Raw genomic sequence first — 144179 nt, forward strand, 5'->3', positions numbered from 1 at the left:
TCCTCATCCTGGTGTACTTCAACACTGACATCTTCAATCTGACTATCAGGAACTGGACTGCGGGTGCTCCTTCCAGCACTTGCAGGGGGCGTGCAAATGGTGGAAGGCGCATGCTCTTCACGTCCAGTGTTGGGAAGGTCAGGCATCGCAACCGACACAATTGGACTCTCCTTGTGGATTTGGGATTTCGAAGAATGCACAGTTCTTTGCTGTGCTGCTTTTGCCAGCTTGAGTCTTTTCATTTTTCTAGCGAGAGGCTGAGTGCTTCCATCCTCATGTGAAGCTGAACCACTAGCCATGAACATAGGCCAGGGCCTCAGCCGTTCCTTGCCACTCCGTGTCGTAAATGGCATATTGGCAAGTTTACACTTCTCCTCCGACAATTTTATTTTAGGTTTTGGAGTCCTTTTTTTTCTGATATTTGGTGTTTTGGATTTGACATGCTCTGTACTATGACATTGGGCATCGGCCTTGGCAGACGACGTTGCTGGCATTTCATCGTCTCGGCCATGACTAGTGGCAGCAGCTTCAGCACGAGGTGGAAGTGGATCTTGATCTTTCCCTAATTTTGGAACCTCAACATTTTTGTTCTCCATATTTTAATAGGCACAACTAAAAGGCACCTCAGGTAAACAATGGAGATGGATACTAGTATACAATTATGGACTGCCTGCCGAGTGCAGACACAGAGGTAGCCACAGCTGTGAACTACCGTACTGTACTGTGTCTGCTGCTAATATAGACTGGTTGATAAAGAGATAGTATACTCGTAACTAGTATGTATGTATAAAGAAAGAAAGAAAAACCACGGTTAGGTGGTATATACAATTATGGACGGGCTGCCGAGTGCCGACACAGAGGTAGCCACAGCCGTGAACTACCGCACTGTACTGTGTCTGCTGCTAATATATAGACTGGTTGATAAAGAGATAGTATACTCGTAACTAGTATGTATGTATAAAGAAAGAAAAAAAAACCACGGTTAGGTGGTATATACAATTATGGACGGGCTGCCGAGTGCCGACACAGAGATAGCCACAGCCGTGAACTACCGCACTGTACTGTGTCTGCTGCTAATATATAGACTGGTTGATAAAGAGATAGTATACTCGTAACTAGTATGTATGTATAAAGAAAGAAAAAAAAAACACGGTTAGGTGGTATATACAATTATGGACGGGCTGCCGAGTGCCGACACAGAGGTAGCCACAGCCGTGAACTACCGCACTGTACTGTGTCTGCTGCTAATATATAGACTGGTTGATAAAGAGATAGTATACTCGTAACTAGTATGTATGTATAAAGAAAGAAAGAAAAACCACGGTTAGGTGGTATATACAATTATGGACGGGCTGCCGAGTGCCGACACAGAGGTAGCCACAGCCGTGAACTACCGCACTGTACTGTGTCTGCTGCTAATATATAGACTGGTTGATAAAGAGATAGTATACTCGTAACTAGTATGTATGTATAAAGAAAGAAAAAAAAACCACGGTTAGGTGGTATATACAATTATGGACGGGCTGCCGAGTGCCGACACAGAGGTAGCCACAGCCGTGAACTACCGCACTGTACTGTGTCTGCTGCTAATATAGACTGGTTGATAAAGAGATAGTATACTCGTAACTAGTATGACTATAAAGAAAAAAAAAAAAAACACGGTTAGGTGGTATATACAATTATGGACGGGCTGCCGAGTGCCGACACAGAGGTAGCCACAGCCGTGAACTACCGCACTGTACTGTGTCTGCTGCTAATATATAGACTGGTTGATAAAGAGATAGTATACTCGTAACTAGTATGTATGTATAAAGAAAGAAAAAAAACCACGGTTAGGTGGTATATACAATTATGGACGGGCTGCCGAGTGCCGACACAGAGGTAGCCACAGCCGTGAACTACCGCACTGTACTGTGTCTGCTGCTAATATAGACTGGTTGATAAAGAGATAGTATACTCGTAACTAGTATGTATGTATAAAGAAAGAAAAAAAAACCACGGTTAGGTGGTATATACAATTATGGACGGGCTGCCGAGTGCCGACACAGAGGTAGCCACAGCCGTGAACTACCGCACTGTACTGTGTCTGCTGCTAATATATAGACTGGTTGATAAAGAGATAGTATACTCGTAACTAGTATGTATGTATAAAGAAAGAAAGAAAAACCACGGTTAGGTGGTATATACAATTATGGACGGGCTGCCGAGTGCCGACACAGAGGTAGCCACAGCCGTGAACTACCGCACTGTACTGTGTCTGCTGCTAATATATAGACTGGTTGATAAAGAGATAGTATACTCGTAACTAGTATGTATGTATAAAGAAAGAAAGAAAAACCACGGTTAGGTGGTATATACAATTATGGACGGGCTGCCGAGTGCCGACACAGAGGTAGCCACAGCCGTGAACTACCGCACTGTACTGTGTCTGCTGCTAATATAGACTGGTTGATAAAGAGATAGTATACTCGTAACTAGTATGTATGTATAAAGAAAGAAAAAAAAAACCACGGTTAGGTGGTATATACAATTATGGACGGGCTGCCGAGTGCCGACACAGAGGTAGCCACAGCCGTGAACTACCGCACTGTACTGTGTCTGCTGCTAATATAGACTGGTTGATAAAGAGATAGTATACTCGTAACTAGTATGTATGTATAAAGAAAGAAAAAAAAACCACGGTTAGGTGGTATATACAATTATGGACGGGCTGCCGAGTGCCGACACAGAGGTAGCCACAGCCGTGAACTACCGCACTGTACTGTGTCTGCTGCTAATATAGACTGGTTGATAAAGAGATAGTATACTCGTAACTAGTATGACTATAAAGAAAGAAAAAAAAAACCACGGTTAGGTGGTATATACAATTATGGACGGGCTGCCGAGTGCCGACACAGAGGTAGCCACAGCCGTGAACTACCGCACTGTACTGTGTCTGCTGCTAATATAGACTGGTTGATAAAGAGATAGTATACTACTAATATTATATATACTGGTGGTCAGGTCACTGGTCACTAGTCACACTGGCAGTGGCACTCCTGCAGCAAAAGTGTGCACTGTTTAATTTTAATATAATATTATGTACTCCTGGCTCCTGCTATAACCTATAACTGGCACTGCAGTGCTCCCCAGTCTCCCCCACAATTATAAGCTGTGTGAGCTGAGCACAGTCAGATATATATATACATTGATGCAGCACACTGGGCTGAGCAGTGCACACAGATATGGTATGTGACTGAGTCACTGTGTGTATCGTTTTTTTCAGGCAGAGAACGGATATATTAAATAAAACAAACAACTGCACTGTCTGGTGGTCACTGTGGTCGTCAGTCACTAAACTCTGCACTCTCTTCTACAGTATCACAGCCTCAGGTCAATCTCTCTCTCTCTCTCTCAACCCTAATCTAAATGGAGAGGACGCCAGCCACGTCCTCTCCCTATCAATCTCAATGCACGTGTGAAAATGGCGGCGACGCGCGGCTCCTTATATAGAATCCGAGTCTCGCGAGAATCCGACAGCGTCATGATGACGTTCGGGCGCGCTCGGGTTAACCGAGCAAGGCGGGAGGATCCGAGTCTGCTCGGACCCGTGAAAAAACATGAAGTTCGTGCGGGTTCGGATTCAGAGAAACCGAACCCGCTCATCTCTAGTGGGAATGTGGTTATTTTCTTTAAAAAAATTGCGTGGGGTCCCCCCTCCTAAGCATAACCAGCCTCGGGCTCTTTGAGCCGATCCTGGTTGCAGAAATATGGGGAAAAAATTGACAGGGGTTCCCCCATATTTAAGCAACCAGCATCGGGCTCTGCACCTGGTCCTGGTTCCAAAAATACGGGGGACAAAAAGAGTAGGGGTCCCCCGTATTTCTAAAACCAGCACCGGGCTCCACTAGCTGGACAGATAATGCCACAGCCGGGGGTCACTTTTATATAGTGCCCTGCGGCCGTGGCATCAAAAATCCAACTAATCACCCCTGGCCGGGGTACCCTGGGGGAGTGGGGACCCCTTCAATCAAGGGGTCCCACCCCCAGCCACCCAAGGGCCAGGGGTGAAGCCCGAGGCTGTCCCCCCCATCCAATTGGCTGCGGATGGGGGGCTGATAGCCTTTTGTGAAAATGAAAAGATATTGTTTTTAGTAGCAGTACTACAAGGCCCAGCAAGCCTCCCCCGCATGCTGGTACTTGGAGAACCACAAGTACCAGCATGCGGCGGAAAAATGGGCCCGCTGGTACCTGTAGTACTACTACTAAAAAAATACCCCAAAAAAGACAATACACACACACCTTGAAAGTAAAGTTTTATTACATGCATCCACACAAACATACGTACATACTTACCTTATGTTCACACGAGGGTCGGTCCTCTTCTCCAGTAGAATCCATGGGGTACCTGTTGAATAAATTCTACTCACCAGATCCAGGGTACCAGGCTCCTCGGATAATCCTTTTGTAATCCACGTACTTGATTAAAAAAAAAAAACGGAGACGCGAGCCACGCACTGAAAGGGGACCCATGTTTTCACATGGGTCCCCTTTCCCCGAATGCCAGAAACCCACTCTGACTGATGTCTAAGTGGGTTTCTTCAGCCAATCAGGGAGCGCCACGTTGTAGCACCCTCCTGATCGGCTGTGTGCTCCTGTACTGTCTGACAGGCGGCACACGGCAGTGTTACAATGTAGCGCCTATGCGCTCCATTGTAACCAATGGTGGGAACTTTGTGGTCAGCGGTGAGGTCACTTTCGGTCAACCGCTGACTACAAAGTTCCCACCATTGGTTACAATGGAGCGCATAGGCGCTACATTGTAACACTGCCGTGTGCCGCCTGTCAGACAGTACAGGAGCACACAGCCGATCAGGAGGGTGCTACAACGTGGCGCTCCCTGATTGGCTGAAGAAACCCACTTAGACATCAGTCAGAGTGGGTTTCTGGCATTCGGGGAAAGGGGACCCATGTGAAAACTAGAGATGAGCGCCTGAAATTTTTCGGGTTTTGTGTTTTGGTTTTGGGTTCGGTTCCGCGGCCGTGTTTTGGGTTCGAACGCGTTTTGGCAAAACCTCACCGAATTTTTTTTGTCGGATTCGGGTGTGTTTTGGATTCGGGTGTTTTTTTCAAAAAACACTAAAAAACAGCTTAAATCATAGAATTTGGGGGTCATTTTGATCCCAAAGTATTATTAACCTCAAAAACCATAATTTACACTCATTTTCAGTCTATTCTGAATACCTCACACCTCACAATATTATTTTTAGTCCTAAAATTTGCACCGAGGTCGCTGTGTGAGTAAGATAAGCGACCCTAGTGGCCGACACAAACACCGGGCCCATCTAGGAGTGGCACTGCAGTGTCACGCAGGATGTCCCTTCCAAAAAACCCTCCCCAAACAGCACATGACGCAAAGAAAAAAAGAAGCGCAATGAGGTAGCTGTGTGAGTAAGATTAGCGACCCTAGTGGCCGACACAAACACCGGGCCCATCTAGGAGTGGCACTGCAGTGTCACGCAGGATGGCCCTTCCAAAAAACCCTCCCCAAACAGCACATGACGCAAAGAAAAAAAGAGGCGCAATGAGGTAGCTGACTGTGTGAGTAAGATTAGCGACCCTAGTGGCCGACACAAACACCGGGCACATCTAGGAGTGGCACTGCAGTGTCACGCAGGATGTCCCTTCCAAAAAACCCTCCCCAAACAGCACATGACGCAAAGAAAAAAAGAGGCGCAATGAGGTAGCTGTGTGAGTAAGATTAGCGACCCTAGTGGCCGACACAAACACCGGGCCCATCTAGGAGTGGCACTGCAGTGTCACGCAGGGTGTCCCTTCCAAAAAACCCACCCCAATCAGCACATGATGCAAAGAAAAAGAAAAGAAAAAAGAGGTGCAAGATGGAATTATCCTTGGGCCCTCCCACCCACCCTTATGTTGTATAAACAAAACAGGACATGCACACTTTAACCAACCCATCATTTCAGTGACAGGGTCTGCCACACGACTGTGACTGATATGACGGGTTGGTTTGGACCCCCCCCAAAAAAGAAGCAATTAATCTCTCCTTGCACAAACTGGCTCTACAGAGGCAAGATGTCCACCTCATCTTCACCCTCCGATATATCACCGTGTACATCCCCCTCCTCACAGATTATCAATTCGTCCCCACTGGAATCCACCATCTCAGCTCCCTGTGTACTTTGTGGAGGCAATTGCTGCTGGTCAATGTCTCCGCGGAGGAATTGATTATAATTCATTTTAATGAACATCATCTTCTCCACATTTTCTGGATGTAACCTCGTACGCCGATTGCTGACAAGGTGAGCGGCGGCACTAAACACTCTTTCGGAGTACACACTTGTGGGAGGGCAACTTAGGTAGAATAAAGCCAGTTTGTGCAAGGGCCTCCAAATTGCCTCTTTTTCCTGCCAGTATAAGTACGGACTGTGTGACGTGCCTACTTGGATGCGGTCACTCATATAATCCTCCACCATTCTATCAATGTTGAGAGAATCATATGCAGTGACAGTAGACGACATGTCCGTAATCGTTGTCAGGTCCTTCAGTCCGGACCAGATGTCAGCATCAGCAGTCGCTCCAGACTGCCCTGCATCACCGCCAGCGGGTGGGCTCGGAATTCTGAGCCTTTTCCTCGCACCCCCAGTTGCGGGAGAATGTGAAGGAGGAGATGTTGACAGGTCGCGTTCCGCTTGACTTGACAATTTTGTCACCAGCAGGTCTTTCAACCCCAGCAGACCTGTGTCTGCCGGAAAGAGAGATCCAAGGTAGGCTTTAAATCTAGGATCGAGCACGGTGGCCAAAATGTAGTGCTCTGATTTCAACAGATTGACCACCCGTGAATCCTTGTTAAGCGAATTAAGGGCTGCATCCACAAGTCCCACATGCCTAGCGGAATCGCTCCGTGTTAGCTCCTCCTTCAATGCCTCCAGCTTCTTCTGCAAAAGCCTGATGAGGGGAATGACCTGACTCAGGCTGGCAGTGTCTGAACTGACTTCACGTGTGGCAAGTTCAAAGGGCATCAGAACCTTGCACAACGTTGAAATCATTCTCCACTGCACTTGAGACAGGTGCATTCCACCTACTATATCGTGCTCAATTGTATAGGCTTGAATGGCCTTTTGCTGCTCCTCCAACCTCTGAAGCATATAGAGGGTTGAATTCCACCTCGTTACCACTTCTTGCTTCAGATGATGGCAGGGCAGGTTCAGTAGTTTTTGGTGGTGCTCCAGTTTTCTGTACGTGGTGCCTGTACGCCGAAAGTGTCCCGCAATTCTTCTGGCCACCGACAGCATCTCTTGCACGGCCCTGTCGTTTTTTAAAAAATTCTGCACCACCAAATTCAAGGTATGTGCAAAACATGGGACGTGCTGGAATTGGCCCAGATTTAATGCACACACAATATTGCTGGCGTTGTCCGATGCCACAAATCCACAGGAGAGTCCAATTGGGGTAAGCCATTCCGCGATGATCTTCCTCAGTTGCCGTAAGAGGTTTTCAGCTGTGTGCGTATTCTGGAAAGCGGTGATACAAAGCGTAGCCTGCCTAGGAAAGAGTTGGCGTTTGCGAGATGCTGCTACTGGTGCCGCCGCTGCTGTTCTTGCGGCGGGAGTCCATACATCTACCCAGTGGGCTGTCACAGTCATATAGTCCTGACCCTGCCCTGCTCCACTTGTCCACATGTCCGTGGTTAAGTGGACATTGGGTACAGCTGCATTTTTTAGGACACTGGTGACTCTTTTTCTGAGGTCTGTGTACATTTTCGGTATCGCCTGCCTAGAGAAATGGAACCTAGATGGTATTTGGTACCGGGGACACAGTACCTCCAACAAGTCTCTAGTTGGCTCTGCAGTAATGATGGATACCGGAACCACGTTTCTCACCACCCAGGATGCCAAGGCCTCAGTTATCCGCTTTGCAGTAGGATGACTGCTGTGATATTTCATCTTCCTCGCAAAGGACTGTTGAACAGTCAATTGCTTACTGGAAGTAGTACAAGTGGGCTTACGACTTCCCCTCTGGGATGACCATCGACTCCCAGCGGCAACAACAGCAGCGCCAGCAGCAGTAGGCGTTACACGCAAGGATGCATCGGAGGAATCCCAGGCAGGAGAGGACTCGTCAGACTTGCCAGTGACATGGCCTGCAGGACTATTGGCATTCCTGGGGAAGGAGGAAATTGACACTGAGGGAGTTGGTGGGGTGGTTTGCGTGAGCTTGGTTACAAGAGGAAGGGATTTACTGGTCAGTGGACTGCTTCCGCTGTCACCCAAAGTTTTTGAACTTGTCACTGACTTATTATGAATGCGCTGCAGGTGACGTATAAGGGAGGATGTTCCGAGGTGGTTAACGTCCTTACCCCTACTTATTACAGCTTGACAAAGGGAACACACGGCTTGACACCTGTTGTCCGCATTTCTGGTGAAATACCTCCACACCGAAGAGCTGATTTTTTTGGTATTTTCACCTGGCATGTCAACGGCCATATTCCTCCCACGGACAACAGGTGTCTCCCCGGGTGCCTGACTTAAACAAACCACCTCACCATCAGAATCCTCCTGGTCAATTTCCTCCCCAGCGCCAGCAACACCCATATCCTCCTCATCCTGGTGTACTTCAACACTGACATCTTCAATCTGACTATCAGGAACTGGACTGCGGGTGCTCCTTCCAGCACTTGCAGGGGGCATGCAAATAGTGGAAGGCGCATGCTCTTCACGTCCAGTGTTGGGAAGGTCAGGCATCGCAAACGACACAATTGGACTCTCCTTGTGGATTTGGGATTTCAAAGAACGCACAGTTCTTTGCGGTGCTTTTGCCAGCTTGAGTCTTTTCAGTTTTCTAGCGAGAGGCTGAGTGCTTCCATCCTCATGTGAAGCTGAACCACTAGCCATGAACATAGGCCAGGGCCTCAGCCGTTCCTTGCCACTCCGTGTGGTAAATGGCATATTGGCAAGTTTACGCTTCTCCTCCGACAATTTTATTTTAGGTTTTGGAGTCCTTTTTTTTCTGATATTTGGTGTTTTGGATTTGACATGCTCTGTACTATGACATTGGGCATCGGCCTTGGCAGACGACGTTGCTGGCATTTCATCGTCTCGGCCATGACTAGTGGCAGCAGCTTCAGCACGAGGTGGAAGTGGATCTTGATCTTTCCCTAATTTTGGAACCTCAACTTTTTTGTTCTCCATATTTTATAGGCAGAACTAAAAGGCACCTCAGGTAAACAATGGAGATGGATGGATTGGATACTAGTATACAATTATGGACGGACTGCCACGGTTAGGTGGTATAAAAAAACCACGGTTAGGTGGTATATATTATAATAATAATACAATTATGGATGGACGGACTGCCTGCCGACTGCCGACACAGAGGTAGCCACAGCCGTGAACTACCGCACTGTACACTGGTTGATAAAGAGATAGTAGTATACTCGTAACAATTAGGATGACACTATGACGGTATAAAGAATGAAAAAAAAACCACGGTTAGGTGGTAGGTATATAATAATAAATAATACAATTCTGGTCGGACGGACTGCCTGCCGTGTGCCGACACAGAGGTAGCCACAGCCGTGAACTACCGCACTGTACACTGGTTGATAAAGAGATAGTAGTATACTCGTAACAATTAGGATGACACTATGACGGTATAAAGAATGAAAAAAAAAACCACGGTTAGGTGGTAGGTATATAATAATAAATAATACAATTCTGGTCGGACGGACTGCCTGCCGTGTGCCGACACAGAGGTAGCCACAGCCGTGAACTACCGCACTGTACACTGGTTGATAAAGAGATAGTAGTATACTCGTAACAATTAGGATGACACTATGACGGTATAAAGAATGAAAAAAAAACCACGGTTAGGTGGTAGGTATATAATAATAAATAATACAATTCTGGTCGGACGGACTGCCTGCCGTGTGCCGACACAGAGGTAGCCACAGCCGTGAACTACCGCACTGTACACTGGTTGATAAAGAGATAGTAGTATACTCGTAACAATTAGGATGACACTATGACGGTATAAAGAATGAAAAAAAAACCACGGTTAGGTGGTAGGTATATAATAATAAATAATACAATTCTGGTCGGACGGACTGCCTGCCGTGTGCCGACACAGAGGTAGCCACAGCCGTGAACTACCGCACTGTACACTGGTTGATAAAGAGATAGTAGTATACTCGTAACAATTAGGATGACACTATGACGGTATAAAGAATGAAAAAAAAACCACGGTTAGGTGGTAGGTATATAATAATAAATAATACAATTCTGGTCGGACGGACTGCCTGCCGTGTGCCGACACAGAGGTAGCCACAGCCGTGAACTACCGCACTGTACACTGGTTGATAAAGAGATAGTAGTATACTCGTAACAATTAGGATGACACTATGACGGTATAAAGAATGAAAAAAAAAACCACGGTTAGGTGGTAGGTATATAATAATAAATAATACAATTCTGGTCGGACGGACTGCCTGCCGTGTGCCGACACAGAGGTAGCCACAGCCGTGAACTACCGCACTGTACACTGGTTGATAAAGAGATAGTAGTATACTCGTAACAATTAGGATGACACTATGACGGTATAAAGAATGAAAAAAAAAACCACGGTTAGGTGGTAGGTATATAATAATAAATAATACAATTCTGGTCAGACGGACTGCCTGCCGTGTGCCGACACAGAGGTAGCCACAGCCGTGAACTACCGCACTGTACACTGGTTGATAAAGAGATAGTAGTATACTCGTAACAATTAGGATGACACTATGACGGTATAAAGAATGAAAAAAAAACCACGGTTAGGTGGTAGGTATATAATAATAAATAATACAATTCTGGTCGGACGGACTGCCTGCCGTGTGCCGACACAGAGGTAGCCACAGCCGTGAACTACCGCACTGTACACTGGTTGATAAAGAGATAGTAGTATACTCGTAACAATTAGGATGACACTATGACGGTATAAAGAATGAAAAAAAAACCACGGTTAGGTGGTAGGTATATAATAATAAATAATACAATTCTGGTCGGACGGACTGCCTGCCGTGTGCCGACACAGAGGTAGCCACAGCCGTGAACTACCGCACTGTACTGTGTCTGCTGCTAATATAGACTGGTTGATATTTAAAGAGATATTAGTAGTATACAACAATACTATACTGGTGGTCAGGCACTGGTCACCACTCCTGCAGCAAAAGTGTGCACTGTTAATTAATATAATTGTACTCCTGGCTCCTGCTAACAACCTGCAGTGCTCCCCAGTCTCCCCCACAATTAATTATAAGCTTTTAATTTATACATTGATGACTGTGCAGCACACTGGGCTGAGCTGAGTGCACACAGACTGAGTCACACTGTGTGACTGACTGTGCTGTGTATCGTTTTTTTTTTCAGGCAGAGAACGGATATAGCAGAGAGAAGTGAACGGATATATTATATTAAATAAAAGTTAACTAGCAACTGCACTGGTCACTGACTGTGGTAAACTAACTCTGTCTGCGACTCTGCACAATCTCTCTCTCTCTATCTAATCTATCTCTATTCTAATGGAGAGGACGCCAGACACGTCCTCTCCCTATCAATCTCAATGCACGAGTGAAAATGGCGGCGACGCGCGGCTCCTTATATAGAATCCGAGTCTCGCGATAGAATCCGAGCCTCGCGAGAATCCGACAGCGTCATGATGACGTTCGGGCGCGCTCGGGTTAACCGAGCAAGGCGGGAAGATCCGAGTCGCTCGGACCCGTGAAAAAAAACATGAAGTTCGGGCGGGTTCGGATTCCGAGGAACCGAACCCGCTCATCTCTAGTGAAAACATGGGTCCCCTTTCAGTGCGTGGCTCGGGTCTCCGTTTTTTTTTTTTAAATCAAGTACGTGGATTACAAAAGGATTATCCGAGGAGCCTGGTACCCTGGATCTGGTGAGTAGAATTTATTCAACAGGTACCCCATGGATTCTACTGGAGAAGAGGACCGACCCTCGTGTGAACATAAGGTAAGTATGTATGTATGTTTGTGTGGATGCATGTAATAAAACTTTCTCTGACGTCCTAGTGGATGCTGGGCCTCCGTAAGGACCATGGGGAATAGCGGCTCCGCAGGAGACAGGGCACAAAATAAAAGCTTAAGGATCAGGTGGTGTGCACTGGCTCCTCCCCCTATGACCCTCCTCCAAGCCTCAGTTAGATTTTTGTGCCCGGCCGAGAAGGGTGCAATCTAGGTGGCTCTCCTGAGCTGCTTAGAATAAAAGTTTAGTTTAGGTTTTTTTATTTTCAGTGAGTCCTGCTGGCAACAGGCTCACTGCATCGTGGGACTAAGGGGAGAAGAAACGGACTCACCTGAGTGCAGAGTGGATCGGGTTTCTTAGGCTACTGGACATTAGCTCCAGAGGGACGATCACAGGTTCAGCCTGGATGGGTCACCAAAGCCGCGCCGCCGTCCCCCTTACAGAGCCAGAAGAGACGAAGAGGTCCGGTGAAATCGGCGGCAGAAGACATCCTGTCTTCAGACTAAGGTAGCGCACAGCACCGCAGCTGTGCGCCATTGCTCTCAGCACACTTCACACTCCGGTCACTGAGGGTGCAGGGCGCTGGGGGGGAGCGCCCTGAGACGCAATATAACAGTATATACCTTAGGTGGCAAAAAGAATACATCACATATAGCTCCTGGGCTATATGGATGTATTTTAACCCCTGCCATTTTTACACAAAAAAGCGGGAGATAAGGACGTCGTGAAGGGGCGGAGCCTATCTCCTCAGCACACAAGCGCCATTTTCCCTCACAGCTCCGCTGGAAGGACGGCTCCCTGACTCTCCCCTGCAGTCCTGCTTCAGAATCAGGGTAAAAAAGAGAAGGGGGGGCATTTTTGGCAGCAAATAACGATAATAACAGCAGCTATAAGGGAATAACACTTATATAAGGTTATCCCTGTATATATATATATATAGCGCTGGGTGTGTGCTGGCAGACTCTCCCTCTGTCTCTCCAAAGGGCTAAGTGGGGTCCTGTCCTCTATCAGAGCATTCCCGGTGTGTGTGCTGTGTGTCGGTACGCGTGTGTCGACATGTATGAGGAGGAAAATGATGTGGAGGCGGAGCAGTTGCCTGTGTTGGTGATGTCACCCCCTAGGGAGTCGACACCTGACTGGATGATTGTATTTAAACAATTAAGTGATAATGTCAGCAATTTGCAAAAAACTGTTGACGACATGAGACAGCCGGCAAATCAATTAGTGCCTGTCCAGGCGTCTCAGACACCGTCAGGGGCGCTAAAACGCCCGTTACCTCAGTGGGTCGACACAGACCCTGACACAGATACTGAGTCTAGTGTCGACGGTGACGAGACAAACGTAATGTCCAGTAGGGCCACACGTTACATGATCACGGCAATGAAAGAGGCATTGAACCTTTCTGACACTACAAGTACCACAAAGAAGGGTATTATGTGGGGTGTGAAAAAACTACCAATAGTTTTTCCTGAGTCAGAGGAAATAAATGAGGTGTGTGATAAAGCGTGGGTTTCCCCCGATAAAAAACAGCTAATTTCTAAAAAATTATTAGCATTATATCCCTTCCCGCCAGAGGTTAGGGCGCGTTGGGAAACACCCCCTAGGGTAGATAAGGCGCTCACACGTTTATCTAAACAAGTAGCGTTACCGTCTCCTGATATGGCCACCCTCAAAGAACCAGCTGATAGAAGGCTGGAAAATATCCTAAAAAGTATATACACACATACTGGTGTTATACTGCGACCAGCAATCGCCTCAGCCTGGATGTGCAGTGCTGGAGTCGCATGGTCGGATTCCCTGACTGAGAATATTGATACCCTGGATAGGGACAATATTTTGTTAACTATAGAACATTTAAAGGATGCATTGCTATATATGCGTGATGCACAGAGGGATATTTGCACCCTGGCATCAAGAGTAAGTGCTATGTCCATCTCTGCCAGAAGAGCGTTATGGACGCGACAGTGGTCAGGGGATGCGGATTCCAAACGGCACATGGAAGTATTGCCGTATAAAGGGGAGGAGTTATTTGGGGCTGGTCTATCGGACCTGGTGGCCACGGCAACGGCTGGAAAATCCACCTTTTTACCCCAGGTTACTTCACATCAGCAGAAAAAGACACCGTCTTTTCAAACTCAGTCCTTTCGTTCCCATAAGTACAAGCGAGCAAAAGGCCACTCCTTTCTGCCCCGGGGCAGAGGAAGAGGAAAAAGACTGCACCATGCAGCCGCTTCCCAGGAGCAGAAGCCCTCCCCTGCTTCTGCCAAGTCTTCAGCATGACGCTGGGGCTTTACAAGCAGACTCAGATATAGTGGGGGCCCGTCTCAAGAATTTCAACGCGCAGTGGGCTCACTCGCAAGTGGATCCCTGGATTCTACAGGTAGTATCGCAGGGGTACAAACTGGAATTCGAGGCGTTTCCCCCTCGTCGGTTCCTGAAGTCTGCTTTACCAAAGTCTCCCTCCGACAGGGAGGCAGTTTTGGAAGCCATTCACAAGCTGTATTCCCAGCAGGTGATAATCAAGGTACCCCTCCTGCAACAAGGAAAGGGGTATTATTCCACGCTGTTTGTGGTACCGAAGCCGGACGGCTCGGTGAGACCAATTTTAAATCTGAAATCCTTGAACACTTACATAAAAAGGTTCAAATTCAAGATGGAGTCACTCAGAGCAGTGATAGCGAACCTGGAAGAAGGGGACTATATGGTGTCTCTGGACATCAAAGATGCTTATCTCCACGTCCCAATATACCCTTCTCACCAAGGGTACCTCAGGTTTGTAGTACAAAACTGTCATTATCAGTTTCAGACGCTGCCGTTTGGATTGTCCACGGCACCTCGGGTCTTTACCAAGGTAATGGCCGAAATGATGATTCTTCTACGAAGAAAAGGCATTTTAATTATCCCTTACTTGGACGATCTCCTGATAAGGGCAAGATCCAGGGAACAGTTAGAAGTCGGAGTAGCACTATCTCAGGTAGTGTTACGTCAGCACGGGTGGATTCTAAATATTCCAAAATCGCAGCTGATTCCAACGACACGTCTACTGTTCCTAGGAATGATTCTGGACACAGTCCAGAAGAAGGTGTTTCTCCCGGAGGAGAAGGCCAGGGAGTTATCCGAGCTAGTCAGGAACCTCCTAAAACCAGGCCAGGTCTCAGTGCATCAGTGCACGAGGGTCCTGGGAAAAATGGTGGCTTCTTACGAAGCGATTCCATTCGGAAGATTCCATGCAAGAACGTTTCAGTGGGATCTACTGGACAAATGGTCCGGATCGCATCTGCAGATGCATCAGCGGATAACCCTGTCGCCAAGGACAAGGGTGTCTCTCCTGTGGTGGCTGCAGAGTGCTCATCTACTAGAGGGCCGCAGATTTGGCATTCAGGATTGGATCCTGGTAACCACGGATGCCAGCCTGAGAGGCTGGGGAGCAGTCAAACAGGGAAGGAATTTCCAGGGCTTGTGGTCAAGCATGGAAACATCTCTTCATATAAACATTCTGGAACTAAGGGCCATTTACAATGCCCTAAGTCAAGCAAAACCTCTGCTTCAGGGTCAGGCGGTGTTGATCCAATCGGACAACATCACGTCAGTCGCCCACGTAATCAGACAGGGCGGCACGAGAAGCAGGAGGGCAATGGCAGAAGCTGCAAGGATTCTTCGCTGGGCAGAAAATCATGTGATAGCACTGTCAGCAGTGTTCATTCCGGGAGTGGACAACTGGGAAGCAGACTTCCTCAGCAGACACGACCTTCACCCGGGAGAGTGGGGACTTCACCCAGAAGTCTTCCACCTGATTGTAAACCGTTGGGAAAAACCAAAGGTGGACATGATGGCGTCACGTCTAAACAAAAAACTGGACAGATATTGTGCCAGGTCAAGGGACCCTCAGGCAATAGCAGTGGACGCTCTGGTAACGCCGTGGGTGTACCAGTCAGTGTATGTGTTCCCTCCTCTGCCTCTCATACCAAAAGTACTGAGAATCATAAGAAGGAGAGGAGTAAGAACTATACTCGTGGTTCCGGATTGGCCAAGAAGAACTTGGTACCCGGAACTTCAAGAGATGCTCACGGACGAACCGTGGCCTCTACCTCTAAGAAAGGACCTGCTACTGCAGGGGCCTTGTCTGTTCCAAGACTTACCGCGGCTGCGTTTGACGGCATGGCGGTTGAACGCCGGATCCTGAGGGAAAAAGGCATTCCAGAAGAAGTCATCCCTACTCTGGTCAAAGCCAGGAAGGACGTAACCGCAAAACATTATCACCGCATTTGGCGTAAATATGTTGCGTGGTGTGAGGCCAAGAAGGCCCCTACAGAGGAATTTCAACTGGGTCGTTTCCTTCATTTCCTGCAAACAGGACTGTCTATGGGCCTAAAATTAGGGTCCATTAAGGTTCAAATTTCGGCCCTGTCGATTTTCTTCCAGAAAGAACTGGCTTCAGTACCTGAAGTTCAGACATTTGTAAAAGGGGTGCTGCACATACAGCCTCCTTTTGTGCCTCCAGTGGCACCTTGGGATCTCAATGTGGTGTTGAGTTTTCTAAAGTCACATTGGTTTGAACCACTTTCCACTGTGGACTTAAAATATCTCACATGGAAGGTGTCGATGCTGTTAGCCTTGGCTTCAGCCAGGCGTGTGTCAGAATTGGCGGCTTTATCATATAAAAGCCCTTACTTAATTTTTCATTCTGACAGGGCGGAATTGAGGACTCGTCCTCAATTTCTACCTAAGGTGGTTTTCTGCATTTCACATGAACCAACCTATTGTGGTACCTGCGGCTACCAGGGACTTAGAGGACTCTAAGTTGCTTGACGTTGTCAGGGCCTTGAAAATATATGTTTCCAGGACGGCTGGAGTCAGAAAATCTGACTCGCTGTTTATCCTGTATGCACCCAACAAGCTGGGTGCTCCTGCTTCTAAGCAGACGATTGCTCGTTGGATTTGTAGTACAATTCAGCTTGCACATTCTGTGGCAGGATTGCCACAGCCAAAATCAGTAAAAGCCCATTCCACAAGGAAAGTGGGCTCATCTTGGGCGGCTGCCCGAGGGGTCTCGGCTTTACAACTTTGCCGAGCAGCTACTTGGTCAGGGGCAAACACGTTTGCTAAATTCTACAAATTTGATACCCTGGCTGAGGAGGACCTGGAGTTCTCTCATTCGGTGCTGCAGAGTCATCCGCACTCTCCCGCCCGTTTGGGAGCTTTGGTATAATCCCCATGGTCCTTACGGAGTCCCAGCATCCACTAGGACGTCAGAGAAAATAAGATTTTACTTACCGATAAATCTATTTCTCGTAGTCCGTAGTGGATGCTGGGCGCCCATCCCTAGTGCGGATTGTCTGCAATACTTGTATATAGTTATTGTTACAAAAATTCGGGTTATTATTGTTGTGAGCCATCTTTTCAGAGGCTCCTTTGCGTTTATCATACTGTTAACTGGGTTCAGATCACAAGTTGTACGGTGTGATTGGTGTGGCTGGTATGAGTCTTACCCGGGATTCAATATCCTTCCTTATTATGTACGCTCGTCCGGGCACAGTATCCTAACTGAGGCTTGGAGGAGGGTCATAGGGGGAGGAGCCAGTGCACACCACCTGATCCTTAAGCTTTTATTTTGTGCCCTGTCTCCTGCGGAGCCGCTATTCCCCATGGTCCTTACGGAGGCCCAGCATCCACTACGGACTACGAGAAATAGATTTATCGGTAAGTAAAATCTTATTTTACTTTCAAGGTGTGTGTGTATTGTCTTTTTTGGGGTATTTTTTTAGTAGTAGTACTACAGGTACCAGCGGGCCCGTTTTTCCGCCGCATGCTGGTACTTGTGGTTCTCCAAGTACCAGCATGCGGGGGAGGCTTGCTGGGCCTTGTAGTACTGCTACTAAAAACAATATCTTTTCATTTTCACAAAAGGCTATCAGCCCCCCATCCGCAGCCAATTGGATGGGGGGGACAGCCTCGGGCTTCACCCCTGGCCCTTGGGTGGCTGGGGGGGGGGGACCCCTTGATTGAAGGGGTCCCCACTCCCCCAGGGTACCCCGGCCAGGGGTGACTAGTTGGATTTTTGATGCCACGGCCGCAGGGCACTATATAAAAGTGACCCCCGGCTGTGGCATTATCTGTCCAGCTAGTGGAGCCCGGTGCTGGTTTTAGAAATACGGGGGACCCCTACTCTTTTTGTCCCCCGTATTTTTGGAACCAGGACCAGGCGCAGAGCCCGATGCTGGTTGCTTAAATATGGGGGAACCCCTGTCATTTTTTCCCCATATTTCTGCAACCAGGGTCGGCTCAAAGAGCCCGAGGCTGGTTATGCTTAGGAGGGGGGACCCCACGCATTTTTTTTCTCCGTTTTACAGTGTTTATTTAAAAAAAAATGAACCCCAGCACGGATCACACAGATCCGGCCGAGATTCATTGTGATAAAGTCGGCAGTGTTTTGCTAATCACTGCCGTAAAAAACGGGAAAAAACATGAATGACATCGACATCGGAACAAATGAAAAATCCGAATACGACAGCTTAGTAAATTAGGCGTAATAAATTCAAAAAGTTGCAGTTTTACACTTTCGATGTCATTCGTGATTGAACTTTGACCTTTTTCCGAAAATTACGAATGTTAGTAAATATACCCCACAGACTTTGGCTAGGCAGTGCAGATGCTATTTTTTTTTATCAGATCTGTATTGCTGGGCTGTGTTGTACTTTTACCTTTCATTTTACAGCATCAGATTCAGGGAGTGAAAATCCAGTGAAGTGAGTGAGACAGTGAGAAGCCTAATGCAGCTGCTGGCTCTATTCTGTCTGTGTCTAACTCCTCCTTCCTGATGAACTAATCTTTGCCAAAGCTGTGAACTGAACAAACTAGTTCACTTTGAAGATTAGTTCATTTTGAACTAATCATTCATGAACTACCCATCACTAGCTAGTTTCAACGTCTCCCCTGCTGCCTTCCTTACAGCCGGCGTCCGGCGGGGAGCGGCGGCGGGGGGGGGGGGGCGTCCCAGGATAGGGCGCGGCAGCATTGAACCCCGCAGAGGTGCCTTCCCTGCAGACGGAGAGAGCTCCGGCTTGCGGGGGGAGGGCACGCGCAGGGGGGCCGGTGGCAGGCACAGCAGCGATAGTGAGGGCCAGCAGGCGCAGGATAGGATAGATGATTGGTGGGGGGCCGCGCCAATTGTGGTCAGGGGGGCCAGCGGATCACCAGCAGGCCAGGCGGGGCATTGGCCGTTGGGTCCCTTATCGGCGCCTGCCAGCCGACGGGCCAGGAGAGGTGCGCCGGCATCTGCGGGGGCTCCCGCCGGTGCTGGCCGTGACTTTTGGGGAAGTCAGGAGGCTTCCAGAGAGTTGGCGTCGGCTCTGTCGACGGTGGTGGCGGCATTGGGCCCATTGGCCACAGACGCATCCCCGGGGGCAGCAAGGCATTCCGGCGCGCGCAGAAGTGAGGGCGTCCGGTACGCAGCCGGGGTCAGCGGCTCAGCGAATAGCGCGTGCTTGCCGTGACCTGGGGGCGGCGCAGTTGGGACACCGTCCAGTACGGACGGAGCGCGGACGCGAGGTGGGGACGTCTTTGCCCCGGAGTGCTAGGCAGGCCCCAGGAGTGGTTTCCGGGTCCCGTGCTTTGTCTTCTTTTTCAGGTGATCGCGGAGAGGTTGAGGTGGACGTGAGCGATGAGGAGTATTTCGAAGTTTCCACACCGGAGGACTCCCAGTCCGAACAGTCGACAGCGTCAGGTGAGGTTGAGCAGTCGGCGTCGGGCTCCAGCACGCGCTCCAGTTCTCTCAGTTCCTCCTCTTTTTCATCCCTGTCGTCGCAAGCGGCCGACATCAGTAGCACGACTAGGGCAAAAAAGCGTGCGACGAACTACGCTAAGAGGGCAGCAGGAGAGGCGGAAGAGATGCAAGCGGCTTAGCGAGGACGCTCGCAGGGCCAAGAAGCTCCGTGATTTGTCGGGAGTAGTCCACTGTGATTATACGGCAGTGTTGAGGGGGTTGCGGGATAGCTGCCGTAGGAAGATCTGCAGAGGCGATTACGTGGACATGTTCGTGCTGACTAAGGACGCGAAGCAGGAGTATAAGGCAGCGACAGCTAAGAAAGGCATCGGAGCTGAAGCTTTCCGTACTTTAGACAACTGGCTGGCCGGTTTTTGCGTCTTTGCGGCGTGTTATCTGGAAGATAGGCCTGAGGAACATATGAACGTCATACGATACCTGCACTTGATAGTTGATACACGATATGCAGCGCACACCGTCAGGAATCGAATGGCGGATGTATGATGAGAAGTTCCGAGAGAAGCAGGACTGCTTACAGATTATTGACTTTGGTTGCAAGGACGTGGATGTCTGGCTCCAGGTCACCCGGGTTTCTCAACCCGCAAAGGAGCCCCGGAATCCGGGGGCGGACGGGCAACGCGCAGGGTCGTCCGCCCAGGGGAGTAGCGCGGAAGGGGGACCGGGTAGGAGATGTAGGTTGGCTATCCGCGGGGGAGGACAGCCCCGCGAAGGGGAAGTGATTCGCATTTAATAATGCGACCTGTTTCTTCGGCAAGCAGTGTCGGTTTCGACATTCGTGCTTGCGATGTGGCGGCTTCCACCCGGCCTCCAACTGTTTTAAAGGAAATCGGCAAGGCGCGAGGGGAAAGCAGAGCTACGCAAAACCCGGTGCGAGCGGGATCGCTCAACAGGGCCCCAACGCCAATTAATTTGGACGCCATGTCCAAATGGTTGGATTGGTATCTGAATAGTACGGACGCCCTGTTTTTGTTTCAGGGTTTTAAGTTTGGTTTCCGCTTGCCAGTTGCTGGCGAAGTATCGGTTAAGGCTCTCTGGAATCTTCAGTCCGCTCGCGCCTTGCCATCTGTTTGGTCATTTCTCCAGTGGGGGTAGTCCCCAAGAAGACTCCGGGTGCCTTTTGGCTCATTCAACATCTTTCTTACCCGTCAGGATCGTCGGTCAACGACGCGATACCGCCGGCACACTGCTTGGTGGTGTACAAGTCGTTTGACGAGGCGCTGGAGTTGGTTCGTAGTTACGGCCCGGGAGCTCTGATTGCTAAGATCGATGTTGAGTCCGCGTTTCGGTTGCTCCCGTTGCATCCGGACTCATTCCGTTTATGGGTTTTCGGATCGGAGTGGAATATTTAATTGACAAATGTTTGCCGATGGGATGTTCCGTTTCATGCTCGTTTTTTGAACGGTTTAGCACATTTTTACATTGGTGCGTGGAGTCTTCGTCAGGGGGTCATGGAGTTGCGCATTACCTCGATGATTTCCTGTGCGTGGGACCGGCGAATTCGCCGTGCTGCAGCGACTTGCTGTTCAGCATCCGAGCGCTGTTTTTTCACTTTGGCGTTCCTGTGGCCGAGGATAAAACGGAGGGGCCGGTCTCCTGTTTGTAATTTTTGGGGATAGAAATCGACATGGTGGCGGGATCGTGTCGACTGCCTCCGGACAAGGTTGCGAAGCTCAGCGAGGCTATCTGCCGGTTCGTAAGGTCGCGCAAAGTCGCGCAGCGGCAGGCGCAGTCCTTGCTGGGCATTTTGAACTTTGCTTGTCGGGTAATCCCGATGGGCGGGGTTCTCTGCCGGAAGCTGGAAAGGGCGACTGCGGGGTGTGCCAGACCGCATCATTTCGTACGCTTGTCCTCTGAGATTAAGAGGGATTTGGCCGTATGGGCCTCGTTCCTGGAGGACTTCAACGGGGTGTGTATATGGCGGGCCCCAACATCCCTGCTTTCGGCAGCCGTTGTTATCCACGCCGCACCAGCCAGCTGACCACATACGGCATTCCGTCTCCTCTCCGCTGCATAGCACGAGTGGGCAACGCAGGATACCAGACCGGGGACGCCCGGTATATGGACCAGCCCATTGAGAGGTATCAATCACTGAATGATCCACTGGCCACATATCTGTATTACAATATAGGAGCTCCACAATTGCATTCTGTGTTCATCTCTGTGCACTATTAGAAGCATCTTCTCAGTCACGGACTATGGACTTCAGCATTACACATCACAGCTGCAATTCGATATAAGCTCCTGAATGATGTTGACACTTTGAGACAAGTAACTGACTAAAATCCACATTGTTTTCTCATTTATTAACAGTGTTTTAAATAAAATTGTTCATTTTTAGATTTGACACTTTGGCTCTCTCTATTAATTATATCATATATTTCTGAAATTCAGCGCAGCAGCACTTTTCTTTTGTTTATTCCTTGCCTTACTATAACACATATAGTTGTTGGGCTAGCGCAGTATTTCTGAAATAGATATAATATTTATTTCTCAATTCCATATATATCCTCTGCAGAGGCGCTTTTTAACAGTCAATATTCTTTGGTTTTGTCACAGCCAAAAAGAAACCTTTTGATGAACATAGGGCTCATAATAATGGTGAGTGAATTTCCATATGTCCTATGATGTCCAATAAGATGTTCAAATAAAAGATACCTTTATATGGGTGAATCTGACTGACCGTCGGTGAGTGAGGTACATCCAATGAATGAGTCAGTAGAGAACTTCCTATGATGTTGAATTGATTGTCAAAGTCTTCAATCAACGGTGTAGAGGTTTTAAAGAGTAGTATACATTCAGCGCAGATGTATAGGCCTGAATGGCCTTTTGCTGCTCCTCCATCCTCTGAAGCAAATACTGTAGAGGGTTGAATTCCACCTCGTTACTACCTCTTGCTTCAGATGATGGCAGGGCAGGTTCAGGAGTGTTTGCTGGTGCTCCAGTCTTCGGCACGCGGTGGCTGAATGCCAAAAGTGGCCCGCAATTCTTCGGGCCACCGACAGCATCTCTTGCACGCCCCTGTCGTGTTTAAAAAAATTCTGCACCGCCAAATTCAATTTATGTGCAAAACATGGGACGTGCTGGAATTTGCCCACATGTAATGCACGCACAATATTGGTGGCATTGTCCGATGCCACAAATCCCCAGGAGAGTCCAATTGGGGTAAGACAATCTGCGATGATGTTCCTCAGTTTCCGTAAGAGGTTGTCAGCTGTGTGCCTCTTATGGAAAGCGGTAATACAAAGCGTAGCCTGCCTAGGAACGAGTCGGCGTTTGCAAGATGCTGCTACTGGTGCCGCCGCTGCTGTTGTTGCTGCGGGCGGCACTGCATCTACCCAGTGGGCTGTCACAGTCAAATAGTCCAGAGTCTGCCCTACTCCACTTGTCCACATGTCTGTGGTTAAGTGGACATTGGATACAACTGCATTATTTTTTAGGACACTGGTGAGTCTTTTTCTGACGTCTGTGTACATTCTCGGTATCGCTTGCCTAGAGAAGTGGAACCTAGATGGTATTTGGTACCGGAGACACACTACCTCAAGAAATTCTCTAATTGCCTGTGAACTAACGCCGGATACCGGATGCACGTCTAACACCAACACAGCTGCCAAGGCCTTAGTTATCCGCTTTGCAACAGGATGACTGCTGTGATATTTCATCTTCCTCGCAAAGGACTGTTGGACAGTCAATTGCTTACTGGAAGTAGTACAAGTGGTCTTCCAACTTCCCCTCTGGGATGATGATCGACTCCCAGCAGCAACAACAGCAGTGCCAGCAGCAGTAGGCGTTACACTGAAGGATCCATCGGAGGAATCCCAGTCAGGAGAGGACTCGTCAGACTTGCCAGTGACATGGCCTGCAGGACTATTGGCGCTCCTGTCTAAGGAAGAAATTGACACTGAGGGAGTTGGTGGTGTGGTTTGCACGGGGAGCTTGGGTACAAGAGGAAGAAGGGATTTAGTTGTCAGTGGACTGCTTCCGCTGTCACCCAAAGTTTTTGAACTTGTCAATGACTTCTGATGAATGCGCTCCAGGTGACGTATAAGGGAGAATGTTCCTAGGTGGTTAATGTCCTTACCACTACTTATTACAGCTTGACAAAGGCAACACACGGCTTGACACCAGTTGTCCGCATTTCTGATGAAATAATTCCACACCGAAGAGGTGATTTTTTGGGTATTTTGACCAGGCATGTCAATGGCCTTATTCATCCCACGTACAAACAGGTGTCTCCCCGGGTGCCTGACTTAAACAAACCACTTCACCATCAGAATCCTTCTTGTCAATTTCCTCCTCAGCGCCAGCAACACCCATATCCTCATCCTGGTGTACTTCAACAGTGACAACTTCAATTTGACTATCAGGAACTGGACTGTGGGTGCTCCTTCCAGCACTTGCAGGCAGCGTGCAAATGGTGGAAGGAGCCACCTCTTCCCATCCAGTGTTGGGAAGGTCAGGCATCGCAACCGACACAATTGGACTCTCCTTGGGGATTTGTGATTTAGAAGAATGCACAGTTCTTTGCTGTGCTTTTGCCATCTTAACTCTTTTCGGTTTTCTAGCAGGAGGATGTACTACTATATATACTGCTCACAAAAACGCAGCACAGATATGGAATGGATACTTGCAGTGACACGGAGCTGCAAGATACAGCAATGGCCTACTGTACTGTACAACTATATACTGTTGGTCACCAAAATGCTGCACTGTACTACTATATATACTGCTCACAAAAATGCAGCACAGATATGGAATGGATACTTGCAGTGACGTGGAGCTTCAAGATACAGCAATGTCCTACTGTACTGTACAACTATATACTGTTGGTCACCAAAATGCTGCACTGTACTACTATACATACTGCTCACAAAAATGCAGCACAGATATGGAATGGATACTTGCAGTGACACAGAGCTGCAAGATACAGCAATGGCCTACTGTACTGTACAACTATATACTGTTGGTCACCAAAATGCTGCACTGTACTACTATATATACTGCTCACAAAAATGCAGCACAGATATGGAATGGATACTTGCAGTGACACGGAGCTGCAAGATACAGCAATGGGTCACTGTACTGTAGAACTATATACTGTTTGTCACCAAATTGCAGCACACTGAGCACAGATATTTGCAGCACACTGAGCACAGATATGGAACTTTTCAGGCAGAGAATGTAGATATTTGCAGCACACTGAGCACAGATATTTGCAGCACACTGAGCACAGATATTTGCAGCACACTGAGCACAGATATGGAGCTTTTCAGGCAGAGAACGTAGGCACGTGCTCTCCGTTCAATCTCCAATGCACGAGTGAAAATAGCGGTGATGCGCAGCTCTTTATATAGAATACGAATCTCGCGAGAATCCGACAGCGGGATGATGACGTTCGGCCGCGTTCGGGTTAACCAAGCAAGGCGGGAAGATCCGAGGCTGTTTCGGACCCGTGTAAAATAGGTGAAGTTCGGGGGGGTTTGGATCTCAACGAACCGAACCTGCTCATCTCTAATCAGAACATGACAAATTACCCCCTTTCCCACATAATATAATCATCCACTTGCTGGGGTGCAACACTCAGTCTTAATCCATCACTGAAGCCAGTATTTAATAGTAGAAAAATGAGTGTTCTCACCAGGCTTCTTAAATCCACATGGCAAATTGTTTCCTTCAACCATAACCTTTTTTGGGACTTTTATAGTTGAATAAAGCAATTCTAGGTCTTGAAAAAGGTTCTGGAGTGGACCAAAACATCGACCGAATATGCCTGTGCTTTTCAGATTGCTGTAAAAATTAATATTGAACAATTTACTTTGTGGATGTAAGATGCCTGGTGAGTCTAATAATATATACAGTACAGTATATATGGGAGGCATTCAATTTGGCGCCTGTTAGGATCCCAGCTGTCAGGATACCGATGCCGGTATCCTGACACCTGGTGAAATACCGGTGGTCAGATTCCTGACCGCAGGCCGGAATCCCCACTCGAATTTAAAGCATGGTGAGCGCTGTGAGGGACATGCTGCGCTTGCCGCCGGTATTCCACCTGTCGGGATCCTGTCGTCGGCCTCCTGCCCTCCGGGGCAAAAAACATGTGGATCGTCGAATCCATGTGTTTTCACACCTGCACCTGTGAAAACGTGGGCCATTGTCGCTGATTTTGAGGCATTTTTTGCCAATGCCTTTTCGCAAAAAAAAAAAAAAAAAAACTGTGAAAAGGCATTGGGCGAAAATGCCTTAAAATGGGCAAAATAACCTCACAATTGAATACGCAGGGGGGGGGGGTGACTTTAATAGCTCAAAATTATTAGAGCTAATTGAATTCCCCCCTAAAACGATCATTCAAACAAGTTGTCTCAATCAAACAGATTTAACAAACTTGTCTGAACAGCCAAATGGTAGGATGGTTAGGTGGAAGTTGGTCTAATATAGAGGCAGCTTTATTGACATAAATGCCCCAGACCCAGAGTATGTCACATATATACACTGTCATTGTGTTATTTGTGTAAAATGTATTTTATTTATATAACACAGATCCAACTGTAAACATCACACTAATTGTTTAATCCAGAAAAACAGAACTTATTTATTTTAACTTTTTATTTAACTATACTTAATTCCACTGGTATTGGAAGGAGTGGACTAAATTGATTAAAAACCGTTTTAAGAATGTAAAAGGAAAGATTCTTTCAGTTTAGAAAGTTTAAAGAAATCAAATCCTTTTTTGCATTTTTTTTAAAATGCTGAAAAATGCTTTTGTTTTGTTTTGCTACCAAGCAACCAACTGGATTGTGTGCAATCACATCACTGTCCAATTTACCCACATACTGTACCAATCACATTTTTAGGAACCAATTATATTGGCTGTCAGAAATAAGTGATGGTTTAGACTAGAGATGAGCGGGTTCGGTTCCCTGAGAACCGAACCACCCCGAACTTCATGCTCTGAGTCCGGATCTGAGTCCGGCTCGGGTTTTCCTGCCAGACTCGGAAACCAGATTGAAGCAAAACGTCATCATCCCGCTGTCGGATTCTCGCAGGTATTGGATTCCACATAAGAAGCCGCGCGTCGCCGCCATTTTCACTCCAGTCCTGGAGAGCGTAGCGAGAGGACGTGTCTCCTCAGTGTCTGTGTGGGAAAGTGGCGTGGTGGTACCATTCCAGTGGTGCTGTCTTGTGCTGCATCAGTCCAGCTGCCATAAGTCCAGTACTGCTGTATAAGTACAGTCCAGTTGTGATGTCTTGTGTTGCATCAGTCCAGTGGTGGTGTCCTGCGCTGTCATAAGTCCAGTGGTGGTGTCCTGTGCTGCCATAAGTACAGTGCTGCTGTATAAGTCCAGTCTAGGGCAGTGGTGCTGTCTTGTGCTGCATCAGTCCAGTGGTGGTCTCCTGTGCTGCCATAAGTCCAGTGGTGGTGTCCTGTGCTGCCATAAGTCCAGTGGTGCTGCAGTATAAGTCCAGTCCAGTGGTGCTCTCTTGTGCTGCATCAGTCCAGTGGTGGTGTCTTATGCTGCCATAAATCCAGTGGTGGTGTCCTGTGCTGCCATAAGTCCAGTGGTGCTGCTGTATAAGTCCAGTCCAGCGGTACTGTTGTATCAGTCCAGTCCAGTGGTGCTGTCTTATGCTGCATCAGTCCAGTCACTCCAATGGTTGTGTCCTGTGCTGCCATAAGTCCAGTGGTGCTGCCGTATAAGTCCACTCAAGTGGTGCTGCCGTATAAGTCCAGCGGTACTACCGTATAAGTCCAGGGGTACTGCCATCTAAGTACAGCAGTACTGCCATATAAGTCATGGGGTACTGCTGTATAAGTCCAGTGAAACTACCGTATAACTCCATTGGTACTGCCGTATAAGTCCAGTCCAGTGGTGCTGCCATATAAGTCCAGCAGTACTGCCGTATAAGTCCAGGGGTACTGCCGTATAACTCCAGGGGTACTGCTGTATAAGTCCAGTGGTACTGCCGTATAACTCCAGAGGTACTGCTTTGCCGTGTGTGTGGTTTAGGGGTACACTCTCCTGTGCTGCATATTATTATAATAACTCCAAATAAAAGGGGCATTATCCAAATAATTTTTACAGGCTTTTGCCATGTGTGTGCGGTTTAGGGGTACGCTTTACTGGGCTGCATATTATTATAATAACTCCAAATAAAAGGGGTATTATCCAAATAATTTTTACAGGCTTTGACATGTGTGTGGTGTAGGGGTACGCTCTCCTGTGCTATATATTGTTATATTAACTCCAAACAAAAGGGTTATTATACAAATATTTTTTACAGGCTTTGCCGTGTGTGTGTGGTTTAGAGGTACGCTCTCCTGTACTGCATATTATTATAATAACTCCAAATAAAAGGGTTATTGTCCAAATCATTTTTACAGGGTTTGCCCTGTGTGGTGTAGGGGTATGCTCTCCTGTGCCGCATAATGGGGGCCATTCTGAGTTGATCGCTAGCTGCCGTTGTTCGCATTTCTGCGCATGCATATGCACCGCAATGCGCACACGCGATGTATGGGTTCAAAGAGCATCGTGGTTTTGCACAGGTTCTAGCGAAGCTTTCTGTCGCATGGCCGAACGCAGGAAGATTGACATGAAGTGGGCATTTCTGGGTGTCAACCGACCGTTTTTAGGGAGTGCTTAGAAAAACGCAGGCATGTCGGGGAAAACACAGACGTGGCTGGGCGAATGCTGGGTGGGTGTGTGACGTCAAAAGCTGTCCCTCCGTCATTAGAATCAACACACATGAAGAGTAACTACAGGGCTGGTCTTGTTTCGCACAAAATGATTTGCAGGCGCTCTGCTGCACAAGCGTTTGCACTTCTGCAAAGCGAAAATACACTCTCCGGTGGACGGCAACAATGCGTTTGCACGGCTGCTTAAAGTAGCTAGTGAGCGAACAACTCGGAATGACCCCCATTGTTAGATAACTCCAGAAAAATAATGGAGATCAAAAATTTTGAGGATAAAATAGGGAAAGATCAAGAACCGCTTCCTCCTAGTGCTGAAGCTGCTGCCACTAGTCACGACACAGATGATGAAATGCCATCAACGTCGTCTGCCAAGGCTGATGCCCAATGTCATAGTAGAGGGCATGTAAAATACAAAAAGCCAAAGTTCAGTAAAATCACCAAAAAAAAATACATCATCTGAGGAGAAACATAAACTTGCCAATATGCCATTTACGACACAGAGTGGCAAGGAACGGCTAAGGCCCTGGCCTATGTTCATGGCTAGTGGTTCAGCTTCACATGACGATGCAAGCCCTCATACTCCCGCTAGAAATATGATAAGCGTTAAGCTGGCAAAAGCATAGCAAAGAACTGAGCGTTCTAAGATGGTAACACAAATCCCTAAGGAGAGTCCAAGTGTGTCGGCGGTTGCGATGCCTGACCTTCCCAACACTGGGAAGAGGTGGCTCCTTCCACCATTTGCACACCCTCTGCAAGTGCTGGAAGGAGCACCCACAGTCCAGTTCTGATATCCAAATTGACGATGTCACTGTTGAAGTACACCAGGATCAGGATATGGGTGTTGCTGGCGCTGAGGAGGAAGTAGACAATGAGGATTCTGATGGTGATGTGGTTTGTTTGAATAAGGCACAAGTGGAGACAGTTATTGTCCGTGGGATGAGAAAGCCCATTGTCATGCCTCCACAAATCCGGACAACAGGTGTCAAGTCATGTATTGCCTTTGTCAATCCATAATAAGTAGGGGTAAGGACGTTAACGACCTAGGAACATCCTCCCTTATGTGTCACCTGCAGCGCATTCATCAGAAGTCATTGTCAAGTGACAATTAAATTGAATTAAAGTGAAGTACATTGTCAAGTATGTGCTGTTTGGGGCCTAGTTTTTAAAACTGTCTGCCACTGCAGTGCCACTCCTAGATGGGCCAGGTGTTTGTGCTGCACACTTGTGTCGCTGAGCTTAGTCACCCAGCGACCTCGATGCACCTCTTTTTTTTCTTTGCATGATGTGCTCTTTGGGGCCTAGTTTTTAAAACTGTCATCCTGTCTGCCACTGCAATGCCACTCCTAGATGGGCCAGGTGTCTGTGCCCACTTGTTTCACTTAACTTAGTCATCCAGCGACCTCTGTGCAACCTTTTGGCCTAAAAACAATATTGTGAGGTGTGTGGTATTCAGAATAGACTGGAAATGAGTGGAAATGAATGTTATTGAGCTTAATAATACCGTAGGATCAAAATTACCCCCAAATGCTGTGATTTTAGCTTTTTTTATGTTTTTTTAAAAAAATCATCCAGATCCAAACCCAAAACCCCGAAAGGGTGGTATTGGCAAAGCCAATTCAGATCTAAAACCAAAACAGAAAACATGAAAAGTGCCTGCCGCACATCTCTAGAACTTTAGACCAAAGGTTCATGTAAGAGCTGTAACCAGACTTTTTGGTGCCCTGTTCGTGACTGTCAAAGTCAAAAATATTACATAGAGAGAACATTCAAACCACACACACATTTAAGTCGCTATACTTGCAAATATGCGCAGCGAGCACAGCAATATATGGAAACACACGCATTTGCTCGGACATGGCACGGAGATGGATTCGGCGCTTGTTTCATACAGTACATGGTTATAATAATGTCAAGCACCAGACATCATGGAGATTTAGAATTGGCTGATGAATTGATGTCATGAATACGTATCATTTGAACAGAACCAGATGTGCCCATCATGTTTGGTATTGAAGCAAGCAGAATGATGTGTGGGTTAGTTTGATGCTGGTTGTGAAGTTGTGGGACATTGCAGCAGATAGATATGATTATATGTATAAAAGCTAAGATCACATTGTTAGAACAATGGATGCTCAAGACAACCTTTTACTAAGTTTTCAGGGCTGAACCTGATCAGCATATACAAAGAAAGAAAGACCCCTCCCCCAGGTACTGGTCAAACAGGAAGGTAGTGGTCAGGTGTGGCCTCAGAGAACAGATGTAATGTAGCTACACTCAGAACAAAGCACACAGCAAGCATGGCTGGATCATCACCGGGCTCCTTAGAAAAGACTAAGTATCATCTCAATATCTCATGGCTGATTGGCATAGAATAGTTTTAAATATGTGTTTGTAGCAATGTAGTTGTAGAATGGTTGGCATAGATTAGTTAGTTTGGAAATACAAATGGCTTAAGGTTAACGAGGTTTGGGCAGTTGTGTGATTGTTGGGTGTTTGTGGATACTCTGTGAAGTCTGTGATGAATTGGAACAGTATACAATCTGTAGCATAGTATTTGTGGTATTTGTTTGCCTAATTGAGATTTAAAATAGATTGTGCTGGTTAGTTATACTATATATCTTGTTAATCATAAATACCACCATGCAGTTACGTTTGTGTTAATTACATTGTGATCTGGTCTTGTGATGAATATGCTCTGGTTATTGAGATACTGAAGTTGTTTGGAATGTGAAATTATAAGATGGTTCTAGGAAGTTGGATTACATTGTGAAAGGTGATTTAGATTGTTTGGAATTGTAAAATCAGAACATATGCATTGTTTTGAGGCTTGGACATTTTGGAATAAAATGGAGTCTTGTGTTTTCTGCTATGTGATTGTGGTGTAGTAGAGAGTGCCATGTGTTTGGACCTGCAAATCTAAAATGGCTGCTGCCGGGTATTTTCCCCTCCCCCTTTCAGCCATGCGGTGTAGTCTTTGGAATCAAGTGGAGTTTTCCCAAAATGGAGTCTAGCTTCTGCCCCATGCGGCATTGTAGGGACAATTGTGTTGCTGGGTGTCGTGTATATAGGGACAGGCAGCATGGGTAAGCTCAAGTACTTTCTAAACAAAGATTCTCAGCATTGACTGACTGCGCAGCGATTGTTCCTCACATGTGTAAGCTTTCTCTGCAAACATATTTGTCTTCTTGTTATTGTGAGCCATTTCTTTCTCTCTCTCCCTTCTCCTCTTCCCCTCTTATTTTCCCTTAAACGTAATTGTATTGTATTGTATTTCCCGTGTAGTTATCTGGTTAGGTAGTCTATGTTATATTGTAGTGTATGGCTTGTATTGTGTTAAATTCTTTTGCAAGTATATCATTCATAATATATATTTAGGCGTTGGACCCTGAGCACGGTATCTGGGTATTTCTTATAGTATTAAGTAATCTCAGAGCGTCGGTGACGCTCGAACAGCTTTTGAGGTAATAAGGTTATACTGTGTTGCATTTACACTCTACCACTACACAGAGGTTTACAGTATAAGTACATTCCTTAAGGTATAGTTAAGGGAGTACCCTTGCGGTACTTTTTGCGCCAATTGCGTACTGTGTTCTTTAACCTTTAACGTGTTTTTAATAAGATAAATATTTAGTTTTGTTAGATGGGGGCTCTGGTCCGCGATATCACGATCTTAATGATGCACTGTACATTACAAACGCGGCTGTAATTGACCGGCTAATGATGGACATCTCGCAAAATGCTGAAAAAAAAACACAAAAAAAAACCACCCACGTTAATGTATTGTGGTATCAGTAAGACGCTGATAGGAAATTTTAAGGGACAAGGCGTTTCTCATAATATTTAAGATGCTAAAATGTATTTTTATTGTCGCAAAACCAGGTTCAAATGGATCATATCGTGTTTGATTAAGATTAGATTGTTTATCTGTTTAAGTAGGTTTAAAAGTACATTTAAAAGTTACTTTGGGAGCTAGCATGGTGATTTTCTTTATGGCAGGAGAGGCCGCATGGTCTGTCCACCATTTTGTGTGACCCTCATGGAGGTGGAAGGGGGAGGAGCAGCGGCCATTTTGGGAAGGTCAAATCTTTTTTTTTTTTTTTTAACGGCTGCTTTTCAGTTGACTCAGGAAATAATCAGCCATCCATTGTCAAAATAAATAAATAAATAAATAAATAAAAATAAAAAATAAAAAATCACCATTTATGAGTTACCAATGCATTTATTTAACCAGTGTCATAGTCAATTATAAATAGTTCAGATAGGGCTTAATGAAAGTTGTTGTTTTGTTTTTTGTTGTTTTTTTTCTTTTTCCCCTCTCACCTCCAAGATTCTAGGATTCTCTGCTAGTTGTGAGATGGGCCATTGAAATGCAAATTGGAAGCACTGAATAAGGTCTCATATATGTAATAAGTGATTAGTACATATATGTAATGTCTATATGTCTGTGCTTACATCAATGTATGTTATTAGATTAATTTAGAATTGCATTTTCATCTGTGTACTTTCACATATCTCACCTTCCTGTTTGCCATTTGCATTGATAACGTGCTGAGAAAATTTGCTGCTATTTAAAAAAAAAAAAAAAAAAAGGTAAGGGAGTAATTGAAAAAAAACAAGCACACAGCATAGAAGATACTGTGTGGTGTTTGGTAAGCGTTTATATAGTGAAATATCGCTTACATTTATAGTAAGGCGATACAGAAGCCACAAGACAATAGCACACATTTGTTCAGTTTCCAAAATTTAGTTTAAATACCTTACTTTACTGTAACGCCTCTTGGGAGAGCTATCTGACTACGGGAAATGATTTTTCTGATCAGAAAACTATAAGAATGATAGTGGGTTGAAAACGGTATGAGTGTATTGAATCCCGCTTTGTGGACTTTGTGATCTATGTGATAAAACGGTATTGAATTCCGCTTTGTGGACTTTGTGATCTGTGTGATCTTTAGTGGAACGTGATGAGCACGGTCTGAGTGAAAACGTGCAACAGAGTGTGATAAAGTTTTCGTTGTATTACGCTCTGGCTGTTTTGGAGCACAGTAGGGAGACTCCAATGATCCTACCATTTATGGGCAACAAGTGTCTATAAGTGGTACGATTGGACCGCACGGTTGTATGTGTGACCAATAACGCAACGTGATATGAGGTCGTATATCCATGCGTAAATCTTGCCCTCATACGTGTTGTAGGGAGCACATGCAAGCGTGATTTGTGTAAAGAAAAAGGAAGGGAATTTTCTCAGGAAAATCTCTAGAGATAGGGCCTGCAATGGCTACACGTGTCTGCTAGAAGGCGGACCGGAGATACCCGGAGCAGAAGAAGTTCAGTGGAAGAGCTTTAAGGATTTCCAACGAAGTTCTGTGTTTGGTGCATTTTAGGAAGTTTTTCTGTGTTAAAAAGGTCCACAATGGCAGCCAAGTGCACAACACAGAGACGGTCGGAGGTCAGGATTCAGACTCCAGAGGCTTGCAGACCCCGAGGGTCTGCTCGGTTAGTAATGTGGGGGAAATATGGTCCCCACACTGAGACCTTTTGTGATGAATGGACACGAATGACTGCGGGGGATAAGGCACCATTTCCCGGGATAGGTAGTTTTGACTCAGAGGTGTTGCATAATTTAAGGCAAAGGATCAGTCTCATAAAATCCTGGAAACAACGAGTTAAACATGATGATTGTTTGCAGTTATGGCAACAGGAAAGTGAAATGCAAAGAAATGTAACTTACATATCTAACTTTCATCTTGAGAGGAGAGACATGGCAATGAAGAGGATTATGGTTGCAGAGAAATGGCACAATGTTGTATGATAAAAATGCACTTAGTAACTGTATTAAGAACGAAAGTAACAAATGTAATAATGTTTATAAAAATGAAAGTGTAAAAATCACAAATGTTAACCTGTGCAAGTCGCACCCCATGTCAAACTTCCCTCAGAATTATCAGCAAGAAAGTGAGCCCAGAACGATGTCGGCATCTCTTCCAGCAGCCATCCTACAAGACATCCAGGTGGACGCGACCAAATTGGTAAAGGCAATAATCAAACCCCCTAACGGAGGGTCAGGTGAGGTCGTGTCCACAGGTACGTACAATGTTTTATATCACGCACAAACAAATGTACCCCATATTGTAAGACCAAAACAAGGTGATGTAATTGAGTTTAGTCCTGTCAGGGTGATCACAGTCCCCAATGGGAAGACTGACGATCAGGGAACCATTCCCGTCAAGGACAGTGCAATGCGCCATCCCTGGTCCCGGACAGAATTGAGATCAATCATGTCTGATTACCCAGATCCTAGGAAAGATCTAACTGTATGATCAAAGATTCACAGAAGGTATATCAACTCCCTAGACAACGACATAATCATGGTATCCAAGGAATCAGGTAGGTACAGGGAAAGCGGTTGATGGTGATGAGCATCCAAGCGTTTGAGGAGGCATCAAATCAACCAAAACCCCAGGCCATTGGCACATGGAGGAACTTAAGGATTTGTGATCTGTGCAAAAGAGAAGGGCATTATGCCAGTAACTGCAACAGCCCACATAAAATCAGACCCCCTAGACATGAAAATGAGCAAAAGTTATGACACACCAAATTATAATCAGGGATCATATAGGAAGGATTTTGGGCCACACCCATAATATATAGTCAGGAAAGGTGATCATTAGGACTGATGGTAAGCCTGAGGTAACGGTTAATAAATTGGGAGGTCATTCACTGAAAGACACAGGAATGACCAGGTGAAACGTTGTAAATGTATCTGTGAAATGTTTTTTTTTCTCTCTCTCTCTATCCCCATCTCTGACGAGTATTGGTAAGAATTCACACATTGCATATCCACTTGGTCCTTGCAGAAGTCTACCAAACCCCAGCATGACCTCCGCCACAATGTATTTCTGGCCAGATACAGACAGTGGAGTAATGCAGGTGCTGGTGGGGAGGGACTGCTCAAGGAGACCATTAGACACGTAGATATGACAGCCTGATAATCTGACAATGTTTTCCTAATGCTGAACAATGTTTTAAAAAAAATGCTTTGATTCTCTTTTCCTATTGATGGTTAATGTCGAGTTATGTAATATATATATGCATATGAATTGTTCTCTATCTCTTTTGTTTTTTTTTTGTTTTCTCTCTCTTCTCACTCATGTTTTCATTAGAGATGAGCGCCTGAAATTTTTCGGGTTTTGTGTTTTGGTTTTGGGTTCGGTTCCGCGGCCGTGTTTTGGGTTCGAACGCGTTTTGGCAAAACCTCACCGAATTTTTTTTGTCGGATTCGGGTGTGTTTTGGATTCGGGTGTTTTTTTCAAAAAACACTAAAAAACAGCTTAAATAATAGAATTTGGGGGTCATTTTGATCCCAAAGTATTATTAACCTCAAAAACCATAATTTACACTCATTTTCAGTCTATTCTGAATACCTCACACCTCACAATATTATTTTTAGTCCTAAAATTTGCACCGAGGTCGCTGTGTGAGTAAGATAAGCGACCCTAGTGGCCGACACAAACACCGGGCCCATCTAGGAGTGGCACTGCAGTGTCACGCAGGATGTCCCTTCCAAAAAACCCTCCCCAAACAGCACATGACGCAAAGAAAAAAAGAGGCGCAATGAGGTAGCTGTGTGAGTAAGATTAGCGACCCTAGTGGCCGACACAAACACCGGGCCCATCTAGGAGTGGCACTGCAGTGTCACGCAGGATGGCCCTTCCAAAAAACCCTCCCCAAACAGCACATGACGCAAAGAAAAAAAGAGGCGCAATGAGGTAGCTGTGTGAGTAAGATTAGCGACCCTAGTGGCCGACACAAACACCGGGCCCATCTAGGAGTGGCACTGCAGTGTCACGCAGGATGTCCCTTCCAAAAAACCCTCCCCAAACAGCACATGACGCAAAGAAAAAAAGAGGCGCAATGAGGTAGCTGTGTGAGTAAGATTAGCGACCCTAGTGGCCGACACAAACACCGGGCCCATCTAGGAGTGGCACTGCAGTGTCACGCAGGATGTCCCTTCCAAAAAACCCTCCCCAAACAGCACATGACGCAAAGAAAAAAAGAGGCGCAATGAGGTAGCTGACTGTGTGAGTAAGATTAGCGACCCTAGTGGCCGACACAAACACCGGGCCCATCTAGGAGTGGCACTGCAGTGTCACGCAGGATGTCCCTTCCAAAAAACCCTCCCCAATCAGCACATGATGCAAAGAAAAAGAAAAGAAAAAAGAGGTGCAAGATGGAATTGTCCTTGGGCCCTCCCACCCACCCTTATGTTGTACAAACAAAACAGGACATGCACACTTTAACCAACCCATCATTTCAGTGACAGGGTCTGCCACACGACTGTGACTGATATGACGGGTTGGTTTGGACCCCCCCCAAAAAAGAAGCAATTAATCTCTCCTTGCACAAACTGGCTCTACAGAGGCAAGATGTCCACCTCATCTTCACCCTCCGATATATCACCGTGTACATCCCCCTCCTCACAGATTATCAATTCGTCCCCACTGGAATCCACCATCTCAGCTCCCTGTGTACTTTGTGGAGGCAATTGCTGCTGGTCAATGTCTCCGCGGAGGAATTGATTATAATTCATTTTAATGAACATCATCTTCTCCACATTTTCTGGATGTAACCTCGTACGCCGATTGCTGACAAGGTGAGCGGCGGCACTAAACACTCTTTCGGAGTACACACTTGTGGGAGGGCAACTTAGGTAGAATAAAGCCAGTTTGTGCAAGGGCCTCCAAATTGCCTCTTTTTCCTGCCAGTATAAGTACGGACTGTGTGACGTGCCTACTTGGATGCGGTCACTCATATAATCCTCCACCATTCTATCAATGTTGAGAGAATCATATGCAGTGACAGTAGACGACATGTCCGTAATCGTTGTCAGGTCCTTCAGTCCGGACCAGATGTCAGCATCAGCAGTCGCTCCAGACTGCCCTGCATCACCGCCAGCGGGTGGGCTCGGAATTCTGAGCCTTTTCCTCGCACCCCCAGTTGCGGGAGAATGTGAAGGAGGAGATGTTGACAGGTCGCGTTCCGCTTGACTTGACAATTTTGTCACCAGCAGGTCTTTCAACCCCAGCAGACTTGTGTCTGCCGGAAAGAGAGATCCAAGGTAGGCTTTAAATCTAGGATCGAGCACGGTGGCCAAAATGTAGTGCTCTGATTTCAACAGATTGACCACCCGTGAATCCTTGTTAAGCGAATTAAGGGCTGCATCCACAAGTCCCACATGCCTAGCGGAATCGCTCCCTTTTAGCTCCTTCTTCAATGCCTCCAGCTTCTTCTGCAAAAGCCTGATGAGGGGAATGACCTGACTCAGGCTGGCAGTGTCTGAACTGACTTCACGTGTGGCAAGTTCAAAGGGCATCAGAACCTTGCACAACGTTGAAATCATTCTCCACTGCACTTGAGACAGGTGCATTCCACCTCCTATATCGTGCTCAATTGTATAGGCTTGAATGGCCTTTTGCTGCTCCTCCAACCTCTGAAGCATATAGAGGGTTGAATTCCACCTCGTTACCACTTCTTGCTTCAGATGATGGCAGGGCAGGTTCAGTAGTTTTTGGTGGTGCTCCAGTCTTCTGTACGTGGTGCCTGTACGCCGAAAGTGTCCCGCAATTCTTCTGGCCACCGACAGCATCTCTTGCACGCCCCTGTCGTTTTTTAAAAAATTCTGCACCACCAAATTCAAGGTATGTGCAAAACATGGGACGTGCTGGAATTTGCCCATATTTAATGCACACACAATATTGCTGGCGTTGTCCGATGCCACAAATCCACAGGAGAGTCCAATTGGGGTAAGCCATTCCGCGATGATCTTCCTCAGTTGCCGTAAGAGGTTTTCAGCTGTGTGCGTATTCTGGAAAGCGGTGATACAAAGCGTAGCCTGCCTAGGAAAGAGTTGGCATTTGCGAGATGCTGCTACTGGTGCCGCCGCTGCTGTTCTTGCGGCGGGAGTCCATACATCTACCCAGTTGGCTGTCACACTCATATAGTCCTGACCCTGCCCTGCTCCACTTGTCCACATGTCCGTGGTTAAGTGGACATTGGGTACAACTGCATTTTTTAGGACACTGGTGAGTCTTTTTCTGACGTCCGTGTACATTCTCGGTATCGCCTGCCTAGAGAAGTGGAACCTAGATGGTATTTGGTAACGGGGGCACACTGCCTCAATAAATTGTCTAGTTCCCTGTGAACTAACGGCGGATACCGGACGCACGTCTAACACCAACATAGTTGTCAAGGCCTCAGTTATCCGCTTTGCAGTAGGATGACTGCTGTGATATTTCGTCTTCCTCGCAAAGGACTGTTGAACAGTCAATTGCTTACTGGAAGTAGTACAAGTGGGCTTACGACTTCCCCTCTGGGATGACCATCGACTCCCAGCGGCAACAACAGCAGCGCCAGCAGCAGTAGGCGTTACACGCAAGGATGCATCGGAGGAATCCCAGGCAGGAGAGGACTCGTCAGAATTGCCAGTGACATGGCCTGCAGGACTATTGGCATTCCTGGGGAAGGAGGAAATTGACACTGAGGGAGTTGGTGGGGTGGTTTGCGTGAGCTTGGTTACAAGAGGAAGGGATTTACTGGTCAGTGGACTGCTTCCGCTGTCACCCAAAGTTTTTGAACTTGTCACTGACTTATTATGAATGCGCTGCAGGTGACGTATAAGGGAGGATGTTCCGAGGTGGTTAACGTCCTTACCCCTACTTATTACAGCTTGACAAAGGGAACACACGGCTTGACACCTGTTGTCCGCATTTCTGGTGAAATACCTCCACACCGAAGAGCTGATTTTTTTGGTATTTTCACCTGGCATGTCAACGGCCATATTCCTCCCACGGACAACAGGTGTCTCCCCGGGTGCCTGACTTAAACAAACCACCTCACCATCAGAATCCTCCTGGTCAATTTCCTCCCCAGCGCCAGCAACACCCATATCCTCCTCATCCTGGTGTACTTCAACACTGACATCTTCAATCTGACTATCAGGAACTGGACTGCGGGTGCTCCTTCCAGCACTTGCAGGGGGCGTGCAAATGGTGGAAGGCGCATGCTCTTCACGTCCAGTGTTGGGAAGGTCAGGCATCGCAACCGACACAATTGGACTCTCCTTGTGGATTTGGGATTTCGAAGAATGCACAGTTCTTTGCTGTGCTGCTTTTGCCAGCTTGAGTCTTTTCATTTTTCTAGCGAGAGGCTGAGTGCTTCCATCCTCATGTGAAGCTGAACCACTAGCCATGAACATAGGCCAGGGCCTCAGCCGTTCCTTGCCACTCCGTGTGGTAAATGGCATATTGGCAAGTTTACGCTTCTCCCCCGACAATTTTATTTTAGGTTTTGGAGTCCTTTTTTTTCTGATATTTGGTGTTTTGGATTTGACATGCTCTGTACTATGACATTGGGCATCGGCCTTGGCAGACGACGTTGCTGGCATTTCATCGTCTCGGCCATGACTAGTGGCAGCAGCTTCAGCACGAGGTGGAAGTGGATCTTGATCTTTCCCTAATTTTGGAACCTCAACATTTTTGTTCTCCATATTTTAATAGGCACAACTAAAAGGCACCTCAGGTAAACAATGGAGATGGATACTAGTATACAATTATGGACTGCCTGCCGACTGCAGACACAGAGGTAGCCACAGCCGTGAACTACCGTACTGTACTGTGTCTGCAGCTAATATAGACTGGTTGATAAAGAGAAGATGTCTATGTAACTATGTATGTATAAAGAAGACTGAAAAAAATCCACGGTTAGGTGGTATACAATTATGGACGGACTGCCTGCCGAGTGCAGACACAGAGGTAGCCACAGCCGTGAACTACCGTACTGTACTGTGTCTGCAGCTAATATAGACTGGTTGATAAAGAGAAGATGTCTATGTAACTATGTATGTATAAAGAAGAATGAAAAAAAACCACGGTTAGGTGGTATACAATTATGGACGGACTGCCTGCCGAGTGCAGACACAGAGGTAGCCACAGCCGTGAACTACCGTACTGTACTGTGTCTGCAGCTAATATAGACTGGTTGATAAAGAGAAGATGTCTATGTAACTATGTATGTATAAAGAAGAATGAAAAAAATCCACGGTTAGGTGGTATTACAATTATGGACGGACTGCCTGCCGAGTGCAGAGACACAGAGGTAGCCACAGCCGTGAACTACCGTACTGTGTCTGCTGCGACTGGATGATAAATGATATAAAAAATATATATATATCACTACTGCAGCCGGACAGGTATATATTATATATTATATAATGACGGACCTGCTGGACACTGTCTGTCAGCAGAATGAGTTTTATTTTTATAGAATTAAAAAAAAAAAAACACACAAGTGAAGTCACACGACGAGTGTTTAACTTTTTCAGGCAATCACAATATAAGTATACTACTAACTATACTGGTGGTCAGTGTGGTCAGGTCACTGGTCAGTCACACTGGCAGTGGCACTCCTGCAGCAAAAGTGTGCACTGTTTAATTTTAATATAATATGTACTCCTGGCTCCTGCTATAACCTATAACTGGCACTGCAGTAGTGCTCCCCAGTCTCCCCCACAATTATAAGCTGTGTGAGCTGAGCAGTCAGACAGATATATAATATATATAGATGATGCAGCACACTGGCCTGAGCCTGAGCAGTGCACACAGATATGGTATGTGACTGACTGAGTCACTGTGTGTATCGCTTTTTTCAGGCAGAGAACGGATATATTAAATAAACTGCACTGTGTGTCTGGTGGTCACTCACTATATAATATATTATGTACTCCTGGCTCCTGCTATAACCTATAACTGGCACTGCAGTAGTGCTCCCCAGTCTCCCCCACAATTATAAGCTGTGTGAGCTGAGCAGTCAGACAGATATATATAATATTATATATAGATAATAGATGATGCAGCACACTGGCCTGAGCCTGAGCAGTGCACACAGATATGGTATGTGACTGACTGAGTCACTGTGTGTATCACTTTTTTCAGGCAGAGAACGGATATATTAAATAAACTGCACTGTGTGTCTGGTGGTCACTCACTATATAATATATTATGTACTCCTGGCTCCTGCTATAACCTATAACTGGCACTGCAGTAGTGCTCCCCAGTCTCCCCCACAATTATAAGCTGTGTGAGCTGAGCAGTCAGACAGATATATATAATATTATATATAGATAATAGATGATGCAGCACACTGGCCTGAGCCTGAGCAGTGCACACAGATATGGTATGTGACTGAGTCACTGTGTGCTGTGTATCGCTTTTTTCAGGCAGAGAACGGATTATAAAGTAAACTGCACTGTCCTCACTAGTAAACTCTCTCCACTCAGTCTCTACACTTCTACAGTAACAGTACTCCTCCTAGTCAGCTCCAGTAAATCTCTCTCAGTCTCTTATAATCTAAATGGAGAGGACGCCAGCCACGTCCTCTCCCTATCAATCTCAATGCACGTGTGAAAATGGCGGCGACGCGCGGCTCCTTATATAGAATCCGAGTCTCGCGATAGAATCCGAGCCTCGCGAGAATCCGACAGCGTCATGATGACGTTCGGGCGCGCTCGGGTTAACCGAGCAAGGCGGGAAGATCCGAGTCGCTCGGACCCGTGAAAAAAAACATGAAGTTCTGGCGGGTTCGGATTCAGAGAAACCGAACCCGCTCATCTCTAGTTTTCATGGTTTAAAGATGGTATGTCACCCCTCAGTTGGACCAATGGTAATGCCAGATTTTTGCTCCTTACAGAAAGATCGCCGGTTAGGAAGGAATATTGCATCACCAGAATGTTCGTTTGGAAGACTGAGAGACAGCACCTTTGAGAGGACAGCAGAACAAGAAGAACAACAAGACGAGAGAACTTATTATCGTAACAAGTTCTCTCCCCCTCAAACTGATTTCTTATACCCCCTTTACAAATTTCTTCTTTTCTCCTCCTGTAAGATGGACTTGCCCCAAGAGACTGTGATATGGATTTTCCTGTTGACCATGATGTTGACCAGAACAGTCTGTTTCGGTGAGAGTACCAGGGAGGTCGAGAAAGGATCCAGAAAGGTCCTGATGACTGAGACGGAGGTGTAAATTTCCAATAGCAACCCAATCACCAAGCAAAGGTGAGTACCGGGCACGATCTAACAACCATGTTATTTGTAAACAATTGTGAAGGATTGTTAGTTCAAAAAGAAAACTGTATCTGTAGGCTCTGTGACAATGGTTGAGGATGGATGCATAAAGAAATGCCAATCCAGTTTTAATATCCATATGGACCGGCATCCATTGAGTGACTATCACTCCTTAGTGGGTAGCGTGTTAAATAAAACAGATTGTTGGGTATGCTCTCAAGTACCTCAAGGTCATAGCAAATCAGGGCTAGTACCATTTCCTTTAACGGTAAGGGAGGTACTTGAGCTAAAGGGTGGGAGACCGGTGGACAGGAGGTTTAATATCTCCAGCCCTCCTAGTTTGAAGCTCCACCAATACCATGTGGATAGGTCCCTATTATGTTTTAACATCTCTAATCCCCGAAAGCCGGGAAATTGGGAAGTGTCATGGAGCAACCAAACCATGACCTTTTCGCATAGAGCAGATAGAATGCCTACAGATACAGAGCTTGTACGCCACATAGCCAGTAGAGGAAAATCTTTCCGGTATAGGTATACCTTAGGAAATAGGATTACGAGAGTTGGAGAAGTATCACCAGGATACTGTGCACATATCGTACAAACTGATACGTGTACTAAACAGATGGGAGAATTAGGGTTAGGAGAGTTCACATGGAAAATGTGTAACATGGTAATGACATATTCCGTCCCATATGTTCTCCCCGATGATGCATATTTCATATGCGGGAGAAAGGCGTATGAGCGGCTTGCCCCAAACTCTGAAGGATTGTGTTATATTGGAAAAGTACTACCTGAGGTAATGAGTCTAAGGAGTGAGGAAACTGTAATCCCAATGGATTTGATTTATGACCCAACGGTAGAAACAATGATGTAATGAAAATGCGATTATACGGTCCGTTTCTTTCACCTGTTTTTCCGTTTTCTCCAAGATAAAAAGACCTCCTTGGACGAGGAAGTTGACGAGACGCTATACAGACAACGAATAGACCAAAGAAGAAGTTTTGACAACCTTAGATACGGACACTTGATGAACTTTGCCATGGATCCCCAGTTTCCCTAGAATTCTTAAACTTACGCTAGCCCAACATTTTTTGTAAATCTATGAGCATTGACAAAGCTTTTTGCTCGCACTTAATGGGCAAAACAGCGCAAAGAAGACGACTTTCAACTGATACCGAACAAAACTTCAACCGACAGATGTACATTAACCTGACATAGAATACCACTGCATTTACCATAAGTGTTCTTTATCTTCATCTCTACAACCCTCAGGTAATGACACACATAGTCGATAGGGAATACAGGCACAGATATCAGCAATCACATACCTCCCCCATTCATGTATCATCAACTAAAATGTGCTCCCCCATTTTGTTACAACCACAGCCGAAATGAGCTCGGTAAAGTTTGACAGCCCATCCACAGACCCTTAGTACGGGATAAGAAGGAATTCAAATGTATACTTCGCAATACCTCGAAGTTTGATGTACAACACGTACGGCACGATGATACATGACCCCCAAAACATGGATTCATACATACATACTTCTGCTATCTCACTAGGTCATACCTTTTTCCCACCTTCTTCTCTCCTCCCTTACCCAATCATAGAAATGTATTTACATATGACATATATTTTTCTCTTTTTGAAATGTTTTAGGAAGTGGCAGTTATTGGTGACTGCCAAAGGGTGGACTATCAAAGTCAAAAATATTACATAGAGAGAACATTCAAACCACACACACATTTAAGTCGCTATACTTGCAAATATGCGCAGCGAGCACAGCAATATATGGAAACACACGCATTTGCTCGGACATGGCACGGAGATGGATTCGGCGCTTGTTTCATACAGTACATGGTTATAATAATGTCAAGCACCAGACATCATGGAGATTTAGAATTGGCTGATGAATTGATGTCATGAATACGTATCATTTGAACAGAACCAGATGTGCCCATCATGTTTGGTATTGAAGCAAGCAGAATGATGTGTGGGTTAGTTTGATGCTGGTTGTGAAGTTGTGGGACATTGCAGCAGATAGATATGATTATATGTATAAAAGCTAAGATCACATTGTTAGAACAATGGATGCTCAAGACAACCTTTTACTAAGTTTTCAGGGCTGAACCTGATCAGCATATACAAAGAAAGAAAGACCCCTCCCCCAGGTACTGGTCAAACAGGAAGGTAGTGGTCAGGTGTGGCCTCAGAGAACAGATGTAATGTAGCTACACTCAGAACAAAGCACACAGCAAGCATGGCTGGATCATCACCGGGCTCCTTAGAAAAGACTAAGTATCATCTCAATATCTCATGGCTGATTGGCATAGAATAGTTTTAAATATGTGTTTGTAGCAATGTAGTTGTAGAATGGTTGGCATAGATTAGTTAGTTTGGAAATACAAATGGCTTAAGGTTAACGAGGTTTGGGCAGTTGTGTGATTGTTGGGTGTTTGTGGATACTCTGTGAAGTCTGTGATGAATTGGAACAGTATACAATCTGTAGCATAGTATTTGTGGTATTTGTTTGCCTAATTGAGATTTAAAATAGATTGTGCTGGTTAGTTATACTATATATCTTGTTAATCATAAATACCACCATGCAGTTACGTTTGTGTTAATTACATTGTGATCTGGTCTTGTGATGAATATGCTCTGGTTATTGAGATACTGAAGTTGTTTGGAATGTGAAATTATAAGATGGTTCTAGGAAGTTGGATTACATTGTGAAAGGTGATTTAGATTGTTTGGAATTGTAAAATCAGAACATATGCATTGTTTTGAGGCTTGGACATTTTGGAATAAAATGGAGTCTTGTGTTTTCTGCTATGTGATTGTGGTGTAGTAGAGAGTGCCATGTGTTTGGACCTGCAAATCTAAAATGGCTGCTGCCGGGTATTTTCCCCTCCCCCTTTCAGCCATGTGGTGTAGTCTTTGGAATCAAGTGGAGTTTTCCCAAAATGGAGTCTAGCTTCTGCCCCATGCGGCATTGTAGGGACAATTGTGTTGCTGGGTGTCGTGTATATAGGGACAGGCAGCATGGGTAAGCTCAAGTACTTTCTAAACAAAGATTCTCAGCATTGACTGACTGCGCAGCGATTGTTCCTCACATGTGTAAGCTTTCTCTGCAAACATATTTGTCTTCTTGTTATTGTGGGCCATTTCTTTCTCTCTCTCCCTTCTCCTCTTCCCCTCTTATTTTCCCTTAAACGTAATTGTATTGTATTGTATTTCCCGTGTAGTTATCTGGTTAGGTAGTCTATGTTATATTGTAGTGTATGGCTTGTATTGTGTTAAATTCTTTTGCAAGTATATCATTCATAATATATATTTAGGCGTTGGACCCTGAGCACGGTATCTGTGTATTTCTTATAGTATTAAGTAATCTCAGAGCGTCGGTGACGCTCGAACAGCTTTTGAGGTAATAAGGTTATACTGTGTTGCATTTACACTCTACCACTACACAGAGGTTTACAGTATAAGTACATTCCTTAAGGTATAGTTAAGGGAGTACCCTTGCGGTACTTTTTGCGCCAATTGCGTACTGTGTTCTTTAACCTTTAACGTGTTTTTAATAAGATAAATATTTAGCTTTGTTATGACAGACAGAGAATTGCCCCCCCCCCCAACCCATTGTTCCAATAGGGACATAAGGCGCATGCCTCGTGAGGAAGGGTCATGACAAAATAGATCCCCTAAAAAGCCCATGCTATGATGTCCCTCCTCACATTTTATATTTTAATCTATCTATCTATCTATCTATCTATCTATCTATCTATCTATCTATCTATCTATCTATCTATAATACACACACCTTTATGGAACACTGCAAGATAATGTATTTGGACACAAATCCTCTTAATACCACATTCTAACACTTGAAAGCTCATTTTTATTCAGTTACAATACCCTTCATTAAGTAACACATTTCAATAGACTGTCATACCCAGGATTTAAACCTAGAACATGTTGCACTCCAGTCAAACACCCTACTCACTGAGCAATTTGATCTTGCATTAAAACTATAGAACTATATGAAGCTACTTGTAGTTTGTAAAATAATTATTGGCATTGCAAATTGAGCAGATCTATGTAGTGTGCAGTTAATAGAACGCAACAGAGGCCATTGGAGAGCCATGATCTGCTACAACTGCAAGAGTGGTCTGTAACAGCAGGAGAGTTTTGACTGACTACCAGCTGCTACTGTGGAGGAAGCACTTTCCCAAACCACTGTGTTTAAGTATAATTTTAGCATGGGAGATGTGGAGTGCTGCGGCCGACCTGTGTCTGCTATCACTGAGGCCAACATTGCTGCTGTACAGGCCACAGTTGAGGTGGATGCCGGGTGATCTTGACCTAGCTGAAGAAGAATATAGGAATCTCATCAGCAGGCCCGACACTACCCGCTCAGCAAAGGGATGCAGTGCAGGTAGGCGCCGGACCGGACAGGCGCTCTGCCTGCCCTGCATCCCTTTGCTGCGCCGCCCTGTCTCTCCCTGCTGCTGCTGCCGGCTGCTCTGCCTGTCACACTGTACAGGCAGCGGCTCCGGTAGCTAAAAGCCTCCCCTTACTCCCCCTGCAGTGACCGTAGCCTGGCCGAAAAGGGGACAGAGCTAGACGGAACTGGGGCCGGGGCTACATGGGACCAGGCTGCAGCCTGTTACACAGGATGATGAGCGGCTCCAGCTGCCAGACTTCTTTAGGTGAGTGAATGGAAAGAGAGTGAGCAAGAGAATGTGTGTGTGTGTGTGTATGTATGTGTGTGTGTGTGTGTGTGTGTGTGTGTGTGTGTGTGTGTGTGTGTATATATATCACACAATGCACGGAGAGCACTCCAAATAAAGTGATTACCAGTCCCGGTGCCAGCGTTAGGTATTTCTTGCTGAAATCCAATATACACGCCAAGGTAATCCGCAGCACTCTGTAATAAATGAAGAGAAATATGGCAGAATAACTGCAACGTTTCGATATTTATTATATCGTCTTCAGGCACAACAACAATACAAACACATAACTAACCTTATATCCCGTCTCACCCACATGGCAGGGACCGCGTCCGGAAACAGGGGGACGGCGCACAAAAGTGACGTCATCACCACCCGTCCGTTACTAAGGTTCCGAGCCAAACACTTACAATAAAAACAATTTAAAATCGGCTGATAGTTACAAGTAGAGAACTACTGTGGGAGTATAAGTAACAACTAGTCAATGAAAAATACACAGTAGCATATAACAAGATCACATAAACATAAACAAAATCGCATAAACATTATTAAATGCACGCAGATATGCCTGAAAACTCATTTAAACCCTTAGGAGATAAGGTTTGTAAACGGTGAATCCACCGCGCCTCACATTTCAACAATTTAGCAGCACGATCACCCCGTCTCAAATTGGTTGGTATATGATCAATGATCATGTACCGTAATGTAGCCAAACTATGCCCTGCCTGCATAAAATGACGGGCCACAGGTTGGTCACTATGGTTAGTAGTTATAGCTTGTCTAATCGCATATCTATGAGTAGCCATACGTTCTCGTAGGGTGCGTTCGGTTTTGCCTACATAACTGAGTCCGCAAGGACATGTAATAAGGTATACAATAAAACGTGTAGTGCAAGTTAACCTGTGTCTAATATAAAATTTCTTGCCACTATATGGATGACAGAAGCTGTCACCCACAACAAGGGAACGACAGGTGGTTCAATCAAGACAGCGAAAGCATCCATTCTTGCGTTTAAGAAAACCTCTAGTTATAGGTTGTTGCTGTAAATCAGTGACATCGGTGCGCATAACTATATCTCTAATATTGCGACCACGAGTATAGCAATTCATCACTCGCGTCTGTGTAAGATTTAATGCTCCATCAGATTGAACTATGGGCCACAATTTTTTGCTAATCTGACTAATAGACCCACTAGCAGGATTGAAGTGATTAACCCACGGCATGTAACAATTCGAAGGTCCCTTCTTTTTACATTGTAGCAGTTTAGAGCGAGGAATGCGTAACGCTCTCTCCTTAGCTTTATTAAGCTGACATAAATCATAGCCCCTTTGCAAAAAATTAACAATTTGCTTGTCAATGTTAGCTATGGCTGTTTCTGTGTTGCTGCAAATACGGCAAGTGCGAATAAACTGAGAAAAAGGAAGACCATATTTGAGGGGTTTGGGATGGAAACTACCAGCGTGAAGAATAGAATTTCTATCACTAGGTTTCTGATAGAGTGAAGTAACAAGATCGGAACCCTGTATCGTAATCTGTACATCCAAGTAGTGTATACTGGATGTATCAGCGCTATATGTAAATTTAATGGGGCTACTAGATTCATTATGTGTAGAAATGAATTTATCAAAATCAGCTCTAGAGCCACTCCATATGATGAACAAGTCATCTATGTAACGACTGTAATGGAAAATATTTTTTGAGATATCAGGGTTGGCGAAAAAAATATCACGCTCCATCTCAAACATGTAGGCATTAGCGTAGGACGGGGCCACATTTGATCCCATCGCTACGCCGGATGTCTGAAGGAAAAAACGACCGTCAAAAATAAAATAATTCTGGGTAAGAATGATTCTCAGTAAATCACAAACAAGTTCTGCATCAGGGCTTTTATAAGCAGGATGTGATTGTATCAAATTGCATACAGCCCGAATGCCAACATCGTTAGGAATCACAGTGTATAGACTGGAAATGTCGACGCTGCACAAGAGGCACCCTGGGGGAACATGTAGTCTACTAAGTCTATTTAATAGAGAGGTAGTATCAAGCAAGTACAAAGGATGGTCAACTATACAAGGTTGTAGTAAGGAGTCTATATAGACAGCACAATTTTGAAATAAAGAGCCCCTGGCCGAAATAATGGGCCTTCCAGGAGGTGAAGACAAATCTTTATGTACCTTAGGTAAGGTGTACAGTAGCGGTACTGTGGGGTGTTTCGGTACTAGAGCATCAGCCAGAGCTTTGGATATTATCCCTTCCTGGACTGCATTAGCAAAATAAAGATTAAGTTGTCTCATAAATACCTGTATGTAAATTTGATAGCTTTAGTTGGGAGGTGGAGAAGTACAGGCTGAATAGACAATTATGTCTGCACGAGCATTTTAAAGTTAGTAAAAATAAAGATATACCTGCACAAATTGAAACCATGATTCCCCCACAATTACGGAAATTATTACCTAAATCAAGCTTTGAGCCTTTTACTAATAATGCATCCATTAAAACATTCTCTCGCATGTTAGATCAGCAGGGCAAAAATGTTGCTGGACAGAGTCATCTTAAATTCCAGAATAATTTATCTGCCTCTGAGATACAGGCATTACGTAACTTGTCCACATATACTGATATCATTATTCGCCCCGCCGACAAAGGTGGGGCGATAGTGATTCAGGATCTGTCGACATACAAAGCTGAGATTGAAAGACAGCTAGGTGATAAGTCTGTCTACAGGTTGTTAGATTCTGATCCAACTGATCTATTTATGAGACAACTTAATCTTTATTTTGCTAATGCAGTCCAGGAAGGGATAATATCCAAAGCTCTGGCTGATGCTCTAGTACCGAAACACCCCACAGTACCGCTACTGTACACCTTACCTAAGGTACATAAAGATTTGTCTTCACCTCCTGGAAGGCCCATTATTTCGGCCAGGGGCTCTTTATTTCAAAATTGTGCTGTCTATATAGACTCCTTACTACAGCCTTGTATAGTTGACCATCCTTTGTACTTGCTTGATACTACCTCTCTATTAAATAGACTTAGTAGACTACATGTCCCCCCAGGGTGCCTCTTGTGCAGCGTCGACATTTCCAGTCTATACACTGTGATTCCTAACGATGTTGGCATTCGGGCTGTACGCAATTTGATACAATCACATCCTGCTTATAAAGGCCCTGATGCAGAACTTGTTTGTGATTTACTGAGAATCATTCTTACCCAGAATTATTTTATTTTTGAAGGTCGTTTTTTCCTTCAGACATCCGGCGTAGCGATGGGATCGAATGTGGCCCCATCCTACGCTAATGCTTACATGTTTGAGATGGAGCGTGATATTTTTTTCACCAACCCTGATATCTTAAAAAATATTTTCCATTACAGTCGTTACATAGATGACTTGTTCATCATATGGAGTGGCTCTAGAGCTGATTTTGATAAATTCATTTCTACACATAATGAATCTAGTAGCCCCATTAAATTTACATATAGCGCTGATACATCCAGTATACACTACTTGGATGTACAGATTACGATACAGGGTTCCGATCTTGTTACTTCACTCTATCAGAAACCTAGTGATAGAAATTCTATTCTTCACGCTGGTAGTTTCCATCCCAAACCCCTCAAATATGGTCTTCCTTTTTCTCAGTTTATTCGCACTTGCCGTATTTGCAGCAACACAGAAACAGCCATAGCTAACATTGACAAGCAAATTGTTAATTTTTTGCAAAGGGGCTATGATTTATGTCAGCTTAATAAAGCTAAGGAGAGAGCGTTACGCATTCCTCGCTCTAAACTGCTACAATGTAAAAAGAAGGGACCTTCGAATTGTTACATGCCGTGGGTTAATCACTTCAATCCTGCTAGTGGGTCTATTAGTCAGATTAGCAAAAAATTGTGGCCCATAGTTCAATCTGATGGAGCATTAAATCTTACACAGACGCGAGTGATGAATTGCTATACTCGTGGTCGCAATATTAGAGATATAGTTATGCGCACCGATGTCACTGATTTACAGCAACAACCTATAACTAGAGGTTTTCTTAAACGCAAGAATGGATGCTTTCGCTGTCTTGATTGTACCACCTGTCGTTCCCTTGTTGTGGGTGACAGCTTCTGTCATCCATATAGTGGCAAGAAATTTTATATTAGACACAGGTTAACTTGCACTACACGTTTTATTGTGTACCTTATCACATGTCCTTGCGGACTCAGTTATGTAGGCAAAACCGAACGCACCCTACGAGAACGTATGGCTACTCATAGATATGCGATTAGACAAGCTATAACTACTAACCATAGTGACCAACCTGTGGCCCGTCATTTTATGCAGGCAGGGCATAGTTTGGCTACATTACGGTACATGATCATTGATCATATACCAACCAATTTGAGACGGGGTGATCGTGCTGCTAAATTGTTGAAATGTGAGGCGCGGTGGATTCACCGTTTACAAACCTTATCTCCTAAGGGTTTAAATGAGTTTTCAGGCATATCTGCGTGCATTTAATAATGTTTATGCGATTTTGTTTATGTTTATGTGATCTTGTTATATGCTACTGTGTATTTTTCATTGACTAGTTGTTACTTATACTCCCACAGTAGTTCTCTACTTGTAACTATCAGCCGATTTTAAATTGTTTTTATTGTAAGTGTTTGGCTCGGAACCTTAGTAACGGACGGGTGGTGATGACGTCACTTTTGTGCGCCGTCCCCCTGTTTCCGGACGCGGTCCCTGCCATGTGGGTGAGACGGGATATAAGGTTAGTTATGTGTTTGTATTGTTGTTGTGCCTGAAGACGATATAATAAATATCGAAACGTTGCAGTTATTCTGCCATATTTCTCTTCATTTATTACCGAGTGCTGCGGATTACCTTGGCGTGTGTGTATATATATATATATATGTGTATGTGGTGTGTGCATCTGTGTATGTGTGACTGGGCAGTTTTTAAGCGTCACTACTACAGAGGGCGTTGTGTGTTTAAGCGTCACTACTACAGGGGGCGTGGTGTGTAAGCGTCACTACTATAGGGGGTGTTGTGTGTAAACATAACTACTACAGGGGGCGTCATGTGTTTAAGCATCAGTAGTAAAGGGGGCCTTTACAGTGGGCGTTGTGTGTTTAAGCATCACTACTACAGATGGCGTTGTGTGCGTAAGCGTAACTACTACAGGGGGCACTGTCCCTTTGTAAAGTATGGGAGGCGCAAATTTATAGTTTGCCGGCGGGCTCCAAACAACCTAGCACCGGCCCTGCTCATCAGGATCCATCCACTTGATAATACATTGACCTGAGCAAGGTTTCTGCATGCTGTGTGCCCCATCGAGAGCCAAGGCAGTGGCGGTGATTCCTGGATCTACAGTTTCGACTCCGGTACCAAACAACAATTGTCACAGTGGATCCCAATATAACGTATGCCACCACAGAAGTTCTGACGTGAGTACAGCATGGCGAAGCAGACGGTAGCTGTTTTTGTGGCCAGGACTGGTCATGTTGCTACTGTAAAACTCGTGCAGCAGTGCACTATCACTGGGGAATGATACGCCAAGCAATGCCTGCCGCAAGTGCTAGAAGTCATTTCCAGGCACCATCCAAGAACCTGCGCTAATGGTGCCCTTCGCCATCATGACAATGCGCCTGCCCACAAGTGCAGGAAGTGGTGGATTTTCTGGCCCGTGGTCATCCACCGTACAGTTCAGGCCTGCCCCCCATGACTTCTTTGAGTTCCCACAAATCAAGAACAAGATGTGTGAGGTCCATTATGAGTCACCAGAAGTTGCAGTGGAGACCTTCATCTAGCATGCAGAAGGCATACCTGCTTCGGACTGGTCTAGCTGCTCATTTAAACTCCATGTTAAATGTAGAGTTTATCAAAATTATTTTTACTATCACTATTCTTAGGGGCATGTTTATTATCCTTTATTTTTTTTAAACTAAAATAATGTGAAAAGGATGTTTTCACACATTCTTCACATTATTTTAGTATCACCTGTTTGTATTAAAGGGCCTTAGAAGCAGTTTTCAAGGAAAACCCTTCAATTAACTTTTTTATAAGTATGGACCGCATCTTGAGTATTGTGTACATTTCTGGGCACCACAGTATAAAAGAGACATATAAGAACTTGAAAAGGTTCAAAGGCGAGCTACCACATTGATTAAGGGGTTGGATACACTGGACTAGGTTAGATATGTTTACGCTAGAAATGAGACGACTAAGAGGAGATATGATTAATATTTACAAATATATAAAGGGGCAATATGCGGAGCTATCAGGTGATTTGTTTATTAAGAGACCTCTACACAAAACGCGGACACCCACTAAGGCTTGAGGAGAGGAAATTTCGTACTCAGCGCAGGAAGGGATTCTTCACTGTAAGGGCACCTCACCAACTATGTTACTATGTTACTATGGGAAATGCGATCTGACTGAGGGGGTCATTCCGAGTTGTTCGCTCGGTAAATTTCTTCGCATCGCAGCGATTTTCCGCTTAGTGCGCATGCGCAATGTTCGCACTGCGACTGCGCCAAGTAAATTTGCTATGCAGTTAGGAATTTTACTCACGGTTTTTTCATCGTTCTGGTGATCGTAATGTGATTGACAGGAAGTGGGTGTTTCTGGGCGGAAACAGGCCGTTTTATGGGTGTGTGTGAAAAAACGCTACCGTTTCTGGGAAAAACGCGGGAGTGGCTGGAGAAACGGAGGAGTGTCTGGGCGAACGCTGGGTGTGTTTGTGACGTCAAACCAGGAACGACAAGCACTGAACTGATCGCAGATGCCGAGTAAGTTTGAAGCTACTCAGAAACTGCTAAGAGGTGTGTAATCGCAATTTTGAGAATCTTTCGTTCGCAATTTTAAGATGCTAAGATTCACTCCCAGTAGGCGGCGGCTTAGCGTGTGTAAAGCTGCTAAAAACAGCTTGCGAGCGAACAACTCGGAATGACCCCCAGAATGTACAAAATTTTTTTGTCAACAAACACCGCAGTGAGCCCTGTGATAATTACTCCAGCTTCACAGGGCTCACTATGGACTGTGTACTGCTGCACAGCTCTCCCTGTCCCTAGGCAGAGAAAGCTGTGCAGGGAGCTGGCCGTGTGATCAGCTCTGTGTGTAACCCCCCCCCCCTAAAAAAAACAACAACATACTCACCTCCCCAGGGTCTGGTGATCAGTGCTCCGGTGCAGGGTGCTGGTTATTGGGGCTCCCTGCTGCTCCTGTGACCAGGGGCATATTTACCCCTTGGCCAGGATGGCATTCGTCAGGGGCGCCAAACGGTCGTGGGGCACTGCCTGATGGTGTCACCCGGGAGTAGAATAAGGGGGAGGCACGGGGACTCGGTAACTCAGGTTCGCTCTGTCACGGAGCCTCTGACTGGCGCACAGCACACCACTGTGAACTATCGAGAGGAGTCGCACTACGCATGCTTGGTAATGGGCCTGGTGATTGGGTGGAGGGGTGCTGCACATGCGCAGTAGGTGGTGGGATTCCATGGCTGGCGCTAGAAATAGAGTGTGGGGATACCTGTTAGAGAGCCTGCATGTGAGTACTGGATACACGGCTCCCTTATCCCCCTGCTGCCCCTCCTTGTGTTTGTGCTGTGTATGGCACATTCTCATAAATTGTTCTGGGGGAGAGTGCAGTGTATGGGGAATAGTCTGTGAGGGCTTTGCCATGCACTGTATGGGAGTAGTTCTGAGAGGGGGGGGGGCATGCAGTGTATGGGGAATAGTCTGTGAGGGTGATGCCATGCAGTGTATGGGGAGTAGTCTGTGAGGGGGGTGTCATGCTGTGTATGGGGAGCAGTGTATGGTGAGAGGTGTCCTGAACTGTGTGGAGAGTAGTGCGTGAGGAGGCCAGTGGCGGATCCGGAGGTGGGGGGATGGAGGAGATTGATAAGGATGATCAAGTCCTGTAACACATATAATGGGCATAATGTGTAAGGGGCACTTTTACTGTGTGGCATAATGTGTGTAAGGAATATTACTGATCAGCGTAACATGAATAATGGGCTCTAGCGTGTAGTGTATTGTGTATAATGGATACAATAGTCTGGCATAAAGTGAACAATAGACACTTCTGTGTAGTGTAATGTGAATAAGGGACACTGGTGTAATGTGAGTTAAGGAAACTACTATGCAGCATCATTTTAATTGGGGTACTGTTGGTTGGCCACTCCCCTACCCCATGAGACCAAGCCACTGAGGTCACAGCACCATGGAACCCCGGTGACTAGCAGCCCTCCAGGAGCTCCGCCCACTGATCCCGGGTTTGGTGAGTACAATCACTGGTGGGGGGGTTTACAGCACGGTGATCGGGGGGGTCGACCTGGCGGCAGCAGTAGCTTCGATAGCGGTGTTGCAGCATATGTGCAGCAGGACATCGGGAGATTTTTTTATGAAGAATACCCCAATAATGCTGCGGAGTGATATCACAGGAACAGGGCTTGCTCATAAGCCCTATCCCTGCATGCAATCATTTGTGCATCAGTGCGATGTAATCAATTATCACAGTGTGGATTGGGTCGCTTTTTTCACATCACATCCGCATCTTCGAATGCGGATGGTGATGAATCGGCCCCTTAGTGCTTAGAGTGTGCACCTGCATTTTCTGTGTCCTGCAAAATACCTAAAATCTTGTGGTGCATACATAGTGGTGATCTTTTCTCTTGGGCAAGAGAGGAACTTTTGAGTCCTATTATCATAACCACAATGATCATTGACATAATTTTAACACTGAGTGTGCTGAGTGGAGAAGTGTGCTTGTCTGAATCAATTAATATAGGCGCAGTCTTGCATATGTATGTAGCAAACATCAACCAATGATGTGTTAAGTATACAGAATAAACATATAGGGACAGATTCAGAAATGGATGGAGATGTGGCTGTGGCTGCTCCTATTGACAGTCTCCTGTCTGCGACTGTATGTAAGTGCTGCTACTTCAGCCTTCCCTACATCTGTGCGTCAGAACATACAAGGACTGAGGGGTATATGTACTAAGCCTTGGAGATAAAGTACCAGCAAATCAGCTCCTAACTGCCATGTTACAGGCTGTGTTTGAAAAATGACATGTAGGAGCTGATTGGCTAGTACTTTATCTCCATCCACGTTATCACTCTCCAAGGCTTAGTACATACTGTATTCCCCTGAGACTCAAAGGGGGAGATTCAAATGTTTGAAAAGTCGGTTGGGTGTCTATTTTTTCCTGTCTATTAGATAGGAAAAAACAGACTCCCAACTGACTTTGCGAACATTTGAATCTCCCCCCTAGTGTCAGCATTTGTATGTGCTGAAACACCGATTGGTGCATCTTTAGACTATTGAGACTTGCACCAGCCCTCTGGCAAGTGCAGTTTCTTTGTCCATGTCTTTGTCTATGTGAGCAGATGTGCATCTGTGTATGTAACCACTCTCACCGGACACCTGTGACACTTCCATAACATGTCTATAATACAGACCATCTCCATGTGGGCGCTAAGCATCCTCCCAGTCGGTCCAGAAATGTCCATCACTTTTCGAAGTAATTTCTGATACCGTCCATCTCGATCACAGCAGTGCCTGCAGTATGTGCATTACTCTGTGACATGCATGCGCTATAGGAGCTTTTAGCGATTTTCGTGCACACATGTGAACTTTGCTTTATTTGCAGCTCTCTGTAAGAAAAGCATAAGAAAATATGCTCAATTCAAAATGCCAGATATTGTTTTTGCTAAAGTAAAATAAATCTACAGGAGCTCCAGTTAATTAATTGATATTGTATTTAATTATTATTATTATTATTATTATTATTATTAATAATACCTATGATTATTCCTAATTATTTATAGCATATCTTATGCATCTCTGCACATACTGTCAGTCGTCCTCTTACTAGATGTTCATACACACCAACCATTCTACTGGTCTTATAGTGAGATCTTCCTGATATTTCAGCATATAGTTATGTGCTGTCCAGTAAATGGTTAAGTCTTCATTTTCATCCCCTATTTTGTCTCACGCAGAGAATTCACCACATGCACAGTTAAGGTGTCAATGAGCTTTCACCTTGGCAAATTAATCCCTTTCTCTCCTTAAAGATCACATTTTCCAGCACAGCTGCCTGTCAATGTTGAGAGAAATGTTAGTGAGAGGAATGCAAGTACCCATGACAGAAGCACAGCTGATGAGATAACTGCCCTTGCTTTTGTCATGAAAGACTCTTCATGAAGCAGAACTGGACAGATACAGAGCACAAGCAGACTGAAGGAATTGTCATTTAGACCAGACATATTATGAAAGCAGTAAACAAAAGAACAATGTCCAACTGGATCTTGTTTGGCATCCACAAGCATTTTAAGTACTTAATCTAAATCCCATACATGACTTCTAGTCAACGGTAATGCCACATTATCATCATCATTTATTGTATTGGGCGTAACTCCTAGAGGCAATGCAGACACTTGCTCCCGGGTTCCAAGCACTAAAGGGGCACCTGCATGTACTGCAGCACCTGTGTGGTTCACAGCGGGATCCAAGTGTGACCGCTGATCTTCCAACAGAGCTTTGCAGCGCACCCACTTCTGCTGCAGTCTTAATTGGTTCTGTCCCAGGAGCCCTGCTAACACCTTCAATAGGGGACAGGATGACTCCCACCTGGTACTGCTCAACCTGCACTATTGTACGGGATGGTGTCCCTGCCACCGCTGCTGGACCAGGAGATAGGACCTACCTGTGAATGCTGATTTTATTCCTTGTGAGTCCCGGTTGTTGTCTAGCAACTAGGACATCGCGTTTTTCATCCACAAGGGTCGGCGGTCCCCACTCGTTGCTGCATTCCTGGTTGGCTAGTGATTTCAGATGTGCAGTTATGTGGAATTGCAGTCACTTTGACCTCCTCATTGGCTCTCCTCTGATTGTTCCAGTTACATGTTTACCCCTGCTGGTTATAGCTTTTGCCTTTTGTGTAAGTCATTGGTCTCTGTCACCTGGTTCTTGTGGTTACTCCAGTGAAAATACTGGTCAGTTCCTGTGGATACTCTGCACAAATTATCCTTGCATCACTGATTTGCCTGAAGCCTTGTCCCTGTCTCATTAACCCCTTGTCTGATCCCAGGGCTCCCCCCACCCTTCCGTCACTAATGTCTATCTAACAGTCATGAACTTAACTTGAGTGCTCTTTGTTATTCAGTCACACTGTCCTTTATTACATTTCAAGATACTGATATACCCGAGATTCAAACCCATCGCCTGTGGCATTGCAGTTAGACACTGTATTCATTAAGCTCTCTGACTTTACATAGAAAGCTAGAGAATTTTAAGCTAGAAAATTCTATTTGAAGCTTACCTTGTACTTTGTGAAAAAAATATCAGCATTGCAGCTGAGCAGATCTATATAGTGTGTAGCTGCAAGGGATTGTAGCTCCACGCTAATACTGTAGATCTGCTCAATTACAATGGTGATTATTTTATTACAAAGTGCAAGTAGCTTCATATAGTTAGAAATCTCATAGTTTTTATGCAGGATTAAATAGCTTAATGAGTAGGGTGTTTGACTGAAAGGTAACAGGTTATGGGTTTGAATCCCGAGTATGGCAAAATATTGAAATGTGGTTTTTAATAAAGGGTATTGTAACTGAATAACAACAAGCTCTTAAGTTAAGTGCATGAATGTGGTCTGCATAGGATTGTGTCCAAATCCATTTTCTTGCAGGGTTCTATAAGTATGAGTGTATGTATAACACACACACACACACACACACACACACACACACACACACACACACACATATATATCTATATATGTATCCTCTATGTGCTTGGCACTCCTATCCCATGGACTTCTAATGTGTGCAGCATGTCCTATATATATATATATATATATATATATATATATATAGCTATGTTAGTTCCAACAAAATAGGCACTCTCCAGAATCCTTAAATGTGCTTCAAGGTAATTTTAATATTCCATACTCACAGGATCACAAATGCAAGGCTTCATATCATATGAATGTGGTCAATATAGCAACGTTTCGGTCCCACAGGACCTTTGTCAAGCATGTCACCATTCTAAGCCAACAGCATAATTATAAAGCAGAGTCATCACAGCGGAAGTCACATACCTGATCCCTGGGTACCTCTTAAATGCCCCCTGCCACTGAGCACAACGTGGTATTCAGCGTGTGTTCTACCACCGGCGGATCCCCAGCATGCGTTCCACCGCCGTATGTATGAACCCGGAAGTACACATTACTTCCGGTTCAGTAAGGTCAGCTAAATAACCCCTCCAGCGCTAAATCGCGCTCATGTTTATAATAGCATCTACATCAATCTCTCGTGTATCTATACTCAATATCAACACCCATTTAAATAATCGTCATGATAATGTAAGGTCTAGATTAAATTGACCCAACAATTACGTCAATCTCGTCTCCTAGACAACCGGACGATGCCTACTAAATCATGTGTCAGATTCCACCCACTGATGTACATGGCAGCAATCCAACAACATATTTTCTATAGACAATCCAAACGTCCTCTGTTGACAAACTTTACATTTCTCAAACTTATAACCCACTCATGAAGAGGCACCAAAGGGCATAACAGGGATTGCACATTTTTCATTAATACAAAACACATAGATTTAAGACAACACAGTACATACATAAAAAAAATATTTTCTATATAAACAGCGTGACCAGTAGGTAATCACGCACCCGCCAGCGCACACGCGCACACACCTCCATGTGCATGTTGGTGCACGCTCGTGCGAGCGCGCATCACCCACCGCCACACAGTAACAACAATAATCATAACCATATATCAAAAAGATTATTTAAAAAAAATAATAATAATAATAATAATAATAATAAAAAATAATAAACAATAGAGTGGTGGGGCACTCAAAGTGGTCTTATGATCATATTAATGTTAGACACACATTCCAATTTGCTAATCCAATTTGGAAAGGATTGAAAACCATTCAGTTGATTCTTATAGGATACATGAGCATGTGTTGAAATCTAATGATCAGATTTGATAATTTCAATCAGATCAGATGTGTGCCTTATATTTACGTGATCAATCAATCAATCAATCAATCAATCACATGAGATTGGCTCATTCCAATTCAATTGGATCTGTGCGTTATTTAGCAAGGTGTGTGGTCAACTAATATCTTTCTCATCTTTCATATTTATTCTAGATTTCTTTGTGTGTTTGTTACCCTGGAGTTAACATAAGGGACTTTATAGTCTGTGCCAGTATTTAAGATCTGAGGAACTTCCCTATAATGACAAAAATTCACAGTGAATAAGTATTGTGACTACATAGTCATGGTCAAGGATCGCCAGATAACATTCAGCTTCCAGTGTTGGAGCCTTTCTCTGAGCACCATTATAGTTTTAGGGTGCTATGCACAGAAAAGATACCCTTGTGTTTTCATCAATCCAGGAAGGAAGTACTTAACTGGGATTACTAACCAATACCGTAAGTGTGAAAAATAAACAGCAGCCTCAGAATAGTGGATAAGCATAATATTAAAACCATTATGTGGCCAGCTGATGTTGTAATATTGTTAGAATAAATTCAGAAAGCTACATGGTTGATCAAAGTCAGTAATGTTCCAAGGACAGTATATACATGTAAGATCCAGTTTCAGTGAGTTATAAATGGATATACTTCTTTTACAATCATACTGTATGCGTAAGTAATACATGTATTTTCTAGCAGTTAGAAATTGGCTATTATTATTAAGTGGCTACATATTCCTATTTACAAAGATCATTCTATAAATTAAAAGAAATCCCAATTGCAAATAAACATGTCCTCTTGCTAACCTTATTTAATATGTGATGAAACATGCAGCTGTGCTGAATTCAGCATCCAAAGCGATCAGTGTTCTGAAAATCCCCTAAGTAACCAAACATATTTTGCTCTTGAGTGTGTTACATGTTTTCAAATTCCCAAAATATATTCATCAGCAATTTCATTTATAATGTAACCACAGAGGAAATGAAATCTACATTATCCTCTATAAAAGGTGACAGGCTTCTAACTTCAGTAGAAGGCTGGAAGTACGTTTTGATGTGGGGCAATTTAATTTCATTTAGTTTATGCTCTGTGCCTATGAATATACATCAGTAAAGAATGGCACTTTAACCAACCATTGCTGCTGAATTGTTCATGTTCCCACCAACTGTACTGATATATTTAAAATAAGCAATAATGATCAATAGGTGCAAATGCAGGACTTGTATTGTTGGCGGGTCCAAATGATAGATTTCTAAAAAAAAAAAAAAAAAAAAGACCAGCAACAGACATTTATTTTGATGATTTGTCATGCCTGACAGATTCTCCCTCACAGGTCCAGTCTAAAAGCTTCTTCTTCACATGTCCGGCCTGACAGCTTTTACCTCACATGTCCTACCTGACTACATCTCCGTCACATGTCCTGTCTTACAGCTTCTCCCTCACATGTCCTGTCTGACAGCTTTTACCTCACATGTTCTGCCTGACAGCATCTCTGTCACATGTCCTGTCTGACAGCTTCTCCTTCACATGTCCTGCCTGAAAGCTTTGCCCTCACATGTCCTTTCTGACAGCTTTTCCCTCACATGTCCTGCCTGACAGTGCCCATCAGCTTCTCTATAACATGCCTATCTGCCCCCAACTCCTCTCTCACATGACCCTCCATCCCCCAGCATCTTCCTCACATGCTCAGCTGCCAACTGGCTTCTCTCTTACCTGCCCACCTGCCTGATAGCTTCTCTCTCACATGTCCTACATGACAGCTTTACCTCACATGTCCTGCCTGACAGCTTCTCCCTCACAAAAGTTTCTCTCTCATATTCCCTCACATACCCCACATATTTTCTGTTGTGATGGGATTCCAACCCACCCACTCAAAAAATGCAGATGCTGTAAAAGCCCTTTCTGTGTCATAATGTTATCAAGGTGGATACAGTGGTGCTTGAAAGTTTGTGAACCCTTCAGAAGTTTCTATATTTCTGATGAAATTTGGCCTGAAACTACTGTTTTTCTAAAAGTTGATAAACAGAACCAAATAAAACAAATGAGACAAAAAAATTAGACATGCACATTTTTTATTGAGGAAAATTATCCAAAATCACATATCCGTGTGTGGCGAAAGTATGTGAACCTTTAGGCTTAGCAGATATTTTCTAGGTAACATTACAGTTAGGTATTTTCAATCTATGGAATGATAATCAGGTGTGAGTGGACAACCTGTCTTTTGAAAAGAACAGGGATCTATTAAAGTCTGATGTTGACAACATATGATTGTGGAAGTGTATCATGCCAAAAACAAATGAGATTTCTGGGGACCTCAGAAGAAGAGTTGTTGATGCTCATTAGGCTGGAAAAGGTTACAAAACCATCTCTATAGAGTTTGGACTCCACCAATCAACAGTCATATAGATTGTGTACAAATGGAGGAAATTCCAGACCATAATTACCCTCGACAGGAGTGGTTGTCAAACAAAGATCACGCCAAGAGCAAGGCATCTAATAGTTTGCAAGGTCACAAAGGAAACCAAGGTAACCTCTAAACCTTTCTGACATTTGCTAATGGTAATGTTCATGAGTCCACCATCAGGAGGACACTGAACAACAATGGTGTGCATGGCAGGATTGCAAGTAGAAAGCCACTGCTCTCCAAAAAGTACATTGCTGCCCATCTGCAGTTTACTAAAGATCACCTGGGCAAGCCAGAAGGCTATTGGAACAATGTTTTGGGGACAGATGAGTCCAAAATAGATCTTTTTGGTTTAAATGAGAAGTGTTATGTTTAGAGAAAGGAGAACACTGCATTCCATCGTAAAAACCTCATACCATCTGTGAAACACTGTGGTGGTAGTATCATGGTTTGGGCCTATTTTGATGCATCTGGACCAGGACGACTTGCCATCATTGATGGGACAATGAATTCTGAATTATACCAGGATATTCTAAAGGAAAATGCCAGGACATCTGTCCATGAGCTGTATCTCAAGAGAATGTGGGTTATGCAGCAAGACAACTACCCAAAGCACACAAGTCATTTGACCAAAGAACATTTAAAGAAGAATACAAGTAAAGTTTTGGAATGGCCAAATCCTGACCTTAATACAATCAAAATGTTCTGGAAGCACCTGAAGCAAGCAGTTCATGGGAGGAAACCCACCAACATAACATAGTTAAAGTTGTTTTGTACAGAGGAATGGGGTAAAATTCCTCCAAGCCGATGTTCAGTACTAATCAACAATTACCAGAAACATTTACAGTACATGCAGTTATTGCTGCACAAGGGGTCATACCAGATACTGAAAGCAAAGGATCACATGCGGTTGCCACTCACAGATACTGTACAGTATGTGATATTGGATCATTTTTCTTAATAAAAAAAATGAGCACGTCTAATATATTTGTCTTATTTATTTGATTTGGTTCTCTTTATCTACGTTTATGGCTTGTGTGAAAATCTGAGGTAGTTTTAGACCAAATTTCAGCAGAAATCTAGAAACTTCTGAAGGGTTCACAAACTTTCAAGCACCACTCTAGATGATTTTTTTGCTCCACATATTGAGCACATCTCTGTGGATTGTGCCATTCTATAATAAATGTGGGAAAGGTGGTAAAATGCTCATGTTTTACCCAAAAATTCAGTTTTGGTTTTTGAAACAAGATATGAATATGAGCTGATTTATGGGAAAATATATTATAATTAGAAATCTCAGTAAAAGAAATACCGAAAGCCTTGGCATCCTTGCTGACTGGTACCATCACCACATACTCCAGGAGGTTTGTAGCTGATAGTATGCAGGCTCAACTGGTGTGATTGTAACACCCCTCGGGGTTGTCAGGGTATGTCTAAGTGGCTGAGAGAGGTATCGCAGGTGTTGGGTGGCTATGTGATGGACCTTTCCCCTGAAATGTTGTTTTATGTACCTTGTCTTGTAGTCAGGGCAGTCGAGAGCCAGACTGGGCCCAGGTACTTTTCAAGGGGCGTGGCCTAATAACAGGAGGTGTGGCCATGTACCCTTAGAAAAAAAACACTAAAAAAAAAGGTATTTTAAGCGCCTCCATGGTCACACTGCAGCCCAGTACTCAGCAGCGTGTGCTGGGCTGAGGAGAAGAGCTGCAGCTGCTGCTGCCAGGTAAGGGGGAGGGGGCCTGGGCCCCCATTGAACCCTCACTGGGCCCCTCCATCAGACCTGGGATCGGGTAATTTGTACCCTCTCCTCCCATCTCTCGGCACCACTGCTCGTAGTACCGTGCACAGAGAGATAGGATAGATTGATATGAATCAGAAGTGAGTCAGCAATTCTAACAGGATGTCTTTTTATTGATCTGCAATGAACTCTAGATTTGGGATGATTGGTTGATTAAAGGACGTTGCTTTGGTTGGAAACCACAAAAAGAAGAATTTGGCATACAAGAACAGGAATATACAATTCACACCACAAAAGATCATCCAGTATGCAAAAGCCAAGTAATTGGAATCACATATTAGCATACATTCATTGGAATAATAAAATAATACCAGATGTTGTGCATTCCATTCTATAATGCGATAATAATAAGAATAATAGCAATATACTTAGTAATACTAAATAATAACTTTCTAGCTTTCCCTAGCCAAGGTAACAAATATCTTCACTGGCAAATACTGTATCGTTTGAGCTCTGGTTGAAATCTGCTGCACCATGGCTTGTCAATGGGAGAATTCTGGGTTAGGAAAATGTCAATGATACTCAGTTCTTTATTCAAAGAGGTTGTAACTAGCAAAGGAATGGTAGGGTCCTCTAACAATGGCAACTCACTCACAATGATGGGCTATTTTTCCAAAAAGAGCTGTCATTCGCAATCCCCGGTGTCTCCCTGATTTCCGGGTGTTGGCCCCCTGTGTTATTCTGCGCACATGCAAAATGACGGGGGTGGCCGCGGGCATGCTGGGAGTGTTCCAATTGGATCCCTCACACAGCGCTGCAGAAAGAAGCCCACTGGCCGCAGCGCTGACCCGGCGGCCAGTACATTAAGAAAATGCATTTTCCGCTTAGTACATCCCGCCCAATCTCTCAGTTGCAGGGCTTGATCTGTATTTGCATAAGTAACTCAGTCCTTCCAGAAATAACTGTCTGCACTTGCATAAAACTCAGTCCTTCAGAACAAATATCTCCATTGGATCTGCACTAAACGCAGTCTTTTGGCACCCCTTGTGTGGGTTTTTACTTGCAAACTATGCAAACACTGCAAATATGCAAACTATGCAAACTTGCAAACACTCCTCAGTCAGTAACAAGGGTGCAGAGACTGAAGGGCATGCTTGCCTGTGGCTGGGCTGTCAATTTCTTACAGTACTCACTCAGACCCTGGAATGGTGGTATATGCTGGCTATATTGCTGCTGCAAATGGCTCCTCGCTGTCTCAAGATGGCCGCGGTGCCCGCTGCCGCTCTGCTCCGCATTGCCCAGCCTTCCAGCACCTCCTTGCTCCACGTTCTTCTTCCCAACAGGCTCTCTTTCTCCCAGCTGACCCTGTCCAATCTGCTGTCCTCCACGAGACCACGTGACCAGCCCATGGGCTACCCTTAACTCCTCTTCTGCCAGTGCTTCTCCTGCTGCCTCGGAGCTGAAAGCAAAGCTCTCTTAAAGCGGCACACACGCCATTTTTCCTGGGTGCCATATGGGGACAGTAAGCGATATGTAGGGAGTTGGATGTGTGATTCTGTCTGCAGCAGGGACGTTTGACTTTCATGTGCACCTCTACCACACTTATCTAGTGTGGCTGCAGCACAATCTCAGCACACACAGACTGACCTTGGAAATCAGGGGATCATTAACTCTCCATTTTGGAGAATGCGCTGCCGCTTCAGACAACAGAAAGTGACTCACCTAATGGCAAGCTTCATTTACACCAGATCAGATGTCAGCAGGGAAGAGAGGCAGGACAAGGAAGGGGAGGAGCAGATGATTTTATGCGGCCACATCATTGGGGGAGATGCAGTAAGCCTTGGCTAGTGATAATGTGGAGAGAGATAAAGTACCAGTCAATCAGCTCCTAACTGTCATGTTACAGGCTGAGTTTGAATAATGGCAGTTAGGAGTTGATTGGTTGGTAGTTTACCTCTCTCTACTTTATCACTCTTCAAGGCTTAGTACATCTGCCCCACAGACAGAATGCATACCAACCTGGGTACTCAATCCCAATCCTGGGCAAACGGGGTGTTTTTTTAGGCAATTGGTCAAGGTGATCAACATTGTTGCTATTTATCAACAGGCTTCGTGCCATAGTCTACTACGCATGTACAGGTCTCCGGGAATGAGACACCATTATCACATTTCTGGTAAGTTCTCTATAGTGCTTGCGCAAATCACTGGGAAGATCGCCACCACAGCATTTTCCCACCGATTTCTGCTGCTCTGAAGAGCCAGCCCTTTTGCAGAGTTTGGAGAGGTAAGACTAATTATGGGTGCAGAGTGTATTAGAGATGAGCGGGTTCGGTTCCTCGGAATCCGAACCCGCCCGAACTTCAGCTTTTTTTACACGGATCCGAGCGACTCGGATCTTCCCGCCTTGCTCGGTTAACCCGAGCGCGCCCGAACGTCATCATGACGCTGTCGGATTCTCGCGAGGCTCGGATTCTATCGCGAGACTCGGATTCTATATAAGGAGCCGCGCGTCGCCGCCATTTTACACGTGCATTGAGATTGATAGTGAGAGGACGTGGCTGGCGTCCTCTCCGTTTAGAGAAGAAATAGATAGGAGAGTGAGAGTGAGACAGTGACACTTCATTTACTTGAGCTTAGGAGGAGTACTCAGACAGAGAGTGCAGAATTTTGCTGATAGTATTAGTTAGTTATACTAGTGACAGAGTGAGACAGTGACACTTCATTTACTGGAGCTTAGGAGGAGTACTCAGACAGAGAGTGCAGAATTTTGCTGATAGTATTAGTTAGTTATACTAGTGACTGACCAGTGACCACCAGTGCAGTTTTATATTATTTAATATAATCCGTTCTCTGCCTGAAAAAACGATACACAGTGACTCAGTCACATACCATATCTGTGCTCAGCCCAGTGTGCTGCTGCATCATCTATGTATAATATCTGACTGTGCTCACACAGCTTAATTGTGGGGGAGACTGGGGAGCAGTTAGGTTATAGCAGGAGCCAGGAGTACATATTAAAAAATTAAACAGTGCACACTTTTTTTCTGCAGGAGTGCCACTGCCAGTGTGACTGACCAGTGACCTGACCACCAGTATATAGTATACTATATTGTATTGTGAATGTCTGCCTGTAAAAGTTAAACACACGTCGTGTGACTTGTGTGGTGTTTTTTTATTCTATAAAATAAAAAACTCATTCTGCTGACAGACAGTGTCCAGCAGGTCCGTCATTATATAATATATACCTGTCCGGCTGCAGTAGTGATATATATATATTTTTTATATAATTATTTATCATCCAGTCGCAGCAGACACAGTACGGTAGTTCACGGCTGTAGCTACCTCTGTGTCGGCACTCGGCAGTCCATCCATAATTGTATACCACCTACCCGTGGTTTTTTTTTCTTTCTTCTTTATACATACTACATCTCATTATCATCCAGTCTATATTAGCAGCAGACACAGTACAGTACGGTAGTCCACGGCTGTAGCTACCTCTGTGTCGGCACTCGGCAGTCCGTCCATAATTGTATACCACCTACCCGTGGTTTTTTTTTTCTTTCTTCTTTATACATACTACATCTCATTATCAACCAGTCTATATTAGCAGCAGACACAGTACGGTAGTCCACGGCTGTAGCTACCTCTGTGTCGGCACTCGGCAGTCCGTCCATAATTGTATACCACCTACCCGTGGTTTTTTTCTTTCTTTCTTCTTTATACATACTACATCTCATTATCATCCAGTCTATATTAGCAGCAGACACAGTACAGTACGGTAGTCCACGGCTGTAGCTACCTCTGTGTCGGCACTCGGCAGTCCGTCCATAATTGTATACCACCTACCCGTGGTTTTTCTTTTTCTTTCTTCTTTATACATACTACATCTCATTATCAACCAGTCTATATTAGCAGCAGACACAGTACGGTAGTCCACGGCTGTAGCTACCTCTGTGTCGGCACTCGGCAGTCCGTCCATAATTGTATACCACCTACCCGTGTTTTTTTTTTCTTTCTTCTTTATACATACTACATCTCATTATCATCCAGTCTATATTAGCAGCAGACACAGTACAGTACGGTAGTCCACGGCTGTAGCTACCTCTGTGTCGGCACTCCGTCCATAATTGTATACCACCTACCCGTGGTTTTTTTTTTCTTTCTTCTTTATACATACTACATCTCATTATCATCCAGTCTATATTAGCAGCAGACACAGTACAGTACGGTAGTCCACGGCTGTAGCTACCTCTGTGTCGGCACTCGGCAGTCCGTCCATAATTGTATACCACCTACCCGTGTTTTTTTTTTCTTTCTTTATACATACTACATCTCATTATCATCCAGTCTATATTAGCAGCAGACACAGTACAGTACGGTAGTCCACGGCTGTAGCTACCTCTGTGTCGGCACTCGGCAGTCCATCCATAATTGTATACCACCTACCCGTGGTTTTTTTTTCTTTCTTCTTTATACATACTACATCTCATTATCATCCAGTCTATATTAGCAGCAGACACAGTACAGTACAATAGTCCACGGCTGTAGCTACCTCTGTGTCGGCACTCGGCAGTCCGTCCATAATTGTATACCACCTACCCGTGGTTTTTTTTTCTTTCTTCTTTATACATACTACATCTCATTATCATCCAGTCTATATTAGCAGCAGACACAGTACAGTACAATAGTCCACGGCTGTAGCAACCTCTGTGTCGGCACTCGGCAGTCCGTCCATAATTGTATACCACCTACCCGTGGTTTTTTTTTCTTTCTTCTTTATACATACTACATCTCATTATCATCCAGTCTATATTAGCAGCAGACACAGTACAGTACGGTAGTCCATGGCTGTAGCTACCTCTGTGTTGGCACTCGGCAGTCCGTCCATAATTGTATACCACCTACCCGTGGTTTTTTTTTTCTTTCTTCTTTATACATACTACATCTCATTATCAACCAGTCTATATTAGCAGCAGACACAGTACGGTAGTCCACGGCTGTAGCTACCTCTGTGTCGGCACTCGGCAGTCCATCCATAATTGTATATCACCTACCCGTGGTTTTTTTTTCTTTCTTCTTTATACATACATACTACATCTCATTATCATCCAGTCTATATTAGCAGCAGACACAGTACAGTACAATAGTCCACGGCTGTAGCTACCTCTGTGTCGCCACTCGGCAGTCCATCCATAATTGTATACTAGTATCCATCCATCTCCATTGTTTACCTGAGGTGCCTTTTAGTTGTGCCTATTAAAATATGGAGAACAAAAATGTTGAGGTTCCAAAATTAGGGAAAGATCAAGATCCACTTCCACCTCGTGCTGAAGCTGCTGCCACTAGTCATGGCCGAGACGATGAAATGCCAGCAACGTCGTCTGCCAAGGCCGATGCCCAATGTCATAGTACAGAGCATGTCAAATCCAAAACACCAAATATCAGTAAAAAAAGGACTCCTAAACCTAAAATAAAATTGTCGGAGGAGAAGCGTAAACTTGCCAATATGCCATTTACCACACGGAGTGGCAAGGAACGGCTGAGGCCCTGGCCTATGTTCATGGCTAGTGGTTCAGCTTCACATGAGGATGGAAGCACTCAGCCTCTCGCTAGAAAACTGAAAAGACTCAAGCTGGCAAAAGCACCGCAAAGAACTGTGCGTTCTTCGAAATCCCAAATCCACAAGGAGAGTCCAATTGTGTCGGTTGCGATGCCTGACCTTCCCAACACTGGACGTGAAGAGCATGCGCCTTCCACCATTTGCACGCCCCCTGCAAGTGCTGGAAGGAGCACCCGCAGTCCAGTTCCTGATAGTCAGATTGAAGATGAAGATGTTGAAGTACACCAGGATGAGGAGGATATGGGTGTTGCTGGCGCTGGGGAGGAAATTGACCAGGAGGATTCTGATGGTGAGGTGGTTTGTTTAAGTCAGGCACCCGGGGAGACACCTGTTGTCCGTGGGAGGAATATGGCCGTTGACATGCCTGGTGAAAATACCAAAAAAATCAGCTCTTCAGTGTGGAGGTATTTCAACAGAAAAGCGGACAACAGGTGTCAAGCCGTGTGTTGCCTTTGTCAAGCTGTAATAAGTAGGGGTAAGGACGTTAACCACCTCGGAACATCCTCCCTTATACGTCACCTGCAGCGCATTCATAATAAGTCAGTGACAAGTTCAAAAACTTTGGGCGACAGCGGAAGCAGTCCACTGACCAGTAAATCCCTTCCTCTTGTAACCAAGCTCACGCAAACCACCCCACCAACTCCCTCAGTGTCAATTTCCTCTTTCCCCAGGAATGCCAATAGTCCTGCAGGCCATGTCACTGGCAATTCTGACGAGTCCTCTCCTGCCTGGGATTCCTCCGATGCATCCTTGCGTGTAACGCCTACTGCTGCTGGCGCTGCTGTTGTTGCTGCTGGGAGTCGATGGTCATCCCAGAGGGGAAGTCGTAAGCCCACTTGTACTACTTCCAGTAAGCAATTGACTGTCCAACAGTCCTTTGCGAGGAAGATGAAATATCACAGCAGTCATCCTGCTGCAAAGCGGATAACTGAGGCCTTGACAACTATGTTGGTGTTAGACGTGCGTCCGGTATCCGCCGTTAGTTCACAGGGAACTAGACAATTTATTGAGGCAGTGTGCCCCCGTTACCAAATACCATCTAGGTTCCACTTCTCTAGGCAGGCGATACCGAGAATGTACACGGACGTCAGAAAAAGACTCACCAGTGTCCTAAAAAATGCAGTTGTACCCAATGTCCACTTAACCACGAACATGTGGACAAGTGGAGCAGTGCAGGGTCTGGACTATATGACTGTGACAGCCCACTGGGTAGATGTATGGACTCCCGCCGCAAGAACAGCAGCGGCGGCACCAGTAGCAGCATCTCGCAAACGCCAACTCTTTCCTAGGCAGGCTACGCTTTGTATCACCGCTTTCCAGAATACGCACACAGCTGAAAACCTCTTACGGCAACTGAGGAAGATCATCGCGGAATGGCTTACCCCAATTGGACTCTCCTGTGGATTTGTGGCATCGGACAACGCCAGCAATATTGTGTGTGCATTAAATATGGGCAAATTCCAGCACGTCCCATGTTTTGCACATACCTTGAATTTGGTGGTGCAGAATTTTTTAAAAAACGACAGGGGCGTGCAAGAGATGCTGTCGGTGGCCAGAAGAATTGCGGGACACTTTCGGCGTACAGGCACCACGTACAGAAGACTGGAGCACCACCAAAAACTACTGAACCTGCCCTGCCATCATCTGAAGCAAGAAGTGGTAACGAGGTGGAATTCAACCCTCTATATGCTTCAGAGGTTGGAGGAGCAGCAAAAGGCCATTCAAGCCTATACAATTGAGCACGATATAGGAGGTGGAATGCACCTGTCTCAAGCGCAGTGGAGAATGATTTCAACGTTGTGCAAGGTTCTGATGCCCTTTGAACTTGCCACACGTGAAGTCAGTTCAGACACTGCCAGCCTGAGTCAGGTCATTCCCCTCATCAGGCTTTTGCAGAAGAAGCTGGAGACATTGAAGGAGGAGCTAACACGGAGCGATTCCGCTAGGCATGTGGGACTTGTGGATGGAGCCCTTCATTCGCTTAACAAGGATTCACGGGTGGTCAATCTGTTGAAATCAGAGCACTACATTTTGGCCACCGTGCTCGATCCTAGATTTAAAGCCTACCTTGGATCTCTCTTTCCGGCAGACACAAGTCTGCTGGGGTTCAAAGACCTGCTGGTGAGAAAATTGTCAAGTCAAGCGGAGCGCGACCTGTCAACATCTCCTCCTTCACATTCTCCCGCAACTGGGGGTGCGAGGAAAAGGCTCAGAATTCCGAGCCCACCCGCTGGCGGTGATGCAGGGCAGTCTGGAGCGACTGCTGATGCTGACATCTGGTCCGGACTGAAGGACCTGACAACGATTACGGACATGTCGTCTACTGTCACTGCATATGATTCTCTCACCATTGAAAGAATGGTGGAGGATTATATGAGTGACCGCATCCAAGTAGGCACGTCACACAGTCCGTACTTATACTGGCAGGAAAAAGAGGCAATTTGGAGGCCCTTGCACAAACTGGCTTTATTCTACCTAAGTTGCCCTCCCACAAGTGTGTACTCCGAAAGAGTGTTTAGTGCCGCCGCTCACCTTGTCAGCAATCGGCGTACGAGGTTACATCCAGAAAATGTGGAGAAGATGATGTTCATTAAAATGAATTATAATCAATTCCTCCGTGGAGACATTGACCAGCAGCAATTGCCTCCACAAAGTACACAGGGAGCTGAGATGGTGGATTCCAGTGGGGACGAATTGATAATCTGTGAGGAGGGGGATGTACACGGTGATATATCGGAGGATGATGATGAGGTGGACATCTTGCCTCTGTAGAGCCAGTTTGTGCAAGGAGAGATTAATTGCTTCTTTTTTGGTGGGGGTCCAAACCAACCCGTCATTTCAGTCACAGTCGTGTGGCAGACCCTGTCACTGAAATGATGGGTTGGTTAAAGTGTGCATGTCCTGTTTATACAACATAAGGGTGGGTGGGAGGGCCCAAGGACAATTCCATCTTGCACCTCTTTTTTCTTTAATTTTTCTTTGCGTCATGTGCTGTTTGGGGAGGGTTTTTTGGAAGGGCCATCCTGCGTGACACTGCAGTGCCACTCCTAGATGGGCCCGGTGTTTATGTCGGCCACTAGGGTCGCTTATCTTACTCACACAGTCAGCTACCTCATTGCGCCTCTTTTTTTCTTTGCGTCATGTGCTGTTTGGGGAGGGTTTTTTGGAAGGGCCATCCTGCGTGACACTGCAGTGCCACTCCTAGATGGGCCCGGTGTTTGTGTCGGCCACTAGGGTCGCTTATCTTACTCACACAGTCAGCTACCTCATTGCGCCTCTTTTTTTCTTTGCGTCATGTGCTGTTTGGGGAGGGTTTTTTGGAAGGGCCATCCTGCGTGACACTGCAGTGCCACTCCTAGATGGGCCCGGTGTTTGTGTCGGCCACTAGGGTCGCTTATCTTACTCACACAGTCAGCTACCTCATTGCGCCTCTTTTTTTCTTTGCGTCATGTGCTGTTTGGGGAGGGTTTTTTGGAAGGGCCATCCTGCGTGACACTGCAGTGCCACTCCTAGATGGGCCCGGTGTTTGTGTCGGCCACTAGGGTCGCTTATCTTACTCACACAGTCAGCTACCTCATTGCGCCTCTTTTTTCTTTGCGTCATGTGCTGTTTGGGGAGGGTTTTTTGGAAGGGCCATCCTGCGTGACACTGCAGTGCCACTCCTAGATGGGCCCGGTGTTTGTGTCGGCCACTAGGGTCGCTTATCTTACTCACACAGTCAGCTACCTCATTGCGCCTCTTTTTTTCTTTGCGTCATGTGCTGTTTGGGGAGGGTTTTTTGGAAGGGCCATCCTGCGTGACACTGCAGTGCCACTCCTAGATGGGCCCGGTGTTTGTGTCGGCCACTAGGGTCGCTTATCTTACTCACACAGTCAGCTACCTCATTGCGCCTCTTTTTTTCTTTGCGTCATGTGCTGTTTGGGGAGGGTTTTTTGGAAGGGCCATCCTGCGTGACACTGCAGTGCCACTCCTAGATGGGCCCGGTGTTTGTGTCGGCCACTAGGGTCGCTTATCTTACTCACACAGTCAGCTACCTCATTGCGCCTCTTTTTTTCTTTGCGTCATGTGCTGTTTGGGGAGGGTTTTTTGGAAGGGCCATCCTGCGTGACACTGCAGTGCCACTCCTAGATGGGCCCGGTGTTTGTGTCGGCCACTAGGGTCGCTTATCTTACTCACACAGTCAGCTACCTCATTGCGCCTCTTTTTTTCTTTGCGTCATGTGCTGTTTGGGGAGGGTTTTTTGGAAGGGCCATCCTGCGTGACACTGCAGTGCCACTCCTAGATGGGCCCGGTGTTTGTGTCGGCCACTAGGGTCGCTTATCTTACTCACACAGTCAGCTACCTCATTGCGCCTCTTTTTTTCTTTGCGTCATGTGCTGTTTGGGGAGGGTTTTTTGGAAGGGCCATCCTGCGTGACACTGCAGTGCCACTCCTAGATGGGCCCGGTGTTTGTGTCGGCCACTAGGGTCGCTTATCTTACTCACACAGCGACCTCGGTGCAAATTTTAGGACTAAAAATAATATTGTGAGGTGTGAGGTATTCAGAATAGACTGAAAATGAGTGTAAATTATGGTTTTTGAGGTTAATAATACTTTGGGATCAAAATGACCCCCAAATTCTATGATTTAAGCTGTTTTTTAGGGTTTTTTGAAAAAAACACCCGAATCCAAAACACACCCGAATCCGACAAAAAAAATTCGGTGAGGTTTTGCCAAAACGCGGTCGAACCCAAAACACGGCCGCGGAACCGAACCCGAAACCAAAACACAAAACCCGAAAAATTTCCGGCGCTCATCTCTAGAGTGTATGGTGTGGGGCCCCTGGACCAAGGGACTGCACACTATGAACCCATTATAGATATGCCTATGGATGTAGCAGGGTCAGTATCTTTAGATATTTTAATTTTGTAAGCTATGTAATGTCCAGGGCAAAGTGTAAAAGAGATTTTTATCACTGTCAAAAACGCCCACTTTTTTCACCAACAATAGTGCTATTCACCAAATGATACTGTATATCAGCCAGTTAGTTTTTAGAGTGTAATAACATTAATTGATATTCATTTTCTTTCTTTATTTGCACAAACTGACTCATTATATTATTACTTATTATCATCATCATCATCATCATCATCATCATCATCATCATCATCAATAATAATAATAATAATAATAATAATATTTTCCATTAAGACTTTAAGCACTTTAAATGGATGGTTAAAATTAAACAAACAAACAAATAAAAAAAAATAAAAAAGGGGGCATTAATGAAATGCTTGAGCAAATGTACAGTCTTGCACATTTAAGTCTTGAGTCTGCTTTTGATGAGTTCTAGAGTGAAGATCTCTTGAACTGTGGTAGGAAGAGAGTTCCAGAGAGTCAGAACCTCAAATAAAATATTGGATATTCTACAGTAGGTACTGCTAATAGTATTTCATCTACTTATCAAAGTAAGTGAGGGGCAATAAAAGGAATTAGAAGCTGCATCAATGCCTTGGACCCTGGTTATTTAGTGCTTTAAAAGTAAGTACAATAAGCCAATATTGAAATAGATTCACCATCTAACAGGTGGCCAGTGAAGGGATTAGAGAATAGGCATGATGTGACAGGAATAGGGCTGGTTAGGTAACAGTCTAGCTGCTGCATTTTGCACCAAGTGCAATTCTTCTACTGGTGGACCCAGATAGACGGTGTTGCAGCAGTCTAAGCACTATACCTGGGACTCCCAACAAAATAATTGGATTGAGGTAGATTTAAAACAAAGTACAATTTTTATTTAAGTATAATTTGCACTTGCAATCCCTTACAGTTGGGTATTTGTAAAAGCCTTGTGGAGTTGTGGCCCAAGTAGGCATATCTGTAGATGGGATAAATCTACAGTACATTAGTCAGAAGTAGTGATGTGCACCGGACATTTTTCGGGTTTTGTGTTTTGGTTTTGAATTCGGTTCCGCGGCCGTGTTTTGGATTCGGACGCGTTTTGGCAAAACCTCCCTGAAATTTTTTTGTCGGATTCGGGTGTGTTTTGGATTCGGGTGTTTTTATAAAAAAAACCCTCAAAAACAGCTTAAATCATAGAATTTGGGGGTCATTTTGATCCCATAGTATTATTAACCCCAATAACCATAATTTCCACTCATTTCCAGTCTATTCTGAACACCTCACACCTCACAATATTATTTTTAGTCCTAAAATTTGCACCGAGGTCGCTGGATGACTAAGCTAAGCGACCAAAGTGGCCGACACAAACACCTGGCCCATCTAGGAGTGGCACTGCAGTGTCAGGCAGGATGGCACTTCAAAAAAATAGTCCCCAAACAGCACATGATGCAAAGAAAAAAAGAGGCGCAATTAGGTAGCTGTGTGACTAAGCTAAGCGACCCAAGTGGCCGACACAAACACCTGGCCCATCTAGGAGTGGCACTGCAGTGTCAGACAGGATGGCACTTCAAAAATAGTCCCCAAACAGCACATGATGCAAAGAAAAAAAAGAGGGGCACCAAGGTCGCTGGATGGCTTAGCTAAGCGACCAAAGTGACCGACACAAACACCTGGCCCATCTAGGAGTGGCACTGCAGTGTCAGACAGGATGGCAGATTTAAAAAATAGTCCCCAAACAGCACATGTTGCAAAGAAAAAAAGAGGTGCCTGACTTAAACAAACCACCTCACCATCAGAATCCTCCTTGTCAATTTCCTCCCCAGCGCCAGCAACACCCATATCCTCATCCTGGTGTACTTCAACAGTGACATCTTCAATTTGACTATCAGGAACTGGACTGCGGGTGCTCCTTCCAGCACTTGCAGGGGGCGTGCAAATGGTGGAAGGCGCAACCTCTTCCCGTCCAGTGTTGGGAAGGTCAGGCATCGCAACCGACACAATTGTACTCTCCTTGGGGATTTGTGATTTAGAAGAACGCACAGTTCTTTGCTGTGCTTTTGCCATCTTAATTCTTTTAAGTTTTCAAGCAGGAGGATGAGTGCTTCCATCCTCATCTGAAGCTGAACCACTAGCCATGAACATAGGCCAGGCCCTCAGCCGTTCCTTGCCACTCCGTGTCGTAAATGGCACATAGGCAAGTTTACGCTTCTCCTCAGACGATTTTGATTTAGATTTTTGGGTCATTTTACTGAGCTTTATTTTTTTGGATTTTACATGCTCTCTACTATGACATTGGGCATCGGCCTTGGCAGACGACGTTGATGGCATTTCATCGTCTCGGCCATGACTAATGGCAGCAGCTTCAGCACGAGGTGGAAGTGGATCTTGATCTTTCCCTATTTTACCCTCCACATTTTTGTTCTCCATTTTTTAATGTGTGGAATTATATGCCAGTAATATATCAATAGCAATGGCCTACTACTATATATACTGCGCACAACTGAAATGCACCACAGGTATGGATGGATAGTATACTTGACGACACAGAGGTAGGTAGAGCAGTGGCCTTCTCTACCGTACTGCTATATAGTATATACTGGTGGTCAGCAAACTGTGCAAAACTGAAATGCACCACAGGTATGGATGGATAGTATACTTGACGACACAGAGGTAGGTAGAGCAGTGGACTACTGTACCATACTGCTATATATATATAGTTATACTAGTGGTCAGCAAACTGTGCAAAACTGAAATGCACCACAGGTATGGATGGATAGTATACTTGACGACACAGAGGTAGGTAGAGCAGTGGCCTTCTGTACCGTACTGCTATATAGTATATACTGGTGGTCAGCAAACTGCAAAACTGAAATGCACCACAGGTATGGATGGATAGTATACTTGACGACACAGAGGTAGGTAGAGCAGTGGACTACTGTACCGTACTGCTATATATATAGTTATACTGGTGGTCAGCAAACTGTGCAAAACTGAAATGCACCACAGGTATGGATGGATAGTATACTTGACGACACAGAGGTAGGTAGAGCAGTGGCCTTCTGTACGGTACTGCTATATAGTATATACTGGTGGTCAGCAAACTGTGCAAAACTGAAATGCACCACAGGTATGGATGGATAGTATACTTGACGACACAGAGGTAGGTAGAGCAGTGGCCTTCTGTACCGTACTAATATATATTATATACTGGTGGTCACCAAAATTATGCACTGTACTCCTACTATATACTATAATGCAGCACAGATATGGAGCGTTTTTCAGGCAGAGAACGTATAATACTGGTGGTCACTGGTCAGCAAAACTCTGCACTGTACTCCTCCTATATAATACTGCTGGTCCCCAGTCCCCACAATAAAGCAGTGTTAGCACAGATATATGCAGCACACTGAGCACAGATATGGAGCGTTTTTCAGGCAGAGAACGTATAATACTGGTGGTCACTGGTCACTGGTCAGCAAAACTCTGCACTGTACTCCTCCTATATATTACTGGTGGTCCCCAGTCCCCACAATAAAGCAGTGTGAGCACAGATATATGCAGCACACTGAGCACAGATATGGAGCGTTTTTCAGGCAGAGAACGTATAATACTGGTGGTCACTGGTCAGCAAAACTCTGCACTGTACTCCTCCTATATAATACTGCTGGTCCCCAGTCCCCACAATAAAGCAGTGTGAGCACAGATATATGCAGCACACTGAGCACAGATATGGAGCGTTTTTCAGGCAGAGAACGTATAATACTGGTGGTCACTGGTCAGCAAAACTCTGCACTGTACTCCTCCTATATAATACTGCTTGTCCTCAGTCCCCACAATAAAGCAGTGTGAGCACAGATATATGCAGCACACTGAGTACAGATATGGAGCGTTTTTCAGGCAGAGAACTTATAATACTGGTGGTCACTGGTCAGCAAAACTCTGCACTGTACTCCTCCTATATAATACTGCTGGTCCCCAGTCCCCACAATAAAGCAGTGTGAGCACAGATATATGCAGCACACTGAGCACAGATATGGAGCGTTTTTCAGGCAGAGAACTTATAATACTGGTGGTCACTGGTCAGCAAAACTCTGCACTGTACTCCTCCTATAATACTGCTGGTCCCCAGAATAAAGATATTTGCAGCCCCCTGAAAGTTCTGAAACAAAGTGAGAGAACGCCAGCCACGTCCTCTCACTATCATTTCCAATGCACGAGTGAAAAATGGCGGCGACGCGCGGCTCCTTATATAGAATCCGAATCTCGCGAGAATCCGACAGTGGGATGATGACGTTCGGGCGCGCTCGGGTTAACCGAGCAATACTGGAGTATCCGAGTATGCCTTGGACCCGTGTAAAATGGGTGAAGTTCGGGGGGGGTTCGGATTCCGAGGAACCGAACCCGCTCATCACTAGTCAGAAGATAGAAAACTTGTAGCTCCTTAAATAGTGCTTTAAACATACATACTGCTGATCATCACATATATCGTTAATATAATAAAAACCAATCTTATACAATTAATTTTAAAAAAATGGAGTCACGTAATGGAATCACCAATTCTAGTACTTATAGTCAGGTTGATTACAGATAATGAGGTGATACAGAAGGGCAGAGTTACCCTGTCAATTTGACAATCAGAAGCAGACTATGCCTGACTGGTTTGTTCATACTATAATAGGGAAAATCTCACTATAATACACCTATAATAACAAGCTGAATTTCTCATGGGAAATGGGCTTGCAAAAAACAGTAAAATCACAAGGGAATGCCAGCCCACAGACCAGTGGTTCCCAAGCTGGGTGCCGTGGCACCTTCGGGTGCCTCAGAACACTTTCAGGGGTGCCCTGGACTGGTACCCATGGACGAATTCAAATTATTTATTGTAAATATCATAGGAAAATCCAGTGCTTGGGGCTTACAGTCATATCTGGACAAACAGATGTGAATCCTGTCCCTCAAAATATAACTGAACCTAAGGTTGACATATAAACACAGTGTACTTAATTGGAAAATTCTTTCTGAATGTCTCAATAAAAAACATTTGGCCTAGGATTGCTAGGAAAAGAATTCTGACACTGTAGGGCCGCGCTTTGATAGAAATGAGGTTGGGAAACACTGCTATAGACTGTAGGGGCTGGAGTAATGTTAAAAGATAGATAAACATTAAGTTTGTGGAACTGCAAGTCCCCCTGCATTTTGGTAACCAGCCCAAAGCTACTGTATGCGCACTAGTTCTTATGCCACATGCTTTTTAAATACTATTACTTAATTGGCAGTCATTGGCACCAAAAAGACTATTATGCCTGGCATGCCAAGATATGCATGAAGCTTAATGCATAGGCTAATGTGCCCATGTACTTAAACTTTATTTTGAGTTGCATGTATTAAAAGATTATTTTAGTACTTAGCGCTGCACGTAATAGAACATTATATATTGAATACTTGATTAGGTAATTGTAGTACAAAATCTATATACAATTAAATGTTCTCGGATATCCTTAATTGCACTAAAAGTCTTTAATGAAGAGATGAGTTTTTAATCTGTTTTTAAGTACATTCAGGGACACTGCATCACAGACTGAGTCTGGCAACAACTTCCTAAAAGTGGCATTAGTATGGAAGTAGTCCCAGGGGTTTTTCTTTGATTCTAGGTATAGACCAATGCCCAATATAAGCTAAAGGATCATAAAATAAAAGCTAAGAATATTAGAGCTGAATATAAAATTGACTGTTCAGTGTATCCATGCAAAAAAGGTCAGTTTTTGACAGTAACATTTTCCCTACCATTCACCATTATGCCAGCAGTGATATATGAATTAATGTTTTTGATCTAACTTTCCAACAGCAATGTGCTGGAATGAATGTTTTTGATCTAACTGTCCAAGAGCAATATGCTGGACATGTTACTTATGACTCTTATATACAGTGCACTTTGCATTCAGCTCAAAATCATCCCCATAATGTATAAGCCACTATAAGATCATGATTCTTTTACTTGGCTGCAGAAAAAAGGCAGCAATAACAGGAACAGAGATATCACATGATCTATAGATCAACTGAACAGGCAACACAATCAGCTCTTGCTTCTGCATCTCTGTTTATCTTCTCCAGACATCCCTGGTACGTTGTACACATTCTCTCATATGAGAGAATACTGTAGTCAGCACTTTCCGGCACTTATCTAAGGGAAGCATTTGAAATCCCGGCTGTCGGGATCCCGGTGCTCAGATGTCACAAATTGTACTATTCCTAATATTGGCCCTCATTCCGAGTTGATCGCTCGCTAGCTGCTTCTAGCAGCATTGCACACTCTAGGCCGCCGCCCTCTGGGAGTGTATCTTAGCTTAGTCTTAACGAAAGACTAGTAGAATTGCTACTAAAAAATGTCATGCCATTTCTGAGTAGCTCCAGACCTACTCCTATCTTGCGATGAATGCAGTCTGTTTAGTTCCTGGTTTGACGTCACAAACACGCCCTGTGTTCGGCCAGCCACTCCCCCGTTTCTCCAGCTACTCCTGCGTTTTTGCTTGGCACGCCTGCATTTTTTAGCACACTCCCTGAAAACGCAGAGTTGCCGCCCAGAAACACCCACTTCCTGTCAATCATACTACGAACACTCGAGCGACTGAAAAACGTCGCTCGAGCTTGGGTAAAACTACAAAGTTTTGTGTGAAAGTACTTAGCACATGCGCGCTTCATGCCATGCGCATGCGCAGAACTGCCGTTTTTTCATTTGATCGCTGCGCTGCGAAAATCGGCAGCGAGTGAACAACTCGGAATGACCACCATAGTCCCGGCTAACGATACACGGAAACCATTGGCAGACATGCACCATTTTCTCCTAAGACTTTCAGTACATGCAAACTACTGTAAGGTGAACACAGTATGCTGCAAAGCTACAAAAATGTCCACATTGTAACTTGCATTTTGCAACATTTTTTTCACAACTATTGCACAAAACTTGCACCTTTGTAGCATCTGCAAAAGAGTATCAATTTTCCATTTTCTGATGGGAGGATCTGCGTGGATTGAGGAACACCTAGCTAAAATCGGGATAGGCACAAGCATGCACCATGCATTCCCCTCACCTGTAAAAATAAAAGATTTTACATTGCATGATAAAATATTTAGACAGGATTCACGAAGAGGACAAATCACATTTCTCTCGACGGGTGGCAATAAAGCCCCTCAACATAAAGACAACTTAAACATGCTTAGAGGTGCCTGAGGATTTATTGATGACATAAATTAGGCTCAATTTAGCAATATTTTAGGAGAAACTTGTAGGATGCTCAATTGATTATATTGGCTAGATGTATAAGCCTTAAACAGTGATAAAGTGGAGAGTGAAAAATTACCAGCCAATCAGCTCCTGTCATTTTTCAAACACAGCCTGTGACATGGCAGTTAGGAGCCGATTGGCTGACACTGTATCACTCTCAATCACTTTTCAAGGCTGAGTACATCTCCCCCTATGAGCGATAGCATAGTGTACTTTTACAGTTTCAACCAGGGCAGCCAGCAGATGCAGTTGGTCAGAACATAGTCCAAGTATGTAGGGGTGTGGCCACACCCCATTGGGAATAACGGGGTCCTTTTTACTTACTGCATCACCCAGTGAGGGACGCCTGTTGCTTTCCACTATGATCATTTCAAATAGGACTTTCAATCTGACAAATGAATGCAGTGAGTATTTTTTATGGGGCAGTTCCCAAAAGAGGACTAAGAATGTATAGCTGTGTACATGCTAAGGATCCAAATGTGCCTAAAAGTGTATAATAAACTCTGTAATGAAATGCACAATTTATAAATGGTCTTCAGTGCATACATCTGGAGGTGGAAAGCTAAATGTAAGAGTGTATGGTTTACCATGACCCTGTTTTTCTTTTATCTACTATTACATGTACTACTGCTTCTGCTCATTCATGTTGTTGCCAGATTTCAGCATAACTGTGTCAGCAGGATCCTGACCAAAACAATAATAGATATAGAAAAAAGGAATAACTAAACAATAAATACACAAAGACACAGCTGCCTTCCACCAAATAATACCAACTGAAGCATTATAAATGATGTAACATTGTATAAATTCATAAAAAGGATAGACTGAAGAGTCAGACTATTTAAGTACATATATAATTATGCAAACCAGCAAAATAATTGCACATTACTGAGAGTACAGACCCTCAGTTTCCTCATCATGTAGAAATCAAAGAATACTTTCCTTAGCTAATGTATATTTTTATCATTATAAAACACTGTATATTAAGGGGATTATAATACAAACAAGTGACATTTAATGACACATGTTACATAAAATAATAAAGATTGACCTACCCAAACAAGCGTGCAATCTAACAGGTGAGATGTATGTATGATATGTAAAGTATTAGCTTAACAATTTTATATGAAAGGAAGATACATGATTATCGATAATGGGGGTTATTCAGGTAACGTCGCAAGATGATGCAACCGCAATATCCCCATGCCCAGTGCCATTCCACATGCACAGGTTCCATCCTGTGTGTGCGCACCCAGCCAATGCGATCTGCCTGATTAAAAGGCAGAGGCATTCATGGAGCAGACGGGAGGGCGACAGTGTACCGTTGTGGCATGGGCAAAATGGGGGTGGTTGGTGGCAATTTCGGGTTGACTGCGTGACAGCACATACAGCCGCCCCGATGGGAAAAATTTGCTGCAGACCGCCTGCATACACAGCCTAGCTGTGGCTGCAGGGGGTCGGCCACTGTTGCAGTGACGGCAAAATAAATTGTGGTCGCAGCCACTAGGCAGGCCATTCAGCATGCTGGGAGTCCTTGCACTGCGATGGGCGGACCCCAGAATGTGATAGAAAGGATTGCAGATTCAGTTTTTTAGCAGAATCTGCAAACCAACCTGAATAACCCCCATAGTCCCTGGCTCCAGGCAGTTGAAATGTTCTGGTACATTAGTAGTGACTGACAAGGCCATTGGTAATCACTGGTACTGCTCTGATTCCCAGCTCCTGTGCTAATTCCTGACTCCAGGCCGTTGAGAAGTCCTGGTATAACAGTAATGACTGACAAGGCCATTGGTAATCACTGGTACTGCTGTAATTCCCAGCTTCTGTGTTAGTTTCTGACTTCAGGCCGTTAAGAAGTCCTGATATAACAGTAATGACTGACAAGGCCATTGGTAATCACTGGTACTGCTGTAATTCCCAGCTTCTGTGTTAGTTCCTGGCTCACGGCACTTGATAAGTCCTGCTATAACAGTAATGTCTGACGGCAACAGGGCCACTGGTAATCACTGGTACTGCTGTAATTGCCAGCTTCTGTGCTATTTTCTGACTCCAGGCACTTAATAAGTCCTGGTACAACAGTAGTGACACTGTACTAATTTCCTGTCAGTTAGTAAACATAGTTTCTGTGTCAGTTCCCAACTTCAAACAGCTGGTGACCACATTTATCTTGCCAGTCCATGAGCATATGAAGCCAACAACACCATTCAGACCACAGAGAATAAGCAATTTGACAATATGTGAAGTAAAAATGTATATGTAACGGGCAAATAGCACCATCCTGTACCAGATAAACCTAAATGAATACAAAAGGCAGGTGCCACCATGTGCAGATAACATATGAAGTGAAGGCTAACAAACAAAAGTCCTATTTTTACAAAACCCAGACCGAACTACAGTACTGTATGTGGTCTCCTTAAGAAAAACCAATCTGTATTGGTAACACTAGGGCAGTTACCATACCCCGTGCAATGGATGTTGAAAACATTTTGGACAGACCTTGTACCACTGAGGATGATACACTATAGTGTAGTGTAATGGGAATACAGTGCACTACTGTGTTGCTTAACATGAATATGGGGTACTACTATGTGGTGTAATGTGAATAAAGTGCGCTACTGTGGAGTAATTTGATTTTGGGGTACTATTGTGTAGCCATGACCCTTCCCCACAAGACCACACCCCTGTTTTGGGATGCATGCCATAATTGCATGCTGTCCCTGTTTAAAGTAGGGAGGGTGGCACCAATGCTCTTTTTTAGCGCAGGACACCGAAATGTCTAGTTATTGTTCTACTAATAGTTATTTTAATTATGTTGCACTATAATAAAAAATCATTTTTATAACAGTTGTAAAGAGGTCAACCACAATGCTCACTATCCTGCTTGTATCAAACAGAAGAATAATACTTAAGATTTATGGTGCTTTGACATCTTATAATACTATTACAGTATTTGGTAAAATAAGTAATAATACAATGTCTATACATAGTATATTATATCACAGAGATGAGAAAAGTTGATGTGGAACAGGCCATTTCTAAGAAGTGCAAAATTCCGGCAATGTAATCTTTAAATTTCATTTTTGGCAGTGCACCCTGGATTTGTATATTCACATTATTTAAATTTATAGGCTATGGTTACAGGTGTAATGTCAGCAGTCAATTTATTCTGCTGTGTTGTGTGGCTGGCATAGGAACTGGAACACATAAGGCGAAACTCCACCACCGAAGCATGGGAAACATAACAGCCAAATGGGGAACATGCAGAATATTTCACAAAACAGTTTTGATGCTCTCTAGTGCAGAGCCCAATAAACATATCCCTACTGTGTTAAGCATGCAGCATGCCTAATATGATAAAACTATCCTCATCCACATCCCCCTCCTCTCTCTCTCTCTCTATTCACTGTCCTGCTTCACAGCCCCTGCCTTCTATCCTGCTATGGAAGAGTAGTTCATAATGAGGACACAGCATGGAGGATTCAGAGTCACCTGTACCTCCCTCTTCATACAGTAATGGAGCACAAATCTCTTTGTTGTGATAGAGCTTACTTCAGAGAGGGAGATAGTGGGGAAAGTGGATATGAATTTTGGGAATACATTCCTAACCAGTTCCAATCTCTCTTTTTTCTTTTAAAACTTTTAATTCCCAAAAATTAAAATATATTTGATTATCAGCATACATTTAACACAGTGGAAAATATTGTTGTATAGTGAAATAAAATAATCATTTGCATATACGGTATATGTGCTGTTATCTTAAAGTTTGCAATTAGGTATAAAATAGTTTATTATAAATATTTGTTTTACTTTTTTCCAAACGCTATTGCTTAATTCATTGTTATAGCAAGCTCCTATGTCTCCTAATATAGCATAATGCAGGCATGATGCTTACATTACTTTAATAAGCCCAATTATATGCAGTTGCTTTAGGTAATAGTGAAAAAAAATTTTTTTGGACTCAGTAATATGATATACTGTATTAGAGTGTTTCTCAAATACAGTATTATTTGTATATTACAGGAGCCCAAGAAGAGGCAGTCATTAACGGTGGTATACGTTCAACTGTGATTTCTAGCTAATAACAAAAAGTTGTACATTGTCTGGTACATACACCCCTAGATAAAAGCTTGAATAGTGGTACCTGAAAATAACATTTTATACTGTACTCTTTTTCCTCTACCTACTGATTTTTATGTCAAACCTACTGTATTTTGTGGTTTAGCTTATGGCATTCTTCTTACAAGTCATCAAATTTCCTTACAATTCTGGTTCGTTTTCTGGAGAATATTGTGTCATGTTTGCAAAATTGTGATTTTGATAAACACAGCAGCTTTAGTTAAAAAACAACTCATATTTTACCAGATTGCTGCTTAGTCAACACCCCAATAGTCATCAGGTTCACTATTAACATCTTCTACTAACTAGTACTACAGGGATTCACCAAGATGCTCTATCTTGAAAATGCTTACAAGTCAGTGTACCTTATTTTGAGCTACAGAGATGTAGCCACCTTTATCTTGAGTGGCCGCGGCGGTTGGCCCGTTCGACCATACGCAGCGTACTGTGGCGTAGCGAGGCGCGCCTAGCCACAGAGAGGCTATCTAATCGCACGGAGACAGACATTTGACGTTTGGCGTTACCTTTACGTGTAATACCTGCGATCAGCCACCAGATGTCGCTTTTTACAATCACCACTGCGCATGCGTGTGGTCTCCCGTAAAATACAATAATGACATACATAATAAGGACTACTTTACTAAGGCGTCTCATTACGCTGCATACAGCAAATACTGTACTCATTACGCTGCATTATTTAATACAGTACTGTACAGTATATACAGTACGACACCGACGCAAATACAGTAGTACAGCATACAGTATATGATCCATCTACAATACTTTATGAATACTGTATGTGAGCGTGCAAGTCCCGCAGACAAAACACAGTACTGTAAAACCAGTAGTGTACACTGTCGCAAATGGATGTGTGTTACAAGTTCACTATTGCCTCTCAAGATTAGGAATTTTCTACAGTGTTATCGTCCTAATCCCGTAGCCATTACAGCATAATCAAAACCAACGGATTTATACATTTGTCTGCGGCGAAGTGGTGAAGTGTTTCGCTTCCTATACTCAGAGTCCAGGGTTCGATTCCTTAAGTACTGTACGAATGCATGTTACTGTAGTTTTTTTCAGACACTTTATTATTTTTTTTATTCACATACTGCAAACCAGGGCATACAGTAGCTGCATGAGCGGTTCTATGCGATCGAGTCCGGTGTACCATAATCTGCAGGTTCTATGCAGGTTAAGGTACTATGCTCCGTACACAGTACACATACAATTCTGTAGCTGGGCAGACTGAATAGAAATGGCTACCACCTATGACTCCTTGCCCCACAGAGGCCCTAGGCTACGGAGCAAGTAATAGTCCAGATTGTACAGACTATGGGGCAATGCTGAATGAGCGTCACAATCCCCTAGCTAAAATACACAGTATGCATATTATGGTACACCGGACTCGATGACATACTGTAGCACACTGGCAAAATGGCCGCCGCCCCTGAACCCTTGTGCAGGTTATGGGGCTATGCTGAAGGAGCGTCACAATCCCCTAGCCAAAATACACAGGGGAGGGATAAGCTACTGTAGGATTGCATACAGTATTACGGTACACCGGACTCAATCGCATAGCACACTGTCAAAACGACCACTACCCATGAACCCCCACCTCCTGAACCCCCACCTCGTGGCAGGCAGCAGTTGGGTATGGAATGAGAAATGGCATAAGCTGTGCAGGCTACGGGGCGATGCTGAAGGAGCGTCACAATCCCCTAGCCAAAATACACAGAGATACTGTAAGCGAGGTCTATGCACATTACAGTACTGTACAGTACGTTACACCGGGCTCGGTCGCATAGCAAACTGACAAAACACAAGTTTTACAGTACATACAGTAAAGCAGGCCAAAGCTGCAGGAGAGTTTCTACTGTAAAGGTTCTATGCACCGTACGGTAATGTACACATACCTGTACAATTCTATAGCAGGGCAGACTCAATTGAAATGGCTACCGCCTGTGACTCCTACAGTAGCTCCTAGGAGGCACTCAGCTATGGAGCAAATAACAGCACAGATTTTGCAGGCTACGGGGCAATGCTGAAGGAGCGTCACAATCCCCTAGCTACAATACACAGGGGTGATAGAGATAATCGAGTGGCTGGAGGGGGGTCCCCTTGATTTAAGGGGCCCCCACTCCTCCAGGGTACTCCGGCCAGGTGTGACTAGTTGGGTATTTAATTCCATGGCCGCAGGGACCTGTATAAAAGTCTCCCCCGGCTGTGCATTATCTGTCCAGCTAGTGGAGCCCAGTGCTGATTCAAAAAATATGGGGAACCCCTACGCTTTTTTTGTCCCCCTTATTTTTTGCACCAGGACCAGGCGCAGAGCCCGGTGCTGGTTCTAAAAAGATGGGGGATCCCGTGTCCATTTTTTCCGTATTCCTTCCGGAATTCGACTGCAATTGCATATACAGTACTGTACCCCTTAATGTCACTGCTTACAGTATACAGTATTTAGACATGAGCTTGTGTACAGTATCTGTCATGAGGTGCTTTTTTCACTGACACTATAACTTTTTTCTATTGTGATATACTGTACTGTACAGAGGCGGCAAACTAGCCAAACGGGAATAATCAGCTTCTGCAGAATAAAATGAGATGCTACAGTACATGCCTATATTCTGTGAGTGACTGCGGCTCTATGAAATTAAATCAGAAAATTTAAATATGAAATGCATTACTAATGTGTGGCATTACTGTACTGTATGTGTATAAGGTGTACTACAATATTTTCTGGTGTAACATAAGGAAAGGGCACTACTGCATGGTCTAATGCAGTGGTTCTCAAACTTGGTCCTCAGGACCCCACACAGTGCATGTTTTGCAGGTAAACCAGCAAGTGCACAGATGTATTCATTACTAACTGACACATTTTAGAAGGTCCATACAGTAGGTGGAGCTAATTTTTTCACTTGTGATTCTGTGAGACCTGCAAAACCTGCACTGTGTGGGGTCCTGAGGACTGAGTTTGAGAACCTGTGGTCTAATGTAAATAAAGATGAATGTGGTGGGGTGTAATGTGAATAAGGGGCATTACTGTTAGGAGTAATGTGGTACTATGATATGATGTCATGAGAATAAGAGACACCACTGCATGATATAATGTGAATCAAGTTGCAGTACTGTGTTGTGTCATTTCATCTTCGGGTATTATTGTGTTACCATGCCCCTTCCCAGCAAGAACATACTGTACACTGTTTTGGGCTGGCACTAAATGTGCACATTGTTCTTATTTAGATTATAGGGGGTAGGAGCGCCAAAATGGGTGATGGTGCTGGGAAAGGGGTGCAGGGTTAGAGGCGGAACTACGTAGCATCTGTGCAAGAGGGCATCAGCCAAAATCTAGCCTAGGGCATCATGTTGGTCAGGTTTGGCTCTGATAATACTGTATACTGTACTCTTACTGTACTTTGCATTCAATACAGATACTGTTTGCACACAGGTTTTACATGAATCATTGGCAATGCTGCAGGAGTGTCTCATTAGGCAATCTAAAATATACCACGACTATGGGTGGGGATACAGTAGGGAAGTTCTGTCACCATAAGCTGTCTGCTGTGTATAGCATATTTCCATCTGAGATGCATTTGTGTGTTTGTAATAAGAAAAAAACATTTTACTGTACATTTAGTGGATACAGTATTTCTCCCCCATAATGACGTATCATACTGTACAGGTACCCTCATGTACTGTACCGTACCATACTGTAAAATTGAATATTTATTGGAAAAACATCAATATTAATGTAAAAATAAAGTATTACAACATCCGATTCCATGTACTGCACTGATCAAAATGTACAGTACTCTTATTCAGGACTTATAAAACTGAAAATAACTGTTCATACAGTACACATCAATAACATTACTACTGTATAATATTCTACATTAGTTTATGCAATAATCAGACAAAGGCAATTTTATCATTTTTTTTAATAATGCACCAATTTAAAATTTTAAACAGAAAATACAGAACTACATATTTGTGGCTTGACCATTTCTTTCAACTACAACAGGTAATACTTTATACAGGTGATTTATATAATTATTACAATGTTCAGGTGTGAGTACTTCTAGCCAAAATTTCTTTATCCCATCCACCAGTTGCTGTTTTGTTGTTGGCTTTGCAACACTCCTAACGTACCTCTTCAATTGAGCCCACACTAATTCGATTGGGTTCATGTCTGGTGATCTAATAAAAAAAAAAAAAAAAGCGTATAGAAAAAATTAATTACAGTACATTACAGTAAATAGAGAAAATTAAACATACAATATTGTACTGTTTATTAAACAAAATTTTTTTTTACAGTACTAGAGTGCTATCCAAAATTTTACTTGTACACTGTTGAAAGAATACTCACTCTGGTGGTGTGCGTTCCCAATTCATACCTTTCTCTTCCATAAATTTGGCTGAGGCGGAGTGTTTAGGATCATTGTCTTGGAATATCCTATGGTGAGTTGGGTAATATTTATTCACAAATGGCACCATACATTTCTCTACTATTGTTTCTTGGAAATATTTCTTATCCATGATTCCTACAGAAATCAAAAAATGTTGTTCATTAATAAGCAACTCCTTTTATTGTGCAGTTACACGTACTCTACAGTACAACATGTATTTTTACAGAACACAGGCACAGAATAAAGTATAGTACTGTACTGTACCTTCGAAAAATAATAGGGGACCAGCTCCTAATCGTGATATGCCTCCCCATACATGGATTTTCAATGGATGCTTTGGGCGTGGTTTTAAAGAGATATGGTTACGTTTCCTGAATGACATTCTGGAGAACCGCTCAAGGGCAACAGACGATTCATCTGTGAAAATGACATCATCAAATGTTTCACCACTCTCAATCCATCGCCGTGCCTGTTCCACTCTCTTTTCTTTATTCACATCTCTTATCATTGGAGATATCCTGTGAAGAGCCAAAAATAATGAAATCAGATACAGTTATGAAATTACAGATTTACAGATTACTGTATATACAGTAGACTGTATGTGCAGTATACTGTATTATATACCTACTGTATACATTAAACTGTACATACAGTACATTAAGTTACATACAGAGTAATATATATATACATACTGTACATACACACAAACACACACACACAGTATACAGTATGTAATCATCACAATAAGCCGGCAATGCTTCATTGCTGTCTCTGAGTGCCTATACAGTAGGTATCTCTTTTGGGATAGAATACTGTATATACAGTATATACACACACACATACTGTATATAGTATAAAGTACACACTCTGTATAATGATTTATGGCATTATTATATCACGTATCAAGGGATTATTAACAGTGCATTTACTGTATGGTTTATACTGCTTTCAGTATTTTACCTTGTTGCGCCAAAGGTCCATCCCATTTTCCGTCGCATCCTTCTGATGCTGGTGGCCGATATGTCCAGGTCATACTTGGAATGGAGAATTCGTTTTATTTGCAGAGCAGTACGCTCATCATCCTCACGAGTTAGTTCCTCCACAATTTGTTGCACTCTCCTACAGTACAATACAGTATGAAAAATATGAATTCATGAACAGCACAATCACAGTTACAATTGATGAAGTTTTAATTTTATTTCAAAAAAATTGTTTATGGTATAAAGCAAGTCATTTAAACATTACAGTAGTGTACAGTACGTACCATGTGCATTTTGTAGGAAATACAAATCTGGGCGTTGTTCTCTCGAATGCATGATAGCGCACCGTTTCTAAAGTGACTATAATGCCACTTTCCTTGAGCCATGCATGGATCTCTTTGATGGTTTTATTTTCTTTTTTCATGTTGGCGATTATCTTGCTCATCGTTTTGTTGATAGTTACTGGCATGTTGTCCAACTATAATTCCTGTATGGAGAGAAAACATTTGTGAATACTGTAGTCTAAAATTTACACATCTGAAAATGCATAAGAGTTTTATGATAGAAGTTAATACTGTACATGTTTACTATCCAGTACCTGATGTTCAAATTTAAGTATTGTATACTGTACAGTACTGAAAATACAACTTCAGTGTTATGGACTGCAATTAGTTTCCTGTATGAAACAGATACAGTACAGTAAATAACCCTCCTTGGAAGTGCATGGGCCCTGTGAGACTTACAGTAGTGTACAGCATAAGGGTCGACTGACATGATGTACAAGCATTACATACAGTACATGTCAGTACTGTATGTAAATTCTTCAATTATTGCCTAACAACAATGCTGCTTACTGTATATTAAATACTGTAGGCCTAGAAATGTGCATCTCAATATAGTAGTTAAAAACACAGGGGCCTATGTGGATAAGCGAGTTCTATGCACACAAAAAATGGCCACCGACCGTGAACCCCCAGCACGTGGCAGCGCTCGGATATGTAGTGAGATACAGTATGGCATACATTTCACAGTTCAGGGGGCAATGCTGAAGGAGCGTCACAATCCCCTAGCTCAATTACATTGGGATAAGCGAGGTCTACTGTATGCACATTACGGTATACCGAGCTGGATCGCTTAGCAACCTGACAAAATGGCCGCCGACCGTGAACTCCCAGCACGTGGCAGCGCTCGGATATGTAGTGAGATACAGTATGGCATACATTTCACAGTTCAGGGGGCAATGCTGAAGGAGCGTCACAATCCCCTAGCTCAATTACATTGGGATAAGCGAGGTCTACTGTATGCACATTACGGTATACCGAGCTGGATCGCTTAGCAACCTGACAAAATGGCCGCCGACCGTGAACTCCCAGCACGTGGCAGCGCTCGGATATGTAGTGAGATACAATATGGCATACATTTCACAGTTCAGGGGGCAATGCTGAAGGAGCGTCACAATCCCCTAGCTCAATTACATTGGGATAAGCGAGGTCTACTGTATGCACATTACGGTATACCGAGCTGGATCGCTTAGCAACCTGACAAAATGGCCGCCGACCGTGAACTCCCAGCACGTGGCAGCGCTCGGATATGTAGTGAGATACAGTATGGCATACATTTCACAGTTCAGGGGGCAATGCTGAAGGAGCGTCACAATCCCCTAGCTCAATTACATTGGGATAAGCGAGGTCTATGCACATTACGGTATACCGAGCTGGATCGCTTAGCAACCTGACAACATGGCCGCCGACCGTGAACTCCCAGCACGTGGCAGCGCTCGGATATGTAGTGAGAGATGGTATACATTTTAAAATACACCGGGATAAGTTGTACAGGCCATGGAGCAATGCACAGGGACATTCATCATTCAACAGCTTTCTTATCATATAACTAGTTCAACACAGGTGATGGAAATCATAAATTAAGAGGGAAGTCTAGAAACAGAGCAGTGCGGCGGGTCATGTTGGAGGGTCTGCATACAGAAACATAGAATTTGATGACAAATACTGTAAGAACCACTTTGCCCATCTAATCTGCCTCTTTTTTTTAACCTTTTTTTTACATCAAACCTTATAACAATTTTCCCCAAACATCACATGATGCAAAGATAAATAAATAAAAAAAGAGAGTAGATTTCGCACACAGAGACGAGAATGTCGAGGCCAGAATCAGGGGGTAGTGGAGGAGGGTTAGGATACCGTCGCCTCATGAGAGATTTCCAATTTCATGTGTGAAAGTACTGCAAACAGCGCCCGGCCCCCGCCCCATTGCTGTTGGTTTATGCCTTAGAGGACTCGGACGCTCGCATTTGTAAAGCACGGTGTTTTCCTCCGCCTCCTGCTAGCCTGTTGCCCTTCCCCCATGGGAGCCTGCACAGATCATGCAGTAGACAGGGAGGGAATGCAGGTCATGTGCAATACACAAACGCCCACTGTAGTACTATTTTGCTCACTTACAGTACCGTACTGTAGGTTGCATTTAGCGTAAAGAATCGCTCCTGCAGATGTACTTTGATTTATGTGAAACCTGTGTGCATCCTTCCATTGGATGTACTGTATTGGAGAGAATTTTTTTTTTTTTAAAGTGAATGTCACGGGAACACATTAAAAATAAGGTTGGCACTTCCTTCCCATTGGTGTTGGTTTACAGTATGCCGTAGTGTACTCGGACGCTCATGTACTGTAATTGCATTTCAAAGGCACAGTATTTTCCATCGTCTCCCCCCTACCCCCATCGCCCTTCCCCCCTGGGGGCCTGCACAGGGAGGAAATTCAGGTCCTGTGCAATACACAAACGCTGAAGATCTACAGTACTGTTTTGCTCAGTTGGTAGCGTCAGAATACACTCATTTCATTCCCGCTGTTTAGGTGCATTTAGCGTAAAGAATCGCTCCTGCAGATGTACTTTGATTTATGTGAAACCTGTGTGCATCCTTCCATTGACTGTCTTACAATGTAAATAAAATAATACAGTGCATTATTACAGAAAAAAAAAAAAAAAAGAAAGAAAGCACATCAGGTCTCGAACCCTGGACTCCCAGCGAGGGAGGTGGGAGCCTTCACCCCTAGCCCACGACGCCTCATGAGAGATTTCCAATTTCATGTGTGAAAGTACTGCAAACAGCGCCCGGCCCCCGCCCCATTGCTGTTGGTTTATGCCTTAGAGGACTCGGACGCTCGCATTTGTAAAGCACGGTGTTTTCCTCCGCCTCCTGCTAGCCTGTTGCCCTTCCCCCATGGGAGCCTGCACAGATCATGCAGTAGACAGGGAGGGAATGCAGGTCATGTGCAATACACAAACGCCCACTGTAGTACTATTTTGCTCACTTACAGTACCGTACTGTAGGTTGCATTTAGCGTAAAGAATCGCTCCTGCAGATGTACTTTGATTTATGTGAAACCTGTGTGCATCCTTCCATTGGATGTACTGTATTGGAGAGAATTTTTTTTTTTTTAAAGTGAATGTCACGGGAACACATTAAAAATAAGGTTGGCACTTCCTTCCCATTGGTGTTGGTTTACAGTATGCCGTAGTGTACTCGGACGCTCATGTACTGTAATTGCATTTCAAAGGCACAGTATTTTCCATCGTCTCCCCCCTACCCCCATCGCCCTTCCCCCCTGGGGGCCTGCACAGGGAGGAAATTCAGGTCCTGTGCAATACACAAACGCTGAAGATCTACAGTACTGTTTTGCTCAGTTGGTAGCGTCAGAATACACTCATTTCATTCCCGCTGTTTAGGTGCATTTAGCGTAAAGAATCGCTCCTGCAGATGTACTTTGATTTATGTGAAACCTGTGTGCATCCTTCCATTGACTGTCTTACAATGTAAATAAAATAATACAGTGCATTATTACAGAAAAAAAAAAAAAAAAGAAAGAAAGCACATCAGGTCTCGAACCCTGGACTCCCAGCGAGGGAGGTGGGAGCCTTCACCCCTAGCCCACGACGCCTCATGAGAGATTTCCAATTTCATGTGTGAAAGTACTGCAAACAGCGCCCGGCCCCCGCCCCATTGCTGTTGGTTTATGCCTTAGAGGACTCGGACGCTCGCATTTGTAAAGCACGGTGTTTTCCTCCGCCTCCTGCTAGTCCTCCATTCCCATTATGCATTAGCGAACTCAGACGCTCATATATTTTAAAAGCACGGTGTTTATGCATTGTACTGTACATTCTTCCTTTTACACAATTACTGTAGTTGCGTCTCCATACACATACTGTACTGTACAATACTCCATACTTTTTCCACCGCCTCCCGTTACGCCTACAGTATTGCCAGAGCTGTAGATCAATCCGCCGCTATACTGTACGATCGAAAGTACTGGATTAGTGGAGCATTAGCGACACAGTGGTGGAGATGTATAATGCATGATGAGTATCTAGATCGTCTCAACGCGCCTGCCTGTGATGAAACTCAGCTATCGCATTAGCGTGGCTAGACGCCCGTCTCGGCGGAGAAACAGTCAAGATAAAGTTGGCTACATCTGTAGTTTGTAGTAAATCTAACATGTAATACGTGTATTCATTATGGTTTTTGGTGGAGGCTCCGTTTTTGTGCAATGCCGACCTTCTTGCCGTGTTCCTGTAGCTTAAACCGAAAATCTGCTGTCTTACCTGTTGCAGGGCCCCCTGCCATGGCCAAGCATCACTTTCCGGTTCCCCGCTTGTGGATGCTGCAGACCCTTGTGGTGGAGGCTGGCATCTACTCACCTCCCTGCGGCAGCATCCTGCTTCCTGTGATTATTAAAACAATATGGGTGCAGTGTGGGTCTCCCTGGACCCAGGGGCCAGTGTGCACCACAAACATTGAACCCATGATAAAAAATATCTATGATGTGTAGGCTTACCATACCATCCCTTTAAACTGGGACACTAATGAATTACACAAGTTCTGTGGCCACTGCATTTCACCTGGTGTTTTAATCAGCCACAGAACCTGTGTAATCCATAAATGTCCCGGTTTTAAGGGATGGTATGGTAAGCCTATGTGACACTCTTTATACTGGGGTTCCCTGTGAGTTGTAGTGGCCAGACTGTTACAAAGCAAAATGGATCCTTGATTTATTTGATATTTGATATTGCTTGCTGCTATTATTTTCTTAAGCTAATTTAACATCAACATGGCCCCTAAAAGAATAAAGGTGTCCAAATCAGTTTCCCAGGTCGCATTCGTTAAACTTTTCCCACAGTCATCCAATTCTAAAAGTCTTGCAGCTGCAGGTTATAAGAAGGGGCCTACTACCTCCCCCTCCAGTGTTCACTCTTTACCCTCATGCTGGATCAGCTCCAGGGTCAGTTGATAATAGTGAAGCACTTATGGTGGGTACCATGAAACATCTGTGGTGCCAATTTAAGGATGAGGTCACCACAGAAGCATCAATCTATAGATGATTCAGGTTTGTGGACGGATCATTTGGAAACTAAAATGGAGGAGGTGGTTGGCTCCTACAATGGAATTTAGTGTTTACATGAATCTCTACAAGCTGAGCTGATGGGAAGAGTGCATCATATTTACAAGGTGCTAAGTTCTCTGATCCATATGAGATTGTGAACATGTTTCCTGAGTACTATTCTCAACTATATAAACTTAGTTCTGAGCCCCAACCCATCAGCTGACTAGGAAGTTATTACAGAGCTTTTCCAGGATTTAAACTTGGCCTCTATTGATACTGGAACCTGCATGTCCCTGGGATCGCCCTAGTCACTAGAGGAAGTGGAGACTGCCATTCATTCTTTACCCTCTGATTTCTATCAATCATTTAAAGAGGTGTTAAAACCAGTTCTGGGGCAATAATTACTAATAATCGTGTTTGAGTCGGTTTGTGTAGTGTTTAAACTTGTTTTGTATCGGGTGCATTTTCATGCAACTTTTTGAATTCATATACGCAAAGTTACAAAGCAGTCGACTTTATGGTTTTCGTGTTTTCCGATGTCGATGCCAGTCGTTTTTTTTTTGGCACATTTACGGCCACATTGTCGTTTGCATTCGTGATTTTGTTTATTTTCCTGTTTTTTTTTCTAAGTTAAACGCGGCAGGGTTTTTTCTTCCCGCGGCCGCATTTTCACTTTCAGTTTCGTTTTTCATTCCCGTTCATGATTGGTTGTGTTTCAGATGGTAGGAGTGTCTGTGCGCAACCATATAAATACGCCCCAAACCGTCCGCACCTCATGGGTTTAGTTAGTGGTGAGGAGGAGGGAGGTTGTGCTGTGGAGGTAGGTGAATTTGTGGTTTGGTGAGGAGTGTTGGTAGCGATTTCTGAGTGTGGTATTGTGTTTGAAAGTCGTCTTGTCATTCTTGTAGTTTTGTATTTTGTGGTTTTGTCTCATTTTTAGTCCAAGTTATTCTTCTTTATAGTCCCTTGTCAGTGTTTGTGTGTCTGTGTGTCGGTGTGTGTGTGTGTGTGTGTGTGTGTGTGTGTGTGTGTGTGTGTGAGTTGTGTAGTGGTAGTGGAGGAGTGTGGGTTTTTTTTCTGTGTTAACTGTTTATAAACACAATTATGTGTGTCTCAGAGGTGGGAGAGGTGGAGGGTGTGAGTGAGGGGGAGGAGGTCGGTCAGGTGGAGGAGGTGAGTGTTAGTGAGGTTAGTGAGGTGGAGGAGGTGGGTGAGGTTGCTGCAGCAGCCTCAAGTGATAGTGACAGTCAGAGTGCTCCGCAGCCACGCACCACTTCTAAGACTGGGTGGAATGTAAAGTTTAGTTTTGCTGAAAATGTGGCATTGGTGCGTGAGCTGATGAAGTATCAGAGGCAGCTATTTGGCCCTGAGTCCGCCAAGGTGCCAACACGGAGGAAGACGGTGTTGTGGGCGAAAGTTGTTGCTGCTGTCAATAGTGAGGGGGTGGTCAAGCGGACGGAGGACACGTGCCACAAACGGTACTATGACATAAAGCGACGTGTCAAGTCCAAAATGGCCAAGGAGGCGAAGTCGGCTCGAAAAACCGGTGGTGGGCAGCCCTATATTGCAAGATATCTGGAGTACGAGGAGCCCATGCGGAGTGTCATACCTTCTGAAGTAGTCTCTGCAACCCATGTCCGGGATTCCGATAGGCCCAGGAAGAATGGTGAGCATGTGTATTTGCATTAACATTCTATGACCTTATTTTTTATTTTATTTTTTAAATGTGTGTCATGTGACGTTGCATATTACTCCCATCTTCAAGTGTGTGTCAGCAAATACATTGTTTTGGTTAATGTTTTATACAAAAGCCAATGTAACATCTTACTTTATTGTATGTCATGTGTTTTTATGAAAGATATTTTGCATGTGTAGTTTGGACTTGGTGTGTCTCTGAATTGTCCTGCAATAATGTTTTCCTTTTGGGCCTTTTTTTTATAATTGTGACTATGTTTTATATTTATGTGATCCATGTGCAATGTTTCAAAAACAGTGGTTGTCATGTTAGAGGCTGGAGTAGTGAAAAGTGGTTTGGAAACCACTTACATGTGTAATGTCATTATTAGATAATGTAATATTTATAAACAAAATACCACTATTTCTTTGATAATTTTTAGTTTGTATTTGTACCGTGACACCACACTGCAGTGTAATTTTTAAAATATTTATACATTTTGGTTTGGCTCATATAGTGGTAATGTGTGTTTGGAGTGCCACATCACAGAGCAATTTATATATTGCATCTGTAATATTTTTCCTTTCAATACAAAATGAAGATGTGTGTGTTTTTGGTTGGTAATGTTTTTGTTTTTTTACTTGTGGCCTATGTCAGTGTCCTGTACATGTTTTCCTGTGTTGATTTTTCCATAGTGCATATGTCTATTGGACAATGTTTATTGTTTTATGTATTGTATTTTTTGTTTCCGGTCCTTATGTTTTTATTAAAAATAAAGCAAGCATTTCTTAAAGAATAAATGTTTATAAGCATAATGGGTGGATGTATCAACAATAGCATGAATTTTTTTTTTTATACAGTGTTTGAAAAAAGCAGTACTACTCGTCGGCCAGTAACTCCTATCACATCTGATGATGATGACGCTGCGGAAACAGGTAAAGTGTCCATTGTAGTATAGGGTATGTTTGTAAAGGAATGGCCATAACTAAATTGCACTTTCATTAATAGGTCCATCAAAAGAAGTATGGACCAGCAGAAGTGGGACTTCTGTAAGACATCACCACAAAAAACCTGTGGCCAAAAAGAAAGCAAGGTCGTATGTCCAGGGCCAACCACAGCAGGCTACCCCGCCATGAAGATTATCGTCCGTATGTTCTGTCCACCCACTCCAAATTTTGGACACACCTCCAAGACGTCATCCACACTCCCCTCATCTTGATTGTGAGTATCAAACTGAAATAAATGTAAACAATTTCAGAACGTAATCCAACTTTTTCTTAACCGCATTACGTCAAAACACATCAAAAACTTAGATACTTACCGCAGTAAGTAAAAGCTGAAATGGAATCCAAGCTAAATGGCCTTGTCCACATCCAGTAAAGATATGTATGTCCGCTTGAGCCATACAGTATCACATTGTGTGTAAGATGCTGCAACAAAAAATCATGTTTTTTTTTAGAAAAAAGTAAGGTTGTTTTTCCAAATTTCACATGTGTGTTTGAGGTAACATTGCAAAATACATATAAAAACATTACTATGTTTGTTTGATCAAAGCTATAAGGTAACACATTATGGATTCCAATGTGTTTTTATGGTGGAGTATGTGTGAGCTACAATAAAACTAAAGTGTTTGCTTTCACAATTAAGTAACCAGACACATTTGCCACAAACAGGCATATGTATGTATTTAAGTTATGAGTGATGATGTTGCTAGGCAGAATATTTGAAAGCAACAGTGAATGACATGTGTTCCATGTGTAGTGATTTGTTTACATTTCTCAAACATATGGATAGCTAATGGAGATTTGTTTAACATTTCAGCTTCTAGTCCTGGGAACAGCATCCCTCCGCAATAACAGCAACACAGTGACATGGAGGAGACAAACATCTTAGAAATGCAGCCATTAAGCCAAGGAATGAGCCCCCCAGCACCTGTGAGTACACCACCACAGCAAAGCACACCACCACCACAACACAGCCAAACAACACCAGTAACACAAGGCCCTGATCAGGTGTTTTGGACCATTTGGGCTAGACAGCAGGCCACTAATGAAGATTGCCTGCGTAGGCAGACACAAATGTTTGCAAGCCTACCATGTCACCTCAGAAGAATATCAAGAAATCTGAGCAGACAAAATGAACAAACAACCAGAATTGGCAATACTATGGAACTCATGCGTATAGACATTACACAGGTCATGGGCAACTTACAGCACATAATGGAAGAACAGCACAGACTAATGGAAGAACAGCACAGACAACAGCAAAATTATATGAACATTTTTCAAAACAATCAAAAGATTAATGAAAGTTTATTCCGAATTGTAGACAATCAAAATGCTGCTACATGTGAACTCAATGCCACCCTCACGAACCTGAATGAAACACTCAGATCCATGCACCAACAGCAAACAAGCAGCAGTTCTGGTATGACTACTCCAAATATCACGCCAGTCTCATCACTACCAAGACGCTCCACCAGAGCACAACAACATGACAGTGCTAAAGGCAAAGGGCAGGACAAGCAGCCACCCAAAAAAACGTGAAAAATAAACAAATTAAACATTTCTGATAAGTAACTCTAAATAGTTAGTAAGTGTATGTTTGGCACAATATATATAACACTTAGCTCCTTGACAATTTATACAACATCATTAATTATAAGTGGTACAAACAACAACATAAAATTTGTACCCACATTTATTCTTTACCATTTTTTTTTGTATTGGAGGAGGGAAATGTTGATGGAGCCGCACATACGTGTTAGAAGGAAGTAACCAGACCACTTGATTTTTTTCTAATCATTACTCTTTCTAGATTCCAATCATTCTCCTCTCCTGCACACACAATCATTGCCAGGCAGCCACATACATGTTAGCAGGAAGTAACCAGACCACTTGATTTTTTTTTCTAATCATTACTCTTTCTAGATTCCAATCATTCTACTCTTCTGCACACACAATCATTGCCAGGCAGCCACATACATGTTAGCAGGAAGTAACCAGACCACTTGATTTTTTTCTAAACATTACTCTTTCTAGATTCCAATCATTCTCATATCCTGCAGACAATCCAAATTACAATGTTATTGATAACTATTTTACCTTTCTTCTCTATACAACATTACAAGAAGAACACAATTGAGTTGCGTAAAAAGCTTTTAATATGTTGGCATTGAATTGTTAAAAAAACATTGACAAAATGAATGTCATTATTGTTGGGACATGTTTGTGTATGTTAAAAATTAGTAAGAATGTTATTACACATGATGCAGAAACCAACAAATAAGAACTTTTTAATCAAAAATCAAAGAATGTGTATAATAATGTATATATGTGGCAAACTGTGTATTTACTTACACATCATCAAGTTTACTGCATCAAACATTAGGAAATAAATTATTCCTGATTACAGTAAGTTTGTGTCTCTTAAATATGATGGAGCATCACACATAGGGACACATGTATTCCTCAAGGCTAACATATTATATGTTGAGGAGTGTTTTTTTGGAACACAGGTACTCAAACTTGGCCCTCAGGACCCCACACAGCACATGTTTTGCAGGTCTACTCACAGAATCACAAGTGACATAATTAGCTCCACCTGTGAACCTTTTAACATATGTCTGTGAGTAATTCATACACCTGTGCTTCTACTGGGTTACGTGAAAAACATGCACTGTGTGTGGTCCTGAGGGCCGAGTTTGTGAACCTGTGCATTAGGACGTTACACACAATGATAAAGTAAAATACTAAATGGATTATGTGTGCTTGTAATAAATTAGCACTGCAAGTTTACGATCACTTATCCAGACTTAATGCATGCCACTCATAATCTGTTGTTTTGAGTTTTAAAATACACACAATACACATGCGACATTTGTTTTGCATAAAGCAAGGGTATGTTTGTATGTGTCAAGGAGACAGACACATTCTGAGTAATGGTTTTGCCAATAAAAATGGCAAAACATCTATTTATGATTACACCACAAATAAAATAAGCAAACCAAACTTACCTTAGAAATAGCGAGTGATGAGCTCTTGCCTAACCTGCCTCCCTACATCTGTACTCCAAGTATCACCAGATGTCTCTAATTTCTCTGCTTGCTGGCTGCTTTCTTCCTCCTCCTCCTCCTCCTCAACATGTGGCAGATGTTGTTGCAAACACATGTTATGAAGAAAGCAGCAGCAGAACACAATTTGAGTGACCTTGGAGGGACTATACAACAAAAGGCCACCAGACTTATCCAGACACCGAAACCTAGATTTCAGCACACCAAAACATCTTTCTATCACATTCCGCGTGGACTTATGTGCATGATTGTAATTGTGTTCAGCAGGGGTATCAGGTCGGGACAATGGAGTTAGAAGCCAAGAGAAACAGCCATATCCTCCATCACCTAAAAGACAGATATAGTAACGTGATTCATGTTAAGATACAGCAACACATAAGTAACACACTGTGGGGCAGATGTAATAACCTGTAGAAGGCATAAGGAAGTGATAAACCAGTGATATGTGCAAGGTAATAAAGGCAGCAGACAATCTGTTCCTAAATGTTCATTTACATATTGGAGCTGATTGGCTGGTGCCTTTATCACCTTGCACATATCACTGGTTTCTCACTTCCTTATGCCTTCTACAGGTTAATACATCTGCCCCTGTATTTGGACAAAGTATACGCAGGCCTACACATATCAAATTACATACCCAGCAGCCATCCATCTGGCATTTGTCCGTCCTCAAACTTATCAAAGAGGGATGACTGACTGAGGATGAAGAAGTCATGGCAGCCCCCAGGGTAACCAGCAACAACACTCATTATTTTGAGATTTGCATCACAAACCACCTGCACATTTGTGGAGTGTTCGAAATGGCGATTAGTATATATGTGCTGCCTGCCCCTAGGTGGTCTCAGCTGAATGTGTGTGCAATCTATGGCTCCAAGCACATTGGGCATGCCAGCCAGCTCATAGAAATCTACCCTGATGGCATGCCACTGAGACTCCTGCGTAGGGAAGCAGATTGAGGCCTCGATGTGGGGCTGCAAAACAGCCAACACCTGTGTGTATATTTTAAAGAACAATAAACATGAGATTTTAGGACAGAACTGGCCACCGAGTAATTAAAACAAACAAAAAACAGAAGAGGTAGTTAGGTATACATCACCTGTGTTAAGATTCTGGAAAATGAGGGCTGTGAGATTCCTATGACATCCCCAGATACAGCCTGAAAGCTGCCAGTAGCCAGAAAGTGCAACACAGCCAGGAGTTTGTGCAGGCCTGAGACAGAGCAAGAGCGTGCTGTCTCAGGGTCTAGGCCCAATTTGACAAGGTCATACAGACGGAAAATGTTGTTACGATTTAGACGGAACATCTGTATGACCTTATCATCGGACAATGCGTTCAAGTTTAAACACCCCCTAAAAAAATGAGGCCTGCGCAGCCTCCGCGGAACCTGTACAACCTGCTGACCATGTTCAGTTTCTTGGCCCTGGGTACTTACAGGCTGATGTCTGAGTCTGAGGAATCCCACAGCACACAAAAGATCACTGGCCCACAGTCCTGCTGCCATTTCTGAGTGTAGGTGTATTGAAATGGGACTAACATCCTTTTATAGGCATCCTAATTCAGGTGTGATTGATTTTTGAGTTGCAACACATGTAAACACGATTGAAAAAAGCAGGTCTATTTTTTTGCCGCTTTTTTTACCGATTCGCAAAAAAATACGACCGCAATTGAGCACTCAGAAACTAACACCCAAATACGAATGAATAGTGAATTCCCGTATTGTATGAAATAACAGCCGCGTTTGACCGATGGTCTATTCATTCGTATTTCGGAACTTTGTAAATCAAACCATTACGAATAGTCCAAGCACTGCCGAGATTGGTGCTTAGTGAATTACCGGATTGGGACTTAGAAAAAAAAAACACAAATCGGACAAACTCGAATTCTTAGTAAATATTGGCCCTGGTGTCCATGTTCAACAATCATCTGAGAGAGATTGGTTCCCGAAAAAGAAATGCTTGAAGCACAGTTTGTTGCTCTTCCTAAGTCTGGGAGGGTCCCTATAGCAGTACAAAACTACTGCCCCAAAGCCTAATTGAACTCGGATATTTAGCTTCACATTATGCTGGTTAATAACAGGCTGGCTCCTTTGATTCCCTCGCTAATTAAGCCATACCAGGTAGGATTTGTCATGGGCAAGCAGGCTCCTGACAACACCTGTCAGGTTTTCAACATTATGAACATTATGGGGGAGATTCAAATGTTTGAAAAGTCAGGTGGGTATCTAATAGACAGGAAAAAACAGACACCCAACCGACTTTTCAAACATTTGAATTGCACCCTATGAATCTTGTAAGGAGCCATTGTTATGGTGCCCATACACTTGTGCGATGCCCCGCGACGCGACATCGCAGGGCATCGTACCGGCAGTTCAGGTGCTCCCGGCGGGTGCCCATCGCAAATCGCAGTGCGATATATAGCATGTGTTTTAAAAACACATGCGATCGCACTGCGATTCGATAAATATTAAGTGCAGCACATACTATCTTGAGACGTGAGATTCGACCGGCGTGCCCTCGCATCGCGTCGAAAGGTAACTAAAATGTGCATACAATCCTTCGATTTCTCTCACAGATGCGGTCGAAATCGAAGGTTAGCACCGATTATCTCACAAGTGTATGGGCACCATTAAGCTGGCCATACACCTAAAGATTTATCTGTCAGATCTGGCTGGTTGGAATGAAAATTTGGTAATGGATGGGAGCAATTGACCATTTGCTTCTAAATGGTGTAAAACTGTCAAAAAGGTTGTTCAGACAACTTGGTTAAATCAAATGGATTTAACCAATTTGTCTGATTGCCCATTTTTGTCTGTTTTACAGTGTTTTGGAGCAAATGGTAATTGTCATTTGCTCTCATCCACTACCAGATTTTCAAACCAACCAGCCAGATCTGACAGACAAATATTTAGGTGTATGGCCAGCTTTAGTCCTATCGCTTGAGGCAGAGAAGGCATTTGACAGGCTCCATTGGGGCTACCATCAGGCTGTTTGGGGGCAGAATACTAGATTCAATCTTAGCTCTATACCCCTAACTCAGCTAGGATTTTTTCTCAGCTAAGATTTTTGTTAATGTTTGTCTGTCTTCAAGTTTTGATATAACTAATTATATGTGCCAGGGTTGCCTGGTTTCACCACTAATATCCGCATATGCAATCAAACCTTTAGCTAGAAAAATTCAGAGTTCGGACTACATCCAGGGTCCTAATTTAGGTGGTGTCCATCATAAGATTAGATTGTTTGTTGATGACATTTTGTTACGTCTGTAAAAACTAATAGATTCCTTGCCTGCCTTATACCCTGTCTTAACTTCTTATGCGAAGGTTTCTTTTTATAAGTTGAACACTACAAAAACAGAGGCCCTTCCATTTTATATCCCTCCCGATGTATCGGATAGACTGTGAGCCAATTATAAATATGCTTGCCAGTTTCTTCTTCACTATGTAGACAAAAGTTATTGGACATCCTCCCTCCCCCCAAGCAAAATGGTGTGCTCCTGCAGCAGACACATGTTCATGAAGGTATAAAACTGGTAGATGGGCACGGAATAGTTCATTTGCTAACATAAAGGCTTGCTGGAAGGAGCTAAATGAGAAAAGGGGATCATCGTAGGATATGCGATATCATGTTTCCAGAGCAACGCTGGACTGGTATACAGGAAATTCTGTAACCCGGATGGACTGGCCAGCTCATATTCAAAATCTTAACCCATTGAAAACCTCTGGAATGAATTGGAGTGACACAGCCCTCTTCAGTGTCGCAGTTGGTCACTGTACTAAAGGCAGAATTGCAAAACATACCTCCTGTTGTCCCAGGAACTTCTGGATAGTTTGCTGAAGAGGGTGTCAGCAGTAATCACTGCACATGGTAGACCTATAAAGTACTGATATCAATAATATCTCATTTATCTATTTTCTGTCAGTGTCCAATCACTCTTATCTATATAGTGTAATTTAGGTGTCCACTTAGCTAGAGAAGGGGACATCATTGATTGTAATTATAAACCACTGCTTAAGGCGTTTGAGGAACTTCCAAAAGAATAGATTCTTCAAGAAGTATCCTGGTTAGGCAAGGTCACAGCATCCAAAATGGTGTTACTCTCCAAACTTTTGTACCTTTTTTAAGCCAATTCCACATTATTTCTGTAATAACTAGTGATGAGCGGATTCGGTTCCTCGAGATCCGAACCCCCCGAACTTCACCCATTTTACACGGTTCCGAGGCAGACTCGGATCTTCCCACCTTGCTTGGTTAACCCGAGCGCGCCCGAACATCATCATCCCGCTGTCGGATTCTCGCGAGATTCGTATTCTATATAAGGAGCCGCACGTCGCTGCCATTTTCACTCATGCATTGGAGATGATAGCTAGAGGACGTGCAGCGTTCTCTCAGTTTCTCTGTTCAGTGTGCTGCAAATATCTGTGCTCAGTGTGCTTGCAAATATCTGTGCTCAGTGTGCTGAAAATATCTACGTTCTCTTCCTGAAAAACGCTCCATATCTGTGCTGCATTGTAGTATATAGTAGTCCACTGCTCTATCTACCTCTGTGTCGTCAAGTATACTATCCATCCATACCTGTGCGAGATTTTAGTTGTGCGCAGTATATATAGTAGGAGGACAGTGCAGAATTTTGCGAACCACCAGTATTATATAGCAGTACGGTATAGTAGTCCACTGCTCTACCTACCTCTGTGTCATCAAGTATACTATCCATCCATTCCTGTGCTGCATTATAGTTGTGCGCAGTATATATATTAGGAGGACAGTGCAGAATTTCGCTGACCACCAGTATATATATATAGCAGTACGGTACAGTAGTCCACTGCTCTACCTACCTCTGTGTCATCAAGTATACTATCCATCCGTACCTGTGCTGCATTTTAGTTGTGCGCAGTATATATATTAGGAGGACAGTGCAGAATTTTGCCATCCATCCATAGTTGTGCGCAGTATATATAGTAGGAGGACAGTGCAGAATTTTGCTGACCACCAGTATATATATAGCAGTACGGTACAGTAGTCCACTGCTCTACCTACCTCTGTGTCGTCAAGTATACTATCCATCCATACCTGTGCTGCATTTTAGTTGTGCGCAGTATATACATTAGGAGGACAGTGCAGAATTTTGCTGACCACCAGTATATATATAGCAGTACGGTACAGTAGTCCACTGCTCTACCTACCTCTGTGTCGTCAAGTATACTATCCATCCGTACCTGTGCTGCATTTTAGTTGTGCGCAGTATATATAGTAGGAGGACAGTGCAGAATTTTGCTGACCACCAGTATATATATAGCAGTACGGTACAGTAGTCCACTGCTCTACCTACCTCTGTGTCGTCAAGTATACTATCCATCTATACCTGTGCTGCATTTTAGTTGTGCGCAGTATATATAGTAGCAGGACAGTGCAGAATTTTGCTGACCACCAGTATATATATAGCAGTACGGTACAGTAGTCCACTGCTTTACCTCTGTGTCGTCAAGTATACTATGCATCCATACCTGTGCTGCATTTTAGTTGTGCGCAGTATATAGTAGGAGGACAGTGCAGAATTTTGATGACCACCAGTATATATATATATATAGCAGTACGGTACAGTAGTCCACTGCTCCACCTCTGTGTCGTCAAGTATACTATGCATCCATACCTGTGCTACATTTTAGTTGTGTGCAGTATATAGTAGGAGGACAGTGCAGAATTTTGCTGACCACCTATATATATATAGCAGTACGGTACAGTAGTCCACTGCTCTACCTCTGTGTCGTCAAGTATACTATGCATCCATACCTGTGCTGCATTTAGTTGTGCGCAGTATATAGTAGGAGGACAGTGCAGAATTTTGCTGACCACCAGTATATATATAGCAGTACGGTACAGTAGTCCACTGCTCTACCTCTGTGTCGTCAAGTATACTACAAAAGTTCAGTAAAATTACCCAAAAATCAAAATTAAAAGCGTCTGATGAGAAGCGTAAACTTGCCAATATGCCATTTACGACATGGAGTGGCAAGGAACGGCAGAGGCCCTGGCCTATGTTCATGGCTAGTGGTTCAGATTCACATGAGGATGGAAGCACTCATCCTCTCGCTAGAAAACTGCAGTGCCACTCCTAGATGGGCCAGGTGTTTGTCGGCCATTTGGGTCGCTTAGCTTAGCCATCCAGCGACCTTGGTGCTCCTCTTTTTTTCTTTGCATCATGTGCTGTTTGGGGACTATTTTTTAAATCTGACACCCTGTCTGAAACTGCAGTGCCACTCCTAGATGGACCAGGTGTTTGTGTCGGCCACTTGGGTTGCTTAGCTTAGTCACACAGCTACCTCATTGCACCTCTTTTTTTCTTTGCATCATGTGCTGTTTGGGGACTATTTTTTAAATCTGCCATCCTGTCTGACACTGCAGTGCCACTCCTAGATGGGCCAGGTGTTTATGTCGGCCACTTGGGTCGCTTAGCTTAGTCACACAGCTACCTCATTGCACCTCTTTTTTTTCTTTGCATCATGTGCTGTTTGCAGACTATTTTTTAAATCTGCCATCCTGTCTGACACTGCAGTGCCACTCCTAGATGGGCCAGGTGTTTGTGTCGGCCACTTGGGTCACTTAGCTTAGCCATCTAGCGACCTCGGTGCAAATTTTAGGACTAAAAATAATATTGTGAGGTGTGAGGTGTTCAGAATAGACTGGAAATGATTGGAAATTATGGTTATTGAGGTTAATAATACTATGGGATCAAAATGACCCCCAAATTCTATGATTTAAGCTGTTTTTGATGGGTTTTTGTAAAAAAACACCCGAATCCAAAACACACCCGAATCCGACAAAAAATTTTCAGGGAGGTTTTGCCAAAACGCGTCCGAATCCAAAACACGGCTGCGGAACCGAATCCAAAACCAAAATCCAAAACCCAAAAAATTTCCGGTGCACTAGTAATAATATATTACATTTGGAAGGAGAGTACGCCAAAAATTGCAAGAGGTGCCCTCTCACTACTATACCTAAAGTAGAAGGAGGTGTAGTGTTTCCTTATTTAGAGAAATATTAGTATGCTTGCCTGTTAAATCATGTTAGGGATTGGATCGACGACATATCTCTCAAACCCTGGGTAGTTATTGAGAGGACAGCCACATTTCCTTTTGTCCCCCTGATTAATAGTGGCTTCCTGACTCTGAAAAAACCCTTAGGGTCTGGCCTTCCTTAAGCTGTGCACGCTGTTGCGGTCTGGCACAAACTGAGTCCCCTGATGAAAGAATTTTCACTACCCTCTCCATCTTCATCATTGGCAAGTATAGCCAATTTGATCTCATTTACATATTGAGACACATGGGCTAGAAGCGGTCTTCTCTGAGTGATTGGTATATTTTCAAAAGGTGGGTTAGTATCCTTCTCGTATCTCCAGCAACACCACAACATCCCAAGAGGTATTTCTACAAGTATTTGCAACTGAGGCACTGGCTTAAAAGTAATTTGCCTGCCCCAATGAGGAAATGAATTAAATCTTATCTCAACTCCAGTCCTCTAATTTTAGAGGTGTCATTCCTTGGTGGTATTGCCTCCTTATTTCAGAGGCTAAGACTGACTGGCTTACCAGATCAAAACTGACTGGCTTACCAGGTCAAATGAGAGAGGGAGTTATCTATGACACTAAGTGATGATGATTTGGTGACTATATTTTGCTCCTGTTTCAAGATATCCCGTTATAGCAATCATCCAGAAAATTTTTCTTAAATTGATACAAAGAGCATACTTTACCCCTAACAGGCAATATAAAATTTGGTCCTCTGCCTCCAAATATTGCTGGAGAAACTATGGTTGTGTTGTAGATATTCTCCATATTTTCTTGGCTTGTTTACTACTGCCGTTTCTGAGGAAGAAGGTATTTGTCATGATTCATAAAGGTCCAAGTACCAATGGACCCTTTGATAGCCCTACTACACTTGCATCAAGGCGACTTGTCGATAGGGGATAGATACAGTATCTTATGCGTCATATTCTAATTGTCACTCTGGTCTCCATAGCTCAGCTGTGGAAGACCGCTTTTGTGCCCAACAGAGGTGGAACTACCATTGGTGCAGCAGATGCATTGCACTGGGGCCCCTGGACCCACCACTCACAAGTTCCGCCACTGGTGCCCAACATACTGGTTATAAAAAGTAAGATCCAAAAACATTGTGATTGCGAAACTGGTGACTGTAAATATTCTACTTCTGCTTCATCTCCACTTATGAAATGGTTCAAATGGAACAAATGTCAGGAGGAGCAAGGTTGATCCTTTTTATCCAGTAAAGCAGTTGACCTGTCTTATTGTCACCCGACCCCTGAGGCTTGTTGATGTGTGATGTGATGTTATGTACTACTGTGCTTTTGTTGTGGTTTATGTTATTGGGATTTCCCCTCCTATTTGTACCCCCTTTTCTCTAACGTCCTTGAGGATGCTGGGACTCCGTAAGGACCATGGGGAATAGACGGCTCCGCAGGAGATAGGGCACTTTAAGAAAGCTTTGGATTCTGGGTGTGCACTGGCACCTCCCTCTATGCCCCTCCTCCAGACCTCAGTTTTACACTGTGCCCAGAGCGAGATGGGTGCACTGCAGGGAGCTCCCTGAGTTCTCTGCCTAGAAAGCATTTTTGTTTGGATTTTTTCTACAGTTTTACAGGGAGCACTGCTGGCAACAGGCTCCCTGCATCGATGGACTGAGGAGAGAGGGGCAGACCTTCTTGTCTAAGATAGGCTCTGCTTCCTCGGCTACTGGACACCATTAGCTCCAGAGGGGGTGAACGCAGGTTCTTACTGGGCGTCCACCCCTAGAGCCGCGCCACCGTTCTCCTCACAGAGCCAGAAGAAACGGAGTCAGAAGACGTCTCAGGCGGCAGAAGCCTTCAGAGCTCCACTGAGGTAACGCACAGCACCGCAGCTGTGCATCATTGCTCCCATACACCTCACATACTCCGTTCACTGTAAGGGTGCAGGGCGCAGGGGGGGCACCCTGGGCAGCAATATAACACCTCTCTTATGGCAAAAAGTATATATACATGTACAGGTGGGCACTGTACATGTATATAAAAGAGCTCCCGCCATATTTTAGTAAGTTTGAGCGGGACAGAAGCCCGCCGCCGAGGGGGCGGGGCTTCTCCCTCATCACTCACCAGCGCCATTTTCTCTCCACAGCACCGCTGAGAGAAAGCTCTCCGGACTCTCCCCTGCTTGACACACGGTGAAGAGGGTTTTAAAGTAGAGGGGGTCACATATTTGGCGATTATACATTACAGCAGCGCTACTGGGTAAACATTCTGTGTTTTTTCCTGGGTTATATAGCGCTGGGGTGTGTGCTGGCATTCTCTCTCTCTGTCTCTCCAAAGGGCCTAGGGGGGAACCTGTCTTCAGATAAGAGATTCCCTGTGTGTGTGGAGTGTGTCGACATGTCTGCGGTAAAAGGCTCTCCTAAGGAAGAGATGGAGCAAATCTGTGTGGGTGCGTGGTGTCTCCGTCGACAAAGCCGACACCTGATTGGATATGTGAAATTAAGTGCTAAGATGAACTTATTACAAAAGATTAGAGAACAGACAGGGAATCTACCCATGTCTGCTTCTATGTCACAGAGACCTTCAGTGTCTCACAACGCTCACTATCCAAAATAATAGACACTGTTATCGACATGGAGTCTGACTCCAGTGTCGACTACGATAATGCAAAGTACAGCCAAGACTGGCAGAAAAGTATTCAATATATGATTATTGTAATAAAAGATGTTTTGCATATCACTGATGACTCATCTGTCCCTGACACAAGGGTACACATGTTTAAGGGGAAGAAAGCTGAGGTAAATTTCCCTCCTCTCATGAAGGAAAAGAGCGGGAATCTCCAGACAAGAAGCTGCAGCTTCCCAAAAAGAATTCTCAGGGAGTATCCTTTCCCTAATGGGGCCAGGATAAGATGGGAATCTTCCCCTAGGGTGTACAAGGCATTGACACGTTTACCCAAAAAGGTAGTGCTGACTTAACAGCTATCCTCAGGTATCCTGCAGATAGCATGCAGTAAAAGTACTTTGAAGTCCATTTACACACATTCTGGTACACTACTCAGACCGGCGATTGTGTCGGCATGGGTTTATAGCGCTGTAGCAGCGTAGTCAGATACCTTATCAGCGGAGGTTGAAACCCTAGATAAGGATGCCATGTTATTGTCCCTAGTATATATATATATATATATATATATACAGGTTGAGTATCCCTTATCCAAAATGCTTGGGACCAGAGGTATTTTGGATATGGGATTTTTCCGTATTTTGGAATAATTACATACCATAATGAGATATCATGGCGATGGGACCTAAATCTAAGCACAGAATGCATTTATGTTTCATATACACCTTATACACACAGCCTGAAGGTAATTTTAGCCAATATTTTTTATAACTTTGTGCATTAAAAAAAGTGTGTGTACATTCACACATTTCATTTATGTTTCATATACACCTTATGCACACAGCCTGAAGGTAATTTAATACAATATTTTTAATAACTTTGTGTATTAAACAAAGGTTGTGTACATTGAGCCATCAAAAAACAAAGTTTTCACTATCTCACTCAAAAAAGTCCGTATTTCGGAATATTCCGTATTTCGGAATATTTGGATATGGGATACTCAACCTGTATATATATTTATATGTAAAAGATGTTGCCTTATATTCCCTCACAGACTAAGAAAGCACGACATTATCAAATGCAGTCCTTTCGGTCGCAGAATAACAAGAAAGTATGAGGAGCGTCCTTTCTTACCAGAGGTAAGGGCACGGGGCACAGCTAGTTCCTAGGAACAGAAGTCCTCCCCGGCCTCTACTACATCCACTGCAGGATGCGGGAACTCCGCTAAGGGAGTCCGTCCCAGGTGGAGCACGTCTTCGACTCTTCAGCCACATCTGAGTTCACTCACAGGTGATCCCGGGGCAATAAAAATTGTTCTCAGGGTTACAAAGGAATTCGAAAGGTGCCTCCTCGCCGGTTTTCCTTATCGGACCTACCGGCTTCTCCCCCAGAAGGGGAGTTATATTAAATACAATTCACACATTGTATCTCCAACAGGTGGTGCTCAAGGTTCTTCTCCTGCAACAAGGAAGGGGCTATTACTCAACCTTGGCTGTAGTCCCGAATACGTACGGTTTGGTCAGACCTATTTAAAATTAAAACCTCTGAACCTACACTGGAAAAGGTTCAAATTTAAAGTGGAATCGCTCAGAGCAATCATGGCCAGCCTTGAAAGGGGGGATTTTATGGTGTATCTAGACATAAAGGCTGCATACCTTCATGTTCCCATTTATCCACCCCATCAGGCGTACCTGAGAATTGCGGTACAGTATTGTCATTACCGATTTCAGGGTAATTGGCGGAAATGATGGTGCTCCTACGCAAGCAAGGAGTCACAGTAATCCCATGCTTGGACGATCTCCTATAAGGCGAGATCAAAAGAGCAGTTGTTGAACAGCGTGTCACTTTCGCTGAAGGTATCACAGCAACACGGCTAGTTTCTCAATATCCCGAAGTCACAGTTGGTTCCTATGACTAGTCTGCCCTTCTTGGGTATGATTCTGGATACGGACCAGAAAGGGGTTTACCTTCAGATAGAGAAGGCCCAGGAACTCATGACTCTGGTCAGGAACTTATTGAAACCAAGACAGGTGTCGGCATCACTGCACCCGAGTCCGGGGATAATCATTCCCTTCAGCAGGTTCCATGCGAGGTCTTTCAAATGGGACCTACTGGACAAGTGGTCCGGGTCACATCTACAGAGTCATCAGTTGATCACCCTCTCCCCCAGGGCCAGGGTATCTCTCCTGTGGTGGCTGCAGGGTGCTCACCTTCTATAGGGCCGCAGGTTCGGTAATCAGGACTGGATCCTGGTACCCACGGACGCGAGCCTCCGAGGTTGGGGAGCAGTCACACAGGGAAAAATAAAATGTCCAAGGTCTTTGGTCAAGTCAAGAGACTTGTCTTCACTTCTTGGAACTAAGGGCCATATACAACGCACTACGTCAGGCATAGACCCTACTTCGCGACCAACCGGTTCTGATCCAGTCAGACAACGTCACCACAGTAGCTCATGTAAACCGCCAAGGCGGCACAAGGAGCAGAGTGGCGATGGCGGAAGCCACCAGAATTCTTCGCTGGGCGGAGGATCATGTAAGCGCACTGTCAGCAGGGTTCATTCCGGGAGTGGACGACTGGGAAGCAGACTTCCTCAGCCGACACAACCTACGTCCTGGAGAGTGGGGACTTCATCAGGAAGTCTTAGCACAGATTGCAATTCGGTGGAGACTGCCACTGATAGACATGATGGCGTCCCGCCTCAACACAAAGCCGCAGAGTTATTGCACCAGGTCAGGAGACCCTCAGGCAGTAAGTTGTGGATGCCCTAGTGACACCGTGGGTGTTCCGGTCGGTCTCTGTTTTTACTCCTCTTCCTCTCATACCCATGATGTTGAGGATAATAAGAAAAAGAGGAGTGAGACCAATTCTCATTGTTCCAGATTGGACACGGAGGACCTGGTATCCAGATCTGCAGGAAATGCTCACAGAGAATCCGTGGCCTCTTCCTCTAAGACAGGACCTGCTGCAGCAGGGGCCCTGTCTGTTCCAAGACTTACTGCGGCTGCGTTTGACGGCATGGCGGTTCAACGCAGGATCCTAGTGGTAATGGGTATTCCGGAGGAGGTCATTCCTACCCTAATTAAGGCTAGGAAGGAAGTGACATTGAAACATTATCACCGAATATGGCGAAAATATGTTTCCTGATGTGAGGCCAGGAATGCTCCTACGGAGGAATTCCTTTTGGGCCGTCTGCTTCACTTCCTTCAAACTGGAGAGAACTTGGGCCTGAAATTAGGATCGATAAAGGTTCAAATTTCGGCCTTATCCATTTTCTTCCAAAAAGAATTGGCTTCTCTTCCTGAAGTACAAACGTTTGTGAAGGGAGTACTGCATTTTTAGCCTCCTTTTGTACCGCCGGTGGCGCCTTGGGACCTTAACGTGGTGTTATGGTTCCTTAAGTCACATTGGTTTGAACCACTTAAGTCAGTGGTGTTGAAATATTTCACCTAGAAGGTGGTCATGTTGTTAGCCTTGGCTTCAGCTAGGCGAGTTTCGGAATTGGAGGCTTTTATCACTAAAAGCCCTATCTGATTTTCCATATGGATAGAGCGAAATTGCGGACCCGTCCTCAATTCCTGCCAAAGGTGGTCTCATCCTTTCATATGAAACAACCTATTGTCATGCCTGTGGCTACGCGTGACTTGGAGGATTCCGAGTCCCTTGATGTGGTCAGGGTTTTGAAAATTTACGTGGCCAGAACGGCTAGGATCTGCAAAACAGAAGCACTGTTTGTCCTGTATACAGCCAACAAGGTTGGCGGCCCTGCTTCAAAGCAGACTATTGCTCGCTGGATCTGTAACACAATTCAGCTGGCGCATTCTACGGCAGGATTGCCATTGCCTAAATCGGTTTAGGCCCATTCCACTAGGAAGGTGGGCTCTTCTTGGGCGGCTGCCCGAGGGGTCTCGGCACTACAGCTGTGCCGAGCTGCATCTTGGTCGGGGTCAAATACCTTTGCAAAGTTCTGTAAGTTTGATACCCTGGCTGAGGAGGACCTCCTGTTTGCTCAATTCGGTGCTGCAGAGTCATCCGCACTCTCCCGCCTGTTTGGGAGCTTTGGTATAATCCCCATGGTCCTTACGGAGTCCCAGCATCCTCTAGGACGTTAGAGAAAATAAGATTTTACTTACCGGTAATTCTATTTCTCGTAGTCCGTAGAGGATGCTGGGCGCCCGTCCCAAGTGCGGACTTCTTCTGCAATACTTGTATATACTTATTGCTTACATAAGGGTTATGTTATAGTTTATCGGTTGAACCGAGGCTATGTTGTTGTTCATACTGTTAACTGGGTAGTTTATCACAAGTTATATGGTGTGATTGGTGTGGCTGGTATGGATCTCGTCCTTAGATTTACAAAAATCCTTCCTCGTACTGTCCATCTTCTCTGGGCACAGTTTCCCTAACTGAGGTCTGGAGGAGGGGCATAGAGGGAGGAGCCAGTGCACACCCAGAATCCAAAGCTTTCTTAAAGTGCCCTATCTCCTGCGGAGCCCGTCTATTCCCCATGGTCCTTACGGAGTCCCAGCATCCTCTACGGACTACGAGAAATAGATTTACCGGTAAGTAAAATCTTATTATTTTGTTTTCCCTTATTTTCTTCTGTATTCCCAAATATTTGTTCCTTTTACACTTTAATAAACATTATTGTGGATTTTTTTTTACAAATGTCAAAATGACATGCTGGACCCTATATGCTTATTTATGTACATTATTTATACATTTTGTAAATGTTGTAAATATATTATACATAAATAAATGTGAAAAAGTTTAGAATTTAGTCGACTTCAAGGTGTTTCAATAGGTTGGCATCGGGTGACGGGCGTTCGGGATCCCGGCGGTCAGTATACCGACACCGGGATCCCGGCCGGCAGAATGCCACCCACCAGAATGTTGACAGGGTGGCAAGAGCAATGAAGCCCCTTGCTGGCTCACTGCACTTGCGACGCTGCGAGCTCGGTGGCTCGCTGAACTCGCCACAAGTCCTATTCTCACTGTCAAAACACAAAAAATGGTGGGTGCTTTCAAGTTACAAGCACATTACACACAGGACTTCCCTTTTAAATGCTGAAAATGATGTCTTGAAACAAAAAAAAAACAAATCTTGTCTTTCTTTAAAACTCCCAAGGATTGATGGAAGGTTGTTCTATACGTCTAAGGTGGCATACCAAAACTCACTCGTTAATTGTGCGAATAAAGTGTGTAAAGGATTCTTTTCATCATCTATGTGGAAAGTGTTTTAGCCCAGGTATAATTCTACATGTATATGGAGGGGCGTAGCCTGACTCACAAGTTGGAATGTTAGGAAGAGGGCATAAAGGTATCTTTCAATCCCCCTGTAAAGATCAGGTGTAGTGAATTTGAAGGGCGAGAACCGATAAGAAGAGATATAACGAAAAGGTACCCTCCTAGACAGGAAATCAGTAACTATGGTTGTAATCGAGTGAGAAGGAATAGACAGCAACTAGATGTGCAACACACTCCGGAATGTAGAAACACTAAATCTAGATTCATGAATTCCGCTAGAGAATACCACTTTACCCAAAGAAAGGAGAGATCGAGGATACGTGATCAAAGGTGACAATGCCTATATGTTTATCCTATTTAAAACACTTTAAAAGGTTAAGAGACACAGTACGCAATTGGCGCAAAATGTACCGCAAGGGTACGCCCTTAGTGTAGCAGACGCTGTGCACAGGGTGTGAGCACAGGCGTCGCAGACACTTACAGAATTAAACTTTTATAACTATACCATAAACAATGTACTTATACTGTAAACCCTTGTGCAGTGATAAGGTGTAAATGCAACACAGTGTAACCTTGTTAGTTTAAAAGCTGTATGAGCGTATGTGACGCTCTGAGAACCCCTTAGCAATATAATAAACACTCAAATACCGGTCTAAGGGTCTAACGCCTTTTAAGGAAATGAATGAACGTTCAATTGCAAAAGAATAATACAATACAAGTTATACACTACCAAGATAACATAAAATACCTAACCGAATCACTACACATAAAATACAATAAAGATACAAATACATTTAAGGGGGAAGGAGAGAGAGAATGGCTTATAACATTAAAATAAGAGACAATATGGTTGCAGAGAATTTACACATGTGGGAGCGATCGCTGCGCAGTTAGTCAATGTTGAGAACCCTTGTGTTGAGAAACTTGTGCTCACCCAGGCTGGCTGTCCCTATATACACAACACACAGCAACAACACAATGGTCCCTACAATACCGCATGGGACAGAAGCTAGACTCCATTTTTGGGAAAAACTCCCATGATTCCAAAGTCTGTAACATATGATTTAAAAGGGAATGCTAGCAGCCATTTTAGATTTGCAAGTCCAAACACATGGCATTCTTTGCTTTACCATAATCACATAGCAGAAGACATAAGACTCCACTATATTCCAAAATGTCTAAGCTTCAATATAATGCATATGTTCTGATTTTACAATTCCAAACCATCTAAATCACCTTTCACAATTTCAAGCCAACACAGTATTTCAATAACCAGAGCATATGAGCCATCACAAGACCAGATCACCAGGTACCCACAAGTATCTGCCTGCTATTGCTACAAGCACATGACTACAGTAACAAAAGGAAGTATGTTTTGACTTCTAACCTTCAGCAAGATGTATCATGTAAAACTACTATAATCTGTTATAAATCACCATCCATAAATGTATACCAGAGATGCTATGCTACAGATTGTCTACTGTTCCAATTCATTACAGATTTCATAGAGTATCATCCCAAACATCCAACAATCACACAACTGCACAAGCATCATTAACCTTAAGCCATTTGTATCTCCAAACTAACTATTCTATGCCAATCATTTCACAACTACTTTACCACAAACACATATTTAAACTATTCTATGCCATTAAGCCATGTGAATTCAATACTTAGCCTTCGTAAGGAGGTCAGTCCTGGTGATGAGCCAGCCATGCTTCTGGATGCTAGCTTGGTTCTGAGTGAGTGTGCCCTGTGATTTCCAGTGGATATATCATACCTGCATTCCAGCTGTGGGGGTGTGTCAACCACAGGAAGTGTGTGTCTTTCACAGCATGTGGGCTAGCTGTATCAGTGAGCTGAACTGGCCATGTGATCTTGGTTATGCAAAACGTTGGGTGATGACTAACACATTCCTGTCTTGTGGGAAGCTATTGTTTGGCGGATACTGTCTCACTGTCCACTTTCAGTTGAGACAATGACATCTCAGCAATCATTCCTCTGGAGAGAAACCCAGCCCCATTCGTATACACAGGTGTTGGCCCTCTTCATTGAATCTCAAAGCTTAGTGTAATTTATTCGGAATACAATTAATCTTCAATTACTATTCCTGTGCTTAACTATGCATAAGTACATGTGAAGCCCTCCCAACATGACAGCTATTGTTTGGGGAATCTCTAAGGTCAAAGAGCCATCTTGAGACCCACTGATACCTGTTGAACTCAGGGGAATATTAACTTATAAAATACATTATTTTGATTAAATATGCAGCGTGCACACGCATGAAGTGCATATATGGTAACGTGCAGCGTGATATTTTTCTGACTTTGACAGTCCACCCTTTGGCAGTCACCAATAACTGCCACTTCCTAAAACATTTCAAAAAGAGAAAAATATATGTCATATGTAAATACATTTCTATGATTGGGTAAGGGAGGAGAGAAGAAGGTGGGAAAAGGGTATGACCTAGTGAGATAGCAGAAGCATGTGTGTATGAATCCATGTTTGGGGGGTCATGTATCATCGTGCCGTACGTGTTTTAAAATCAAGCTTCGAGGTATTGCGAAGTATACATTTGAATTCCTTCTTATCCCGTATTAAGGGTCTGTGGATGGGCTGTCAAACTTTACCGAGCTCTTTTCGGCTTTTGGTTGCAACAAAATGGGGGAGCACATTTTAGTTGATGATACATGAATGGGGGGATATGTGAGTGCTGATATCTGTGCCTGTATTCCCTATCGACTATGTGTGTCATTACCTGAAGGTTGTAGAAATGAAGATAAGGAGCAATTATGGTAAATGCAGTCATAAACTATGTGAGTTTAATATACATTTGTTGATTGAAGTCTTGTCTGGTGTCTTGTCTTGATGTACATGTTGACTGTAGTCTCTTTGGGCTTTTGCCAAAATGCAAGCAAAAAGCTTTCTCAATGTCCATAGACTTACAAAAAAATGTTGGGCTAGCGTAAAATTAAAGTCACTAGGGATATGGGGGGTCTATGGCATAGTCCATCAGTTGTCTGTGTAAAAGGTTGTCAAATTCTTCTTCCAAGCGAGTCCTTGTACCTTGGAGGAAAACAAAGGAGAAACGGGTGAAAGAAACAGGTCGTGGAATCACCTTTTATCACAGCGTGGTTTCAATGGTTGGGTCGTAAGTCAAATCAATTTTGTTATGCGATACAGTCATTACTTCAGGCGGTACTTTTTCAATATAACATAATCCCTCTGAGTTTGGGGCAAGCCGCTCATACGCCTTTCTCCCGCATATGAAATATGCATCAGCGGGGAGAACATATGGGACTGAATATGTCATTACCATGTTACACATTTTCCATGTGGACTCTCCTAACCCTAATTCTCCCATCTGTCTGGTACACGTATCCGATTGTATGATATGTGCACAGTATCCTGGTGATACTTCTCCAACTCTCATTATCCTACTTCCTAGGGTATACCTATATCGGAAATATTTTCCACTATCTGCTATGTGGCGTATGAGCTCTGTATCTGTAGGCATTCTATCGGCTCTATATGAAAAGGTCATGGTTTTGTTATTCCATGACACTTCCCAATTTCCCGGCTTTCGGGGATTGGAAATGTTAAAATACACTAAGGACCTATCCACATGATATTGGTGGAGCTTCAAACTAGGAGGACTAGAGATATTAAACCTCTTGTCCACCGGTCTCCCACCACTTAACTCAAGTACCTCTCCTATAGTTAAAGGGAATGGTACTAATCCTGATTTGCTATGGCCTTGAGGTACTTGAGAGCATACCCAACAGTCTGTTTGGTTTAACACCTTACCCACTAATGAGTGATAGTCACCCAATGGATGCCGGTCCATGTTAATGTTAAAACTGGACTGACATTTCTTGATGCACCCATCCTCAACTAAGTTATCACAATGCCTACAGATGCAATTTTCTTCAGCTAACAATCCTTCACAATTCCTTCTATGGTCAATGCTACCAGATTGTTTTCTGATACTCGCCTTTGCTTGGTGATTATGTTGTTCTTGGAAATCTACGCCTCCATCTTTGTCATCAGAACCTTTCTGGATCCTTTCTCGACCTCACTGGTACTCTCACCGAAACAGACTGCTCTGGTCAACATCAGGGTCGACATGAAAACACGGATCACAGTCTCTTGAGGCGAGTCCATCTTACAGGAGGAGAAAGGAGAAATTTGTAATGGGGGTACAGGAAGACAGTTTGAGGGGGAGAGAAACTTGTTACGATAATTAGTTCTCTAGTCTTGTTGTTCTTCTTGTTCTGCTGTCATCTCAAAGGTGCTGTCTCTCAGTCTTCCAACCGAACATTCTGGTGATACAATATTTCTTCCAAACCAGCGCTCTTTCTGTAAGGAGAATAAATCTTGCATCACCATTTGTCTAACTGATGTGTGACATACCATCTTTAAAACATGAAAACATGAGTGAGAAGAGAGAAAACAAAAGAGAGAGAGAACAATTCATATACATATATATTACATAAACCAACAATAAACAACAACAGGAAAAAAAAACATTTTTCAAACATTTTAGAACATTGTCAGACCTGCCGTTCATCATCAGGCTGTCATATCTACATGTCCAATGGTATCCTTGCTCAGTCCCTCCCACCAGCACCTCCATACTCCACCCTTTGTATCTGGCCAGGATACATTGATGCGGGTAGGTCATGCTGGGGTTTGGTAGACTTCTGCAAAGACCAAGTAGCTATGCAATGTTTGAGTCCTACCGATGACCGTCAGAGATGGGGAAAAAGAAAACATTTCACAGATACATTACAAATTTTACCCGGTCATTCCTGTGTCTTCAGGGAATGACCTCCCAATTTATTAACCGTTACCTCAGGCTTACCATCAGTCCTAATGATCACCTTTCCTGACTACATATCATGGGTGTGGCCCAAACTCCTTCCTATGTGATCTCTGATTACAATTTGGTGTGTCATAACTTTGCTCATATCTTTGTCTAGGGGGTTTATATGAATTTGGTCTACTTCTTGATCTACAATCTCTTGCAAAATGACCTTCCTTCTGGCAATTATAACACCTTTTCACCTTTGACTTACCCACAGGGATCTGGGGCTTCTTTGTTTCCCTGTGCTTGATGATGTTTTGCTCATGCCCAACAGCGTAGTTCCTTAATGCAGTTACTGAGTTATTTCTCCAGTTAGGTAGAGAGGCTTGTATACTCGTTCTTAATACTTCCTTTAAACCATTTATTAACACCTAAACTGCTACTTTCCTGTAGTGTACATTTGTTTTAATATATTGTGTTCACCCTGACAGGATTTTGTTCCATTATGCTATTTTGTGTTAACTCTTTGGTGTAAGATGCATTTGTCTGTGAGTAACATACAATACCGTACTTACCTGTTGACACGACCTCACCTGACCCTCCGTTAGGGGGTTCTGCTATTGCCTTTACCAACTTGGCCGTGTCCCTCTGGGTGTCTCGTATGATGACTGCTGGGTAGAGTGTTGACATCGTGTTGGTTTCACCTTCTCGCTGGTAATCCTGAGGGGAGTTTAACATGGGGTGCGACTTGCACAGGTTAACATTTGTAATTTTGACACTTTCATTTTTATAAACATTATTACATTTGTTACTTTCATTCTTAATACAGTTACTAAGTGCATTTTTATCGTACACCATCGCGCCATTCTCTGCAGCCATAATCCTCTCCATTGCCATGTCTCTCTTCCCAAGATGAGAGTCAGATATGTAAGTTAAATTTCTTTGCATTTCACTTTCCTGTTGCCACAATTTTAAATAATCATAATGTCTAATACGCCTTTTTGAAGATTTAATCAGGCAAACTCTTCTCTTTAAATTCTGTAACACTTCTGGGTTAAAAGTACCTACCCGGGGAAACTTCTCCCCGTCATACACAGTCATCCTTTCCCATTCATTGCATAATATTTCTGTGTGATGACCATCTTGGTCTGATTTCTCACACATGACCTTGCCGACCTGATTGATCGGTTTCAAATCAACCTGAACCAGGGTTGATCGCCCCTTACCTGAACAAGCGGCCCCCATCTCTGCAGGCGTTGCTTTCACTACCTCTGACTTCTAATCAGGGTCTCCGGCAACCCTCACAGAAAACCAAAATGTCCGGGGTAAGGCTGCGGTGGGGGTTTTGCAACGAGGTCCGCCCACTTAACTCCGCCCACGTTGGCCAGTACTGCAATCACTGTTCCCAGAGCTGCTGTACCCAACCTAGGGCCCCTATGAACCTTTATTTACTGGGGCGTGTTGGACCTTCCAGTCCCCAGCAAGTATCGGTTGTTGGAATGTCCCTGAGTGATCAGGCTACTTCCCTTAAAATAAAAAAAATTACACAAATCACGTTAACAATGTGCAAGTAGCGTTCTTCTGAATTCAAGACACGCTAATGCACACAATCACATGCGGTACAATCGTATCTGCACACAAGCAACTAATCTTATGTGCGGAACGATCAGTGGAATCGAAAATTTCTGCTGCGAATTCCTTCAGCGATGAGCTTTGTTGGCCTATATGGGTTTCGCACCAACCCTCTTCGGTTGTGCTCTCTACTTCTAGTCTGCTGTACCTGAACCTCTTGTTCTGTGACCTCCTGGTCCGTGACCTCCTGGTCTGTGCCTGGTCTGTGACCTCCTGGTCTGTGACCTCCTGGTCTGTTATGTACAGCAGACTCTACTGCTCATTAATGTGTCGAGTCTAACAAGGGACGCCTCCCAAGCCACCCCACGATATCACTCTCGCTGGTGTATCTCTTTCTACTGGCCTATGGTTCCCGCTTCCGTAATAAAAGAGAATTCTTATATATACACACACTCTTACCACATGTACACTTTAATTTTTATTTCTGCGCAGAAATCCTTTCATTCAGTACTAGCCTAACCCAGAAGAATTGCAACAGAGAAGGTTTTTTTTCCTTTTAACTTTAAACTTTTGGATTTGAGATAGATCTGTGTTATTATCGCGTTATTTCCTTATCACCTACTAGAACAATACTATCGTGCGGTTTGTATTATGTGGGCGTATCCGTACGCTCTGTTGCGTAATATACGCTCCGTGCGTCGACCCTTGCTGCGTACGCCCTGCCCTTGTAAGGACACGTGTACACAGACCAAGTACGTCCACAGTAACACACTACACGTTTATCAATGTGAATGATCTTTAACAGTAATCCTTCACTGACCACCACTCCAATCTCCCTTGTATTCTAGGAGAGATTGTGTGCGTGCCTTTTACAATTATTCCCTTAAATATTACTTTTTATCTTTTAACTATTAATAACAACAGATGTCTCAGCACGTTTATCACTAGTATGTGGCAATCAGGAGAATGAGATGTGAAAATACACAGATGAACATGCAATTCTAAATTAATCTAATAATCACTGCTTGCAATAGTATGATTCTCATTGTATAGCTATCCTGTAGAACATACATTGATGTCACACACATATAGATATTACATCTATGAGACAAATTCACTTCTCTAATTTGCATATGAATGTGCCCTTGACTGTGTGTGAGGGTGATTTTCTTTACTGCTTGGAGGAAAAAACAAACAAACAAACAAACAAACCAGTCACACAGGTTCATTTGCATTTCAATGGCCATCCTACAAGTAGCAGAGTTAAAACAGGTTCTTGAAGAGAGACAGTGACCAAATAAAAAAAAAAAAAAATACTTTGTTTTATTTGTGTATTTCTTAAATCAAATATTTAATGTATTAATAATTTTTTATTAAACTCTATCTGAACCACTTATGATTGACTATGATATGGACTAAACGAATGCATTAAAAAAAAACTCATTAAATGATGATTTCTTTTTGACAATGGATGGCTGATTGTTTCCTGAAAATCAGCCATTTTAGAAAAAAAATTTTTTGACCTTCCCAAAATGGCCGCTGCTCCTCCCCCTTCCACATCCATGAGGTTTACACAAAATGGGGGACAGACCTTTTGTCACAAAGAAAATCATCATGCCAGCTCCTTTTAGTTATCACGCTATGCAGAGCGATTAAAAATAATTTTAAACCTATTTAAACAGACAAACCATCCAATCTGCATGTGTAGTTGGCACCAAATAGAAATAAAAACCAGATTTACAAAGACAATAACGTACTGTTCCTACCTTCCGGTTCCAGATTCCCTCAGCACTCCTTACTAAGTGAAGCAGACGCTTATCTGGTCAGCACTGCGAGGGATAGCACCTTTCCGCCTTTTGCTGATCGATAATGTCTGCTAAAGTTACCTAGTGCAGATATGTGAAGACCGGAGGAGCCCTCAATTGACAATGCCTATATGTTTATCCTATTTAAAACACTTTAAAAGGTTAAGAGACACAGTACGCAATTGGCGCAAAAGGTACCGCAAGGGTACGCCCTTAGTGTAGCAGACGCTGTGCACAGGGTGTGAGCACAGGCGTCGCAGACACTTACAGAATTAAACTTTTATAACTATACCATAAACAATGTACTTATACTGTAAACCCTTGTGCAGTGATAAGGTGTAAATGCAACACAGTGTAACCTTGTTAGTTTAAAAGCTGTATGAGCGTATGTGACGCTCTGAGAACCCCTTAGCAATATAATAAACACTCAAATACCGGTCTAAAGGTCTAACGCCTTTTAAGGAAATGAATGAACGTTCAATTGCAAAAGAATAATACAATACAAGTTATACACTACCAAGATAACATAAAATACCTAACCGAATCACTACACATAAAATACAATAAAGATACAAATACATTTAAGGGGGAAGGAGAGAGAGAATGGCTTATAACATTAAAATAAGAGACAATATGGTTGCAGAGAATTTACACATGTGGGAGCGATCGCTGCGCAGTTAGTCAATGTTGAGAACCCTTGTGTTGAGAAACTTGTGCTCACCCAGGCTGGCTGTCCCTATATACACAACACACAGCAACAACACAATGGTCCCTACAATACCGCATGGGACAGAAGCTAGACTCCATTTTTGGGAAAAACTCCCATGATTCCAAAGTCTGTAACATATGATTTAAAAGGGAATGCTAGCAGCCATTTTAGATTTGCAAGTCCAAACACATGGCATTCTTTGCTTTACCATAATCACATAGCAGAAGACATAAGACTCCACTATATTCCAAAATGTCTAAGCTTCAATATAATGCATATGTTCTGATTTTACAATTCCAAACCATCTAAATCACCTTTCACAATTTCAAGCCTACACAGTATCTCAATAACCAGAGCATATGAGCCATCACAAGACCAGATCACCAGGTACCCACAAGTATCTGCCTGCTATTGCTACAAGCACATGACTACAGTAACAAAAGGAAGTATGTTTTGACTTCTAACCTTCAGCAAGATGTATCATGTAAAACTACTATAATCTGTTATAAATCACCATCCATAAATGTATACCAGAGATGCTATGCTACAGATTGTCTACTGTTCCAATTCATTACAGATTTCATAGAGTATCATCCCAAACACCCAACAATCACACAACTGCACAAGCATCATTAACCTTAAGCCATTTGTATCTCCAAACTAACTATTCTATGCCATTCATTTCACAACTACTTTACCACAAACACATATTTAAACTATTCTATGCCATTAAGCCATGTGAATTCAATACTTAGCCTTCGTAAGGAGGTCAGTCCTGGTGATGAGCCAGCCATGCCTCTGGGTGCTAGCTTGGTTCTGAGTGAGTGTGCCCTGTGATTTCCAGTGGATATATCATACCTGCATTCCAGCTGTGGGGGTGTGTCAACCACAGGAAGTGTGTGTCTTTCACAGCATGTGAGCTAGCTGTATCAGTGAGCTGAACTGGCCATGTGATCTTGGTTATGCAAAACGTTGGGTGATGACTAACACATTCCTGTCTTGTGGGAAGCTATTGTTTGGCGGATACTGTCTCACTGTCCACTTTCAGTTGAGACAATGACATCTCAGCAATCATTCCTCTGGAGAGAAACCCAGCCCCATTCGTATACACAGGTGTTGGCCCTCTTCATTAAATCTCAAAGCTTAGTGTAATTTATTCGGAATACAATTAATCTTCAATTACTATTCCTGTGCTTTAACTATGCATAAGAACATGTGAAGCCCTCCCAACATGAAAGCTATTGTTTGGGGAATCTCTAAGGTCAAAGAGCCATCTTGAGACCCACTGATACCTGTTGAACTCAGGGGAATATTAACTTATAAAATACATTATTTTGATTAAATATGCAGCGTGCACACGCATGAAGTGCATATATGGCAACGTGCAGCGTGATATTTTTCTGACTTTGACAAAGGGATGAAGAATGGTTAACAGATTTAACATCAAATAGATACAAATCTCTAGCATTAGATACACAACACACTCCTTTTTTTAGGGAGGAACAGACCTCATACCAATTACCACTGACTCATATAAAAAGGAGACAAGGGAAAAGGGGAGGAAAAAATAGAAAGATCAGGGGGAAGTTATCCTGAAAGAGAAGGAATAAAACCCCAAAAAATAAAAACTCGCTCCCCGCCGTTTGACATTGATAAAATAAAGACAACTAGACTGACTGTTAAGATTTTTCATTTGAGTTCACATATCTTGACTAAAGAGCAAACTTCTTTACTAGAAAAAGGACTCAAGTTTGCACCTAGCAGAGAGCTAGAACATATTGATGTATACATTGATATACAGAGGTTTATTAGAAAATGAACCCTGAGAAAGTTTTTTGATAGTAAGAAGGACACAATAGAAGAAGAAATACGATCTGATGAGAAGATTTTTCACCCGAAATCTGTCTTTTTCCTCCAACACTTAAAGGTCCCCTTTTTGGACACCTTCAGTACTTTAGTTCATGACGATATAGAAAAACTCAATTTGGAGAAAAAAAATCTAAACAACATCGGAATCTTACCCATGGAGAAAGGATGGCATTAAAAGATCTGTAGAAACTGGAGAACCCTATCATCCAACCAGCAGACATGGGGGAAGGTGGGACTTGTACTTATGGATCTGGAAGACTATGAAAAAGAGATCTACAGGCAGAAACTCAGAAATGACCCCACAGATGTGATGATGGAGAAATTGAGAACATTAGTGGGCAAATTCTGCAAAAAAAAACGTGCTCACCGAAAGAGAGGCAAAATTCTAAATAATGGAGGAGCCAACAACCCCAGTAATATATGTCCTCCCTAAAGTTCACAAATATGCAACTAATCCACGGGAAGACCTATAGGGGTATATTCAATTGGTGTCGAATTACTGTGTGGATTCGTCAGTTTTTTGATTCAACACTATTAGACAGCCGAAACCCTCCACCCGGGACCCTGAATTCGACATATTCAATTAAAATCGGATTCGATGCCCTCAGTCGAAAATAGACCAAATCGTCGAATACTGGGCGGCCTAGATTCGACTTCCTGCCGTTTGGAATCATATATAGGATATAAAAAAAATAGGATATATATTTTGGAAAATGCAGGGATTGTCCTAAAAAGAACGATTCCACAAAAGAGCTGACTGTAATGGCTGCTCGTCTCCCTGAAGTCTCAAAAATGGGAGTGAGGAGAGAGGAGTGGCTTTGGAGAAGTGTATCCTGGGTAAACTGTGGAATCATGGGTACATTTCCCTCAGCCGAGTACAGGAAAAAATATTCTTTTAAAAAATCGAATATATAATACTGTGGGTCATAAATAGAAAACCAAGTAGATAATGACTTCAAATATAAATAGATATGCTATTAGAAATCAAAAAATCACCAAAAAATAAAAGTATTTAAGATTTCTTATCAGCTCACGCCAGAAAAAGTAGGCGCAATGAAATTGACGAAAGAAGTCCTGGAAAGCACTGATGTTGAATCCACATTCTTCAATTGAATATACTTATGTCAAAATGCAGCATTTTTAACTTTACAGACATGAAATTGTCAAATAATCAAAAGTTGAAACTGAAACAACAGGTTTTTTTAGTCGATAAGTGCCTTATTGAATTGTCGAAATCCGATTCGACATGGTTTTTTGGTCGTAAAAGCCCCGTTTTTCGACAAATGAAGTAATTCAACATGAATTGATTATACCCCATACTCTACAGTATAGGGTCCATTTCAGCAAACCTGTCACAGATGATTGACTGTCATCTACAAATGCTGGTACGCAGAAACAAATTACATCTAAAAGATACAAAAGAGCCATTAAGACATCTATTTAGCTTGGAATGGAATGATGAATATACACTCGTAACCGCTGATGTGACCTCCCTGTACACCATTATCGACCATTCACAAGGAGTACTAGCCATAAAAGAGGCATTAAACAAATCATATCTTATAAAAAATCTTCAAGAGTTTATTATAGAAGGAATAGAGTTAATTTTGTATAATATTTTTTTCTTATTCAAAGAAGATTTTTTCCTTCAAAAAACAGGAAGAGCTATGGGCATCAGGTTCGCTCCGAGTTATGCGAATTTGTTCATGGGCAAATGGAAGTCCGATTACATCTGGAATAACAATCCCCATGGAGCAAACCTGGTGTTCTTTTTTTAGATATATCAATGACATTTTCTTTGTATGGAGAGGGAACGATCTAGAATTTGAGTCATTCTGCTCCTATCTGAATCAGAATCATAGAAACATTAAACTATCATTTGAGAGGAGCAAACAAACCATACATTTTTTTTACATCACCATGTATGTGAAAAATTTATCCTACATATGCGCAACTATAATAAACCAACAGACTCAGGCACATATATAGGGGCTTCAAGTTACCATTATAAGAACTGGTTAGAATCTATACCAGATGGTTAACTAAAGAGAAATTGTACAGAAAGTGAGGTTTTCCAAGTTCAGGCTCAAGAAATGTGTCAAAAGTTTAAGGCCTGCAGATACAATGAAGAAAAGATAAACAACTCGCTTACAACCATCAGCGCCATGTACAGTAATAACTTATTCAAAAACAAAGACAAAAGTAAACATAAGATAGAGGGAGAAAATCAGTTTAACTGGGTGTTTATCACCGATTTCAGTTCTCAACATAAGGATATAGAGAAGATCCTCTGAAAGCACTGGAATATATTGAAGAAAGACCCAGTTATAGGTCATGTCATTCCAGAATGACCCTTGTGCATTTACCACAAAGCCCCTAATCTTAAATCAAAACTAGTATCCAGTATGGTTCCTCCAAAGAAAAAATTGTCACAAATCAAATCAAAAGGCTTTTATAGGTGCTTAAACTGCCAGGGTTATAAAAACATCAAAGTAAATAATACTAATAAGGTTGAACAAATAAATATCAATAATACCACCATTTCGATTAATAGTTTCATCTCCTGCAATAGTAAGAATGTCATCTATGCCATCAGTTGCAGTTGTAATGAATTCTGTATTGGCAGGACATTCAGACAATTGAAAGTCCGGATAGGGGAACATTTGAGAAATATTAAAAAGGGCATGGAAACTCAATCCCTTTCCCTACACTTCAAGGAAGTCCACAATAGTTGTATTGTGCACATCACAGGTTTTAATGGAATGTGTGTAGTGAACCCTAGTGTGAGGGATAAGAACAAGGCTAGGAGGTTGTCAAAATTAGAAATGAACCTTATATACACATGTAAGACCTTGTTACCTAAGGGGCTTAACAGCAACTTTGAGATGAAATGGTTTCGGTAAAAGTTGTTGTTGAAAAAGCTGTTGTTAAAATTGTCCCTGTACATTGTTGCCTTTCTCTTTTGTTTCAAGTACAATAAGAAAAATATGCGGATATGGAAAGTGAAACACAAGACATGATCATGGAGAAATAATTTCTATTTTGTTTTACTTTGCTGTAAGGGGTTAAAATTAAAATTGTGATTGCGTATGACAATATTTCATCTCCTGATTGTTAATATAGATAAGGCAGATTCATATATAGGATCCACCTTTTTTATATATGTAAGGTTCTATAAGGCTACTGTATCTTCCACGTTCCAAAATTTTTTCATCTAATATGGTTTTTTGACTATAATTCTGGAGTACATATGTGCAGTCACTGTTAACTTCGAAGCACTGAAATGAGTACACTTTTGATATTTGGTACACACAGTTCCGAGATGGAACACATGTACATTTCTGATGTGGTGCTTATTTTTTTCTACGTACCAGCTGTACACCTTTCATTTGAATGACTTATACCATCTCCTTATCCCTGTTAATTAAAAAAATGACCGGACTGATAAACTGTAAAATGACTCCCTCTCGTTTTTATCATGTGGAATATGGCCTTTTTTACACTCTGGAACATGATTCTAATCCTTGCTTTTTAAATAGTGTGTGTGCACAACTTTTTAAAATGTTTTATCTATTCTTTCTACATCCAGACACCAGAATGCCGAGGTGGAAAGCACGCATACTGTACTTCAGGTGCGGCACCATCCCCTTATCTTTGTCATTTAAAAAAAAATTACCAGATTGACAAAATGTAAAATAACTCACTTTCGTTTTGTCATGTGGAATATGGCTTTTCCTTACACTCTGGAATATTATTCTATTGTCCATTTTGAATAGAGTGTGTGAATGACTTTTTAAAATGTTTGAACCTTTTTCTTTGCATCCAGACACCGGAATTAATACACTTCTGGTCTTTGGAATGCAAAATTAAGAGGTGGTACGCATGCCCACTTCCGGTTTCAGTTTATTAGCTGTTTTTGGACTTTTTAACAAACTGCTTTGTACAGAAACATTCTTAGAGCCACTAGTACTATTATAAACAGACTAAGGGGGATGTTTACTAAGCAGTGATAAGAGTGGAGAAGTTGCCCCATCAACCAATCACCAGCTCTGTATAATTTTATTGTATGCAAATTATAGATGTTACTTCAGTGCTGATTGGTTGCCATGGGCAACTTCTCCACTGGCTCACTTCTCCGCTCTTATCACTGCTTAAGTCCCCCTATGTGTGGCTGACAAAGTATAAATAAGTTTGCTTTGGAGACTATACACACACTTTGACTGTGATCAGTATGGATGACATTACTTCCTGTATTATTTCATACAGGGGTATAAATTAGAGATGAGCGGGTTCGGTTCCTCTGAATCCGAACCCGCCCGAACTTCATGTTTTTTTTCACGGGTCCAAGCGACTCGGATCTTCCCGCCTTGCTCGGTTAACCCGAGCGCGCCCGAACGTCATCATCCCGCTGTCGGATTCTCGCGAGGCTCGGATTCTATCGCGAGACCCGGATTCTATATAAGGAGCCGCGCGTCGCCGCCATTTTCACACGTGCATTGAGAGTCATAGGGAGAGGACGTGGCTGGCGTCCTCTCCGTTTAGAGAAGAGAGAGACACAGTAGAGACGAGAGAGACACAGTAGTAGTAATTTTGGGGAGCATTATTAGGAGGAGTACTACTATACTACTATACTACTTGCTGAAGTGATATAGATTAGATAGTGTGACTGTAAGTGTATTGTATTATCTGACTTGTGGGGGAGACACTGACAGTGGGGAGCAGTTAGAGTCTGAGAGCAGGACTCAGGAGTACATATAACGTACAGTGCACACTTTTGCTGCCAGAGTCAGTGCCACACTGCCATTGTTGTGACCACACTGACCACCAGTATAATAATATATTTTGTGATTGTCTGCTTAGGACTCGGAGTACTAGTTGCAAGTTGCAACGTGAGTGACCTGACCACCAGTTTAATAATCAATCACCACCAGTTTAATATATATATATATATATATATATATATAATTGTATATAATATATATATATATATATATATATATATATATATAATATTGTATACCACCTACCCGTGGTTTTTTTTTTTTCATTCTTCTTTATACATACTACTATAGTAGCTTACTGTAGCAGTCTGCGGTGCTGCTGACCTGACAGTGTCCAGCAGGTCCGTCATCAGTCATTACATAATAAATATATATAGTACCTGTCCGGCTGCAGTACTAGTGATATTATATTGATTTCATCTCATTATCAATAATTTATCATCCAGTCTAGACTCTATATTAGCAGCAGACACAGTACGTTAGTCCACGGCTGTAGCTACCTCTGTGTCGGCACTCGGCAGTCCATCCATAATTGTATACCACCTACCCGTGGTTTTTTTTTTCTTTCTTCTTTGTACATACTACTATAGTATAGTAGCTTACTGTAGCAGTCTGCGGTGCTGCTGAGCTGACAGTGTCCAGCAGGTCCGTCATCAGTCATCATTACCTAATAAATATATTATCTACCTGTCCGGCTGCAGTACTAGTGTTATTATATATACATACATATATATATTGATTTCATATCATTATCATCCAGTCTATATTAGCAGCAGACACAGTACGGTAGTCCACGGCTGTAGCTACTTCTGTGTCGGCACTCGGCAGTCCATCCATAATTGTATACCACCTACCCGTGGTTTTTTTTTTTCTTTCTTCTTTGTACATACTACTATAGTATAGTAGCTTACTGTAGCAGTCTGCGGTGCTGCTGAGCTGACAGTGTCCAGCAGGTCCGTCATCAGTCATCATTACCTAATAAATATATTATCTACCTGTCCGGCTGCAGTACTAGTGATATTATATATACATACATATATATATTGATTTCATATCATTATCATCCAGTCTATATTAGCAGCAGACACAGTACGGTAGTCCACGGCTGTAGCTACCTCTGTGTCGGCACTCGGCAGTCCATCCATAATTGTATACCACCTACCCGTGGTTTTTTTTTTCTTTCTTCTTTGTACATACTACTATAGTATAGTAGCTTACTGTAGCAGCCTGCGGTGCTGCTGAGCTGACAGTGTCCAGCAGGTCCGTCATCAGTCATCATTACCTAATAAATATATTATCTACCTGTCCGGCTGCAGTACTAGTGATATTATATATACATACATATATATATTGATTTCATATCATTATCATCCAGTCTATATTAGCAGCAGACACAGTACGTTAGTCCACGGCTGTAGCTACCTCTGTGTCGGCACTCGGCAGTCCATCCATAATTGTATACCACCTACCCGTGGTTTTTTTTTTTCTTTCTTCTTTGTACATACTACTATAGTATAGTAGCTTACTGTAGCAGTCTGCGGTGCTGCTGAGCTGACAGTGTCCAGCAGGTCCGTCATCAGTCATCATTACCTAATAAATATATTATCTACCTGTCCGGCTGCAGTACTAGTGATATTATATATACATACATATATATATTGATTTCATATCATTATCATCCAGTCTATATTAGCAGCAGACACAGTACGGTAGTCCACGGCTGTAGCTACCTCTGTGTCGGCACTCGGCAGTCCATCCATAATTGTATACCACCTACCCGTGGTTTTTTTTTCCCTTTCTTCTTTGTACATACTACTATAGTATAGTAGCTTACTGTAGCAGTCTGCGGTGCTGCTGAGCTGACAGTGTCCAGCAGGTCCGTCATCAGTCATCATTACCTAATAAATATATTATCTACCTGTCCGGCTGCAGTACTAGTGATATTATATATACATACATATATATATTGATTTCATATCATTATCATCCAGTCTATATTAGCAGCAGACACAGTACGGTAGTCCACGGCTGTAGCTACCTCTGTGTCGGCACTCGGCAGTCCATCCATAAGTATACTAGTATCCATCCATCTCCATTGTTTACCTGAGGTGCCTTTTAGTTGTGCCTATTAAAATATGGAGAACAAAAATGTTGAGGTTCCAAAATTAGGGAAAGATCAAGATCCACTTCCACCTCGTGCTGAAGCTGCTGCCACTAGTCATGGCCGAGACGATGAAATGCCAGCAACGTCGTCTGCCAAGGCCGATGCCCAATGTCATAGTACAGAGCATGTCAAATCCAAAACACCAAATATCAGTAAAAAAAGGACTCCAAAACCTAAAATAAAATTGTCGGAGGAGAAGCGTAAACTTGCCAATATGCCATTTACCACACGGAGTGGCAAGGAACGGCTGAGGCCCTGGCCTATGTTCATGGCTAGTGGTTCAGCTTCACATGAGGATGGAAGCACTCAGCCTCTCGCTAGAAAAATGAAAAGACTCAAGCTGGCAAAAGCAGTAGCACCGCAAAGAACTGTGCGTTCTTCGAAATCCCAAATCCACAAGGAGAGTCCGACTCCAATTGTGTCGGTTGCGATGCCTGACCTTCCCAACACTGGACGTGAAGAGCATGCGCCTTCCACCATTTGCACGCCCCCTGCAAGTGCTGGAAGGAGCACCCGCAGTCCAGTTCCTGATAGTCAGATTGAAGATGTCAGTGTTGAAGTACACCAGGATGAGGAGGATATGGGTGTTGCTGGCGCTGGGGAGGAAATTGACCAGGAGGATTCTGATGGTGAGGTGGTTTGTTTAAGTCAGGCACCCGGGGAGACACCTGTTGTCCGTGGGAGGAATATGGCCACTGACATGCCTGGTGAAAATACCAAAAAAATCAGCTCTTCGGTGTGGAAGTATTTCAACAGAAATGCGGACAACAGGTGTCAAGCCATGTGTTGCCTTTGTCAAGCTGTAATAAGTAGGGGTAAGGACGTTAACCACCTCGGAACATCCTCCCTTATACGTCACCTGCAGCGCATTCATAATAAGTCAGTGACAAGTTCAAAAACTTTGGGTGACAGCGGAAGCAGTCCACTGACCAGTAAATCCCTTCCTCTTGTAACCAAGCTCACGCAAACCACCCCACCAACTCCCTCAGTGTCAATTTCCTCCTTCCCCAGGAATGCCAATAGTCCTGCAGGCAATGTCACTGGCAATTCTGACGATTCCTCTCCTGCCTGGGATTCCTCCGATGCATCCTTGCGTGTAACGCCTACTGCTGCTGGCGCTGCTGTTGTTGCTGCTGGGAGTCGATGGTCATCCCAGAGGGGAAGTCGTAAGACCACTTTTACTACTTCCACCAAGCAATTGACTGTCCAACAGTCCTTTGCGAGGAAGATGAAATATCACAGCAGTCATCCTATACAAAGCGGATAACTGAGGCCTTGGCATCCTGGGTGGTGAGAAACGTGGTTCCGGTATCCATCATTACTGCAGAGCCAACTAGAGACTTGTTGGAGGTACTGTGTCCCCGGTACCAAATACCATCTAGGTTCCATTTCTCTAGGCAGGCGATACCGAAAATGTACACAGACCTCAGAAAAAGAGTCACCAGTGTCCTAAAAAATGCAGCTGTACCCAATGTCCACTTAACCACGGACATGTGGACAAGTGGAGCAGGGCAGGGTCAGGACTATATGACTGTGACAGCCCACTGGGTAGATGTATGGACTCCCGCCGCAAGAACAGCAGCGGCGGCACCAGTAGCAGCATCTCGCAAACGCCAACTCTTTCCTAGGCAGGCTACGCTTTGTATCACCGGATTCCAGAATACGCACACAGCTGAAAACCTCTTACGGCAACTGAGGAAGATCATCGCGGAATGGCTTACCCCAATTGGACTCTCCTGTGGATTTGTGGCATCGGACAACGCCAGCAATATTGTGTGTGCATTAAATATGGGCAAATTCCAGCACGTCCCATGTTTTGCACATACCTTGAATTTGGTGGTGCAGAATTATTTAAAAAACGACAGGGGCGTGCAAGAGATGCTGTCGGTGGCCAGAAGAATTGCGGGACACTTTCGGCGTACAGGCACCACGTACAGAAGACTGGAGCACCACCAAAAACTACTGAACCTGCCCTGCCATCATCTGAAGCAAGAAGTGGTAACGAGGTGGAATTCAACCCTCTATATGCTTCAGAGGTTGGAGGAGCAGCAAAAGGCCATTCAAGCCTATACAATTGAGCACGATATAGGAGGTAGAATGCACCTGTCTCAAGCGCAGTGGAGAATGATTTCAACGTTGTGCAAGGTTCTGATGCCCTTTGAACTTGCCACACGTGAAGTCAGTTCAGACACTGCCAGCCTGAGTCAGGTCATTCCCCTCATCAGGCTTTTGCAGAAGAAGCTGGAGACATTGAAGGAGGAGCTAACACGGAGCGATTCCGCTAGGCATGTGGGACTTGTGGATGGAGCCCTTAATTCGCTTAACAAGGATTCACGGGTGGTCAATCTGTTGAAATCAGAGCACTACATTTTGGCCACCGTGCTCGATCCTAGATTTAAAGCCTACCTTGGATCTCTCTTTCCGGCAGACACAAGTCTGCTGGGGTTGAAAGACCTGCTGGTGAGAAAATTGTCAAGTCAAGCGGAACGCGACTGTCAACATCTCCTCCTTCACATTCTCCCGCAACTGGGGGTGCGAGGAAAAGGCTCAGAATTCCGAGCCCACCCGCTGGCGGTGATGCAGGGCAGTCTGGAGCGACTGCTGATGCTGACATCTGGTCCGGACTGAAGGACCTGACAACGATTACGGACATGTCGTCTACTGTCACTGCATATGATTCTCTCAACATTGAAAGAATGGTGGAGGATTATATGAGTGACCGCATCCAAGTAGGCACGTCACACAGTCCGTACTTATACTGGCAGGAAAAAGAGGCAATTTGGAGGCCCTTGCACAAACTGGCTTTATTCTACCTAAGTTGCCCTCCCACAAGTGTGTACTCCGAAAGAGTGTTTAGTGCCGCCGCTCACCTTGTCAGCAATCGGCGTACGAGGTTACATCCAGAAAATGTGGAGAAGATGATGTTCATTAAAATGAATTATAATCAATTCCTCCGTGGAGACATTGACCAGCAGCAATTGCCTCCACAAAGTACACAGGGAGCTGAGATGGTGGATTCCAGTGGGGACTAATTGATAATCTGTGAGGAGGGGGATGTACACGGTGATATATCGGAGGATGATGATGAGGTGGACATCTTGCCTCTGTAGAGCCAGTTTGTGCAAGGAGAGATTAATTGCTTCTTTTTTGGTGGGGGTCCAAACCAACCCGTCATTTCAGTCACAGTCGTGTGGCAGACCCTGTCACTGAAATGATGGGTTGGTTAAAGTGTGCATGTCCTGTTTATACAACATAAGGGTGGGTGGGAGGGCCCAAGGACAATTCCATCTTGCACCTCTTTTTTCTTTAATTTTTCTTTGCGTCATGTGCTGTTTGTGGAATGTTTTTTGGAAGGGCCATCCTGCGTGACACTGCAGTGCCACTCCTAGATGGGCCCGGTGTTTGTGTCGGCCACTAGGGTCGCTTATCTTACTCACACAGCTACCTCATTGCGCCTCTTTTTTTCTTTGCGTCATGTGCTGTTTGGGGAGGGTTTTTTGGAAGGGCCATCCTGCGTGACACTGCAGTGCCACTCCTAGATGGGCCCGGTGTTTGTGTCGGCCACTAGGGTCGCTTATCTTACTCACACAGCTACCTCATTGCACCTCTTTTTTTCTTTGCGTCATGTGCTGTTTGGGGAGGGTTTTTTGGAAGGGACATCCTGCGTGACACTGCAGTGCCACTCCTAGATGGGCCCGGTGTTTGTGTCGGCCACTAGGGTCGCTTATCTTACTCACACAGCTACCTCATTGCGCCTCTTTTTTTCTTTGCGTCATGTGCTGTTTGGGGAGGGTTTTTTGGAAGGGACATCCTGCGTGACACTGCAGTGCCACTCCTAGATGGGCCCGGTGTTTGTGTCGGCCACTAGGGTCGCTTATCTTACTCACACAGCTACCTCATTGCGCCTCTTTTTTTCTTTGCGTCATGTGCTGTTTGGGGAGGGTTTTTTGGAAGGGACATCCTGCGTGACACTGCAGTGCCACTCCTAGATGGGCCCGGTGTTTGTGTCGGCCACTAGGGTCGCTTATCTTACTCACACAGCTACCTCATTGCGCCTCTTTTTTTCTTTGCGTCATGTGCTGTTTGGGGAGGGTTTTTTGGAAGGGACATCCTGCGTGACACTGCAGTGCCACTCCTAGATGGGCCCGGTGTTTGTGTCGGCCACTAGGGTCGCTTATCTTACTCACACAGCTACCTCATTGCGCCTCTTTTTTTCTTTGCGTCATGTGCTGTTTGGGGAGGGTTTTTTGGAAGGGACATCCTGCGTGACACTGCAGTGCCACTCCTAGATGGGCCCGGTGTTTGTGTCGGCCACTAGGGTCGCTTATCTTACTCACACAGCTACCTCATTGCGCCTCTTTTTTTCTTTGCGTCATGTGCTGTTTGGGGAGGGTTTTTTGGAAGGGACATCCTGCGTGACACTGCAGTGCCACTCCTAGATGGGCCCGGTGTTTGTGTCGGCCACTAGGGTCGCTTATCTTACTCACACAGCTACCTCATTGCGCCTCTTTTTTTCTTTGCGTCATGTGCTGTTTGGGGAGGGTTTTTTGGAAGGGCCATCCTGCGTGACACTGCAGTGCCACTCCTAGATGGGCCCGGTGTTTGTGTCGGCCACTAGGGTCGCTTATCTTACTCACACAGCTACCTCATTGCGCCTCTTTTTTTCTTTGCGTCATGTGCTGTTTGGGGAGGGTTTTTTGGAAGGGACATCCTGCGTGACACTGCAGTGCCACTCCTAGATGGGCCCGGTGTTTGTGTCGGCCACTAGGGTCGCTTATCTTACTCACACAGCTACCTCATTGCGCCTCTTTTTTTCTTTGCGTCATGTGCTGTTTGGGGAGGGTTTTTTGGAAGGGACATCCTGCGTGACACTGCAGTGCCACTCCTAGATGGGCCCGGTGTTTGTGTCGGCCACTAGGGTCGCTTATCTTACTCACACAGCTACCTCATTGCGCCTCTTTTTTTCTTTGCGTCATGTGCTGTTTGGGGAGGGTTTTTTGGAAGGGACATCCTGCGTGACACTGCAGTGCCACTCCTAGATGGGCCCGGTGTTTGTGTCGGCCACTAGGGTCGCTTATCTTACTCACACAGCTACCTCATTGCGCCTCTTTTTTTCTTTGCGTCATGTGCTGTTTGGGGAGGGTTTTTTGGAAGGGACATCCTGCGTGACACTGCAGTGCCACTCCTAGATGGGCCCGGTGTTTGTGTCGGCCACTTGGGTCGCTTAGCTTAGTCATCCAGCGACCTAGGTGCAAATTTTAGGACTAAAAATAATATTGTGAGGTATTCAGAATAGACTGAAAATGAGTGTAAATTATGGTTTTTGAGGTTAATAATACTTTGGGATCAAAATGACCCCCAAATTCTATGATTTAAGCTGTTTTTTAGTGTTTTTAAAAAAAAAACACCCGAATCCAAAACACACCCGAATCCGACAAAAAAAATTCGGTGAGGTTTTGCCAAAACGCGGTCGAACCCAAAACACGGCCGCGGAACCGAACCCAAAACCAAAACACAAAACCCGAAAAATTTCCGGCACTCATCTCTAGTATAAATATCACCCCAGATGCTCCCAACTACAGGCCCTGAGGAAGGTCCAGCAGGACTGAAATGCGTCGGCCTACAGAGGGGAACATTTGAACTGTACACTTACCATCTGGCTGGGAGATCCACTTTTGCTAATCGAGGTGACTGGTGACTGGGCAGTCTGGACGCCCGACACATGTTTGACACAGGATTTATATCTTGTGGCTTTTTCCTCTGCTACAATGTTTACCCTCGAAATTATTGTTTTTATGTCCTTATGTGGAGATTTTATGTATTTTATGATTTTTGCAAACTTTTATGGAACTATGGATTTTTAATAAATTGTTACCTCCTATTTTGGACACTGCTGTTTGGACTTACGTTTTTGGAGGAAAGCACAATCCTCATGGAACAACTCAAAAGAAACCTTCATGTCCAAGTAACCATTCGTTTAATTGTGAGTGGGGTACGCCCTTCAAATTCACTATACCTGATCTACAATATACAGGAGGATTGAAAGATACCTTTATGCATACTTCCTTATACTCCAACTTGTGAGTCGGGTTACGCCCTTCCATATACATATAGAATTATGCCCGTGCTAAAACACCCTCCACATAGATGATGAAAAGAAACCTTTATACACTTTATTTGCACAATTAACGAGTGAGTTTTGGTACGCCACCTCAGACGTATAAAACAACCTTCCATCAATCCTTGAGAGTTTTAAAGAAAGACAAGATTTGGGGACTTTTTTCACATTTGTTAAGATGTACTACACCATGATGTGAGCACATGAATGGATGCTAAGACTTTCGTCGGAGAAGATTGTGAATCATTAAGGACATAATTTTCAGCATTTAAAATGGAAGTCCTGTGTGTAAAGCGCTTGTAACTTGAAAGTACCCACTTTTTTTTGTGTTTTGATATTATTTGTTGATGCTAGTTGAAGCTTCGTTGTGGGCACTACGGTTCAGCAGCTCTAGAGCCTAAAGGGTGAAATTCTCTACCAATTTGTATTGTTCTATTCTCACTGTATGGATGTCATGGACACCCATAAGTGGGAATAGTCCCGGGCCCCCTGCCGGCATTCTGTCGGCTGGGATCCTGGCGTAGGTATGCTGACTGACGGATCCCGACCGCTGAGATCATAACAACATCCTGTTACAGATTAAAGTGTTGTACTAACAAGCAATATTACAAAAAAGAGGGTGTTTTAAATATTCTACTCTTTCTCATTATGTAAATATCTCAGCCCACAAAAAACAGCTCATTTTTTGCAGTGCATTATTATACTAATTATGCTAGTTCCATAGGACCACCTGTCATTCCATGCCAAATGTGACACACTGAGAGGATGTTCTAATATGCTCTATTCACCAATATTTAAATATTTTAGCTCAAAGAATGAGACTTGTTTTTGCACTGCATTATTACGGCAATTCTGCAGTAGTGAGTAATGCTCTCCTTGTGCCCAGGACCCTGATTATTCATGCCATGATTGTTTCTACCCCTTTTCCACTATTGCTAAAACCAGGATTATTGCCGTGATGACCCGGGTCACGGTTCATTGGTAAACCGTTAATCTGGGTCCAGAGACCCAGGTATCCAACCCGGCTAGCTTGCAGGGTTGGTCCCAAGAAGTACTCAGAGTAAGAGGCAGTGCAATAGGGACACCATGGGTAGATTCACGGCTTCCTGCAGTGCTGTCACACATCCAGGGGCGGGGCCAATCATGCTGCTTAGAGACTCTGGCCACTGCTACAGCTGTGTGCAGTGTAAACGACTCCAACCCGAGAATAACCCGGGTGGTGCCGCAGTGGAAAGGGTCTGACTCGGTTTGGTACTGTGTTCCAAATATTGGGTCAGACTCAGTACTTGTGGAAAAGTAGTATTAGTCTGCATTTGTCCCTTATTTACTGATATCAGTAAAAGAAAAACACTAGCTATTTATTAAACAGCATGTGTCACATAAAACCTTCTCATTTTAATCAGGAAACTTACAACAAGCCTCCAAGCCATAATGTTATCAGTGATAAGAAGTTTGCACTACTGCAGAGCTCTATAAACAAAAGTTGTAAATAGTGTGCAAACTAAGTTAACAATAACATCAAAATTATCATCATTAAATAGCAAATTTGGAAACTTTTATGTTGGCTGTTACTAGAGCAGTCTTTTAAAAGCTAATTTTATTAATTGCTAATTGAAAAAAAGGTTTACACTCTTAAAAAGAAATAAAAGTTAATAAGCAATCAATGGCTGATTATACAACATTTTGGTTCTGTGCTCTGCATAGCAATCCTGCCGTGGATAATTCTGTAATCACCATCCAGAAAGTTCTGCTTAAGCGCCAGAGTTATGCTGCACTCTGAGACTCGGGTGGGTGTAAGGGCAGATGGTCCAAGGAGACAAATACAAAGTCATTTTTATACTGCTAATTTCCTTTGATATGGAGGATATCATACGGTATACAAAGAAAAAAACTGTAAAGGTGACAGTATTTTAGTATAAGAATCTGAAGCGGAACCCTTCAGAACTTACATGCTAAATTACTTTTCCTCAACAGAGGAGTAAAAGTCAGAATCTGTGTCTAGCACAATCAATTAATCATCAAACATCACCGAAATCAGTTACAGAACAATTACTGCAGTAGTATTTCCTTTGATCCCAGATGTGGTGATCCTGTAGAAATATCCCATGTGGAGCTGATGGGCTACCCCTCATGCATATGCCGCAAAGTATTATCAACATTTGTTGATGTAGCACGCCTTTGGTACACTCCTTTTATGTAAGGTGGTGTACAAGTGATGTCCACATAGCAATACTCTTCCTTCTGCCTCTTTGTTTAAAATACCGACAGTGCCTACCCTGGATCAGGCAGTCATCACACAAATTACATGGAATATTAAAAATATGTTTATATTTTTTCATCGCCCCCCTGTCAAAGTCAGAAAAATATCTCTATGCACACTACCATATTTGCACCTCACACAGGTCCGTGCTGCGCATGCGTGCGCTCTCCCGTACGTGCGCATACTCACAGTCGCGGGCACCCGCAGGCGCACGGTATGCGTATTTACGGTAGAGTTTATGTGATCGTAGCGTGCGACTCAATCATTACATATTTTCACTATATAATGTATTTTGTAGATCATGGTCCCTTTGATAGATTCTGAAAG

This window comes from Pseudophryne corroboree, chromosome 1 (assembly GCF_028390025.1).
Source record: "Pseudophryne corroboree isolate aPseCor3 chromosome 1, aPseCor3.hap2, whole genome shotgun sequence".
NCBI classification, from domain to species: Eukaryota; Metazoa; Chordata; class Amphibia; order Anura; family Myobatrachidae; genus Pseudophryne; species Pseudophryne corroboree.